At 35.5% G+C, this 144,179-nt stretch overlaps 1 protein-coding gene and 1 pseudogene across 1 annotated transcript; both read right to left on the bottom strand.

Moving 5' to 3' along the window:
• Positions 1–5,120: 5,120 nt before the first annotated feature.
• On the bottom strand, positions 5,121–91,222 carry Elapor2 (endosome-lysosome associated apoptosis and autophagy regulator family member 2). The gene is made up of 21 exons (XM_027932709.2): positions 91,140–91,222; positions 69,441–69,636; positions 66,733–66,880; positions 63,486–63,572; positions 61,105–61,210; positions 59,942–60,094; positions 59,297–59,385; positions 51,181–51,361; positions 50,545–50,673; positions 44,322–44,412; positions 43,403–43,505; positions 42,024–42,161; positions 40,300–40,563; positions 39,431–39,604; positions 36,231–36,420; positions 34,684–34,780; positions 33,940–34,041; positions 22,172–22,298; positions 19,898–20,076; positions 18,716–18,881; positions 5,121–7,738 (listed from the first exon to the last, which is right to left on the bottom strand). The coding sequence occupies exons 2-21, from the start codon at positions 69,602–69,604 to the stop codon at positions 7,679–7,681; spliced, it is 2,748 nt and encodes a 915-aa protein (XP_027788510.1). The 5' UTR covers positions 69,605–69,636; positions 91,140–91,222; the 3' UTR covers positions 5,121–7,678.
• On the bottom strand, positions 85,011–86,575 carry LOC114090441 (catalase pseudogene; annotated as a pseudogene).
• Positions 91,223–144,179: the final 52,957 nt, after the last annotated feature.

Below are 144,179 nucleotides of genomic sequence, written 5' to 3' on the forward strand. Positions count from 1 at the left end.
AACCATTGTTTACAGAGCTGAGCATTGGTGACAGGGTCTGACAGGGTCAGTCAGTCTACTAAAAAAAAAAAAAAAAAAAAATACGGTGGCAATATTAGGTAACTTTTTTCCTATGAAGTTTTTTGTAGGTTCTTGTTGTAACTAATTTAGGATGAGTTTCTATGTTGTATATTAAAGTTACATTACGTGTAACAGATTGTTTTTCTGAGCACAAAATAAAAAGCATCTGTATTAATGTAAAGTTATTGGGAATAAAACCTTCAAGGTTTTCCAGCATGGTGGATAATGGTTTGTCTTTTCTCAATCCTTAACATAATTTGAATGTATGTATTTTAGGTCATTTTTACTTTTAATGTTGGAACAAATTACCTGCTTTTCTTTACATCCATGCATACTTTGAACTCAAGTTATTACCCTGCTAGAAAGTTGTGAACAGATTTGTATTTCTCTACAGAAAACAATGATCAGAAGTTGATACCATATGTACCTGGCCACTAAAGTGATGATTCCATACATATTAGTTTTTTCTCTTTTTAAAGCCATATCCATACGAGAGCCCAGAATTGCTCAAATAGAGCTCTTAGGCAAAGAAAAAATTCTTAAATCCTAATATAGAAACCGGACTGCCAGAAAAATCTAATGACTCTCATTTCCAAACACAAACTTCATTACTAGGAAAGAGACTGGAAAGCATCTTGTCCTTTCATGGAAAATCACTCTTACTATTCATAGCGGAATGAAGCAATAGAAATACAGGGTATCTGTATTTCCCAATGTTTCTCCAAAGTCCAAGGAACAATGCTCAGGCACACAGGCTTGTCACTAAACTTGAACATTGTATTTACCTAAATAAAGGAGTGAACAGGAAAAGTATGGGTAAGCTAAAACTGGCTTATTCTTTCCTAATACTGTCCTATTTCTGTCAACCTTGTAGTCCCAAATCACTAATTAATGTGGGAACATTTACTGACAACATAACCATCTGCCAGATCCTGCACCAGGTGCCATGGATAGAGAAGATGTTAGTTTCCTGTGGCTGATATAAGAAATCACCACAAACTATGTGGCTTAAAAATAATACAAATTTTATTCTCTCACAGTTGTGGAAGCTAGAGGTCTGAAATCAAAGTGTCAGGAGGGCATGCTCCTTCAGAGACTCCAAAGAATTCATTCATTCCACGCCATTTCTAGTGTTTAGAGGTTGCCAGGTTCCTTGGCTTATGGCCACATCATTCAATTTCTGCCTCCATCTTCACATCACATTCTCCTCTGTGCCTGTCTTGTCTTCTATGTCTCTTGAAAGCACACTTGCCATTGGATTTAGGGCCCACTGAGATTATCCAAGATTGTTTCATCTTGACATCCTTAATTATATCTACATAAGGTCCTTTATCTGAATAAAGTAATACTCTTAGGTTCCAGGGAATAGGGTCTGGACATATTTTTTTAAGGCCACTATTTGGTGCACAAAAGGAAGAAAGATGAGTAAGATGCAGTCTCCACATTTAAGAAGCATAAAGACTAGAAAATATTTTAATGAGGTTACCTGTGTCCAAGGAAGATAGTGAGAAGAAAGCAGAGTAGAATCAAGGATATGAGGGACCCTCAAGCTAAATAGTCAAGGCTTGAAATAAGCAAGACACTGACAGTATTTTTAAAACATCCAGAAATTATGAACATGTGTATAAAAGACAACAGGACTGGCCTTGAAGGAAATAAAGTATTCAGAAGTTAGAAATTCTCTTCCTTCTGAATGCATTTGAATCAGCAACCTAATCAATCAACCCAAAGCTCACAGATACTTGAAACAATAGTGTTCACTAGTCCCTGAATTCTCAGATTCAAACAGGAACCTGGAATTTGGGGAGTAATTGTGGTAGATTGAGTAAGACATTCAAAACCATTAAATGACAAAAATGAATTCTTTTGTGACTGAAACTAGCAGGAGTGCCAGATAAGTGCACTCAGAATGAGCATCTGTTCAGGATAAAACTGAGGTAAGGCTGATGGGAGAGAAAATGAACTGAATCCACTGATGGAATGTGACAGTCTGCGGAAGACAATATCAGATGGCTTGTGCAGAGATGCAGCTGATGCCTCAAACAATCAAAGTGATCACCGACCTTTTAAAACAAGACAATCTAGCTTGTGTACAAATCATGAGAAAACTATGGTTTTGAGGTCTGGGTTTTTATCTATGCTCACTATATTTCATGCCCTGCCAGTACACTGAAAAGACATTAACTGACAGCTCCTGTCATTTTCTCCTGCCTTGCTACATGACTTGTTTCAGATTTGAAGTGCATCATATAACATGTGATGCCTAGAAATATTTTTTTAATTCCACAAATATATGTGGAAAATAACTGCTATAAAATCTTTTTTTTTTAAAACACAAGCCATGAAAGCAAATATATTTGGTGTTTTTTTTTCTCTACATCAGAAACATTTTGTCCTTCTGTAATATAAAACTGATTGAGACAATCCATCTTTGAAAAACTTCCTAAATTTAGAAAACCTAAGCCAAATGATATGTTCCATTCATTTAAAAAAAATCAGAACCAAACTATGTTTGATTAGCCATGATTTTCTGAGTGTTTGCAGATTCTGAGGTGTTCCATGTAACTCTAGTTTCAACAAGAATAGATTTTCCTGACCATAGCGAAGTTTATCATGATAAAATAAACCAGTACCTATTTTTGAACTGTGAGGCAAGATGCTTCTTAGACCACACACAGAACAGTTTAAAGAATGGTGAGAAAGGAGGTAATTCAGCCAGTGGACTTTCTCCGCCTTTGACTACACATCTTCTTTCTGCTGGTTCCTGCTGTATCCATCTGCCCTCTGTGAATTTCAAGGCCAAGAGCTTTGCAAAGAAGGTTTGTGAACTTGGAGAAGCTATGAAAGTGAAAAGCTGGGAAGCAGGATTATAACCAGAGCTCTAAAGACAAAGGGCTAAACCCACAGATAAGGCAGTTATCCATCCTGCTCTCTGACAGAAGATTTTGATTTGCATAATTCTCACTGGTTTAACTCTTATTTGAAAGGCAATCAATAGTCCTTGAAATCAGTTGTCTCAGCTAAAAAACAAAATTTCCCCCTTCAATCCAAATATGCCAAAACCCATAAGCTCTTTTAGACAGAACTTTCCTTCTATGAGTTATTAATAAGATGAAGAAAATTCTATCAATTAAAATCCTTAATGGAACATTTTGTTCAGGAAAACTTGAAATCAGTTTCTTGAGTCACCAATCATTAAAGAAATCCTGAATGCCTTTTGCAGCTCTATATGTCTTAAAATAGAACTGGGGATGAAGGTGTACCCTGCCTGAATGAATGTAAATAAACCAGGGAACACTCTCCAGTGCCAGGTCTCAAGAATCTATGCTGGAGCTGTTTTTATGCACCAATATCCCCTATTTCCACATAGTTATTTTAAATGAATCTATATAAAGGACTGAATATTACCCCTAAAACCAATTACCTGAGCAGTAAATGTCATATTAACCTCATTGAGAGAAGGCTTAAAAATCAACTTTTCTAATTTTCTTAAAACTCATTCTCTTGCTTTAGTTCAATCATTTGCCAATTAATATTCATAATGGAGCCCAGAACTGCAAGAGGAATTCAGGAGATGATCTCACTTTGGTAGGTGACTGAATCAGTAAGAGCAGGTGATGGGTCATTTTCTTCATGAACATCTCAGGAGACTTGACAAAATTTAGGTGGTAAGTTCTAACAAAGGGAAAAGAACCTGTGTGCAAACAGAGTCTTCAGATCAGTTTTGCTTATACTGGTTTGATGTAATCTAAATGAGGGATTAGTGAACCCTAGCCCATAGACCAAAGTCAGTCCACAACCTGTTTTTATAAAGCCTGTGAGATAAGAATGCCTCTACATTTTTATATAATCAGAAAAATATAAAAATTGAATTCCAAGACATTTAACAGAAACTCAAATTTTAGCATTCATGAGTGAAGTTTCACTGGGGTACAATTACACCCCTATGTTTACATACTGTTTGTGGGTCTGTGGCTGCTTTCATGTTCCAATAGTAGAGCTAAGTAATTGCAACATGACCACATGTCCTGCAAAGCCAAAAATATGTACTGTGTAAACCCTTAAAAAAATTTGCTGTCTTCTGATCTAGACAATGGCAATAGTAATATCAATCAATAATTCATTCCCACTTTAAAGTTTTACTTCTTTTATTTATTATCCTAAAATGAGCTCACCTAAAAATGATAAACCAAGGGGGCTGGAGTTGTGGCTCAGTTGTAGAGCACTTGCCTGGCATGTGTGAGACCCTGGGTTCAATCCTCAGTACCACAAATAAATAAATAAATGGAAAGAAGATCTACTGGCAACTAAAAAATATTTTTTAAAAAATGATAAACCAAAAGAAATAAAATCTAACAAGAGCATAATCTCAAGCCAGTACTATGAGGGTGAACTCTGATTTAGCTTCCAAAGAATGATTCTCGTGTTGAGATTTTTGAAAGTCTACCCCCATCTTATCCTTAGGAACTCTTATTTAAGGCAGCCTTAATTTAGACTTGGGTCTGTAAATATGGGATACTATTCATGACTTATCTAAAATAAAGATGAAGGATTTTAGGTTCTTTGAAAATCTCTTCTACATGTCATTAATGTAAAAAGATAAATATAAACAATACATTGACTTGAAACTGGATAATTGAGTCACATTTTCATCCTACCTCCCAGGAAATTTACTTTCATGAGGAAAAGAGAAATGATCTATCTATACATTAGCCTCCCATTAAAGAACAACTATGAGCTGTGCAAAGTTCTATCAATAGACATCAAATGATAGTTAACCAAATGGGTCTTGAAGAAGCACAGTTGAGCATGACCTACCACCTAAGGACCCAGAGATCCCAGATGGTAAATGATGACCCAAGCAATTTTTCCACCATAACCAATAAGCCACCTTTTTTCCTTGGGAAGAAAATAATGACAAAGGTCTACACGAAAATAATATGAAATATTTTTAATCCCAGGAAGGATTTGATTATTAGTAACCAAAGGGGGGAAAATCAATAATAATAAAAGTCAGTCTTTTAAATCAAATGAACACATATCAAATTGCTCAACATCATTAAATGGCATGATATAATTTATCCATAGAAGACATGTTCTCATCCAGTGTAAAATTGATTTAAATAGTTTTCACAGAGTGCTAAGAGATGTTATAGGCGACAGTTGATTTAATGAAGTATTTAAGGCCTCAAAACTGGGCCTTTTGGAAAATAAAAAATAACATCTTTTTCTACCACTTAGGGGGAAAGGAACAACAAATGTCAATTAAGTCACAGAAACATAATTAATTTGTTTATGTCTTTCAACATTTCACTGAGCTTTGCAAAGGCCAGCTATAAAGTGAATTTTATAACCAGAATTGGTCTGAATATTTTTCTCATAATATTCTGTCATATTTCTTCAGCTCTTCAAATAAAATGACAAGCCACTGGAATCCAAAGGAAATAGGCAGCTCTTTCCAAAGTTGGAACTGAGCTGACAAAATCTATTTAGTATCTAAAATTAGAAATAAAATAAATAAATTCTTTAATATCAACTACATTTTCAGAGAGTTCATTAAAAATTTAAGGCATTTTTGACATGTCAGAGATTTTAGTCCAGTGACAAGAGAAGAAAGAAGCTACCTGGGAGCAAATCCCAATTATCTCTATGGCTTGAAACATACATGTTGAGCACAGCAGAAGATGAAGAGAGAGGTGACTGGTGACTGCGGAAACTTTCTGAGTCTGTCCAGTCTGTACAACTTTATCAGGGTTCCTCTGAAAGGGTGCATTTCAAGTGTATTTTCATTCTTCTGGTTAAATTTTGTCAAGATGGGGGAAGGCATACCAATAGTCTGTTAGTGGGATAAAAATGAGTAATGCCAAAATGATTTCTTCTTTATATAAAGACTCAAGAAATTAAGTGAAAAAGTTTTATGCACTGTGACACCCTCTTGAATCCCACAATGAACAATAAAACAATGGCGACTTCCTCTACACCTATACACAACAGCAGAGCTGTACACAAAACAAAAAATTCATTTAATGAAAGCAAATGGTCTAGTGTTTTATCCACCAGTCAAATACACAATTATTCATTTTCTCCCATTTTTTCACAAAGATGCCGAGACTGTCTGCAATATCAAGTGTTACAACTCATACTTCATTGAAGAAATGTCTGGGACAAAACCTTACACCTATGCCCTGCCTCCTTTAGCCAACACGGATCTTTTTTAAAAATTTGGATTAAGGTCTGTAAAGATAACTGTTTATTGGAAACAAACCAGAGCACCTTAGATCATCAATTGCCAGTGAACCCCCTTGTTTCTCAGTTCCCAAACAAAGTTTACACAAAATGGTTAAATCTATCTTCAAACTTCTTTCAACAAATAATGTCCAAGTTGTGCTAAGACTAGTAATCCATCATAAGAAATATCACAAATTTCTGGATCAGTTTTGAATAAGAACACTACTTATTTCATAACTGTTTATAGTACAATCACATTCTTATCATGAATACAATATATGCGTTTCCAAAATTGAATTCCTGTCTATTGGCTTAGCGGGGGGTGGGGGTGGGGATAAGATGCTTCCAACAAAGTCATAATCCTCAAAGTCTTGCAGCAGAAAAATAATCAAACTGCTGGTGCTTTTACATGAAGGAAATGTCCCACTAACATTTTCTGGAGACTGTGAAATTATCCCAATACCTCTCTACAGTTATTTGGACTTAAGAAGAAGAAGCCCTTTCTTCTTCATGATTGTACAACTAGTTTAATAACAAGTTTTCCCACTTATTTATTCTTCAGGCACCAACAAACTGTTTTAAACCATTTGACTTTTATGATAATACCTGCTTATTTGCATTAATGGAAAGTCAAAGCTTTCTTACCCCCAGCTGTTTTTTTTTTTTTTTTTTTTTAATATTCCTTCAAACTTCCACTCAAGCTCTTCTTACCAATTCCAACAAGGATGGAATTACAAAGGCAATTATAGGTTTAAATAACCCAAATACATGCTAATTCTTTCTAAAATATTACTGATAACATAAGCTTTGGAAACCAAGTAAAAATGCCCTATGTAAAAAGAAAAATTTATTGTCTTTCATTGCTCACCATTTTTTAATAGAAAAGATGTTTAAGGTCTGTTGAGAAAATAAATAATGGGAAAAATAATTATACTTTAAATTTTTTTCAAATCTTCCCCCAAACATAAACAAAGACAAGACATAAACAAGATCACAAGGCTTATGCTCACATCTGCCCTCCAAAGCACACTTTTTATGTAGACATTATAAAGAATAAAAATTACCCAATAATTATATGGCATGCATCAGCAGTGCACTGGTGGGCTTAAACTTGGTTTTCAGTTATGTGTATATACAGATAAATCTCTTCCTGAGTTAAGTTTCATCTTCAGTTGAGACCCAAATCATTTGCTTTCCTTTGTTTGGCAAGGTACTAGACCATGTGATAAGGCAATCAAACGTTTCAACCTCTTTCTCATTTCAGTGCCAAGGCTTTCCTCTGTGAGACAACCAACATGACAGGTGTGAAGACACACCCTAACATAGGGTCCTGTAAACCCACAGAGCCGGTTTCTTTGTTCATTAGTCTGAAGGCTACAGCACTGTCTCTTCATATATTGGGTGATCTTGAGGATTTCAATTGAACAGATTCAAAATGGTCTTCTTTTTCCTAGGGAAAAAAATTAACAAAATAAATGTATTGAAATTCCAGTAAAATTTTGGGATCTTTTCCAGAAGGAAAGTTTCAAAAAAATCATCTGAATCTATGTACCTGCCATTTGTAATTAGGATTTTACATCTAAGATAAGGTGGCAGACATAAAACAAATAGCATGTCTACCCTGAAGGGTGCTTTTGATGCCCAAGAGATAAGACAGACACATCCAAAATAGAAGCAAACACATGATTGCAATAGATATCAAAAGATGCAGCTGTAATTCCTGTTAAAAAACACTGAGAGCCTTCCTAAGGGCACACCTGACCTTGATGCTGAAATCAATGACCTTGCCAGACTAATTGTGGGCAAAATAGAACTGACAGACACTAAATAATCTCAGGATAACAGAGGCTAAAAAAATAAAAAGGACAGCAGAAAATAAATAAGGAGGCAGAAGATCATTTGAGTTCACTGACATTTTTTATTGTTTGGTTTTGGGAGTGGGGAGGTTGTTGTCTGTTTGCAGTACTGGGGATTAAACTCAAGAGCATTCTACCACTGAACCTCATAACTAGTCCTCTGTTAATAATTTTTGTTTGTTTGTTTTTAATTTTGAAACAGGGTCTCATTCAGTTGATTAGCCTGTCTTCGAACTTTCAATCCTCCTGCATCCGCCTCCCAAATCCCTGGGATTATAGGCATACACAACCACACCCAGCACACAGACATGTTTAAAAAAAAATCTTCTGAGTACATGTCTACTAAAGATATTAAACAAGTCATATTAGATAATGCTTCAAAGTTTTAATTTAAATATATCATTGATGGTGTCATGTAATACATTCAAAGGTAGCCTATTAAATTCTTTTCCTTTAATGGGTAAAAAGAGATAAAAAGGTGAAATTTCTCCCAATCTTAATTATTAAAACAGAGAATGTTTTCTGAAGACTTCTGAAATGGGAAGACAATAGAACTAGGATTACTTTTAAAATAAAACAAAACAGGAAGTCAACAAGTCCTAGGTAAAAATAAATGTGTGTCTAAAGTGGAAGCATAAAAATAAGAAAATGACAGGAAGTAGACACTGAATAGCTGTCAGGAAGGGTGTCTGCTTTTGTGTTTGCTTTTACTTGGGGAGAGAAGTCCAAGAGCTTTAGGGTTACAGGGACAGGATTGTAAAAGAAAATCAGAGGATAAATTCCAACATATTGCTCCTTCCCTGGCTTTGCTGAGAGGACAGACCACTGGGAGAGTAGACTACAGAGATCCTCAGTGCTTTTGCTGACAGGTTCTCTAAAAACTTGCCTGGAGTCTAGTATTTATCAGCCTTGACAATTGTGTAAAATGACTACTGACAATTGGAATATGTATTAAGCTTGCATTGCAGTGTGGGATAAAATTAGACGTTGGGGATATAAAAATTAATATAACAAAATATCTACCTTCAGAGAGATAGGGCATATCAAAGAAAAGCACTTTAGAGTATCAGATATGAACAAGGAAATCTGAGATTTCTGGGGCCATTTCTTGAAAAAAATTTAACTCAATATGTTCTTGAGGAGAGGTGAGCAAATACCTGTTGGTTATACTCAAGGTTATTTATCAAGTAAAACACTTGAAAACCCTTTATCAAGTCATGTTTGGATCATAGGACTTGAGTCATATCCTCTGTGTTTACACAGGATTTTACTCCTATTGCTGATATGGTAGGATATATACATAAACACATAAATGTGTGGGTGGGTGCATGTGTGTATAATTAGGCAGTGGCACTAATGGAGTTAACTTTCTAATAGTGGGAACTTCTTCATTTTTTTTTTTTTTTAATTTGTAAGGCAAGACCAAGGCATCATACATGGTGGATTGTCAATCCGTGGTTACAGCAATGTATTGAAACACCACTTCACATTAGGAAAAATACTAGATTGAACTCCAGAGATGTGAGATGTTCTAATCCCCATCTAGTTCCTTTGTACAAATAAGTGAGCCCCTCTAGGTCTCTGTTTGTTCATGCACCAAAGGATGCCACACAGGGTGGTCTTTTTAAACTCTAAATTGAAAAGCCTATTCAAAAGCCAACTTGTCCCAAAAGATTCTCCTTACCTTGTTACTACCTCCGCTACTACACTCCCTCTCCCCTGTGCTCCAATAGATCCTACTCTTTATTCTTGCCATACTGGAAGATTCTCTGTGTGCATGGTGATATGTCTTCCCACAATATTCTAGATAGTGTCTGAGATAAGAAACTATGGCTAATTTGACATATCCCCAAAACCTTGCATAACACTTCATATATGTCATAAATTATTCTGGATTAAAGAAATAAAAGAAACAATTAAAAAATCAATTGAAGCATTTTTAATTGCTGGGGAAAATCAAGAAAAATAAGCATATAAGTATGTTTGTATGTAGTGAACTACTAAGGAAATATGAAGTAAGGTATAGCCTTTAGAACATGAATAAGAATATAGAGGTAAAGCAAGAATATATAAGATAAATCCTACATGATACAACAGTTTAAAAAATTTCTGCTCTCTGGAATCATGCATAAAAATGTGACTCATAATAAGACTTCCACAATGATATTCACAGCTTTATTCATAGTGAAACACTGTAAATAGCACAGGTATCCTTTAAGAGAACAACAAAAAAATATTATATCCATACAATAGCTTACTGTTCCTGTATAAAAAGAAATACATTACTGGATAACAGAACAAGGTAGATGAATCTCAAAAATATCTAAAAGAGTGAAATTGCAATTATATGAGGTTCTAAAAGCTAATCTATGGTTTCAAAAATTGATATAGTAGTTTTCTTTGGGAGAAGAGGGATTAACAGCATGCAAAAGGACACAAGGTTAGTGTCAGGGGATGCTTATATTCCATATCTTGTTATGATTTTTATTTATACAGGCATATAATTCTCAAAATTCATCAAATTATATGCATATTGTGATATGTGCATTTCACCATAAAGAAATCTTAAAATATTGAATTCTAATCAATGATATGTATCTTGAAGTGTTTGGTCATGAAGTATATCAAAGTCTTCAATTTATTTTGAAACATAAAAAAAGCAGAGAGACTGTTAAATAGTTAAAGGGATGGACAGATGGATGCATATAATAACAAAGCAAGCATAGTAAAATTTAGATGGTAGTTTCTAAATATTATTGCTTATTTTTTCAACTTCTATGTAATAGTTAAAATCTAATTTTAAAGAGTAACAAAAGAAAGATTATTATGCTAAAATTGCTATTCAAAATAAAATGCTCTGGTCATACCATAACAACAGAGGAAGTACTGTATTATTAGGAAATACCTTAAAATTTACACAATATTTAACATACTCTCCTCTGAACAATTCCACTTTTTTTCTTTAAGATTCAGCTTAGGAATTACTTTCTCTTAAACAATTTCCCTGGTATCTAAATATTCCTTTCATTATTATAAGATAATGCCCTTACAAATGGGGACTCACAGGACCAAATAAGTACAGAGAAGTCTAAATTGACACTTGAAGGTTTTCACTATGGATTTCTACATATCTTGTGAAGAAGATCACAGAATGCGCTTTAATCTAAATAAACTTTCAAAGATGTTAATACAAAACAAAAACAAAAACAAAAACCTTGGATGATAGATAATGTCTCCTTTCAAAGCAAAGGAAAAGTTTACTTACTATTCTGAAAGGTGAGACAATGCCTCCCCCTGTGGAGAAAATAGCAAATACACTTACTGCCTATAATAAAAGATTCAGGCTCCACAACCCATGGATTGTTCTTCTATAATACAATCCATTCTGTCATCTAGCCTTTTTCACTTCACTCTTGTGGGAAGTAAGGCTTGAGGAACCAAAACAAACACTGATATTTTGAATACTATTGTTGCTGTGAATGATAAACTGTTTTCTGTTTGAATCAGGAGACTTTTGTTTTCTAAAGGGCTCATGAAACCATGAAAGACCAATTTGTTGGCTACAAGTAGAGCAAATTTTCAAAGCCTTCAGAGTTCTTTACTGCTTTGCTAATGAGGATGGGTAAAAGACAGAGACATGGTTTCTAGAAGAGGAAAGATGATAGCTTCACACCTAAGATTTGAGGGAAGAAGAATTACTTAGAAGCCATAGAAATTGGTAATAAATATGCTGACCAAATTCTGGTTGGGCAATAATTGGTCCCTCATTTTATCTTCCAATAATGAAGAGGAATTGGGAAGTGGATGCAGGAAGAATAGTGGGAAGCAGACTAATGGGTTTACAGTTCAGCTTCCTGAAAAGTGCCCTGAATGTTGTTAATTCTCCTCTGGATAGGAAGACTTCCTAACTAATCAGGAAATTCACTTCAGAAGTTCCCCATGGAATAACCAGTACTAAAATTTATCCAGATAATAAAATAAGAATTCACTCTTTTAAGATAAAAGTTATAGAGATTTGTACCTACAATGAATAAGAAAGGGAAGAAAATGGAAACCATTTATGAACAGAAACCTGGTGAATTGTTAGAATCTTGGCTAAGAGGATATGTCAGGGCTTAATGAATGTTAAGGAAGAATGGCAACAACTAGGCCATTTTAGGTTTCAGCACCTCTTGCCATCTATCAAGCCAAATGTAGATATACTAAAAGTGAAAGATAAAGGGCTCAGAGATTTTGTAGTGGTTCCTTACTATAATTACAGAGCTTTGTTTTCTCTGAGAGGTTTCCTGAGACCAATTTACATAAGAATACTCTGTGAGATACTAACTATTATTTGGACTTTTACTGCCACAAATTGGGTTTCCAAGGTGAAATAAAACCACTGAAGAATAGAAACTGACCAAAAGGAAGCTAGATAAATTAGCATGGTCAGCTACACCCTGGAGATTTCTCCTATCCTTTGTTAAAACTAAGCATTAACTTAGATATATGGCAACCCAGCAAGAAATATTCTAGATTAGGATAAGTTCTTTTTTAAAGAAGGTTTCGATATATAAGCCAAGTCTAGATCAACAAAAGGACATAAAACCTCCAGTGTTACCCTGTTTGATGTGGTCTCTGAGTCAAGGGATGCCAAAGCTGAAATAGATGATGTCAATAATAATAACCTTAATCCCAAACTCTGGGTAGTCAAAAACCAAACCAATTAGTTCAATCATGAGCAGCAGATGTGCTTCTCAAAAGCAAAAGTCATATCTGCTGTCACAGAAATTCTCTTTCTCTTTATACTTAATCTTTCCATCCCCATCTATCCTGATTTCAGCGGCTTCAAGAAGAAAGGTGATCAGCAGACAAACTGAAGTTTTCCTGTAACCAAGAGGGTTTAAAAATCATACACATCCATCTGAATCAGCTAGGAAACCTTGAAGAGGGGGTTCTCAAATATGATTCTGTTGATAGTAAGTAGCCAAGTCATCATCCTACCTGAACCTGTAGGAAGAAAGGGCCATGCAAATAATGGAATGTGAGCAAGGATCAATAAAGGGAAAACAATGTAAGGATCTATCTTACGAAAAGATCAAATAGAATCAATTTGCTGAGAAAGTCTGCAAAGTTAAATCTGCACATTCAAGGTACTGTTGTTGCTTCTACATCTGAACATACAGTAGGACTTGATGTTATATGTAATAAGTACTTGATAACATTCTCCTGATTGAGAACAGTCACTTTTAGAGAAGAGCTAGTAGACCACCCCAGTGGCTCCTAACTCCTTTGCATGAGCTAGTGTTTCACACAAGGTCTCATGCCTTCTGATACCCAAGGGGTCACTATTTAATTGGTATCCAATATTAAGCCTCCATCTTAACAGCCCTACCTGAGTTATCACACTTCTACTTGAAGAGGAGGCTGATTAATCACCACAAAACTCAGGGACCCAGTACATAATGTTCCTTGGGACTGTGTAGGTGTATTTGTAATGCTGAATCTATTCAGGAGTCAAGGAAAAATAGTCTAACTCCTGACTTGATTCTTTGATTCTAGAGAGAACATGGGCCTTTCTTGAATATCCTATTTGATCTTTTATATCATTTAACCCAAAAAGTAGCATCCTTTGAGTTGGGACCAAACAGGATATGTTATAAATTGTCCTAAAAGCTGGGCCACACTTTACCTTTGTGACCTTACAACTTTAACGACTTTGTGATACGATTCTCTGTGATTAATGATTTTGCCATTTGTAGACTCTGACAGTGGGAGGCAATCTCAACCCAGAATCCCCCTGTGGGGTTTTAAACTCATCACTCCTTGACATAGATGACAAATACAGTCCTTTTGAAGATCAACTAATAGTTTGTTACTGAACTTTATTTAAAACTGAATATTATTCCCATGCAAACCTTATAACTATATTTTGGAATAAGTTCCATTTACAGTGGGACAACAACATGGGAAGGGCCCAATAAGCTTAGATTTTTTTCAAAGATAAATGACAAATATTCAAGTGTAGCTGGTCTGTTCTCAGTGACATCCACCTCAAAAGAAAATATGGCAGCAAACCCTTTGGAGGCAATTTTATCACCTATTCTAGTGCTCCAAACAAATCCACTGGCTCAGTGGAACACTTGATTCATCAAAGTGCTACTACCTGTCTGGGCCTGTTCACTGTAGAGGTGGTTGAGCTGAAACCCAATGGTGTCCACTAGCTGCTTCAGATGTTTAATCTCAGCCTTGTATATACATAACTAAAAACTGACAAGATTGTTCTGTTCAGGGGGTAGACCTCCAAGGCATTTTCTTAGATTTGGATAATACTTCTCTTAATAAACTTCATATATTTACCATTTCTTGAGCTATTAAAAATGACCTGTTTTGTCTGCCACTTGGAAAACTTCAGACTGGCATATTCAAGTCAACCTTTTTTGCGGACATGGACACCAGAAATAAATCTTTGCTTCTGATCACATCATATATGTTACTCGGAGCTAATCACAGTAAGGATCTATCTTACAAAAAGATCAAATAAAATCAATTTGCTGAGAAAGTCTGCACAAGACAGACTGCCACAAATGCTGTATAGGTCATCATCTCACTCTTTTATGGGTTTAATGCATTTGTCATCATATACTGGGCAAAAAAGCGAAAGGACTCTCTCTCTCTCTCATATATATATAATATATAATATATAATATATATATATATATATATATATATATATATATATATATTTTTTTTTTTTTTTTTTTTTTTGATAGAGGGCACCACAGCTTACCAGACTTAAGAATCCAAAATTTGATCAGTTTTTTCTTGGGTAATTGATTATATCATATCTTTGACCACTTTTTGGACTACTGGTTGTGCTTCACCACTAATCAGTTAACTCTAACCTTATTATTTTTGCCTTGAAACAAAACTGTATAAAGTTTATTTCAACAGCAATCCCTATACTGCCTGACTAGGGCTACCTCTAGAAGTTGTACCCTAGAGGTAGCCCTAGTCAGGCAGTATAGGGATTGCTGTACAACCTCTAGAGGTAGCCCTAGTCCGAAGGGAGCCTAGAAGGTTTGAATATAATTATAATTAACCACCACTTATATTTTGTCTTGTTGAATTTTTATGATTCTAGATCAAAAAGATAATGACAAATTATAGATTATATTGCTTAAGCAGCCTCCCTATTAAGGCCCACATGAATAAAAGTGGGACACACACTAGGTCTCCAAAGTTTTTTTTTAAATGTCTTTGTCCTTCTTGCACCTGAATGTTCTGGAAGATAAATCTAGGTGTCAGTGGAGGATGAGCAGAAATAAGGTGAATCTGTAACAACAGAAATGGGACGGTGGCAGTGGATGGAGATAACAATGTAGTCTGATAATGGGGCACTTGGAAGGCGATGCCTTAGATATTGAAAGGGATGAGGAAGGAGTGACACTAGCAATAATCTGTTTTTCAGAGCCATCTTGTCACTGTGCTGCAAAGAAAAATGTCCATATGTGGCTCTCTCAAATTGTTGCAAAGACCTTTAATTTAACTGACTTCAGGATCTGCCATACCCACCATATGCTCTAATCACAATTGGACTGCCATTATTTGTAAGCTAGCTTACTAATAAATCTATCAGATGTAGCAGGAGATGGCCCCAGCTTCTGCTCCAGAATAACATCAATCAACACCTCCAATCCCATAGCCTTCACTCAGTCATCACATGGGATAGACAAATGTGATACCCATTTATAGTATGGACAAGCAGGAAAAGTTAACCTTAGGCAGTCTCCTGATTGATAATAGACACATTTATTTGGGATGAACTGAAAACCCTAAAGTTTATTATTCAGCAAGTTTATATTTCAGGCACTGCCAACCTATGCTGCTGGATTGATTTAAGTTCCCCAGCATTTATAAATACAACTTTCCTACCAGAGGCAGCATGCACACCTCCAGGATTGTACTTCTTATGTGGAAACCAGGCATTACCTTATTTTAGCCTAAAAATATAGTGGCTTGTAACTTAGAAATAGTCATATCAAATTTTCATCTTTAGAGAAACACCCACAATAAATCATGTAACCCCTAGATAACTGTAAAAATCTTTCTAAAATGAGTGAATAATATTACTTACACTCATTGAATGGGCAGTTGTTCAATTAGAAAAGGGGGTATGAAATTCATCCCTAACTTTGGCAAAAATAATCAATTATATCACCTCATCCATTGAAGGCATTTAGGGCAACATTAACTCATTCTCCATATGTTGTTAAAGACAATATAATTACCTTATACCTCCTCCTTGATGACCTGAAACAAAAATCTGTGCAGTCATTAATATATCCTGTTGTAGCTGCACTGATATACTTGAATTGTCTTGTTGGATTCCTATGATTCCAGATCAAGAGGATAATTACCACTTAGTTGAGTAAGCTGCTCACTGAATCCTCTGACAGGGCCCATGTAGGCAAACATGGGAAGTATACTGGGTTCTCTTATTTTTGAAATTTCCATCTTTCTTCCACCTGAATCTTTTTTTAAAATATTTTTTTAGTTATAAATGGACATAACACCTTTATTTATTTATTTTTATGTGGTGTTGAGGATCAAACCCAGGGCCTCACACACTATAGGCGAGCACTCTACCGCTGAGTCACAACCCCAGCCCCTTCCATCTGAATCTTATGGTAGAAACTACTTGGTGACAGTCGAAAGGTTTCAGGCTAAGTAGAAAGGTCAACCCAAGAGTAGAAAGGTCAACTCTTCTTTCAAGGAGAAAGCTACCTAGCTTTCTAACCTGGACCCTAAAGGTTTATGGCATTTGTTCAGCTAATCAGGTCTGGGACCCTGTGGGTATGAACAAGGTTAATAATTCAAGTTGGCTTCTTCTTGCTTCGTGATGTCCCATTGATATTAGCTTCATTTAAATGCTGTTTGAAGTAAATTGACCAGATTTGGCCTCCATCAGTCATGCTAATCAGAATACTACATGGAGTTTCCATACTAAAGCGAAAATTCATCAGAAGCCAAGATGGTAGAGAAATGAGGTTTGTATTTTGTTAGGAGATAATTCTCCATGGTTTCTTGCATTTCTGCACATCTTATGAGCAAGACACTGATTTCCTTTTGTTTTATACTGTATTTTCAGACTCTTTGTATTTAAAAAAATGTCTTAGAAGATACAAATATTGTCTCCTTTCAGAGTAAAGGGCAGGCTCGCTACCTGTCTAAGTACAATAAAGGTAATAACTCCTACTGGGACAAAGGATGGGCATACTTACTTACTTCCCTTTCTGAAAATTCAGATTTCCAAAGCTTTGGGTTTCTTTCCTGTAATTGAACCAAGTATTATCATTTCCTCTGCAAACAGCCTTGTGGGAACTGGCACTTTGGAAACTGATATCTCTGTCTAGTATCTCTCTGTGAGTACTAAACTGTCTTTTGTCTCTACCCAGGAGTCTTGTGACTTCTTAAGTATTCATGAAAGTCACTTGTTAGTTTACAAGTATGGTAAAATTTTCAGTTCTTGGCAATCACTGTGTATTTATTATTCCATAGCAATAGTACCTTCCCTAAACTCCCATATAAAAAATTAAAATTAAATAACCATTTGTAGAAAGGGAAAATGGCTTATTTATTATATTGTTAGATAATCCCCTATGTTTGTGTGCCTAAATTAGAATAATAAAAAGAAGATAGTTACTCTAAATACTCTATAAATGTAATCTTATGTGTTTTGTCTGTCCTCCTGAAAAATCATTCAAAATGTATTTGCTTTCTTCTGGTTCATTCTAATTTTTAATCTTGAGTGGTTAAATTGGCCATTTACATCTCTTAAGTCAAGGGTGAAGAATGCCAATAAAATGTGTTTTCACATAATATTTAAGGTTTCACATTATGTTTAGATACAATAGTCATTTCAAATCAGAAAAATATGATGGTATCCTAAACACCTCAACAGCTTATATAACTTCTGTTTTCTCCATGTAAATTAACTTTGTTATAAAATAAACACAGAAATGAACACAGATGAGATCTTTTATTAACCTAACATTTTGTTTTTTAAAATTATAAGATAACACATTATCTTTGTGAAAATTCAAATATTACAAAAAGGTACTACTTCAAAGACGATGTACTCTCATTATTTCCCTATTCTCAAAAAGCAGCTACTGTTATTATGTTTATTATGTGAATAGTAACATAAATATATGTTTAATAGAAATATGATAGTCTACTTGTTGTTTTTACTTTATCCTGGATCTACTGACTATCAGAAAACATAAACATCTCAATTTTTAACAGCCACAGAGCCATAAAGTATTCCATTACTTTGATATATAAAAATTTCTCATCTAACTCCTTATTGATGGTACATAAAGTTGATTCTACTCTGTTGAATAGTAAAAACAGTCCTGCAGTGAATATTTTTGTATTTACATCATGTACTTCTAAGAGTGTTTCTGTTGGATACATAGCCACTGAGAGATAAACATGCTGAATGACAGAACTTTGCTTGAATGCTATTAAGCTAATACGGCCCCAACTTATAAATGCTCAGTAATTCCAGTCTAAAATTCTACTCTCACCTTTGTTGCCAAAGATTTGAGTTTTCCCAGTAGAGACTGTTTATTTGAATATACAACTTCCTCTTCATTATCTTCTCCTTCCATTATAGCACAACTGTCTGCAGCCGGGAGTTCACACTCTTTTGAGTTAGTTGTCATTACTAATTTGGAATATTTGTACTCCAGTCTAAGTGGTAGTAAATAAAACAAGCAAATAAATAAATAAAGTAGCCATTTACATCAATAATAAATTAATACTTACTGTATGTGTTTATATAGCAGCTCATTAAATTGTCTTCTTGTACTATCAACAAATTTCCCTCACCTAAAGTCATGGCTTTACGTGTTCTCTTTATCAACCATGTACATAAAAAATACTTCACAGAATGTCAGAGAATCAGTTCAACACAGTTAATTCTACCACTTACTTTAAATTGACTGAAGTGTCTGGTTATGAATAACATTTGAAAAACAAAGAAAAATCTTGAGGTCTGAATACATTTCCTTAATTTATTAATTTGCTCATGACAATTCACTATCACGTTTTCCAAAGTTTAGTTCATAAGCATGAAAATATCAAACAGGCAAATGAGTTGATACTTACTGTCTCCCTATATCATTCACACCTTTATGCTTAACTTAGCATCTCAGATATTAAGGTTGACCCTAGATGTTAGAATACAGATTTTTCTATAGCCCACTGAGATGTAAATCATTGAAAAAGATTCAAGTTGTATAACAGATCAATATGCATTCAGGGGTTAGAATCAATATTCAATCCCAGACTCTTGGAGACGTGGGGTAAATAAATGTGATATTTGCCTATATACTTAGTCAGTTTCTTTGCAAATATCCACCCACAAGAAATTTTAAAAGTGCAGCAAGAAGACAGCATGATGTCATAAAACAAAAAAAAAAAAAAAAAAAACAGACTCAAAGGGAAATTCTGCCTTCAAATCTCAGCTCTGTTACAGTCACCTGGATAACCTGAAGCCTCCATTTTTCTATTTCTTTTTAATAAGAGACTCTAATTCAGTGAACTTTAATGTTCTATGATATTTCTACTGTCAGAGTAGAAATAACCACTTCACTAGAAGAAACGTATCTCTGAGATAATGTACAGATTTAATGATTAATTCTAAAAATTTCACAACACAAACAGACCCTAGAGTTCTTACATGATCATGCAATGAGGATACTTACTTTTGATTCTTCTTCCAGAAGTAGCATGTTAGAGCCACCAGCAAAACGGCTGTGAAAGCTCCCACGCCTGCTCCTACTTTTAGCCAAAAGTCAACTGTTTCACAGGTAGACAGCTTTTTCTCAGGCAAAGAAATTCCTTTAATGCACCATTTAGGTTCATTCCAGACATATAAGGTTTCCTTTTAAAATAAGTAAATTGAAACAGAGATGAGAGAAGAAATAAGATTCAGATTCAGTTTTGAAAGCTAGATGGGTTATTGGGTCAATTCTCATGTAGAAGAATTTATTAATCCTTCATTCATATTAAACTTAGCTCCAGAGAAGGAAGAGATAAAGAATAAAGTGAATAAAATAACAAAAGGAAATGTAAAAACTAAATAAAGACATGAATTGTCATATCAGAAGGGTGTACTACATGTTGAAAATGAATTCATCTAGACACATCTTTAGGCCATTTTCCTCAAATTTCAATGACATTGACATCTTAATTTTGCTTTTAAATGAAAACTTTAGTTGTTTAATATAATTAATTAGAAGGAATTTTACTCTCCCACCACTTAGGCACATAAGTCCAACAAGTCTCTCCCTTAAACAGAAGAGACCCCAGGCCCAGGGCATGTATTTGCACCATGGCTGGCAGACTTGGTAGATGGTATGACAATAGGCACACAGACTACACCCTTCTGCTGTGTGTCAAAATAAGTAGGGCATTACTCTGGGTCACCCCTTCCCACACCTGGTACTCTTGACCTCCCAAAGTAGGTGACTTAATTCCTTTAGAACAATGTTTCCCATATAGCAAGTTGCACCTAGCCACTGAATAATAAAAGCAATATACTAGATCTCAACCAGGAACTTTTGAAATAAGTAGACCAAATAAGGCATATCAAAAATGAAAATCAGAGTTCAGGGCATGGTTGCTTACATAGTTCAACATGTACCACTTACCAGTAGCAATTTGTATGATTATATTCAATGACATTAAATGACATAGGACATTATTGTGCCTCCTTAAATTGTATGGCACATGATGATTACTTTATCCACACTTTAACATAAGAATAACACCATAATTTTTACTTTTATGTCTTATGTGGATAAGCATATTTTTGCAGTAAGCCATGAAGTGATATGCAGAAGAATCTTTTTTACTTTGAGGAAAAGTTTCAATAAAGGTTTGAATAAGAACTTTCTGCCTGTGTTTTAGAATATTAGTGATTGAGGGTTTTTTTTTTTTAAATAGATGATACCTGTGATATTTTCATTAAGCATAGACCAAGTAAATTATTTTTAAATAGGTTACATTTTTATAAGAATGATGAAGTGAAATGCAGGAGTACATTCAAATTTTGCTGCTGCATCTCTAAATGTAAATCAAGACAATACAGAGAAAACTGTAAACTCTAGGGAGCAAACACCGACTACATTTGAAGTGCATTGTACCAAGAAAAAAAGATTGTGCCAGAGTTTATATGGTTTTATAAAATGTATAACGTTCAATGAAAATGGCAAGCTCTAATGTCTAGTGGCAGACTTACACATCTTAAAGCTTCAAAATTAAAGACACTTGTAAAACCAGTGCTTAACATCTTAATCAACTCATTAAATACAAAGAAAAAAAAAACCTCGAGCAATTGACAAAATGTTTTAGTCATTCTGTAACTATTAATTAGAAACTTTGTCCCTTTATCTAATCACATAGCATTGGAAAACAAAAATAGCTGACACTGCAGCCAAAAGATTTATTCTTCCAACATGTAGGGATATACTTTGAACAGGATTAAGATAAATTTGATGATAAATCTAAAAATATTTCTCTCAGAGCTAACATGGTATCACTCAAATCTTTACTCTGCATGACTTTAGCTGCAATGCTTAATACACACTTAGAACCTGGGATAGATTTTTGAGATCCAATTTGATAAGAGCACTCTTATCACAAGCTGTAAAGCTCTTTTTGTTCATATCAGCTATACAGGCAGGACTTAGATTGCATAAATTTAACTTTATTTTCATCTGCATTTGATAAAGTTGTAAAACTGGGGAAGTGCATAAAGTGGTCAACATAAAGTGAAAAGTAATAAAGGACAGAACTGAAATAGTAAGATGATTAAAAATTAAAAGATACTCACTGTAATATTTTTCAATAACTGTTTTTTTTTAATCATGAAGCTGGAACATCCAAAGAAATCCATTCCTTTCATTGGCATAATGGAGAACTCAGCAATAAGTTGTCATTTGTCAATGATATCTATAGATTGGTTTGGTCCTTACCTGAAATCCTCGTTTGCAGGCTCCCTCAATCTCATGGAAGTCATGCTCGGTGCACAGAGGGCAAGCTTCAGCACTCTCCCATAAGAAATAGAATGCACATCCATCACAGGTGCCTGCTGGGCATTTGCTGAAATAAAAAAATCAAAAATGCATTCCATCCATTTCAATCAACATTTGAGTGCCTACTGCATACTAGGGAGCACAATATGAATGCTAAGGAAACACATATGGGGAAAAAAAACTAAAGGAGGTGAAAACCACAAAGAGATAACTCTTGGCACCTACTAGGATGGCTAAAATAAAAAAAGACTATAGTAACTGTCATGAGAATGTGAAGAAACTCGAACCTTTATACACTGCTGATGGGAATATCAAATGACAAAATTGTCAGGAAACATCTGGAAATGACTCAAACAATTAAACACAGAGTGGTCATATGATCCAGCAAGTCTACTCCTAAGTATCTACCCAAGAGAAATTAAAGCATATGTCCATACAAACACTTCTACATGACTATTCAGAGTAGCATTGCTCATTATGACCAAAAGGTGGGAAATACCCAAATATTCATCATCAGACGCATGGATTAAAAAAATGTAATGTCAGCACTATGGAGTATCATTTAGGCATAAAGAGAAGCTCAATACTGACACATGCTACAACTTGACAGACGTTGAAAATATTGTGCTCAGTGAAAAAAAAAAGTCACAAAATTCCATGTGTTATATAATGCTATTCATATGAAAGACCAGAATAGGGGGATCTTTAAAAGATGGAAAGTAGACAGATGGGACTTGGAAGAGGACTAAGGTACAGGAAGGTGAGACCAAAAAAGGTTAAGAGTTTCATTCTGAGGTAATGAAAATGTTCTAACATTGTGGTGATGCCTCTACATTACACCACACTGTGAAAAGAAAACCATAAAATCCCCTGAGTTATATGCTTTCAATGGGTATATTGTATGGTATGTGAATTCTCTCTCTCTAAAAATCCATTTTTCAAAAAAATTTACAGAATGACACAGATAATGACAGAAAGAGCTCTGGTAAGGTTCTTGGTAGAAGTGATGTCTAAGCTAAGTCTAGAATATTCAGTAGGAGACAACCTGATGAGAAGGGGAGAAAGCAAAAGAATTCCTGCCAAGGGAATGGAATGATATGATGAACTGGTAGGAAATTACATCTGGATCATTGTTGCTGGAGCTTCCAGAGCAAGGTGGTGAGCATGTGCTGGACACGTAGTCAGGAATTAGGTGGTAAAAAGCCTCAGGTGTTAAGGAGGTTGCAGTTTCTATTGAAGGTAACCTGCTTAAGGGAGGTGCTTTAAGAAAAAGAATGGCACTCGGGACCATGGTCTTTTAGAGAGTAGGTGAAAATATGATCACAGAAATGTCTACAGTGAACAAACTAACCAACCCTCAGGTCAACATGCAGCTCAGCGAGGCAAATGATTTTGCAGTCCCTGACTTCCTTGACCTGAGGGTTACCTTCACCACTGGAGATGATGGCTTGGGCTTAGACACAGGGGCAGGATGGCACTGAGCCAAGCCCCTAGGATGGCCTGAATGGAGACTTTTTGAAATACTGCACTCTGGTTGGCAGGTCCATTATATCAATCTGCCTCTTTGATTTTAGGAAGATAAACAGAAAGGTTTAAAATCAACCTCCTGTATGTGTATAGAATCATTACTGATAGAAGCTATTTGGAAAGGTTCTAGAAAGAATAGATATTTTGTTCATGAATTCATTAAAACTAAGAGAATACTACTAGTTTGTCTACCATGCTTCCAGCTCTCTTAAGTCAAGTCTTGTAAATGCAGGCCTTCCCTGAACCTTTAGGCCTTGACTGGTGTTGAGTATGGGTCTCCTAAAACGCCAAATGACAACAAAAAAAGATGGATATAAAAAAAATGAGGATGTTACATAAAACATCTTTTTTGAGTTTTAATTGCAAATGTCTTTTTAACCATTAAAAAGATACATAATCCAAAGCCAGGCACATTGGTGCATACCTGTAATCCCAGTGGCTTAGGAGGATAGCAAGTTCAAAGCCAGCCTCAGCAATTTAGCTAGGATTTAAGCAACATAGCAAGACCGTGTCTCTACATATCATGTAAAAAGGGCTGGGGATGTTACTCAGTGGTTAAGTGTCTCCGGGTTAAAAAAAAAAAAAAAGATACACAATCCAAAGTTATGCTTGTCTATCAGCAAAGTAAAACTATATACTGCTATTTAATTAAAAATATTATAAGACACTCTGGAATTGTGAATAGTAAAAAAACAAATCTATCTGGGCTTATATTTGTAATCCCAGTGACTCGGGAGAACTGAGGCAGTAGGATCCCAAGTTCAATGTCAGCCTCAACAACTTAGAGAGGCTCTAAGCAACTCAGTGAGACAATGAAATAAAAAATTTAAAAGGACTGAGGATGTGGCTTAGTGGTTAAGCACCTCTGGGTTCAGTTTCTTGTACCAAAAAAAAAAAAAATAATAATTTTTTTAAAGAATCAATGTGTCTGAAACTTCATATTTTCACATGCTATTTTTCCAAATGTCTGTGTGCTTTAGACTGAGTAGACACAGGTAGGAGGTAACTAAAGGCAACATTTTCTATAGCATGTTATAACAGAGGCCCAGGGTTTTGCCAACATAAGAACAATGGCAAACGGTGACTCTTTAGAAAAATGGCTTAGATCTTATCTGCCTTAATTTATCTATTTGTAAAAAGGGAGTAATTAGTATATTCTGAGAACCGAAGAGAGGCTTAAAAAATAGAAGTAAAAATGAAAGATGAAAACCATGCTACATAAAATATTATCACTACTTTCCACTTTTTTTAACAGTAGTAAAAGACTCAAAACTGTTCTTTTTAAAACTATATAGCCAGTTAGAAAAAAATTCTTCAAGAGCAAAATTATTAATTTCATAACAATTATTTACAACTTTAAAAGTAATATACTTTCTGTTAATGTAGCAAAAAGTACCAATAGGCCTTCAACTCAAATATCTCCTCACATATTTTTTTCTACTTTATCTTCCCAACACAGAGAAGTTTTAAGGGAAAAGAAAATAAATTATTTTGCTTAAGAAAACAGAAGGGTAAGTCTATTTAAGTTTGAGAAAAAAAGAATTTAGATGAGAGCAAAAAGGAAAAAATAATCAAGTTGCAAAACCTCTGGAAAAAAGACTCAGTTTACAATTCTAACTGGACTTTTAAAATGATAGCATATTTTCCCACAAATGATTCAACTCCTCCTTTTCTCTGTCTTACTTTTGTAATTTGTTAAAATCAAATATGTGCTATGCTGACTTTACAGCATAGGTTTTTGATCTTGCTGTTTTTCTTGTTTTGTTTTGTTTGTACCAGGGATAGAACCCAGAGGTACTCAACCACTGAACCACATCCCCAGCCCTTTTTATTTTATATTTATATTTTGAAACAGGGTCTCTCTAAGTTGCTTAGGGCCTTGCTAAGTTGTTGAGACTGGATGAACTTGTGATTCTCCTGCCTCAGCCTTCCAAACAGCTGGGATTACAGGTGTGCACCACCATGCCAGGCTATAACATAGTTCTAATAAAATGAAAGAAAAAATTTAAAGCACTGGGAAAATTTAAGACTATTACCAAGGCACATTACTTTCTGAAAAACTTATACTTGCTACAGAAACTAAAAAAAAAAAAAAAAAAAAAAAAAATCAAGACACTGATGTGATGTAATTTATAAGACTGTCATTAAATGTCAAAACGCTACAATGCCTATCCTTGATAGACTTCACTTTTTAAAAGATACACTTAGGCTAAAAGGAGTTTAGTTCAGAATCAATTACTTAGTGCTTTTAACCCAATAAATCATTTAAAATGTGAAACATCCAAATTTGATCCTTTGTTACAAACCTAAAATGCACAGTTTAAATCAAGCCTTCCCTGTGAAATGACAAGGATATATGAAGCAATAATAATTTCAACAGTCTTATTTATAGAATGAAAACGGAAGAAAGTACAAGAGAAAAAACAACAACAACAACAAAATACTTTTTTCTACCAAGAGAATGAAAAAGCAAGTAGCAAAATAGATAAATGCATTATTGCCAAACATTTGAAACTCAGTTTTCCCTTTATTACCTATGCCACCATCATCTCCCTGACTTCCCCTAACTTTTAAAAGTAGGAATGCAGAGTTGTCATGAATTATGCTTCTTTGATAATCTTTGGGCTACTCAAGCAGCACAGAAACCAGGAAAGAAATATCTAAAGAGACAGTACATGGTCATGGGTGGCTGGGGCATGTGAGGCCAGGGTTCTGCAGGATGACCACATGTGCTATGAATTCTGGGGAGAGAAAAGACTGATTCAAAGAATGACCAGGTCAGCCAAGAATAGATTTCCCAGTTTTCTTACTTAACCTTGTTATTGCCTCGTGAATTGGGGTGGCACTGGCAATGTATAGGAATTCAGGTGAATCTTTGTTTACGAAGGTAGAATTTGGATTCTAAAGTGGGACACATTTCTTGGGGGAATAACTAGAGGGAGAAATGGACAACTGGTTTCATCTTTTAAATAAATCATCTTTCTTAAAGCAGAATAGATTTGGTTATGAATTCAGGGAGAAGAATCTTTTTATGACCTAAATAATACTCTATTATTAATTGTTTGATGGTTTATAAGTGAATGTAAATTTGTTTTGCCAAAATTCCACTCAGAACCCAGAGTTTTAAAAAAATGTAGTTACCTTGCCAATATTTTTCTGATGATCTGAAAATTACTCTTGGGAGACAGTGGAAAGCTGACAGTCCTGTGCTCCTAGAACATTTGTCATCTGGTGTCAGGGCACTACCGTTGCTGCGCATCTTTCACAGAGAGTTTTTGTGGGTTTGTTGGCATCCCCCAAAGCATAGGGGATGCTGTCTCTAACTTGCAGCTGGTAACTCCTCTCAGTTTTGGCATCTCACAAAATTTAGTTTTTCTCTACTAAGGATGTCTTGTTATTGACAGAAGGCCCCCTTGTGTGGAATCCATAAAACACCATCATATCTTACTTCAAATTTGTTTAGCTAAGGCTGGAAAAGTGTAAGTTACTCATGACTGTTTTAGTCTACTCAGGCTGCTATACTAAAATACACTAAACTGAATACATAAATACATCAGAAATTTATTTTTTTGTGGTTCTAATGGCTGGGAAGTCCAACCAAGATCAAGGAGCAAGCAGATTTGGTATCTAGTGAGGGCTTGCTCTCTGTTTCATAGATGGTGCTATCTTGTGACCTCACAAAGCAGAGGTGCTAGTTAGTTCCCTGGGGTCTCTGTTATAAGAGTACTAATCACATTCATATCATGGCATGACCTATTATCTCTCAAACCACTACTTTTAATATCAGCTTGGGTTTGACATTAGATGATGCTATTGCAGTGTGTGAACTGAGGAGGATATACACATTCAGACCCTAGCAGACTGAGTAAGAACATAAGTGTTTTTGCTTTTTTTTTTTTACTGGAAGCTCTTTGATATAGGGATATTGAATTATACCAATCTCCTGAAAAAAAAAATGTTCCTTTCTAAAGAGACTATCCTGGATTAATTATCTAAAGTCAGCATCTGATGAAGATCTAGACAAACTTAACTGACTGCCCGGTTTTCTTTTATCCACATTTTCTTTTTCTTCTCTAGTGGAAAAAAAATTAATTTTTATTATCCATATTTCAAAATGATTCTAAAACTTTGTCTTGTAATGTCATCATGTTGTGTCTGAAGATTACTTGTTAGTGTTTGAACTATACAATTTCAGCAAGTATTGACTTCTCCAATTCTTGATCATAATGGCTTTCAGTTATCACATATGCTCCTAATGCCATTATATGCTTCATACATTTTAATATTCTAATAACATATTTGGCTTTAATAATTTGAGATCTATTGCCTTTTTAATTTACCCTATACAGACTTAGACATGTATTATTTGTCCATAAAGGTTCAAAGGAAACAAGAAAATAAGGAACTCACTTAAACATCTTTCTTGGGCTCTTAACTTAAAATGGATAGACTTTCTGGCTTTAACAATCCTTTACCAAAGACCAAACAAAATACTACATTAGCATCCAATAATTCTGGTGATTTTGCTAAAATGACTATAAGTTAGAGCCTGTGGAGCACACTTCTGCAGTGCCCCACCCCTGAACAGAACTGTGAAGCAGTCCTTTCATGAGGTACAATAGCCCCAGAGATCACAATGAAAATTAAGATGGATTTGGGATTTGAGAGAGATTTTGAAAAACAATTTTAGACTAATTTTTAAGCTACTCAAGCATGTAAACAAAGTCATAAATTGGGAGGGATGAAGGGAAAGAAAGAGACCAGGATGATGCTTTAACAACCTTATTATAAGAAGGTACCAATATCTCGTACATCAATTTAGTTCCCTCTGGGATAAATGTGCCACATGCCTCTTTGCTTAGTGGGATTCTATGCAAATCTCTGCTTATGAGGAAGTGGAAGAGAAATGGCAAGATGAAAGAACATGGAGTGACAAGAACCAGAGAGGCAGTCGGGAGATCACTGCATCGTGACTATGCCACTTCTTAGCCACACAACCTGGGGCCTTGTTTCCTGCTCTGTGAAGTGAAATGGGTTTGACTCAAGGATCTCATTGACACTATGGCAGATCTATTATGAAAGTAAAAATGGTTCCCACAGCCTGCTTTCTAAGAAGGACTTCATATTGTGATGGCAAAACCAAACCTGGTTATGAAATGAAATTATGAAAACATTATGGTAAGAAACCAATGCCTGGAGAAAGGGTCAGTTCTCCTCCCCTCTTTCAGCCTTTCTCCAGGAAGCCTAATTAAACATGGGACCCTACCTTTTGGATTGTAAATAAATGCCCTAGGAGTCTGACTACTCCTTCTTGAAATGTAACAGATGCCTGTGAAAAGACCCCTTTCTTCTTATCTGTTTCTGTGAGCATGCTTTATGTTAAAGACCCTGTACAAGGCCTTTCGCCCCATAGAGTAGGAATTTTTTTTTAAAGAGGAAAAAAGCCCCAGTGATAGGATGGGTCTAAATGATGCCAAATAACCTATCAATGTTGTGAGAAACTGTGGATCAGGGCTCAGAATTTGGAGTTTTGTTTTCCTCTGGGCCCTCCACGATAAAATAGTTTGGAGTTCCCCTCCGGGGACTGCTTGCTGCTTTTCAACCAGTGTGTTTCCTGCAACAATATAACCTTTTCACCTTCCAATAATTTCTCATGATTTTGTGAATAGGATGTTTTGTTTGTTAGTTTGTCTGTTTGTAGTACAGGGGATTAAACCCAGGGCCACTTGCATGCCAGGTAAGCACTCTATACTGAACCATATCCCCAGGACTCATGATTTTTAGAGTCCTTTGGACACACACTTAAGTCTGCATTACTCCTAATGAAAAAGGAGGCTTTGATTTCTCTGTGCACCTCAGATTATAACTTAGGTTTAGAAAGCCTGGAGAGACATCTATTTAGGAAGTTTGGAGGTTTATCTAGGGATCTTTACAGTCTATTGGGTTGGTAGTATATTCTCTACTTAAGGGGCAAACTTCCCTACAAAAACTCAAAAGTCCATTCCAGCTGTCAGATTGTACAAGGCAGACTCCAGGCTGCTAAATTTTCATCTAAAATGTCTCACACCCTCCACAAACTTTGTGGAATTAGAAACCAAATACATTTGCCAGACAAAACAGACAGGTTGGTGTTTTCAATTGCACAAGAGTAGGCAGCCCAGATGACGTGCTGCTCCTGTGAAGTTCACGTGTCACACAGAAAAAACACACATTCCCTTTTTCTCACCCAGAGTAAACCCACATTTCCCTTTCTCTCCACCCCGCATTAAGACATTTTCACTTTTCAAGGGCTGAGGGTCTTTCAACAGTTTCCTAGGCCACTGAGATTCAAAATCTCAACCAACATTACTACTGTTAATATCCTTTGGCCTGATTTGCCAGTATTCTTGGCCAAGAAGGAGAATTCCTGGGGATGGAATCATTTTCAAGCTACCAAGGTCTCCCTCTGAGACTTCTTAGTCAGTACAGTAGGCTTCTCAAGGACTGGGGTCTAGTTAGCATCTCTCAATCTACCCTGGAGATCTTAAAGCTTAAAAAAAAAAAGTGCAAAATAAGACCTCTTAAAAAGCAGCCTGAGAAACCCGTTTGTAGGAAATCTTTATTCAGCCCTGAAGCTAAAAAAAAAAAAAAAAAAAAGAAGAAAGAAAGAAAGAAATCCAATTATTTCAGGATAAGCTGCTGTTTCTCATGTTCTGTCCCTGAGCTCCCCCTTGTGCCCTGATGGGAAATAGATTCAAGGGAAAACTAGAGGTCAGCACATTTAGACTGTGGGGTTTAAGCAGTACCCTAGAGGAATGGTCTGTACACATTAGGATGCATCACAACTTCAGACAAAGAGCTCTCAAGATACAGTGAAGACTCTACTCTGAAGACCATGGCATTTTAAATCAGTTTTTCACAAAACCAAGAAGCAAAAATCTGTCTCTGGGGGAAAAAAAGCCATATCTAAAAATATAGGTTAAGATAAATTATTCTCAAATTTTAATATGCAACATAATCACCTTGCGTTTTTAAAAATATTCCTGTGTTAACCTCCAGACATTCTGTAAGTTCTAGAAATCAGTTTTAAAAATAGAGACCCTAAGGTATTCTGTTGCAGATGATATTGAAAAACCCTGGCAAAGACAGTTAAGTTCCCTAAGTGGCAAAGATTGCCAGAGGTGAGAAACGAAATTTAACTGGTTTTCTCCTCTCAAGGAAAAGTTCACTTTCTAGATGCCATCATTTAACCCTTTGAGACTATTTTTGTTATTACATTAAAACATCAAGACGTACCTTAGCAGAGTCAGAGTAATAATTTCTCTTAATGTGAGAACTATCCTTTAGGAGCATGATTTGTTTGAATCAAAGACCTAGCAGAGGCATCAGAAGCCATCCCAATTAGGCTCCCAGAGACTAGACCTCAAGAGGTTAGTTGCAAGGTCCAAAAGGGACCTCAGATGTGCTACAGTAAATAGAAGGAGCACCTGAACTCCAGGCTCTCTGGCAGACTATCAGAGAATGATGAAAGACTTGAGCTTTTATCACTGTACCCTCTGAACACATCTTTTCATAAAGACAGTGTGGTTTGCTGCCTGGACTCTGGCTTAGAGGCTGCAGAAGGATCTTCTGAGGCTACAGAGCATCTGTCTCTCCCTGCTCCTTTCTCTGCCATCTATTACCTTTTATACTCCTCTCATCACGTTCTTTTCTCACCTTGAATAGGTGAAAATAATAATTAATTTGTAGGTCTGTGAAAACCAGAGAGATGCAGTTTGGTGAGATGTGAATGCTGGTATGCCTTTATACCCCAAAAGAAACCAAAAACAATGTGTTACCACTATAATTATTTTTAGGATACACAAAATGAAGCAACGCTTAGACCACTGATTTCCAATCCTGATGTGACAGAAACAAAATAGCTTAAAATTTCTCAGGGGTTATTATGAAATTATAAAAAAACAAATATCAATCATTTTCTTTTTCAAAATACATGACTTTGCAGTTTAATGGAGAAAAATCTTCAAGTCTAACTATAATCCAAAGATAATTTAATACTAATAAGAATAGAAATAATCTATATACTGAACAATACATGTGAAAAATAATCTAAACACTGAACAATAAATGTGAAAAATAAAAATCAAGAGACATTTGAATGTCCCTCAGATCATGAAAGCAGCCTTTACTTAAGTTGATAGTTTTCTAAACCCAGGAAATTGCTTATGCTCCCCTACTGTGCCCACACAAAGTGAACTGTATAATCATATCTAGACTGTGGAGCGCTGCTTCCTCAATGCCAGTCAGTCAGGGAAATGAACTGTATTTTATCCTATAGGCCAGACTCACTAGTGATTCCCCTATCATTAAACAGAAGTCTGAGGAGCTGGAAATGAATCCTACAAACTCTCCAACCTGGTCCCATCCCCTTTCAGAGAAAGAAACTATAACTCGGAGGTTAGATTACTTAATCAAGATCACCCAACAAGTTGGTGTTAATCTTGTACTAATCTAGGGAAGTTCCTAATCCAGCTCTCAAGGAAATTAAGATGAAACACTAAGAATAAATCTACACATTGTGGGGTCGGGCTCCAAATTCCTTAATAGGACGCCCATAGCACAAAAGTTAATAACTAGAATCAACAAATGGGACTTACTCAAACTAAAAAGTTTTTTCTCAGCAAGAGAAACAATAAGAGAGGTAAATAGGGAACCTACATCCTGGGAACAAATCTTTACTCCTCACACTTCAGATAGAGCCCTAATATCCAGAATATACAAAGAACTCAAAAAATTAAACAACAAGATAACAAACAACCCTATCAACAAATGGGCGAAGGACCTGAACAGACACTTCTCAGAGGAGGACATACAATCTATCAATAAGTACATGAAAAAATGCTCACCATCTCTAGCAGTCAGAGAAATGCAAATCAAAACCACCCTAAGATACCATCTCACTCCAGTAAGATTGGCAGCCATTATGAAGTCAAGCAACAATAAGTGCTGGCGAGGATGTGGGGAAAAGGGTACACTTGTACATTGCTGGTGGAACTGCAAACTGGTGCGGCCAATATGGAAAGCAGTATGGAGATTCCTACGAAAGCTGGGAATGGAACCACCATTTGACCCAGCTATCGCCCTTCTCGGTCTATTCCCTGAGGACCTTAAAAGAGCATACTATAGGGATACTGCCACATCAATGATCATGGCAGCACAATTCACAATAGCTAGACTTTGGAATCAACCCAGATGCCCTTCAATAGATGAATGGATTAAAAAACTGTGGCATTTATACACAATGGAGTATTACGCAGCACTAAAAAATGACAAAATCATGGATTTTGCAGGGAAATGGATGGCATTAGAGCAGATTATGCTAAGTGAAGCTAGCCAATCCTTAAAAAAACAAATGCCAAATGTCTTCTTTGATATAAAGAGAGCAACTAAGATCAGAACAGGGAAGAAGAGCATGAGGAAAAGATTAACATTAAACAGAGACGAGTGGGGGGAGAGAGAAGGGAAACTATGGAAATGGAAGGAGACCCTCATTGTTACACAAAATTACATATAAGAGTTTGTGAGGGGAAAGGGAAAAAAAAAAAACAAGGGAGAGAATTAAACAACAGCAGATGGGGTAGAGAGGGAAGATGAGAGGGAAGGGGAGGGGGGATAGTAGGGGATAGGAAAGGTAGCAGAATACAACAGTCACTAATATGGTATTATGTAAAAATGTGGATGTGTAACCGATGTGATTCTGCAACTTGTATTTGGGGTAAAAAATGGGAGTTCATAACCCACTTGAATCAAATGTATGGAAGATGATATGTCATGAGCTGTGTAATGTTTTGAACAACCAATAAAAAAAAAAAAACACTAAAAAAAAAATAAATAAATAAATACAAGGACACAGTGTAATTAATTGTACCTAAATAACTTTCAAAAGAATTAGATATTCAAGGCAAATGGAATACGGATATGGGGAAATATTGATATCGACCAGGTACCTATTCTTTCTTCTTCACCCATGCTTAGTATATCCCTCAACAAAATCCTACAGATACCTTTGTTCTCTTTCTGCTTTATTCCTATAAATAATGTTTTAAAATAAGATTCTAGATTTTTCCTCTAAAAATATGTATATATCTATTATATGTATTATAAAATACAAATGTTGAACAATCACATATAAATAAGAATACCTGGGGACTGAAATCATGCCCGCTCCAGGTTTAGTAGGATTACACCTCATTTTCACAGCAGTTGATCGGCCATTAATACAGGATGTTGTAGTTGTGGAAGACCTATTATGAGGCAAATAGTATTTTAAAAAACAGAGGTGACACAGATCATGTGTATAATCATTCTCATGCTCTATAAAGAAGAAAAATGTATTAAAGTTTGCTAATTTAGAATACAAATTCAGGTCTCTTATTTTGACTATGCCAAGTTGACAACTTTCCCAGGTAAAGTGACAAAGCTATAATCAAGGTGTTTGGTAAAGCTATAGAATTTTAATCAAATTATAATCAAAATATTCTTAAAGGGAACAGGGTTCAGATCTACTTAGGTTGATGTTTTGATGTGTGAATTAGAATTACTACCTAGACAATGAACTAGAGTGTCCTTATTGCCTAATTTAAAAGTGCATATGTGTGTATGTAAATATATAATATATACATTTGTGTGTGTGTGTGTGTATTTGAGAGAAATCACATAAGGCTTTTTAAATATTCCAAGTTTCCTACTTTTTACTAAGACATTTAATGATCAATTTTTTTTATTATCTGTTCAATTCAAGCTACCATGCTAGGCACCCAGAGGTGATATTATATATCTTCCCAGGAACTTAACAATAGAGAATGGGAAATAAAAATCCATATATAGAGATATATATGCGTTCCTTTTGATAAAGAATAGTCAAGGAAAGCAGTATCTTCACTTACTTATAAAAGAAATGCACATCTGGTATTTGGCTTGGTGAAACTGGGAACATGTCTTCTTTTATATTAATGTTTTGCAATGTGGTTTCAACTGTTACGCCTAGATGACATTAAAAAAGAAACTATTAAGCAATATGGGAAAACTAGTTTTATTTAATTTCTGTACATCTGAATAGCAAATAGCTTTACTTTGATAACTGTCATTTCGCCAGAAATACTGCATTAAATTAATGCATTCCTGGTAAAAATAAGGAACTTCCCAAACACTCCAAAAGATAAAAAATTCTACTCCCTGGCCTTGCAATTTAACTTAAGTTACTTAACTTCCCTAGGTCTTATTTTTGGATCTGTTGAATGCATGAAGTAACCTAGATACTCTCTAAAGTTCTTTCCAGTTCGATTAGTTCAAAAATCTACTTTTAAAATTGTTATCCTCTGGTGAGTTTTGTCAATATGCTAGGCTATTTTGCAAATATAGCTTCTTGATCATGGTTCAATATACACATATTTGACAAAGTAAAATTTTCTGTTCCCAGCCAGCTGCGGCAATGCACATCTGTAGTCACAGCTACTCAAGAGAATGAGGCAGGAAGATCACTTGAGCCCAGGAGTTCAAGACCAGTCTGGATAGCACAGAAAGATATATGCCATTTCAAAACATATACACTTCAATATATACATGTGTAAAATATATTTGTAATACATACATATTATATAACATATGTGAACACTAATAACTTCCAGAAAATAACTCTAAAATGTTCTTGATCTAATAAGCAGAAAAGCAGGACTTTTTAATAAGAGGCAAGAAAAATGATGATAGAACTGAAATGCCAGCATTAACAGCATCTTTGCTTCTAACAGAGTTCTGGTGATGAGTGCAAGCCAAGTGATGGGCCTTGTCCTGGAATCTGAAGCTGCATGCCTATGAAGAAGAGAGCAAGGATTCTCAAATATCGCTGCACATCACAACCACTCATGGCACTTGCTGGATTCCAAACCCTCACCCCAGAGGTTCAATCAAGGTCAATGAACTTGATTCCTAAGAATCACTACTTACAAATCTGGTTTCTTCTAAAAACGTCCCTATAGCTTTCAGGACCCAGATACCTGGAGCACATGGGGAGAAACTCAGCACCTCACATTTGCTACCAGTTTACTTTGGATCTCAGAAAAGATTATGTATATTAGTGGCACATACTATAATTTAGATTTAGATTATGTTTGTCTACTGTTCTTGCTTTGGTTTTTTGTTTTGTTTACTTTCATTTTAAAAATTATTTTGCTTTTTAAACTCTTAGAGAATCTGACGAAAGGCATAGAACATGATTTATCATATGAGTTAATATGTAAATTCAGAATCTTGTACTCTGGGAGGTTGATCAGTAGATCCCACACACAGAAGCTTTTAAAACATTTTACAAAATAATGATTTAGAGTTACCTGTTTGTCTTAATCTTCTGTGGTAAACACCAGTGCCATAACAAATTACCATTACCATAATTTTAGAATAAATGCATGCATGCATATATTAACCATGGGGAACTTACCTAAAAATGTGTCTGCCAGAATGATGGACTGGGATGACAAGGCTGCTCGGAAACCCTTACTTTCAGAAGGGATAATTGTTGACTGGCACACAAAAGCCCCTACCAAGTTGGTGTAATCATCTGATCCTGCCACCATTTCCTTTACTGTAAAATCCGATATGTTATTAGTACAGAGAGCCATCTTCTTCCCCTAGGAAACAAAGTCGCAAGAGGTTTTACTGAAAGTCAGTCTCTAAACTGAATCTCAGTTAGTCTTGCTCTAGGAGAGCTCTAGGAGAGCATGGCTCTCTCTTCATCACAGAGATTCTGATTTAAGGGATCTGGGGTAAAGCCCAGGCATTAGTGTTTTTTTAAAAGCTCTCAAGGCAATGTAAATGTTCAGCCCAGGTTGAGAGCCACTCCAGTTATTCAAGCTCTACTGTTCTTCATTCATGTTGGATGGAAGCCATACAACTAAGTCATCTATGAGAGTCCAGTTCACAGGATATGAAGGAATGCAAAGAGACCAACAAACTGCTGGCAAAGGTTTTAATGCCAAGGAAAAAGGCTTGCCTTGCCTTCTCCTTCACAGGCCTGAGTGTGGCATGAAGATAATATGAAAGCTGAAAAAGAAAGCCTAAAAGTCATAATGCAGCAAAAACCCAGCACGTCCAAATTCTAAACAGTATCTTTATTCACCTACTGCAAGTATCTTTATTCACCTACTCTTAGATCCAGTGATGTGAATCTGTTTAACTATAAAATGAAGACAATATAAGAGGTTAATTTTTAAAATTATTTAGACATTAGCTAGAATGCAAAATTTATTTGTAAAAATTGAAAGATGGTTTAAACATAGTATATTTAAATATACTGCTGTCCCAACGCAAAGAACTATAGCTTGCTCCATAATTTCCAGAAAGAAATATAAAAAGAAAATAGGAAAACTATCTCATTTATCTTAGATATATAGACTGTGCAAAGAAAGACATAAAGTAGAGCCGGGTGTGGTGGCAAAAGTCTGTAATCCCAGCAGCTCAGAAGGAGGAGGCAGGAGGATCACAAGTTCAAAGCCAGCCTCAGCAATTTAGCCAGGCGCTAATCAACTCAAACCCTGTCTCTAATGAAATACAAAATAGGGTTAGGGATGTGACTCAATGCTCAACTGTCCCTGAGTTCAATCCCTGGTACCCCAAAAAATAAAGTAAAATAAAATAAAATAAAGACATAAAGTATACAGATTTTTCTTTCCTAATGCAATTTGCAATCATGACATATAAATTTTTCTCCCTCTACAAGTCCTTCTGACCCCAATAAGGATTCTATATATTTTTTGCGAATCTTAAATTGTTGAAGCTAAGGCAAAATAATGGAAAAGAGCAGAGAGAACGTACTGAGGAAAGAAAGGGAAAACAAAGGAAAGACTAAAATAAAATAAGTGAGAATAAAAAGAGCCAGGCGCGGTGATGCATGCTTATAATCCCAGCAGCTTGGGAGACTGAGGCAGGAGGATGGCGAGTTTAAAGTCAGGCTCAGCAAAAGTGAGGTGCTAAGTGACTCAGTGAGACCCTGTCATTAAATAAAATACAAAATAGGGCTGGGAATGTGTCTCAGTGGTCAAGTGTCCCTAAACTCAATCCCTTGAACCCACTCCCCACCCCCCAAAAAGAAAAAAAAGAGAGAAGATGGAAGAAGAGACAGTAGAATAAAACTAGGAAATGTGTTAGATAATGGAATTAACCTCATTCCGTGCCTCATATAATATCTGACATACAACAGGTATTTAATATAAATTTACTTATTGAACAGACTGGGTGACTAACCCATATAGTAAGTATGTATGTTGGATCTCTCCATGTAAAGTCAGGAAAGGACAAATACACATCATGTAAAGTGTATAGATCTGTTTTTTTTTTTTTTTAAACTTCTGTGTTCATCAGATCTCTATTTCCTTTTAACAAGTTTGATACAGCATTTCATAATGAAGAAAATATTTAGAAGTTACTATAGAAAGAGACACGGAGGAAATGCCTTATTATATTCTCAACTTTGTTGATGGTATATACATATACATTCTTCACAGCACCAACTTCATATGTCCATAAAAATATTGGACACGTAGATCCACTAAAAAAAAAAAAGTATCACTTAAGTTTGTGCTTCCTCCAACAACAAAAAAAATCCATTATTAGCAGAGGCAACCTTATCAATTGATATTTGTCCCTGCATATCTCTTTTTTATTTTGTAAAACTTCCTCTTAACAATCACTTTTCTTCTGAAGACACAAAACTGACAATATGAGCACGCTGGTTGATTTGTTAACTTGACTGGCTGAAGGAAAGCCTGGAGAACTGGCAAAGTATTAATTCTGCAAGTGTTTATGAGGGTGATGCTGGAAGAAACTGGTGTGTAAGTCAGTGGACCTACTGGGAAGGTGCACCTCAAGGTGGGTGGGCACAATTCAATTAGCTGGGGATCCAAATAGAACAAAAAGGCAGAAGGAAAGGATTTCTTCTCACTTCTGGAGCTGGTTCTTGACTTCTCCTGCCCGGGACATTGGAACTTCAGGCTCCCTGGCTTTGGGACTCCAGGGATCACATCAGCAGCCCTACTCCCACCACCCACCCACCTCTGGGGTTCTCAGGCCTTCAGTCTCAAATGAGAATTACACCACTGGCATCCTGGTTTTGAACCTTTTGGACTAGGACTCAGACATGCTGCCAGTATTCCAGGGTCTCCGACTTAGATGGGATTTCTTGGCCTCCATAATCACATTAGCCAATTCCCCTAACAAATCCTTTCTCATATAAATTTTTTTCCTGTTTTTCTGGAGAACCATAATACAATAAGCAAGAATAAAACTCTCAAATCACAATTGCTTGCCTGAAAAGATAGGTGGGGTTTGATAAGCCTCGCCCAATTTTATCAGGAAAAAGAAAAAGAAAAAGAAAGACTCTCAATGCACTTCACCACAGTTTCAAGTCTTGGGGTTCAGCTAACTGAATAATGCTTTGATGGACAGAGAACCAAATGATGTCAACCCTGGTAAAGAAAGCTGTAAATATGATAAGAGGGAACAGAGGATTTAAGCAATCAAAGCTCAGTTCCTGACATTGGTTTTTAGTTCCCAGGGAGATTTTACTGGTTTACCAACACAGAAAATATCAGCTTAATCAGAGCTAGTATATAGCTCTGTCTCTTCTTGATATCTAAAACTCACCTCATGCCCACATAAACTGATATTGAAGAAATGGAAATATTTTGTTCCTTTGGAGGTGAAGCTGGGCCCATTCATTAAGGAACCCACGCTGCTGAGGTTGCTGAAGTCATAATGCAAACTCTGATTTTCTTTTTCATGGTAGAAAAAGCAGTCGCTATAGCAAACTGAGTGATCCTTTATTTAAAGAGAACAAAACACAAAGAAACAATATTGAAATAAAGAAAGTATTAACTACTACTAAAAATGTGTCCTTAAAAGTTCTAGGTATAAAAACTATTTCAGTAATTTTGTCTTTGTTATATTTTACCATCCTAATACAGAAAATTTCTACATTGTAAATTTTTCTAGGCAGAGTTTAGAGGCCTCAGATTCTTTTAAAGTCAGAGTAAAGTTATTCTCAAATAAGTTTCTTATAGGAAGGTACTTTAAGAAATAGTAAAAATTTCCTGTTATGCCAATTTAAAACTACTTTCACTTCCATCTGTAATATAACATTAACCTGTACTTTAAATGTTGTAAGATATACTTTCTACATCTCAGATAATTCCTACAGCCAACCTACAAAAGTATTTTATGTGCTCTACCTTAATAATGCATAAGAAATCAATTCTAACATTTTTTGGAAAACATTTCTTATTTGAGTTCTTTGCTTAATATTTTTAGTTCTTAGTAACCAGCCCATTCATAGTACGCATTCAGTGCTGCATAAACATAAAAAAGACAGCAAACAGGAAAGGGAATTAAAAACCTCTTTTTTTTCCCAGAATAAATAGCAACGTTATAACTTCTACAGAAACATTAAGGGGAATTCTTGAGTTGACCTATTAAAATATGCTTCTCTGAGAATAACCGAAACACAGCCTACTTACCTGAGTGCTTTTACTCCCAGGCCCACAGGGAATACAAGCCTCCTTGCCATAGACCTGATGTATGGACAGGTAGGTGTCAGGTGGACACTCCTTGCACTGGTTGGTTTCTTTCTCAATGTAGTGGCCTGGGGGGCAGGGGACACACGATGAGCCCGACTGTTCAGAACCAAGGGCACAGGCACGGCATGAAGACGCCACCCCATCAACTGCATTAGTGGCTATGATAGAATAGATCTTCACCATGTCATTGATGAACCGTCTATTCTAAAAAGAAAGCAGAAAGTAATGACTTCTGCCTTGGAGCTTAGTTGTACAACTAGATTACATTTTATGTTGATATCACCAAAACAACTAAGTAGAGTGTTCCAACCTAATAGTTTGTAATTGACAATGAATTAATATCACTCTTATTTGGTCCTTCTTTTTTAAAAAATCCTAAATCTTGAATTTGGAAACTTGGAGTCTCACCACAATTGACATGAGATGTGTCGTATTTGGTATAAACTCGAGCATATTTATAGACTTTTATGTTTGGAAGAACTGCTGAACTTTAGCAAAGGAGCAACTTTTCTCTCATCATTGTTTATTCAGGTCTAAGTCTAAATCTAGTGATACACTGAGGTAGGGTAGAAAACCAATAGACTAGGGAACAGAAAATCCTGGAAGATTAGGACCTCTCGTCCCCACTCAGACACTAGCTGTGTAATACTGATAAAATCACATCACTCCTTTCAGCTTTCCTTCTCTTCTCTAGTGTTTTTGCTCATAAAGGTATATTTATTTCTGCTGAAAGGATATGAAATAGGGAGCAAGATCCTGGATCTTACTATATTTTCCTTCTTGTGATATTGGGTTAATTAAGGTCTGGTTTTCATCAAGCAGTGAACTTAGCTCTAGTAGAATAATGTTTATCCAAATGGCATTTTTTTTGAACCTGGGCAAAGATAGAAAAGAAGTGAAGAAAGAAGTAAGATCCCATCACATGTTCATGACCCACAAGATGGTGATCTGAACTCTCCTGAAGAACAAGTGGAATCAGGTAAAATCTGAAGAATAGGTTCCTCACTGGAAGCCTCAAGGGAAGACAGAAAATGCACTAATTTGCCGCCACAGCATTAAGGCCATTTCTGAACAAGATATTCACCTTGTTCTCATCCTGCTAAGGTCATATGTACGAAGACCCACAAAAAAGAACAGTCCTACTACCATCAAAACACACAATGGAATTTACTTAGGGCAGGGGGGAATGAGGTCTATGTAGCCAGAAAAATACAAAAAAGGAAATGATCTTGTGTGTTAACCCAATTGTGTGTACTGACACATTCCCTAAGAGATAAAATCATAGAAAAATCAAACAGCACCAGATAATTCAGACAAAGAAGACAGTTACCAACCTTCTCAAAATCTCAGAAAGCTTTAATAGAGACAAGTTTTTAAATAGCTATAAAATTAGATTTTCTCTTAAGCTTTAAGCAACTATAATTAGTTCAGAATTCAGAATAATTCAAAGAAATATTGTTATTACATTTCAGACATTCTTACCCTCAAAAGATAAAATAAGTTACCCATTTTTACACCAATCCATTACTTAGCCAGATGACTGATTCCACATGAATAAAAATCTAAGTCTTTTTCATCTATATTTGCGCGATCTCTTTGTGTGCATCTCCACAAGGGGGCACCATCTTTATGTATTTAAAAAAAAAAGAGTGTTTGGAACTTACATCTTGACCTTGATTAGTTCTCTGGAATGCCCATGTAAATGTAAATGTGGCATTCTTGAAGATGATGTGGGTGTATGCTTGTTTTTCTTTGGTTCCACCCCATGATTCCACCACATTGGTACTTTTTCTATTAATATCCTAAAAGAGTGGAAAAATATAAAATAAAGCACAAACTCAGTATTAATAGACATGTAATATATTTTACAAATAAAGACTGCTATGTTTCATCCACAGAGCTCCTGTAAGTCTAGAATAGGGCCTGGAAATTTACATTTTAATTTTGACAGCAGCATAGATGATAGAGTAGACATAACAACAAAGTAAGAGATTATTGACAGTCTAGTTGAAAGACAATAGTTTGAATTTCAGCAATGGCACCATCTAACAGATTAAAGAAATAAGGAAACAGCACCAGAATAACTGAAGACCTATTGGTTATTTGTGGTAAATAGATGTATTGAAGATCATCCATAATTTCTTTCACTGCTATAAAATCAATATTTTTTTTCAGAATAAATTAGTCTCCATTTAAGTAGTTAGTAATCACAAAACATTCAAATCTCCACATATCTTGTATATTTTGGGGGAAGTCGTTAATGATCTATTAACTAGTTAATAAAGGGTTGCTGAGGAAAAACACAAACAAAAACAGAGCAGATCTATGAAGTCACTATTTAAATGTACTGTTAAGCCAGATGCCATGATGCACAGATGTAATCTGGCAACTTGAGAGGCTGAGGCAGGAGGCTCACAAATGAGATCATCCTTGGCAATTTAGCAAGACCCTACCTCAAAATAAAAAAACGAAAATCACTGAGGGTGTTGCTCAGTGGTTTCATGCTCCTGGGTTTAATTGCCAGTACTGCCCCAAAAAAGTAATGTTAAAATCCTAGCCAACAATTTCCTAAAATCCATTTGAGTTCTTGGTGAGTTTTGAATTGTTACTTTTCTCAAGCTAGGAGTAAGAAAAGAAACAGGCAAAATTATGACATGTGGATAGTAAAGTCCTTTTTCTAAATGTGTTAAATTTAATAAGAAAATTTTTCTTTTTTCCCAATGCTCCACACCTTCATTATTTTCTGCTCTTACTTATTAATACACTTCTCCTTCCTAAGAGTTTAAATTGCTGACTGGTAATTAAGGAGAATTTTCATTCTGCTGGTGCATATTTCTTACAAAGGAATTTTCTACAGGTTAATATTCCCTGGACTTTATCAGTCACCTGGGCCTCTTCACTTATTTCTCCCCAGGAGGAATAAATGTCTTCTTTATGGGCTGTTTTGCACAATTCTTAATGACTTCTTTAGACATGTTTAAATGTTTTCTAGAAACTTCTAAGAATTCTGAAATCTGCCTTTGAAAGCTTCTCTTCTACTTACCACCATGAAGTACAGGACACAGTCGGCTGAACAGAGGGTCTCAAAGACAAAGGTTATTCTTCCTAGTTCAGAACCTGTGGCTCCAGTCATAGATGTTGGTGGTCTATGTGACAGATTAAAATTGCAATATTTACATTATGTCCTAAATACAATTTTACAACAAAATTAAGCCACTTTTCCTGTTAAGTTGAAAACTACGTAGTTCTTCTCTTTCCCTATTCTATAGCTTCCTCCAAAGCACAACTTCTTCCTCACTCAGATTCTGCAAGTCCACCCCCTTGTTCTAAGGTGAAGTCTACACAGCCATGAAAATATGCCTGCATCTCCTGATGTATATGCTCCCATTGATCCTAAAGCAAGAATAAAGATCTCTTAGGGCTGGGGTTGTGGCTCAGTGGTAGAGTGCTCGCCTAGCACGTGTGAGACCCTGGGTTCAATCCTCAGCACCTCATAAAAATCAATAAATAAAATAAAGGTATAAAAATTATTTAAAAAAAATAAAGACCTCTACAGGGAAATCTCAACAAGGGGGACAAAAGCAAAATGAGATTAATCAATTTGTAACATCTTCCTTTACAGATAGAACTGAGAAAATAAATAAATAAACCAAAAAATACTCCTGCAAACAACTTAGGCTAAGACTCTTCATTAAGCATCCAAGAATAATGGTTATTATAGCTTTTGATGTAATATTCTAAAAATTTTTAGCTTCCCTCCAGCAACACACAACTAAACATTTGTAGTTTCTCAGTCACTGATTCTACAGATATTCCTAAATTTAATACATAATTCTGTAACAGCTTATTTTACTAAGATTTGCAATACTAATATATGCAATAATGGCAGCCATACTTCTATTTCTAGAGGGAATCAGGTGTGAAGATTCTTACAGAAAGGAATCAGAATTGGTTTTCCTTACTTAAATCCTGGAATATGCAAGTTTAAGATCAGGTAATCATTATCAGAACCTCCAGCTCCACTCTGGATATGATCTCCAGCCACCTCCCAACCTGTGAATTTAAAAAAAAAAAAACATTTTTATTAGTAAAAATTCCATTAATGATACTCAAAAATAGTTTTATTTAAGATAAAAGTTACAAGGGAATTAGTGTTTATGTTCAAAGTTAGAAATACTCCAAAAGAATTCCCTGTTTTTAAGTCAGTTGTAAATTGCATACATAGGGAAACTTGTAGATACAAATAAAGAGTTTATGAATGTACTGTTCTGCATAAAATTATCTAATGGTAAAACCAACAATAGTTTTCTCACTGAAGCATGAGTTTAAAAAAACTAAACAGTCTTTATTCATTCTAATACACTGAGATAGAAAATCCTAGTCTATAGTAATCAATGTCAATAATCACTACTTCAAGAAGTAAGAGAAAGAAACTAAGGATTTATATTAGTGCTAGATTGGTGATTCAGTAGTTTTTGAAACACATAATCAACAGTTATAGAAAGGTAGCATGTTAAATAGACCTCAATCAAGCTAGTCTTTTAAATAATATATACTAATCTACTGCTTCTAAGTGCTCATTGTTCTGCTATCTAAAGGTTGTTAAAAGAAAAAAAAAAAAAAAAAAGCAAATCAACTCCTAATGCTAAGAGTTAAATAACCATAAAACAAACTGGTCCGGTGGAAGAGATACTCATGACTGCAGTGGAGATAATATGAGAAGCTTTTAGGTTTACTGCTATTGTGTGGTGAGGGTGAAAGGGAAGACTTCACAAATGCTTCCTAAGAATGCCTCCTAACATTCAGAAATGCCACGAAGAAGGACAGAAGAGCAGGAAAGGACAAAGAAAAGGAAGGATTAAAAGGCATATCAAGAGAACAGTATTTGGAAGGGATTACTATAACTGTGAAAGGAAACATCTCTTGTGTTTCCATATTGCCTATTGTAGAGTCCTCCATGTTTTCCATGTTCTCTCTGAACTGACCAAGAAATACAGAATTCCTTGACCATCCCATGACCTGGCCAGATGCATGTTTTTCCAGCAAGCTTGAACCCAATCCAGGGGTGGTGACGATTCCCAAGCCTGATACAGTGTTTACACTGTTGCTCAAAACTCTGAAATAAACCAGCCCTGTCCCTAAGCCAAGTTCCTCAAACCCTCCTGTAAACTCTGTCCTAACCCTCAGTGTAGAAAAACCTAGGTAGAATCTTCCAAACTCACTGTGCCTTTGGGAAGTTATGTTGTAACACTCAGTATGTAAGTTTTCCTAAAAATTGCTTTGGACTGATCATCCTAATATCTAGAGCTTCTTTCTTTGGAATCCCAACTGGTCCCACTGTCAGTATAGTTTGGGGCACTACCTTGTAAGAACTCGGCTACTACTCTCAGGGCAACTCTAGCCAAACAGTAGGTCAAACAGAACATTTATTACTATGGTTTGAATCACAGAAAAGATTTGTTGGAATTCTAACTCTCAATACCTGTGAACAGGACCTTATTTAGAAATAGAGGCTTGGCAGCCAAAACAAAGTTAAGATGAAGTCATTATGATGGGCCAAAACATCTGGTGTCCTCAGGAGAAGAGGGAAATAAGGACAGACAGACACACAGGGGACAACACCATGTGAAGATGCAGACATACACAGAAGGAGGAGAGCCAGGTGAAGAAGAGAGGTCAGAGTTAAATTAAACTGCCATAGCCAAAGAGCACCTGGGGTCATGAGAAGCTGGAAAAGGCAAGAATGGATCTTCCCCTCCAGGCTTCAGAGAACATCACCCAGTAAAACTTTGATGTGTGGCCTCCAAAGTGTTGAGAATACAATTCTGTTGTTTTAAGCCATCCAGACAGGGGACTCTGTTGGGCAGTGCCCTGGGGAACTAATATGCCCATACCAGTTTAAGCAAGAAAGACACCAACGACAGAAAATAAAGAGATCCAATGTAATCAATATAAAGAATTAGCAGACATTTCACCTTTTTCATACTGAAACACTGAATATACTTATGCTTATTTTATACTTACAGTACACATCAATTTGAACTAGTCACAATTCAAGTATTCAATGGCCACATGGGGCTAATGGTCACTGTGTTGTACAACACAACTCAGGAATGTTAAACTAGAGCTCTGAAAAGTAGGACAGATCAAAATTGGCAGAAACCTAGGAAGCACCAGCCTTCTACTGTGAGGTAGTTGTCATTTCATCCATTCACAATCATCACAACTATGTAGAACACTATCAGCTAAAATGATCTCAGAAACTTGAAATATTACTCAGTTTTAAAGAAGAGTGAAATTATGGCATTTGCCAGTAAATAGTTGGAGTTGGAGAATATCATGCTAAGCGAAATAAGCCAATCCCTCAAAACCAAAGGCCAAATGTTTTCTCTAATATGCGGATGCTAATTCACAATAAGGTGGCGGGGGGGGCACTAGGGAAGAATAGCATTACCTTTGATTAGGCAGGGGGAAATGATGGGAGGGGAGGGGAGGGAATGTGGGGATAGGAAAGATAATAGAATGAAACATACATTATTACTGTATGTATATATGTGACTACATGACCAATATGATTCTGTAACATGTACACTCAGAAAAATGAGAAATTATATCCTATCTATGTATGATATATCAAAGTACAGAAATGCATTCTACTGTCATGTATAACTAGTTAAAACAAATTAAAAAAATTTTTTTTAAAAAACATTTACTTTTAAACTAACACCCTAATAACTGTTAAAATTTTTAGACATTCCCTTCCAGGTTTTGTCTGTGTGTGCATTTTTACAAGAGCATGCGCAATTTTGTGTTTGTCTAAGTAAATTCCACACTTTCCATCTTTCTATATACACTTTATATTTGAAATTTTTGTTTTTTAAAACCATATTTATATTTCCTATAAAAATATTAAGGCTACAAAAAATTTAAAAGATGAAACCTAAAATTACTCATAATCTTATCAGAAACAACCAGCATTAACAATTGAGGTGTTTCTTTTACTGTCCTTCAGTGCATGTGTGCTTTTATACCCCTGAGCTCTACCGCAGATAATCTTGAATATCACGTTTTATAAATGAATACCATTTCATAAGTATTTTATGTGTACTTAATTCATCCATATGTTAGTAACTACATTAACATTTTATGATCTAGACAGGTAAAATTGATTTTTCACAATTTACCAAATCATTCAACGCTGACCACACATCCATTTTAGCCATTTAGACTGTTTTTGCCTTTAATTAGTATAGATGACAATATAATGAATACATTTGGTGTTTTTTTTCTGTACTTAGGTATTTCTATTAAAAAGAATCTCAGTAAAGAAATTATCGGGTCAAATGGATATATTTTTCAAACAATATCTCCTGCTGTTACTCTGATTCTGAAAGCAATATATGTCCATGAGGAACACTTACCAAATGTAGCAAAGTAAACAGAGTAATTTCATACTTCATAGAAACCTCCCACCCCCCAGTTATATCCTCAATATTTTGGTGTTTCTCTCAGTGATTTTTCTATTGTATACTTTTGTTTAATACTTCTAAGACTTACTATATAATCCATTTTATTTTCTGATTTTTTTTCATTTAGCATTATCCAAATCATTATATCAAAAATATTTCCTCATTAAAAATCCTCTTTACTTCTAGTTTTCATAACTTAATAATGTTAGATGGTTATTACATAATTTATTTAGCCATACTTGCATTGTTGAAATTTCAGTTTTTCCTCTTTTCCCTCTTATAAATACTAAAATTAATATCTTTTGATATGATTTCCTTCTTTACATCACATTGTTTCCTTGGTATAATACCCAGAAGTTACTATTGAGTTGGAAAATAGGATTTAAAAATTCCTGAACCAGATTGTAAAATTATTTTTTATATAGAATCCATATAATGACTACATTGGAATTCCTTTTAAACATAATTCCAATACACAAAAATTTACTTCTCCATATCTGTTCTAAAACTATGCAGAATTCATACTGAGAATGATGAGCCTCAAAGCATTCCAAGCCACACAGTCAAGTCAGTCAAACCACACCCATTCTAACTCCATGGGCAGCAACTGTCCCAACAGGCAAGCTATCCACCTCTCACTGGATCCTCCTCGGAGTGCTGCTCCTCACACAAGGTGGATGCTATGACATTACAGAAACATACACCACCTTGCATCTTTGTGTTCTTTACTGTTTACTATTTCGTTATCACACACTACTACAACAGAGCTTCATGCTTTTAAAATAATTTAACATTTGTAAAACTTAATGGAAATATAAAAAATATACCTTCTAAGTAAAAGAGTAAGCAAGTAAATCAATATTGTCATAGAGAGTTAGAGTAAAGCCTTGGTAAGATCATATAAAAGTTCCATGTAATCTCATCTACCAAGTGAATACACAACACACACACACACACACACACACACACACACATCTAACTCCTTTTATAGTTCATTCAATACTCTGGTCCTCCCGATTTTATTTTTTTCAATAGGTTTTAACTTCATATACTTAGAATTCAATCACAGGACATATTTTAGGAATATAAACCTTCATGGCCAGATAATAACTGTGATATTTTTTCTTCCCCCCGCCTCAGAATAAATTCCTAAAATTGGGATTATTAGTTTAAAAAGAGGAATATTTCACATTTGATATATTAAGGTCTTATCTTTCCCTCTTTCACTCATCTGTTTAATCAATATTATTCAAAGACATATTATTTGCCAATCTCACTATCCATGTGTACATATCACTTCCTACATCCCAAATGTGTCTATTTGGCAAGGTACTAACTTAAAGCATATGCATTTAAAAAGTGTGCCTTGTGTGAGTGTGCATGCATGTGTGTTTACATAATAAACAAGTATAATATGGAGAAAGGAAAGCTGATAAAAATACTAATGAACTGATAAAATTAAAGGATGCATTTCAGTGTAAAGCCCTGGTATTTTTAGTACCAGTCTCTAGTGTCAAGTTTAAAAATACATAGGTTGATAATGTGATTCATTCAACCAACAAACACTATGGAAACAATAATATTGAGTAACAGTCCTACAGAACTCAGCCACATTTTCAAGTTTTTGATTAGTGGGGATCATACGTATTTAATTAACACACTCACAGACTCTATGGTAAAGGGAATTTGAGATCATAAATCCTTTACCATGGTACAGTATTGAGCCAAAGACAGAGATGCTGACATATTCCTCTTTAGGGTAAACAACACAGATTTTGTTACCTTGGCAATTCTATACTGGTATTTATAGTCATAAATGGTGATCTTCAATATCTACTTTGAAACTGACTCCAAAAAAAAAAAAAATGCAAAACTAATACATTCTCAGGGCATGTTCCAAGAACCCCAGTGGATGTCTAAAATTGGATAAAACTGAGCACCATAATTTAATGCCTTTCCATCTTAACTAAGCACTTATCATACACTGCAGCTGTAATTTTTGCAGCTTGAAATAAAATAGCAATACTAGAACAAATTTAGTTTTTTCTACCTTCACAATTTCACATCTTAGCAATCTCAGCATGCAACATTTTTCTTTCCTTACTTAGTTGAGAATGTTTACCTTTTCACCTAAAGGAAGCACTTTCTGGCTTCTCTCAAGCACATTTGAACTGCCAGCATCACTACTCAGCACCTTCTCTTTGGCATCCCTGAATTGTCCATATTACGTAAAGAGTTATTTGAACAAACACGTGGCACCTGCACAGTGGCTCTGTTAACTACGATGGCTACCAAGTAACCAGTGGACAGACTGTATAGCTGAACAGCATTGTAATAAGACAAAGGAATAATTCACATTCTGGGTGGGACACAGCATGATGGCGTGAGACTTCATCAGCTACTTAGAATAGCATGCAATTTAAAACTCCCAAATTGTTTATTTCTGTAATTTTCCACTTGATATTTTTAGACCACTGCTTACTGCAGGTAACTGAAACTGCAGAAAGTAAAAGTATAGAAAAGGGGGTAACTGCTGCATTTTATGTTTTTTATAGGAAGGTCATCTGCCTGTATTTACTGTTTTAATGTGAATCCTGGAAGATGGACACATAGCTGAATAAGACTGAAGTTCCTTGTGCCTATATTTGGCATGTTTTAAAGAGCTGAGTCTATAAAAGAATGGTATCTGCTGCCAAGATGGTGTCTCTGAACTCACCATTCATTCCGTCACACTTGGAATTCCCAACATTGAAACAGGAAGTTTTCATGTTGCCAGGAAGGACATTCCACCATTTATATTCAAACCCAAGTGCCGGCTCCGTTCCCGCTGGACATGGTCTACATTCTACAGAAGACAAGTGGGGCAAAAAGACAACAACAACAAAAAAATTAAACTGCATCTGGACAACTTCTCATTCCTGTAAGCATCACAAAACCATAATTAACAGAGAGGGAGGTGGAAAGGGGAGAGATTGGTCCACCAATTTCCTTAGAAATTGGTAAATTTAAAAAAGTGATCTGGAAAAAATTCTGGGTAGAATGTGTGGGTATGTGTATATATTTGGCATTTTTGTTTGCATAGTGGTATACTATTCTGCAGTGTATGTGTACACATAACTTACACTTATTCCATTGAGAGAGTGTCATACAACATGCCATTAAAACAGATCACTTCATATGTTAAATAAGCCATTGTGGTCTCACAATGCTATTATCTACTTTCGGTCTCAATAAGATAAGAAAATTGTCTCTTAAAAAGAATTCTTCCATAAAAACAATTTAGAATAAGGTCACAATAGTCCAACAAGTTTATTTTGCTACAGGTTCAACTCATGGACCGCTGACATCCTACCCTTTGTTCCATCTGAAAAGGTCCCAGGAGGGCAGGGTTGACATGAAGATGAACCATTGTTATAAAATCCAGGGTTGCAAGGTGGACAATCTTTCTTCTCTCCAGAAGGGGGCAATCTAATAGCATCGGTGAGATCTTCCCTGCAGATTTTGGGTTCTATCCACTTGTACATTATCTGCGTCTATAAAAAGTGAGCAAGCATACATTATCACAAAAACACTATACTGGAGCCTAGGAAATGGGAAAACAGTGGCAGAATAGAAGGGCTAGCTGAAGAAAATCTAAAATATCAATAACAAAATAACAGAAAAAGCAGTTTGGTGGAGAAATGACCATTCCTTATGATTGTTTTTACCCTAAGCTACATACACAGTTTAGGGTCCACATACACAGCAATTCCTCATGATGAAATCCCTTTTTAAAATATAGATAACCTGATTATTGCCCTTACCCTTCTATCCAGTCATTCACCTTATTCAATAACTGTGGGTTTCTACGCAGTGATTTTATCTTCTCATCTGAGACCTCCACTGCACTTTCCCTATCCTCTAGCCACAGCACATCACACCATACTTTGCACACAGTGATGGCAAAAGATCATTTTTCAAAATGAATAGAAAAGGCTTCCTATTTCAATCCTACTGGCTCACAAATATTTGTTGCTGTCTGAGTCTTTTTCAATAACTTGATGTCTGTCTAGCTATAGCTAAATTATTTTCTCTGGAGCTTCTAGGCCCTGTTTCATGTGTTCTGAACCTAAGGGTTCAGACAGCCTCTACCCTCAGGGAGAACAGTCCTTTAAACCCCATCCTTTATCCACTTCCACACCTGTACTCACCCCCACAAAACAAGATATAAGAAAATAACTAACTCAGCCAAACCCAAAAAGCTGTTATCATAAACTTGATAGTCTCACTTTGAAACCAGAAATAGCAAACGAATTAGCTATTCTAAAACAAAATTGATATGTTCTAGGGGAAAAAAAGGTATTCTGATGTAAACAGAAAAATAAACAAACTCTTTCATAACAAAATATAGCTTTTGAAAATCAGACTAAACATTTCTCCCATATGTCTAATAATCTGCTGAATATGTTCTTAATCCTTTAAAACAACTTCTGCCATAGGAAGTCTACTACTGAACTAGAAGAATCAAAATTAAAAGCAATTTTCCACAATTATTTCTAGTTAGTAGAAAATTATGTATAGTAAGCCCTTAGGTCCCTCAGTTTTATTCTCAAGTATTAGGAAGAGTAGATTGCCCAGTGAACAAGGATGCTTAAGAAAATGCTATAAAATTATATGTCTCAACATGATTATAAACAATATTTTTTGGTATCTCCCTTTTCTCACATTCACTTTATAACTGTATCATGATAAATTTTAACCAGCTATTTCACCCAAAGGCCTCTGTTATCATCTATAAAATAATGGCAGCTCCAGATGGGGCTTCCTAAATAGCTAAAAAAGTTAATTACATACTATCTCTATAATGGGTTCTCAACTTCCCTCAGGAAAGTCAATGTAAAATTCAGTGATTCTAAGAAAATGAAACATCATTACATTTCAAGGATTGGATTTTTTAAATTCTGGCTTAATAACAATGAATTTCAAATTCTGGCCCATTTATTTCCTGATTTATTTCAGCATTAATAAAAACGTGAGCTACTATACAGTTGAGAATAGTTGGTAACCACATGCAGGGGATGGGTGTTGATACTGTGCACCACCATATAATCTTCACAATCACTCTGCATATTATTTAGAAATGATGAAACAATCCAGATCAGAGCTGTTAAATAACCCACCCAAAAGCCATGTACAACTGGTAAATGGTGAAGTAGAACTAGTCAAGGAGTGACAGTTTGGCAAAGATAAAAATAATAAGATGTGTAAATCCATTTTGAGAAGTCAGCTAACCATGTAACTTCCAATGCAAGCAAACTAAATTTTTACAAATTAGAAAATGTGCACTACCTTTAAGCATTTAAATATTGATTAGTCAAATTTTACATTTGACTCTGCAGCAAAAGTTTTGTTTACAAAGCCCCTTGCCTCACATGGCAGATTGATTCTCTGCCTCTGTTTCTAATGGGAACAGATGCTTTCAACTTCAGCTGACTAGGAAAGACAATAATTAATATTAATGACACTTAACACCAGATGGCTTATAATGCAGGTGAAAAATCAACAATTCATTCTATGATATGTAATTATAAGATGTTTTCGTGAAATCACAACCCTACTAGAGTAAAATTTACCAGATTGCCATTAAGATTACAAAAGAGGTACAATGCCCCTGTGTATTTCTGTCATTTAAAAAACACACACAAATGCACACACGTGCGCGCGAGCACACACACACACACACACACACACACGGAGAAATCTATTGGATACTGGCTCCCTTATTAAATAAAGTTCAAGTCCAGGAGGACTAACATATATGCAACTTTTGAGACTGAATTTGCCCATAGTAACTATTTTCCTCTTTCAAATGTTGCTGTATAGGTGTACTAATCCTTTATAGATTGGATGAATTTATCAGAGCTGAATTACATGTGATTTAAAAGGGGTCTACCCATGGCCACTAAGCTAGCTGCCTGTTGCTCCAGGTTATCCTGGCACAGGTGGTCTCAGCCAAGCAAGTTAATGCTGGCCTCCCTGCCTCTTTCAAACCTTGATATTTCCAGTTGCTAAAGGAATTCATCATTTGTCTCTCCTGAATGACCCACAAGATGCTGCCAGGTTGTATTTGACTCCTCCTTCAAAATCATGTTCAATATCCACGCCTGCTTGAAGTAGGTCCTCAGCCTACCTTGCTACTCGGAAGCCTCTATCTGAATTCCTTTCCTACAAAGCTTTGCTGCTTTTCTGTTTTCTCATATGGTTATCTCCTTCTTCCCTTTCTAAGCTCTTGACAACCTTGGTGGTCATCTTCCTCGATGTGGGTGACAACACAGGGATTTAACTGGAGGTTCTCATCAGAACTTTAGGCAAGAAAATGTTTTAAATTAGATCATGATAAATATACTAAAAACACCATATTGCATACTTTAAGTGGTTGAAATACTGTCAAGAGCCCTACATGGATTATGTGTGGACCAAATATGCATGGACGCCCATTGAATAAGAAAATCTGGTATTTGGGAACTTCCAGTGGCAATTATGCTGGTAAGATTGCCCAGATACATGTGAGTCCTATTCATCTCTGCCGGGTCCCACATAGCACCAGAGATGGGGTGACCTACTGTAGCCACACAAGCTCTCAGAGATGGGTATAACCTGCCAACATGCCAATCAATTTGTTGACTGCAAGACATCCTGAAACAAGATTCCACCCCTGAAACCTTATCCCTGCCTTTGATATACCCCCTTAAGTAAACCACCCAAGCCATTTTTCAATTGGTAGCTCCAGCTCCTGTGTGGGCTAGACCTATCAAGCACTCTGCCTTAAACCTATTCTTTGACTCTGTCTTTTATTTCTTCACTAATTATTTCAGACTGTTTTCTCAGGAGGCTTATCCCCTCCTGTGCAGGAAAAATTACCCTGGCAAGGCACTGCAGCCCAATGACAAAATACATTATGTGAGAATTCTCTTTCAATAAGCTGTTCTTTAAAATGTCTGTATTTTTTTAAAGACTAAAATTTTTATTTTAAACAAGTTCAGACACCAATTGTTGCTGAGAAGTACCATATTGCTTCCCCACCATCCTAATCAAGCATCATAGGCTCCAGGTATATTTAACTTGCTTAAATCCTATGTGAACAAAGTCATATCAAATACTCATAATCTTTTATACCCTATTTTTAAAATATCTCCTACACTTATCTCTACAGGATAATTCAGAAGTACTATGTTACAGATATTGGGCATTTGCAGTAATTTGTGCTATCTTTGATATCACAAAAAAGGAAAGAAAGTGCAAGGCAAATTGATTCAAAAATACTAGCAACTTATGATCCACAAACTTCCTGAACTCAAAGGTAAAGCAGTTGTGCATGTACACTGATGTCTACATAGTTTGTATGTAAGGTATCCTCCAAAAGCTCATGTGTGAGACAATGCATGAAGATTTAGAGAAGAAATGATTAGGTTATAAAAGCCTTAACCCAATCAGTGAATTAATCCCTTGATGGGGATTAACTGAGTGATAACTGAAGGTGGGTAGGGTATGGCTGGTGGAGATGGGTATTGGGGGCATGGTCTTGGGGTATATATATTTTTTTGTAATCTGACAAGTGGAGTCTCTCTCTCTGCTTTCTGAACATCATGTGAGCTGCTTCCCTCCACCACACTCTTCCACCATGATGTCCTGCTCACCTTGAGCCCCAAGGAATAGAGCTAGCCATTTTTGGACTGAGACCTCTGAAACTGTGAGCCCCCAGATAAACTTTCCCTCATCCATAGTTATTCTAACCAGGTCCCTTAGTCAGAATAGTAAAAAAGCTGACTAAAACACCTCCTCTAAGAAGGCTTCCTTCTAAACCATCCTTCCCTACCAAGAGCTTTTCTACCCTTATAAAAAGTTCCCTATTTGACAAGACATGTCATTTTAGGAGTGGGAAACTATGCCTCTTTGAACACTATTACCTCTGGCTGGAGCTTACCTTCTGTAAGATCACCTGATTAGCCCAAAATTTGACTCATGAAATAACATGAAAAAGTATATTTCTTCTTTCTAATATTTCCCTTACGTGCTTAAAATAACTATTTAGGAAATTTTTCTGTACCTAGATTAGAACAAAGCACAGTGAGAGATTTAAATATTAACAAGACAAGTTGTTTGCTCCAAAAGAGATTATAGACTAATAGTGATGAGAAAGGTTCACAAACTGTTATAATATCTAAAATAAAACGCATGAAAGGGATACAAAGCACTGGACTTGAAAACAATCTGGGTGAGAGTTCCAGCCTTAAGACTTTCTAGCTGTTACATTAGGGAAGTAACTTCACCTCAGTGTGCAGTTTCCTCATCAACAAACTGGGTATAATATGTTTAAAGTGCACAACTCTTGAAATAAAAAACTAGAGGAAATGTTTGTGTGGACACACAGATATGAAGTGAGTACATGCATAAACATGTACATGATAGTGATAGTGTCTTTTGGTAGTAATGCTATCATTACTATTACTATAATTATTGTCATCATCATCATTTCCAAGAGGAATACAAATGTCATGGGTATCCCCTGAGAAAGACCAAATCTCTGCAAGACATGTAAGAAATGTCACAAAGATGAACATGATTCTTCCATCCCACTGTCTTTCCCCAACTAAAAGAAATAGCCCCAGCTTCTTCAATCATATTTTATATAAAATATACGGGCCTCTCTCTACTACATTTTGCCCATTTTGTCAAAATTTTCTCAAGCTTTATCCAAAGGACAGAATATAATACACAAGTGGTAATCAACATAATCAACATTTATTTACTAAGTCTCGCGTTCATTTGTTTAACATGTATCACTACCTCCTATGTGCCAGCTATTATTATATAGTTTAGAGATGTTTTTTTTAAAATGAGTAAGAACCATTCTCTATCTATAGGAAGCTGAGAGATCAGTGGAGAAAATGGTCAATTTGCAATATAGTGATCTGATTTCAAAATGCTATCAAACCAATGATTACCCAGTATCAAGAGAGGCATGCACAAAATTCTGTAGGAATTCCAAGTATAGACAGGAAATCTTGTCAGACCTTCTCATGATATTTAAGAGTATATGCTTTCTATGTGCTTGAAAGAATCACTCTTTTTACAACACAAAAAAAGCATTTTAGCCCTCCAGGTGAGTCTGATGCACACTGAAGTTACAGAGCTCCACATCTATGAAGATGTTTACATTTTTCTCTATCCTAAGCTCCGCCCTTATTACCCAGTACTCTGTGTGTAACCAGTGCTCAGTGTAGATTCACTAAATAAATAAATGAGTAGGTATTCCACATATTTAGGATGTTAATGAGAGCATCAAGATTAGAATAACTCCAATTACCTATTAGCATTTTCCTGAAAAAAAATTTCCTCTATAGGCAGAAAGCAATTTATTTTGAAATAAGATTAAAAATAAATTCATAAATGTATATCCTATAAATTCTAAATTCAGAATATATATACCTCAACAGCTGCTTTCCTATTTAATCAATTTGATGATCTTCTCCAAGAAAGGGGAAAGAGAGGTCAAAGAGACACAGAGATCACAGGACAAAGAGAACCAAACATAGTTGTTGAACAACCTGTGAAGCATCTTTAAACTACTGGCAAATCATTAGGCTGGTCTCAGCAAAGTCAGATACCTTTTAAAAATATGAAACTGGAACAAATGAAAGTGCTAGAACAAACAAAAATAGAAAAAAATCCTGAATTCCCTTCCATAATCTAAGTGTGTGTGTGTGTGTGTGTGTGTGTGTGTGTGTGTATCTGTATATTAGCACTATAGCCACTGCTTTCCTGTCTACTTCTGAAGCCAGAAACATTTATCTGAAAATAAGTCTAAAGTCTCTCTAAAAACAAAATGAAATAAAACACTGAATTTATAGAGTTCTAGTAAACTATTTTGTTCTATAAAAATCTACAAAGAACATGTTTAGAGCTCCTCCAGACTCAATGGAAAAACACAATCCACATGCATGGGCACATAGTGGCAAGTGTGTGTGCGAGTGCACTCTACATACAATACATTCACATATGCTCTCACTTCTGTTAGGCCCACAGCAACTAGATTTTGTCAAGCTGATCATGGACACTATACTCATTATTAAAATAGGAAATATGACTTTTGTATATTTTTTGTGTTAGCTCAGATAAATCGTTTTGCATATTAGAATGTATTTAAGTCCCCGTAATGCAGAATTAATGATTACATAGAATAAACTACCTTTGCCTGGCTTATTGTTAAGTTTAGCTAATAAAAGTTCATCTAAAAATACTGTACCAAATCACTCTTCAATCCACTAGTAGTAAGTACTCTTACTCGGCCATTGGTGTAGGGCCACCAAGACCTTATTTTCCAACTCCTTGTCAATTAACAGCTGTTAGTTTGAGTCACTGTTCTAATTGAAAGTGATATTTGTACTTCTTACCATTTTAAGTTTCCACTAATCTAAACTGGAATGTATTTGGTCTTAAGCATTCAAAACAAGAGTCCTTTTAAAAAATAAAGATATAAGGGTAAGATAATCAATGTAAATATAAAAAGTACAGATTAGAACTTGGGAATGCAAAATTAAGGGGGGAAAAAGGAATAATTCTTCTGACAATTATGTGTGTTTTCCAAAGTAAGTTTAAAACATGTCATTATTTCAAAGGTACAAATATGTAAGAAACATTACCTAGCAGCCACTTTAATCTCAGTTTCTCTTCTGACGTGGGATTGTATACGTTAATTATTTAATTATGAGAATTGTGAGTCATCTACGTAGCTTTTATTAATACAACCGCTGATTAGCCAAATAATTAAATAGAAGTTATAAGATATTTTCATCTAGTGAGTTGTAGTACACATTTGAAAGCTGATTTCTTCCTGGCATTACTTATCAAAAAAAAATATAACTGTTAAAAATAGCAGTCATCAGCTGGGCGTGGTTGTGCATGTCTATAATCCCAGCGACTGGGAAGGATGAGGCAGAAGGATCTTAAGTTTGAGGCCAGCCTCAGCAACTTAGTGAGGTCCTAAGCAACTTAGTGAGACCCTGTCTCAAAATTTTAAAAAAATCAAAAATCAAAATGGACTGGAAATGTAGCCCAGTGGTAAAGCACCCCTGTGTTCAATCCCTAGTACCAAAAAATAAAAATAGGACTAATTCATGGCTCACTAAATGCCAGGAACTGAGTTGGGAACTTTATACTGAATATCTCATGTATTCTCATAGCAGTCTCACAGTATTGATATCAACCCCATTTTACAGATGAAAAAAACTAAGATTTAGAGGCACCCAATCATTTACCCACAGAACTAATAAGTAACAGATTTGGAAATGAAAGCCAGGAAGGCAGGCTCCAACACCTAAACTCAGAAATCCTCTATGAAATCTCCCTCATGAACAAATTGGAGTGTGTCCAAATTGGGGAAAGAGTTGGATAAATATGGGATGGATTTTTCTGAACACTGCTGATACCTTTCCATCTTCATCACATGGAGTATGGATCTGGAAATAGTCTTTTGTGGTACAGGGTGGGCGCTCCGTGCACTCACTGGATCCTTCCTCTGCAACGCATGCACACATACAAAAAAACAAAATTCATAAATGGTCCATTGTGACTCTAAGAAAAGGCAAAAATCAGAACAACAACAACAACAAAGTTAAATAAAAAAGTAATCTTACCAAAGCAATTTAGGTAGAATTAGCTAGACCTACAGAAAATAAAGGCCTACATGATATACATGGAGCATATCATAGTGCTCTCAGGAGACACTATATTTTGTTCATTATCATTGAATACTGGAAATATGAATAAAATTAAAAGTTTCTCAGTATATATCTATGCCCACAAATCACCTAAAAGTAAAACATGGGTTAGATTGATATAAACATAGCCATAGCTCTTACCTATGGAGTATGAAATAAAAGAAAAACATAGACAAAAGGGGAGACCCCACATGGAAAGAGATGAAATGACAGATATGTTTTTCTCCATTCAATATTGATTCTCTTTAGCATGCTGACATCTGACCCACCAATGCTAGCTTGTAACAGTATATTTGATCAGTATACTTGATCAAAATAAATTTATAAAGAAAAGAGAGTATATGTCAGCCCTACCTGAAAACTGGGCATCCTCTTTACACCTTATGCATTCTTTGGCCCCTTTCTCAGAATAGGTGTTTCTGGGACACACCTGGCAGTTGAATGAACCTGGCCTGTTGCTGAATGTCCCTGGCTTACATGGAAAACATTCTGAAGTGTAAGCCACACCTGTGTGGAAATGAAAAACAGGGCATGGAAGGAAGACCCACATCAGCAAGTCAGGCAGTGCCTGTATACTGACTCTACACAGAAATGAGAGGGAAATATCAATAGTAAGATCAGCCCAATCCTTTTATTTCATTAATTCAGCACTAAGAAAGCAAAGAGCTGGGATATCTACTGAATCAAACACAATTAGTACAGCAAACACTTAAGAATTTTTATACAAGTAAACATATTAAATGATTCATCAAATACAAATCTACTATGTCAGAATGGGATAAACTCTAAGGTCCCCTACAATTCTCTGCTCTTTGTGGGACCTGTTCCCTTTTTCTTCACTACTTATTAAGTAACAGATAAAACCTATAAGATCCTAGAAATGGCTGGTCTTCCAGTTTGTAATTCCAGTGTTGGCCAGCAGATGTCCGTGTGACTAATTAGTTAACATCACCGGAACAAGCACAATTAGAACACAGTAAAACATAAGCCAAACTTTAATAAAGAAGAATCACTACTTTAATTAAAAGCACCCCTAGTTGAGCATAAACTATAGCAGGGTTTATTAGATGTGCACCTGGGCCAGAAATGACCCAGCTGGTCCTGAGAGGCCCAAGAGGCTTAATGAAACAGTCTGGTGGAGATGTTTTCAAGATTATTATTTTTATGGATATAGCAGTGACCAGATTATTAACTCTCCAAGTAAGCTCAAAGTCTGGCACAGTAGATATTGAATGAATATAGTCTCACATTAAAAGAGAAACTTCATTTACAGATACGTAAAATCATCATCATGTTTACGTCTTTACACAGATTAAATAATTCAGTTCAAAGGTGTCAGGAAAAAGTAAACTATGAATCAATGAATTTTCTAGTAGTAAAACCAGGGTCTCTAGACCTGTATGATACCTAATATAGTTCTCATGCTATGCACCTTGAGCCAGCCAGTACTGGTTAAAATAAATATTTTAACTATAAAACTGGATAAATGACTGCTAAAACAGAATGCTGTGAAATACCTTCAATTGTGATATTTTTCACCAAGACAGGCTTGACAGCCTTAGAGCCCATAAGGATGCCTGTTGTTCTCCAGTACAGTATGTTTGTGCCTGATTTCAGCATTACCTGTGCAAAGAAACAACACACTCAGGTCAGATAAGCCAAGCTGTTTCCAATTCCAATCACACACAAAAGCTTCTCACTCACATACTTTTCTATGCATTATAAGGAAACACTATTAATTTAAAACCAACAAATTTAAGCCTCCAGTTAATTCTGACCTTAGCTCTGAAGACAACATTTTCTTTAAAAAATAAAATAGTCTTCCAATCCACAAAATATACTAAGAAACAAGGAGAAGAACCCTTCAAGTCTGAACAAAAACACAAAATGATTTTCGAACCATTACATGAAGTCTTATATTTATATTTAAAGAGGATTCATTGTAAAGGGTGAAAGTTACTCAGCCCACTTGCATATTTATAGACTGCCATTCACAAGTACTTCTTTAAGCTCAGAAAACAAACAAGCAAGAGAATAAGCTTGCTTCTGCTATGGTTTGTATAGGACCTGAATGTGGCTTGAGTGTGTCCCCTAAAGGTTCATGCATTGGAAGTTTGGTGGTATCAAGAGGTAGTGAAACTTTTAAGAGGTGGGGCAAGTGGGAGGCAATTATACCATTGGGAGCACTGTCCTAGAAAGAGATTACTGCTTGTTTCATAGAGCAAGTTAGTTCCTCCAAGACCAAGATGCTATAAAAGGGCAATCCTGGATCTCCCCTGGAATCTCTGGCTTCCTATAAATCACTATCCTGTGATCATTATACCCCATAAGAGCCAAGTAGATGTTGCCGCCATGCCCCTGAACCTCTAAAACTGTAGTCTAAATAAACCTTTTTTTCCTTATAAAGTACTCAACCTTGGGCATATTGTTATAGCAATAGAAATAGGTTAATACAGCTTGCTTTTTAAATTACTTTAAAACAATACTGCAATAGCAATAAAATAGGACTGTTCTTATAGAATAACTTAACTCTTACAATTAACTGAACCTCGGTGACACTATGTCTAGTATTTGATCCCTTTGCCACTGGAACATTTTTCTAATTATAAATTAAACTAATTTTCTGTTAAGTTTCATGCTGATACAGGCAAGTGAGCCAATTTTAAGGGCTTATTGTTTTGTCTTTTGCTACTTTTATTTTTGTATGCACCCTTTGGCTGGTCAAATTCAAGTTATGTAAAATTAATGAACCCAACTACTTCATCAGGCCTGAGAGCTAGAGAAGTTAAGTGCATTCAGTACTTTCCACGTGTACTCAAAAGTGAAGAAAGCATATCTGTTGCCAAGGGCTATTTGTATTTTCAAAGCCCAGCTGACTGGGTGTTTAGATGAGTGAATATTAAGTGGTACCAACATTACTTTCAAACATACATATAAAAAGAAAACCTCTGCAAGGGTACACTGTGTTAATCATTCAAGGATTTGGCAACTGCCACAATCAAAAAGGCAAGAATGGATTCATTGAAACATAACTCAGTCTACATTACAGGCACTATGTGAGTCCCTTCCCAGACATCACCCCATTTAATTCAGCAACATTTCTCCCATTTCTGAAATGGAAAAAAAAAATTCAGATGCTAAGAGATTAAGCAAAGCACTCAAAGAAATACAACTATAAGCCAGAGATAGATTTTAAATAGTGCCATACTCCAAAGGGAAAGTACCTCAAGTAATAACTGATTCACCAAATCACATATCTGGTAATCCTGCCTTCAAGTATTTAAAGAGATGCCCTGTGAAGAAATAGGTAGTTACTATACTTAATGTAACTGAAAAGAGTAGAATTTGACCACTGGAGGCAAATACATATGAAGCAGGTTGAAGCCCAATGTGGATGGATTTTGTGAAAATCAGAGAGCTGTCCAACAATGGAGAAAGCACAGTGTCCAACAAAACAAGCTTGAAAATCACTTGCTGGGGACACCGAAGAGAAGGTCAGATGAAAGGAATTCAAAGATCTTTCCAATGACAAGTGACGATGATTGTATTGCATGAAACAGGCACATTTCAAAATTTACATACTTAGATTTTGTCAATTTTGTATATTGGTTTTGAATAGACTTCCTTCTTGAAAAGGGAAGAAAGTTGAAATATCATGGGAACAGAAAAAGAAAGAAATACAAGGAGAAAATAAAATGTAGGAAAATATAACCTAAAAAATAAAAAATATGAGTTGAAGAAACTTAGGAGCAATTTCTTCCCTAAATGGAAATTATCTTAATTAATTAAAAAAAAAATTCTTTTTCTTTTCTTAAAATGAATGCTTAGAAAAGGCTGGGAAAAGGAAGGAGGAGAATGGGATTAGTAGAAAAGAAGAAGGAAAAACAAAGAGACTTACAGAATGAGAGCCCCATTCTCCATTGTCAGTGAGTTTTACCCACTTGTCTGTGGTGGTATCCATCTCCTGGCACTGATCATTTTGAATCTGTGGATTAAACACAGGGTCTCAGTAAAGATTCTGGAATAATGGCTTTCACTAAATTCCATAGTCCAGCACAGGCTGCAAGAATGTCTTTCTGTACATACTAAATAATGGTGGCCACCAGTAATTCTCAACAACTAAACACACCAGAGACCTCTGGAGACAAAGTGATAGCTGCACACATGGGTGAGCAGTTCTAAGTAAACTGTCTCATTGAGACAAAAAGACTAGCCCATGAGGAGAGAGAGAGGGGAAACAATTATCATTGAAAATCATTACAAAAAAAATGTACCCAGCTTATCAAAATGTTTTAGCAACTGCATTTACCAGGCAAGTCCAAGTATACAAAAGTAAACAAGATGATATGTGGATTCCTGAAAGTGAAATTTTACGTTAGTAAGTAAAGACTGCTTTGTTTTCATTTCCCCAGGACTCAATGCACAGATTAAGTGGCCACAGCCAAAATGAAAGTTCCAAATTGTTATTTGGGGGTGTTATGGCTTGGATATGATCCCCCTGAAGCCCTATTAATGCAGGTGGTGAGATGATTAGTTTATGAGAGCTGTAACCTAATCAACAGATTAATCCATTTCATTTGTTCATATTTTGAAGGGACTGTTATCTGGGTGAGGACTGTAGACAGATAGGGTGTGGCCAAAGGAACAAGGGTGTATCTGGGGGGTGTGACTTTGGGGTTTATATTTCCTTGCTAGAGCCTCCCTTGCTCTTGCTGTGTCCTGCTCACCATGAGCTGAGCAGCATTTCTCTACCATGGCCTTCAGCCATGATGTTCAGCCTCATCTCGGGGCTACAATGGAGTCAGCGACCACTCCACTGAGACCCTTGAAACCATCAGCCTAAATAAACATTTTCTATTCTAAGTTGTTCTTTCAGGTATTTTGGTCACGGGCAACAAAAAATATAACACAGTGTAAATGTTAATTATTTGCCATTCCAATTCAAATGACTACAGATAATCTTTAACACCAAAAACCTTGACCTTTCCACTCAGTTCTTGCAAAATGCTTAAGAGTTAGGACAATACTCTTTCAGGTCTATGAAGAAAACAAAGGTATCCAAAAGTTAGGTCAACATTTCAGTATTGCAAAGTACTCAGTAACAGAGCCAAGTTAAAATAAGATCTCATTATCTGTACTTCTGCAGAAAGAAAAGGCTCTCTCTCTCTAAATTGTTTTGCTACTTTGGTCATCCTCCTGACTAATTTACAAACATTAAAATTTCTCTAGAAGTTATATTTTCTAAAGGCTTACTTATGAGAAAAAGGATCCCTTTACTATCTAAATACCAGAGAATATCTGCTACCAAGGAAATTTACTTTAATTGAATTCTTGTCTTATTTATATCATAAGCATACTGACTGTTTTCATATTTCTTTCATTCGGGAGAGGACATGGGTCCTGAATATTCCTCTGTTGGGCAGTATATAGACAAGCTGAGAGCTTTTTATAGCTGAAGGCAGACATCATGTGTTACCGTGAAGTTCCACCACCACCCAGATGACCTGAGCTCCATTACTCTTTCTGAAGCTAGTAAAGGTGTAATCTTGGTGCAATCACTTACTCTCTCTAGGTTTCAGTTTCAGCATTTTAAAAATTGGTTGGGATGAATGCTTCAAATTACATGATGGTCACATGTATAATTGTCAGAGCACAACTATATCTTTCAGCCTTCAAATGCTTCTTTTCTATTAACCAGGAGCATGATGACTGTGAGGTATTAACCCTCTGAGTCAATAAATTGCAACCTATAAAGCTGAAGCATCAATAAAAGGAGCATGAATTTCCCATCCCCTTTCAGACTAAAACCAGAAGAACAGAGGCACCATTGAAATGGAAGTAATGAAACATTATGCCCTAAGAGTACCCTTATTGACAGCTCTCAAGGGATTTATTGAGTATACAAAACTACAAAAATACACGTTTATTCTAACAATTAGATAACTGTCTTGCCTTTCAACATTATTTTAGTCTTAGCAATACTGTTGAAATGTCCCAAGAAATAGAAAATCATTTACCCGGAGAAGAGTTTTGCAAACAAAATGTAGCTTAAAAGGTAAATCTGTTTGAACACTGCTTAACATTTTAAGCTCATCGAAGGATATTAGTGCTAGGAGGCTCCTTCAAGTGTCCTCTCACACAAGGGAATGCCAAGGACCGGAAAGTTAATTTCATTGCTCAAGAACACACAGTTAACAATTATAGAGGCAGGATAGAGTCAGAATCTCTTGACTTCAAATCTAAGGCTCATAGTTTCCTGGAAAATATCTATTGCCACCAAACTTTTGATGTAAAATACCCATTACCAACGACAATACACATTTGTGTCAGAACTGTTAGTACATTTGTTCCTTAAATCTGGCGCATGGGAACATTTTCCAAGATATTCTCCCATTTACTACTATAACACACACTATTTGTATAAGAAGTTAATCAGAAAACATTTTCTCAAGTGTTTTGAGTCCATGCCACAATAAATATTTGCTAGATTAAGTACAGTTTACATAAAATAGTTACATAACTCCAGTCATTATTCTGTTAGTCTATCATAGTATTCTATATTCTATAATCCTATTTAAGATCAGATGCACCAACTATCGCATTCATAAATTTCTTTGGACTGTAAAAATTCACAGAATCAGAAAATATGTTAATTTCTCTTTTTTAAACAATTGCCCATGAAAACATTTAAGTAATTCTAATCAGTAAAAAAAGAATATATATGTATGTGTATAGTTATGTATATATATATATTTGAAACTACAAAGAGAAAAAATTAATTTAAAACTAAAATTGGCAAAATATATTTTTAACAAAATAGCATTTTCAGCCATAAAAAAATTAAGTTAAAATGAATCTTGGGGAAAATATTTGTCACACACAGTCTAAATCAGTTGTCTAATGAGTATAACCAGAAGCAAAACAAGCCAATATTACACTATAAGGTGAGAGTGCAAAAATAAAGAAACAATATTAACTATAAACTCAAATGCTATAGAAAAAAAATTAACTTTTCCTTTAATACTTACAGGGTCACTTACACACAAAAAAAGGAGAAGGCATATAAAGTGGAGTGCAACAAAGATTAAGGGAAATTTACAGGAATGCCTTTCAAAAAGTGGAGTCTAGAATATAAAAGGCCTTACGAAGAATTCAAAGAAGATGTTGTTGTCGACATACTGGTACTCAAAGAAGACATAGCCTGACTTCTTAAGGTGCACAGCATAGATTAGAGACACCGTACAGTCATCACGATTAGACTCTATGTAGTTTCCACGAGGGATCCAAGAAGAGCTGTGGAAACAAAGCCAAGATGCATTTTCTGTTAGTTTTCAGAAACCACTTCAGGTCACAAAGCTATACCCCAGATTCAAAAGTAGTTCCATCAGCAAAGCACAGCAGAAAACACCCCGAGCTTTTTCAGCCGCTCTAAGGCCAACTCCATTACTGAGGGGAGGTTCATTTTTTGATAGTACATAACTTCCTAAATAATTGAAGGTTATCTGAGCAATTTGCTATGAAGCTGCTATTTTTTCACCAAAAAAAAATTGATCACCAACAAGATAAACACTAACCCAGTAGCCTTAAGTGGAATTATTCTTTCAAACAACATCTTAAATTTTATTTATAAACATATACACACACACGGCAAATCTATGGAAAGGAAGAAAGAGTACCAATGATTGTACATATTTAGATTAACACACAATGTGTAAATTTTTCATATTTTAAGTCATTTAGAAAGTCATGCACCATAAGAAAGAAAACTCATCAATAACTGAGTTGGCATTTGAGTTCCTAAATCTTTTTGAGGTTGTGTCATTGACAAATGATTATTTAAAACAATCATTGTATTTCAGAGATTATGTTTCTAAATACATGACAATAGCACAAAAATGAGAGTATAGGTGCAACTACATTCTTATAAAAGTATAAAAACTACCTACACTATGATAAGAACACATATTGCAATTTCTAGCCTTCACAACCCAGTGTTAACAAAGATATCATAAGATATAACAAAACTACCTGTAAGAGATAAAATTGATAAACTATTATTTTTTGAAATTTAACCTTCATGTTATCAAAGAATATCATTAAGAAAATAAAAAAGCAAAAGCCACAGACTTGAAAGCAGTATCACAAACACACATATATGTATCTGTCTTAATATACAGTAAATATTATACAAATATACATGTACAAGAACTCATGTCCATAATACACAAAGAACTCTTTTGGCTTTATAATTAAATCTCCTATATGACCAAACCAAAGAAAAAGTAAACAGAACATAAGATCATGTGGGTGGGAAAAAGGAAGGGAGCAGAGAAGGAAGAAAAGCATAGCAACATCAAACTGAAATTTACATTGAGAAAATTATACCAAAAGACACTACTTTGAAAAACCTCTACTTATCATTGAATTTTTTTGATGAATAAACTATTCCATAGGGTACATGAGGAAGCCGTGTCCATATCCTCTGATCTCCAAAACAAAGATCTGAGGTTTTGTAACATCCTACTAGTACTCTTCTCTAAGGAAATATTTTATTTAAAACACAGTGTGTGCACACACATTGCTGAGGTTTTGAAGGTGGTTTGTCCCTGCCAGATCCAGACTGAAATTAATAGCCAACTTAAATTGTGCTCTATATGTGTAATAAGGATTGTAATGCATTCCACTGTTGTCATGAATTTAAAAAATAATAATAAAATCAATTTTTAAAAAAAGTAGCAGAGCCACGAATAAGTGTTGGGTCATGGGATCTGAGCTCTCATGAATGAATTCATGTTTTTCTCACTATTTCAGGAGGTTGGCCCCTTTTTCTTCCTTTGCATATGACAACATGCATTTTCATTTTCTGCCTTGAGTTGAAGTTATATGAAGCCCTCCTCAGATGCCAAGCAGATGCCAGCACCATGCTCTTAGACTTCTGGAACTATGAGCTAAATAAACCTCTTTTCTTTATAAACTACTTAGTTTCCAGTGTTACAGGAAAAAAAAGACTAACAATTAAACATAAAGAATAATAATATTATGATCAGCGGAGTATGATAAATCAATGTTGTTTGGCACAGTGAGCTGAAAAGAAGAGTGAAGGTAAGAAGGAGAGAAAGAGGAAGGGAAGGAAAGGAGAAAACACATCGTCTAGAACAGCTAAGTAATTGTCCAGCATCCTTAGATCACTGCCAACAGACTAAAAAGTAAAACTTCAAGGGTCCTGAGAAACCCCTCTTATCAGAAGTTAGCCAGGGGCTGGAAGTTTCATTTTCAAAACATGGCCACATAGTTACATAATCAATACAAGAGGACAGGAAAGGGCAAAGCCCAAAGAGAAATATTTTGCTTTATTTTTTTTTTTTCTGAAACAATTTAACATGCCTCCAACACTGCCATAGGCAAAGCTATAATCTCCTAGGAACTACACAAAGGCCACATTAGTTATTTAAGCCACTTGCTCTTGCAGAAAATGATCAAGTCTAAATGAAGGTTATAAATTCTTCCTTTTGAAAGAAAAAAAAAACAATTTGAATTTACCCACTAAAAATTAGAAAAAGGATAGTAGAAACATCACTGACTTAAGTTTGGTTATAAATATACTATGAGAAAATTATTTTTTTCCTAATAAACTTTATTGCATTTTTGTATACAATATCTATTATATCCTGAGGATAATTATCTTAAAGCTTCATGAAAAATTAGCTACATTATTTGTAATGACTATCCAAAAAATATGACTCTTTGCAATTAGCTTATCTGTAACCCCCATCTGTGGTAAGATTATCCTTAACTTCTCTCTGGAAGTACTCAAGTACTCAGTCAAGATCCAAAGGCTCCTTTGGATTCTTACTTGTTACAGCCGTCTGGCCTGTTGTCAGAAGGGCCCACCACAGTGTCCATGAATGTTGCAACGTTGGAAAATCCTGCTGGCAATTCATCCCATTCATCAAATTTGATGCCACTGCCCAAGGAGTAGGTGCCTTCGGCACACTTACTGCATACCTGGTTCTTCATCTCTAGATACTCTCCAGAAGCGCAGGAAAAAGCTAGAAGGCAGAAGAATACACAACCCATTAGTCACTGAAATTCTCCATTAATTTTTCCCTTTATCCCATCACCAGAATTATTTTTATAAAACTGATCACATTACACCCTAAGAAAAGGCTTCTTTTTTTTTTTTATTGGTTGTTCAAAACATTACAAAGCTCTTGACATATCATATTTCATACATTTGATTCAAGTGGGTTATGAACTCCCATTTTTACCCTGTATACAGATTGCAGAATCACATCGGTTACACATCCACGTTTTTACATATTGCCATACTAGTGACTGTTGTATTCTGCTATCTTTCCTATCCTCTACTATCCCCCCTCCCCTCCCCTCCCATCTTCTCTCTCTACCCCATCTACTGTAATTCATTTCTCTCCCTTGTTTTTTTTTTCCCTTTCCCCTCACATCCTCTTATATGTAATTTTGTATAACAATGAGGGTCTCCTTCCATTTCCATGCAATTTCCCTTCTCTCTTCCTTTCCCTCCCACCTCTCATCCCTGTTTAATGTTAATCTTTTTCTCATGCTCTTCCTCCCTGCTCTGTTTTTAGTTGCTCTCTTTATATCAAAGAAGACATCTGGCATTTGTTTTTTAGGGATTGGCTAGCTTCACTTAGCATAATCTGCTCTAATGCCATCCATTTCCCTGCAAATTCCATGATTTTGTCATTTTTTAGTGCTGAGTAATACTCCATTGTGTATAAATGCCACATTTTTTAAATCCATTCATCTATTGAAGGGCATCTAAGTTGGTTCCACAGTCTAGCTATTGTGAATTGTGCTGCTATGAACATCGATGTAGCAGTATCCCTATAGTACGCTCTTTTAAGGTCTTCAGGGAATAGTCCGAGAAAGGCAATAGCTGGGTCAAATGGTGGTTCCATTCCCAGCTTTCCCAGGAATCTCCATACTGCTTTCCAAATTGGCTGCACCAATTTGCAGTCCCACCAGCAATGTACAAGTGTACCCTAGAAAAGGCTTCTAATATCTGCCTTGTCACTATGTGCATTGCACAATCTGGCCCTGATTTTACCCAGCTCATCCCCTTGTCTCACCCTCTTACAATCAACAAAATGCATATCATTCCCCAAATACTTCATCCTCCCTCTTGCTGTGGTGATCTTCTTTCCCAGAGATGTTGGCCAACTAACCTACTCTAACTGGTAAATTCTGTTCCCAATTCAAAAAATGATTCTCTTCATGACTGAACACTTCAGTATACCAGGCAGTCATTTCTGCCTCCCTCCATGCCCCAAAGTACACTCTCCAGAAGACCTCCACTAAAGCATTTCTATCTAGAGAAACCACTTAGCAGGGAACATGTGACCTTCAGCTCCGAGAGAAAAAAAAAAAAGCCATTATTTTTGGATTCCTAGCTGTATCTGGCACATACCAAGCCTAAATAAAATGTTCATTTAGGAGTGAGAACTAAATATAAAGGGGCCACAGACGGGCAATATGATAGCTAAACCAGTTATCTCCATCCTGAAGCCTCAAGCTTATGTTTTCAATGTTCTCAGCACCACCCTGGTCATATCTCCTGTCCACACCTACTTCTGATATCTTTGTTCACTCTGAGAACTGCACCTAGAGATGGCAGACATGGGCAATGTAAGAACAGTTAACATAGTTAACAGGGGAAAAGGCAGTTCTGCTGCTAAGTCATTATGCATTCAACAAATGCAAATCAATGTCCCTGAAGCTAAAGGCTCTGCACAGGGTGGTATTAGTGACTCAAACCTAGAAAAGGGCTTTCTAATCCTTTAATCAGGATACCAAAGAAAAAAGAACAAAATAAAATGTCCAAATTATCTGATGAAGAGAAACAAATCTTCCAGCAGAGAGTGAAGCAGCAAAGCCTCACGTTGAGGCAAACTTCTCTTTTAGAATACACTGAAAAACTTAGAGATAAAAACAAGCTAATTTTGAAAAACTAATTAAAGAATTAGAGCTAAAACCCACATTCATCCACTTACTTATCCACTGAATTAATATAATGCTTCTCTTCAAAAAACTTAATGCTGTACAATGAACTTTTAACATTCAGATCAACATCCCCAAATAAGTAAAACATTGGAAAATAAGGAAAGGTTAGGCAAAGAATATTGAATACCAGCTACATTCCAAAATTATCCTAGGCATGGAGGATACAACTCTCAGACCAGATTATACCTTGTCCTAATTTCATGATCTTGAATGAGTTACTTTACCTCTTTAGGCCTTGGTTTCTGTTCCTAAAAAATTAGATAATTATCACAATAGCTGTCTTATAGGGCCATGCTGAGAAAATAAATTATAGTATAAAGTGGTTAACTTAGTGCCTGGCATATAACAAATGCTTATCACATGTTATTATAATTACTACCAGGACAACCAGTAGAAACTGAGGTAAGGAATTTTTGGGTTTTTTTAGTTTAAATGGTTTATGGGGCTTCTAGCAAACTCAGAATCACATGTTATTTCCCTATTATGATAAATGATATCACAAACCAAGAGCCAATATAACAAAGTCAAAAATTTTTGAACTATAGCCCACAGCCAAATCTATCCTGTTTTTATAGTCTTAATAAGACAGCTATATTATTCATTTTCATATTGTCTATGACTCCTTTTATAATATAATGGCAAAGTTGAATAGTTGCAAAAGAGACTGCATCATCCACCACAAAGCTGAACATTTTACTTACTGATAAAGTTACCTTTGAAGACAATTTAGCCTGGGTTTCAAAACTGCCCTTTTAATTAATTAATAAGAATATTTTATAATATGTTGTTATAAGGGAGCATAAAAGCTAAAAAGAAGAAAAATTGTGTTTGAGGATCTTGTCTTTTAAACCAGTGATATTATTTCAGAGTGTTTATTGCCCTATTAAAAAGAACATCCTAAACTCTTTCAGAAGTACTGTTGAGTCAGAAGGAAAACTAAGAAAAAGTTGAAAGTGAATATACTGAGTCTTTATAATATACTAAAGTGTTGCACTTGGTACTTTACAAACAGTAAACTATTGTTATTCTTGCTAAATTTATACAGTCTCTGGGAACATGAAATTAGTAAATACTGAACCACTTTTCCTAGTAAAAATTCAGAGTTAGTCTCTGGTCACAAGATCTCCATTTATTTCTGTTTAAAAATATTTTAGTAAGCTAGATGTGGTGGCACACTCCTGTAATCCCAACAACAAACTAGGGAGGCTGAGGCAGGGGGTTCACAAGTTTGAAGCCTCAGAAACTCAGGAAGACCCAGTCTAAAATTTAAAAAATGAACAGTTGGGACTATAGTTCAGTGGGAAAGCATCCCTAGATTCAATCCCCAGTAACAAGAATATCTTATTTAATATATATTGCTGAATTATTAACATTGAACAAACAGACAATAGCCCTACAACTCACGCCTCAAAAGGCTTATAAAATATAAGCCTTATAAAATATTTTCTCCAAAAGGCATATATCAGCCTTCTTTGCTTAGGATAACTATTCAGTACTTTAGCACTATACTTAGAGGGCTATTATAAGTGGCAGAATCTCCTAAGTAAATACATAAAATGGTAAAATCATGGCAACTAAATGGACCACAAAGGGATATTTGTTTATCGTATGAGAGATCAAATAAGAAGTCATTCACCTTGTTCATGGGTAACTAAAATATCTTACAACTCTGTAAATGACTAAAAACTTTACATGTACTGACTTTAGGGTCATGAATAAATCACAGCAAATGGTCAAATTTGCAAATTCAGGATCCTTGAAAAATTAGGATCAACTGTATTTACAAGAGACCTGTGAGGAAGGTTTTATGCCCATATACCAGATGAGGAAAGTAAGCCACAGGATATTTAAATAACCTGATTATAAAGGTAGCCAGTTAATAATCAGTAAAGTTAATATTCAAATCCTGGTCTCTCTTATTCCAAAGGTGTTACCCCAAAGAAAATTTAATTCGAGCAACCAGCTAATAAAAAAAGGGTGAACAAGTCCAAATGAATTTATGATTGTACTTCACGTCATTTTTCATTTCCTGTCCTTAACTCTTAAGCAATGTTCAAATGAATTATAAAGCAATGAATATAAAATTTCCCAGTTTTATATTTATTATGGAATTTTTAATGCATTGTACCTAAAACATGCATTTGAGAAATATTTTAGAAGTTCCTAACTTCAATAAATCTAATGACTTTGCCTATGAAAGGAAGACCATAATAATAACTATCTCAAAGAACTTTGAGAATAAAATACTTCATTTAAAGCATCTGGCAGTGTACCATTCATAGAGACACAATAAATATTAAATACAACTATTAGTAATATAATACTAATACCTACTAGATACACTTTGGACTTCAAGGGATTGAGTTCAGGGGCCTGGGAAATACATTTCAAAAAGATCTTGGCTACTGGATTGATGATATTGTATTTCTTCAGAACAATTATATGGTCAAAGTTAAGATTAGGCATAGGGCCTTTAATAACACAGGAGAACTAAAAAGTCTAAAGCTTTTCACACTTTAATAATTTGCTTCTCCTCAATATTTTCTTTTTCATCCTCATAGCCAACTTCAGAACCACACCTTCTTGTTAAAATACAGTCGACTCCACGAGTTTATATCAGCAGCACTGCAGACTAATTTGGCAGTCACCAGCTATAGTCAGATTTTCTTCTTCTGATATCTTCTATGTCAGCCTCAGTAATTTTATTTCAACATTGCTACCTTGGCATTCGGTCTTTGATTGGATTAAAAGAATCCTTTATTATTATTTGTTATCTCAGGGACCACATTCTTCATTCAAATATTTTTAGAGTACCACTCAGGACATTTTCAATAGGCAGGATGATAGCTATTATATTATAGCTGTTAACTGTTGAGGGAACTGACCATGTCAATTTAATCAATTAGTCATATCTGAAATACTGTTTTTATTGTTCAAAAACCTTGGAATACTAGAGTAACTTAACTGAAATAAAGATAAGCAAACCCCAAAGTTTGATACAATAAAAAAAAAGACCTTCTTGGTTTAAGATCACATACTACTTAGCAGTGGGCTCAGACTGGGATTTCACATTCTTTACTGAAGCATCTCATGGAACAGAGATTTTTTAAACTCAGCCCCTTGAAGTCTAACTGCAATCAGGAGGCCCGGGGCTGCACTCACTGTTCTTTTGTTCTTGGTTTTATGCCTCTTCTCCCATTATCTATTTCTGCTACTATGAATCTGTAAAGGTTCAAATATGCAGGTGTGAGGAATCAGATATAGAAAAAAGCATTTGTCCATCACCAAGTAGCAATGTCTTGGGCAATTCACTTAATCCTCTGTGTCTCCATTCACATGCATTTTATTGAGAACATCCCTATTCCTTTCTCTCTGGTAGGATTGCTTGTGGTGGTCTAGTGAGAGACAATGGAGCCACTATCTCTGTGGAAAGTAAAGAGTGATATGAAAATCCAGAGCATTGCTATGATCATACATAGACCAGAACAATGAGCCAAATAAGTTACTGAACTGAATCATAAGCTGATTTTCATCTATGATTTATGTCTAACAATAAAGAGCAAGTATTTTTAATCTTTTTATCACAGGGCCTCTTAGATTTAGATTTTCTTCCTCCAGAGACTTCATGCTTTGAAAGGTTATGGTTATCGATTACATTTATTCATAATTCATTCATTTTTGCTATTTTTGTTCAATTTTATTATTAAAATGTTTTCTAAACAGCAAACTGAAATAATATAAATAAAAGGACTTCTGACTTGCTTGTTTAATGAGATGTTGATGATATAATGAACCTATGTAATTTTATACAAGAAAATATCTGGGAACCACACTATATTTAATTTATTCAGCAAAAATGTCCTGAGTACCTACTATTTGTTAGGCAAATACTAGGCACTAAGGATATTTTGGTAAATGAGATAGAAATTGCCCCAACTCTCACAGAGCTTCTATGTTAGTCTGGACTAGACTGGTCTCCCTCTAAAGAGACCAAATTTACATTTCTCTAAGCTTAAAGTCATTGTAAAACCCATTTTATTTATCAACCTAAGATAATAGCTAAGTACAAAATAATTACGTATATTTATGGGGAATGTTAAATCAATTCCAAAATCAGGAAGAGCCAGTGTGTCTATTTTTATTCAATTAATTAGACTCATTTAAAAAGATGAATAAGATTAAAGCCATAGACATTTTTTGTTTTGACTGTACGGAGAGGTACTCTTGCAACTATTATACTATTACTCTCTACCATTAAGGGCAATACAAAGAAGAAATATAATGTGTACTTTGTAGGCCTCAAAAATAAATCTTACTTCTAGCATTCACGTAGCCAATTAATTATGATTATCAGATAATTAATATTTTATGTAGCTGTTCGGTTTATTATCATGATTCTTCTCATAGAAAACAAAAAGAAAGAAGGAAATTGTATCTAAGAAAAGCTGAACAGCACACTGTGGCCAGCAAATCTCAGCTCTTCTTCCTTCCCCAGTGCCCATTATGAGGATGATACGTTATTGCTATATTTTTAAGTTTTTAGTTGTGAAATTCTTAATCAGAGAAAAAACATTTTTATCCCCTATTTTGCAAAATGAAACTGAGACAGGAGGAAGCCAAAATGCTACATTACAACAGGCCACTTCTTGCTGATGTTCTCTAATTCACTTCAAACCAGTTTTTCATGGCTTGTGGGAATATTTCTTCCTTTTCACTGAAAAGTTTTTTTTAATCTTTTTTTTTAATATTTATTTTTTTTAGTTTTAGGTGGATACAATATCTTTATTTTATATTTATGTGGTGCTGAGGATCGAACTCAGTGCCTCATGCATGCCAGGCGAGCACTCTACCACTGAGCCACACACAGCCCCCTTTTTTTATTAATCTTAAGAGGATATTTTCTTGTCAAAATATACAGGGTTGCAAGGAAGACTGGATCTACCATGCTCAATTTAAGGCTGGATAGAGATAATGGAAGGCAACACTGTTGAAATTCTAATAGTGGCAGACACTGCAATGTTCCCACAAGGGTAAATATTAATGAGCATGAAGAAGCTATGGGAGTACTTCCCTATAATTTACACATTATGGGGTTTGAGGCATGATTTTATTTAAGATAGATAAATCTGTGATACACAAATTCTATCAGAATGACCCAATAGGACTTCTGAGTTTATGTGATCCAAAGCATCCTGATTCAGATTTTTAGTTTTCTCATCTGTGTGACCTTGAGCAACTTTGTTTAACTTCTCTGAAATATTAGTAGCAGACTCTCCATGACTTCTCCTGGTACCATGCAACCCAAAGATTGTACTAAGCTGAGAAATCCAATGTGTTCATTTCAAGTGAAAAATAACAACACTAAAAAATCACTCTGCCCCAGAGGTCAAAAGACATCAGTTCTATTCCAACAGTACCACTGAGCCACATTAAGTGACATGCAGAAAGTACTGTGTAAATTCAGAATGACACAACTAAATTAAAAGAGCTGGATTGTTAGAGCTGAATCCTACCAATAACGTTCTGGGATTTTTCACTAAGAACTAGGGATAACGTTGTAAACCACAAAAATGTCACTTCTAAGTTCTTAGTTGTACAGTTCTTAGAGAAGGAAGAAAAAATAATTTTCACCTCTCATTTTGCAAAACGAAAGTAAGACAGGAGGTACACAAAAGAGCACATTAATAAAAAACAAATTCTGGCTAACATTTTCTAATTCACCATTCTCTGAAAAGAATATTTTAGCAAAAGTATTGCCTCTACATCTCTGAAAACTGAGCCTCACATCTGACATCCTTTCCAGTGGGTCCTCAGAGCGCTCTCAGGTAGAACTAAAAAATTACCACTGCACTTCATACAGAGGATGGATCAGTCACAAGCTTCAAAGAATTCAACCCCTGGCAGGGGGTTGAACATCACAGATAATCTACATTAAACTAGCAGAGCCTATACAAAAACTTTTCTCCTTTTAATAATCCATGCTAAAGTAGTTTTAAACTTGAAAAAAAAATTAAAAATACAAATGTATTTTATTGTGGCTTCTTGACATCAATGCTTGAAACAAAAGGAGACAAACCCTAGTTCATTGTGCACAGGATAACATAAAGAATGTAGAAAAAAGAAAACAGTGAAGGTTAGGGGAAAAAAATATTCAGAATACTTGATGAGGTTACCAAGGGGAACATATCCAAATACCTATGAAGTCAGTTCTCTCAACTTCAGTTCTGTCCCAAAACTTTGGTTCTTATGTTGAATGTTTCCTCTTCCTCAGAAAGTGCCACTCACCCTCAACTATCCTGATAGTCTCTCTGACCTCAATTGCAGTTTTAAGGACTCAGTTCTTTAATCTCCTTATAAAACACTTTTTTCAAAGAAGTTTCCTCAACTATAGCTCCTACAAAATACCACAATCAGTATAAATCCTGCTTCTGAGCTGTTCCCAACAGTTTTTATCTCATGTCTTAAGGATTCCACTTGTGCCAGCTTTTTAACCACCACTGTGTTACTGAGAAGATTCAACTTCAACACTCTTCCCATCTGCTACTCACTTACCAACTATTGAGAATACCTTGTTAAATAATGAAAGCATATTGTGTATCATTCACCAACAACATACTAGGCATAGACTTCCCAAACTAAGTAACTTCTTAAATGTTATTCTCTTTCTGAAAGTATATACAACTAAGAATAAAATCTATAGAAATAATTAATTTAAATGGTCCTGTAAATATATCTGAGCCTTCAATGCCATCTTTTAAAAAGCCCATTTACCTATCAGGATATCAGAGTATCATTTCCATCAAGAAGGTAAAGTTAAAAGAGCCTCCAGAAGGGTATGAAGCCTTGTTCAACATGCACATGTATTCCAAAGAGGCAGTGCCCTGGGATCAAGATGGATCCAAGATGCTCAACCTCCTGTTTTCATATCTCACCTATCACCAAAATATATGGCTTTAGGATTTATTTCAGTTCCTCAACTGTATTTTTTAAGTAAGTAGAGGAGGTAATAAAAATACTTACTTGCATCATCAAATTACAGAACTTTCTTCAGTGTTCACCACAAAGATACTCACAGAATTAACACAAATTGCCCAAAAAGTATGGCTGAATCCTAAATCAGGACCCAATTTTGCACATAAACCTTACAAGGGGTCAATTGTTTTCCAAGGTTATTCATCTGGTAACTGATGAATCTAAACTTCAAACTTATATCTGCATTACTATGAAGTTGTCTTGACTCTCTGAGCATCCCTTCCTCCTTGGTAAGATCAACCTTGATAACATAAATCCATCAGGGATTTTAACTCCTATGCCGCTACTAATTTATTGCAGTTCTATTGAAATGAAAGGTCCTGAAATTCAGGAATTTTTTTCATTTATTTTTGTATCCATCTTGTCAAGAACATAGGAAATATTCAACAAAGGTATATTCAATGAATGAAATAAGGCTCAATAAATAACTGGAATATTTTGCTCAGAAACAAACAAGTCAGCTACAGGAAGGGCTTTACGCCCAGAGACATACCATACCTGACTACCAACTGTGGGTGGTTGTCAATTGAACAGTGCAAAAGTGCTGCAACTAGAACTCAAAGAAAATACATGAAATTAATTAAATCATAGCATAAGTAACTTAATACAAAAATTTACTAGATTAGCCAGGCATGTATGCTTATCTTTTAAATTTGTTATTGGATAATGACAAATTATAATTGCATATTAAGTGTGGTATACAAAGTGACGCTAAGATATATATGTACAATGTGGATGACTGAATCAAGTTAATCAACATACCACTCTAAATACTTATCATTTACTCATCCTGACTAACTGAAATATTGTATCCTTTGACCAACATCTCCCAGTCTCTGGTAACCACCGTTCTACTATCTGCTTTTCTACCACTTCAATTTTAGATTCCACAAGTAAATGATAACATGCTGTATTTGTCTTTCTGTGCATGACTTGTTTTGCCTAACACAATGACTTTCAGGTTCACCCATGTGGTTGCAAATGATGTAATTCTCCTCTTTTTCAAGGCTGAATATATTCAATTTTGTGTATACCCCACAGTTTCTTTATCTGTTCACTAGTTGATACTTAAATTACTTCCATAATTTGACTATGAATAATGATACAATAAATATGGTGGAGCAGTTATCTCTTCAATGTACTTATTTCAAATCCTTTGGGTAGATGCCCAGATGTGGATTGCTGGATCATGTGGTAGTTCTATCTTCAGTTTACTGAGGAAACTCCATTCTATTTTCTATAATGGCTATATTAATTTACATTCCCACCAATAGTATACAAGAGTTTCCTTTTGTCCACATCTTCATTGATTCTTGTTATCATTCATCTTTCTGATCATAGTCTTTGGAACACATGTGAAATGATACCTCATTGTGCTTTTAAATTAAATTTCCCTAATGATTGCTGATATTTGACATTTTTTCACATACCTATTGATCTTCTTTTGAGAAATGTCCATTCAGGTCTTTTGTCAATATTTTTGTTTGTGGTATTTGTGTTTTTGCTATTGAGTTGTTTGGGTTCCTTATATATTTGAATATTAATCCATTATCAGTCTAAAACATTTTTTCTTCCATTCTATAAGCTGTCTCTTCATTCTGCTGTTTCCTGTACTGTGTGATTTTTCTCACTTGTTAGAATTCCAGGTGTCTATTTTTTTGGCTTCGTTGACTGAGATTCTGGGGTCAAATGTGAAAAACCAGTGTCCAGACCAATGTTAAATGGTTTTCCCTATGGTCTTCTAGTCATTTCAGGTCTTATGTTTAATAAGTTTTTAGTCTATTTTGAGTTGATTTTTGTATATGGTGTGAGATAAGGGTCCAATTTCATCCTTCTGCATGTGCATATCCAGTCGTTCTAGTATCCTGTATTGAAGAGGCTGTTCTTTTTTCATTATGTATTTTTGGCACCTTTGTTAAAAATCATTTCACCACAAATGCATAGATCAATTTCTGCACTTTTTAATTCCCTTGGTCAATTTGTCTATTTTGAAAGCATATGTATTTAAATTGTGTTTTCTAAAAATAATATTCTTCAGAAATTAGCATAAGGGATCCTAATATACATTAGATAAAAGAGTCTATAATTGGGCTGAAGCTGTAACTCAGTGATAGGCTTGCTTGACATATACAAGGTCCTGAGTTCTATCCACAGAACCAAAAGAAAGAAAAAAATCTTCTGTTCTCTGATCAAATACATTTGGGAAATGGATAAAATGGAATGCACTTAAAACATACAAGAATGTTCTATAAATGCTTATTAAGTTTCTTAGAAATTTCCTATAAAACTTAAATCTCTTTCTATTAGGGAAATGCAGTATGAACAATTTTCCATATGTTCCAGTACTTTACCAAAGAAAATCTTGACCCACATTTCTGGTTTACACGAAACATTACTTGGGATTAGTATTCCAGGGAGCAGACTAGGAGAATGATATGCAATTGCCATTCAGTGTCAATGTGCCGATAAAACAAACAATGTATTGAATCCTGGGGGGAAAAATCTGTGCTTGAAAGGTCTATCACTCTAAGTAGTGTATTTTTTAAATCTCACCCAGTAAACCAAAATCGATTCTCTTATCGTAGGAATATTTCTCTTCTTTCACTTCCAAACTGGAATAAAAAGCTATTGACTCAAACTGCCACCATTACTCTGCTCACTCCTTGAAAACAAAAACAAAACAACACAAAACCCACTTCATTGACATATAACTTGCTGTATATTGTCAACATACACAGTATGATGAGTAATACACCCATGGAGTCATCACCACAATCTATTCCATAAACCTATAAATCTCCTCCAAAGGCTTTCACTCACTCTTTGTATTTGTTCTTCTTTTTGTATGAAAGAACAGTTAAGTGTAAAATCTGCCTTAACAAGTTCTTAAGCATACAATACAGTATTGTTACCTAGGCATGATGCTGTACAGCAGATCTCTAGGACTTACTCATCTTGTATAACTGAAACACTATAGCCTTTGACTGCCATCTACCTATATTCCCCTCTCCCCGGCCCCTGAAAACCATCATTTCACTCTATGCTTCTAGAAGTTAGACTATTTAGACTCATCATGTCATACAATATTTGTCTTTCTATGTCTGGCTTAATTACCATAATGCCCTTCATGTTCATCCATGTTGTCACAAATGGCAAGATTTCTTTATAAAAGTTAAATAGTATTCGATTGTATGTGTATACCACATTTTCTTTATCCATTCACCTCTCAATGAACATTTAGGTTACTTCTATATCTTGGCTATTGTGAGTAATATTGCAATGAATATGGGAATGCAGATATCCCTTCTATATCCTGATCTTAATACCATTGAATATACCCAGCAGTGAAACTTCTATATCCTTTGGTAGTTTTAATTTTTTGAGGAATCTACATTTGGTTTTCCACAATAGCTGCACCAATTTACATTCCCTCATTTGCATATAAAGGTTCTTTTTCTCCATATCCTTGTGAACATTTGTTACTTTTTAAATTTTTTTGGTCATATCCATTCTAATAAGTGTGAAATGATATTTCATTATGGTCTTGATTTGAATTTCCCTGATGACTAATGGTGTTAAGTTCCTTTTCACATATCTAATAGCCATTTGTATGTCTTTTTTTTTTTTTTTAAACCAGGGGCACTTCACCACTGAGGTGCATCCCCAACCTTTTTTTACTTTGAGACATGGTCTCCCTAACTTGCTAAGGGCCTCATTAGGTTGCCAAAACTGGCCTCAAACTTGTGATCCTCTTGCCTCAGTCTCCCAAATCACAGGGATTACAGGCGTGTGTCATGACACCTAGAGTATGTCTTCTTTGAAAAAAATGTTTATTTAGTTCCTTTGCCCATTTCTATATTGGGCTATTTGTATTTTTGCTATTAACTTACAGAGTTCCATATATTTTAGAAATTAAGGCTTTTTCAGATATCTGGTTTACAAATATTTTCTCATATTCCATAGGTTGCCATTTAATTTCATTAATTATTTCTTTTGCTGTGTAGAAACATCTTAGTTTGATGTAATTCCAGTGGTTGATTTTTGGTTTTCTTGCCTGAGCTTTTGGGTCAAATCCAAAAAAAAATCATTGCCCAGACTAATATTGTATATTTTTCTCTATGTTCAATATTGTATATTTTTCTCTATGTTCTAGTTTTATAGTGTCAGATCTTACATTTAAGACTGTTGATTCTGCTTATGGTATAGGATAAGGGTCTAATTTCTTTTGCATGTGGATACCTGATTTTCTTGGAATCATTCTTGGAAGACACTATTCTCTCTTATACTCTGGAAAATTAGCTGACTATATATGCATGGGTTTATGTATGGGCTCTGTATTCTGTTTCATCAGTCTATTACCTATTTATATGCAAATAATGCTGTTTTTATTAGGGTAGCTACATAATATATTTTGATATTAGAAAGTGTAGTACCTCCAGTTTTGTTTTGTTTTTTTCTTTTTGCTCAAAATTGTTTTGGCTACTCAGGATGTCCTGTTTTTTCTGAATCTATTGTGATAATTGTGAATCTTAAGATGTTTTTCTATTTCTTCTTTAAAAAAAAAATGACACTGGGATTTTGACAGGGATTCCATAGAATAAATCTGCTGGGTAATATGGACATTTTAACAATAATAATTCTTCCAGTCCATGAGCATGGAATATCTTTCCATTTTCTTGTGTCTGCCTTAATTTCTTTCATTGGTATTTTTAGTTTTTCAGTGTACAGATCTTTTATTTCCTTCATAAGGTTTATTCCTACCTTATTACTTTTGGCATTTTTGCAAATGGGATTGTTTTCTTGTTTTCCTCTTTGGATAGTTCATTGTTAGTGTATAGAAATATAACTAATTTTTATATGTTTATTTTGTATCCTATAAGATTGCTCAGTTCATTTACTAGCTCTATAAATTTTTTGTGTATGGAGTCTTTAAAATTTTCTACATACAAGATCACGTCATTGTCAAAAAGAGATATCTTTACTTCTTCCTTTCCAATTTAGATGTCTTATATCTCTTCTTCTTGCCCAACTGCTCTAGCGAGGACTTCCATTATGATGTTGAATAAATGTGACAAGACTGAGCATTCTTGCCTTATTCCGATCTTTAAAAAAAGTTTGTTTTTTTTTACAATTGTGTATAATGTTAGCTGTGGGCCTATCAAAAATGGCCTTCATTGTGTTGAGGTAAATTCCTTCTATATCTAATTATTTAAAGTTTATATCATAATGAGTGTTTATTTTTTTCAAAATGCTTTTTCTGAATCTATTGTGATAACTGTGATTTTTTATTCTTTGTTCAGTTAATGTCATAATTGAGTTGCATGTGTTACCATCCTTGGATCCTAGGGATAAATCCTACTTAGTCATTGTGTATCATTCTTTTAATGTGCTAAATAAATAATTCAGTTTTCTATTGTTTCCTTCCTTCTGCCAGCTTTGGGCTTAGTAGTTTGGTTTCCTTTTTCTAGTTCCTTGATATACATATTAGATATGCAATATCTTTCTTCTTTTTTAATGTAGGCATTCATCACCATAAAATTCCCCAAAACTGCTTTTGCTGCATCACATAACTTTTAAAATATTGTGTTTCTGTTTTGTCTGTCTTGAGACATTCTCTGATTTCCATTTGATTTCTTCTTTGACCCAATGGTTGTTTAGGAGTATGTAGTTTAATTTCCATGTATTCATGAATTTTTCAATTTTCCATTTTTCTTCTATGTACAGACTTATTGTAAAAATGCAAGCAATTACAAATCAGTCTGTTGCAAAATCAATATTGTATTAGAATAAATGTAATTCCAGGTTTTAAAAAAATGAACCTGATCAATTACAGACAGCAATAAACATTAAGCCACAATGGTGCTAAAGTTATCTTCTGCAGAGACTGGTATATTAAACGTATTTTCCCTACAAGAACCTTAGAAAAATAAAAATTTCTGAGTGGATCATTTTTTCCTTTTCTTATTTTACAATGACAGCCATATTTTTATATAATAAGCTAATTTATAATTTATAATAAGATAATTTTCTTATCAAATAAAATTATATTTCTGGCTAGAAACTTTCCTTGTACTTATTTTAATGAATAATTCAACCATTAAAAGCAAATATATATTTCTTTGAAATGACTGTTAAGCCCTGACCTTCATTTTCTCCTAGAGAAATAACAATAAAAATCAGTGTTACATTATTTGCTATAGAAACCTGGATTGCCATTTGAAGATATTAGCTTGCATTTGTGCATTTGGATAGGAATCTCCCATCCAGCCATGAGTGGGTCACATCCATCAACATTATGCTTTGTTTCAAAGGTAGACATCTCCTTGGCAAAGCATTTGGCTCTCTGGCCTCACAGATTAGCTTCCTCTCTTAGATCCAAGTAAGACTCAGACTACATAAAAGTCTGAATCATGTTCTCACACTTCTCACTGCTATATTTGTCCAAAACAGCCTGGACATAGCTCCATAGGCATCATGGACATCAGAGAAGTCCTTGACTACTTTCTTCTAGATGAAAAGTTATGTGTCTTCTGATGGCCAGCAGTGTTCTCACTCAGGCATTTCCTCTACTCTTCCACTCAACATGTCCACATAGAATGTTCATACCTGAGTGGCACTGTCATCATTGGCACTGTCAAAGCACAGAACATCTGCGGAACATTCAGAAGAGTTGTTCTGGAGCACTAAAGCTATTGAGAGAGTAATCTGGAGAAGCACCCTGATTGTTGTGCATGCACATGGGCACAGGCATATCATAATCATAGATGGCCACTCCAGCACAAAAGGGACAGTTCATGGGTATCCAAAGACATCTGGATTGCAGGTGGTAGAAGTGAATGTCAGGATAGGAAAAGGTGTCCCTGCAGCATTTTGTAAGGACTGGGAAGCATGTTGCTTACACAAAGTCCATCTGTTCAACCTCAGCAAAGTAATTAATTGGATTCCAGTATAAGACCAATTTACCAACTGGGATAAAAGGATTATGAGGTCAAACCTTAGTGACATCAAATGGATTAAATGGAAAAGTTTCTGCCTGATTAAACAACATGACCAAGATGTAAAATTTCAAGAGGAGGAACTGTGGGTGGTAGTGGTGTTAAAAAAAGATCCTGGAAGGGCTGGGGTTATAGCTTAGCGGTAGAGTGCTAGCCTAGCGTGTGCAAGGCCCTGGGTTTGATCCTCAGCACCACATAAAAATAAATAAATAAAAAATAAAGATATTGACAACTACAACTAAAAAAATAAGTATTTAAAAAAAAAAAAAAAGATCCTGGAGGCCAGAGTCAGCATTTTCCTGGGAAATTCTTGCTGCATTTTTAACAGAAAGGTTTTTTAATGCCCTCATCAGTCTTATATTAGAATTTACAATAAAGCGCCTCTTAATTTGCATTAACCAGCTTGAAAGTGTGTGATCCATATCCACTCATGTACTGATGTCCATTAATCCCTTGATCACTGAATAAGAAAGAAACCTGATCAGAGACTCAGGAAGTAGGTTCCAGAAGTCTCAGACCATGTCCAGATCTTCAGGTATATTTGGGGATTTCTGTTTCAGCTATGGTTCATTGATGGAAACAATATGGCAACCCTGATGAAGAAAATGAGAGCATTATTTCCAACAAGATTCAAGTTATCATCTTCTGTGTAAAATTTCACTACAAACCCACAAGGATCATGAACTCTGTCAGTTGAGCCCAATTCTCCAGGAAAATTAGAGAATCAAACTGCACTGAGAGTCCCCTTTCTAATATGCACAAATATCCTTGCCCCAAAGTATCTGGTGATGTCATGCATGAGCTCAAAGTAGCCAAAGGCCCCTGCTCCTTTAGTATCCATGACTTTCTAAGGAATTCTCTTTGTCAAAGTGAAAGTCTCTCTCTTTTTTTTTTCATCAATGAAAACCACAATACACATGTAATCGTACTTATGTAAAAGTAATGTCTCATTGAAACCACATTAATTCACTAAATCCTATATGAGAAATACAATACAAAAGTAACTCAAACACATGTACTACACATTATATACATATACATGCACAAATATATCCATATAGACAACCATTTCATGTCATACATTTGATAATAATGATTATTTCATATGTATTATTGATTTGCATATTATGAATTCTGAAGTACAAGATTAAACAATATCCGCAAGACAATGATCCATTTAATGCTTACACACCAAGTGAATTATATTTAAATTGTCATCCTTAATTAGACTATGATGTTAGGGTTGTAACTGAAGTCTAAGACTCAGAAATATTTGAAAGGGTAAGCAATACATGGCACATATCCCCCTTAAAATGTGAGAATATAAAAGAGATATATTATTGTTTATTTCTCTCTCAGTGTTTTAGACTTGTCTGAAAACACATAAAAGAGTTCTCTTCACATGTCATCTCCAAGGATATCCAGGTCTTCACTTCTAAGATTTAGTTTGAGGCCAAAGGGCCCTGTTTCCAAAGAAAGATTAAAAGAGACTATCACCCAGGAAATCACTCCAGGAGGACCATTGTTTTTGATGATCTAAGAACATCAAAGGATGCTTAGAAGGTCAAGAAGAGATTGTTAGAAATGCTTGTGCTTCCAGGATAAAAGAGGAGATTGACCCAATGGTGGAGAAGCCACAGGGTTAAAACTGGGGCTGTATTCTCTTGGTTATTATTACAAAGTGTTGTGATGCAGAAATGAGATTACAATCACAAGACCCTGAAAGGTGAGTGATACCCACAGACTTGGGAGAAGCAGTAAAGTTACCAGGGCTGATCCTGTAACTAGCAGAGAGGAGGAGAGACAGGAGGTCATCTCAGGGGCCTACACAGAGCAGCAATATGAGACTGGTAAGTTTTCCACAGAGGAAGGGACAAGAGGGTAATAGGGACCAGTACCCATAAATACTGAGTTCTCTAAGCTTGGATGCACATATACCCCAGGGTTCAAGCACAACAAAAACTGACATTTGACTTCTCATTAACTTCACTCAGAGGAGCCCTATGGCCAGATTTTTATGTGACTTTTAAAAAAACAAATATGTAATACATCTTGCCCATCAATTTTCTGGAAAAAAGTTACAACTGCTAAATAAATACTCCTAGAATCCCCTTCCTCAGGAAAGCCCTCCAATATTGTCTCTTTTTGCAAAAGAGGAAAAGATCTACACAACTACATTTTCAAACTATGGGTTTGAGTCTATTTAGAGACATTGGGATCTAGGGAAATCATATCCTACACAACCATTGCCTAAATATTCTTCATTTACTTGAAGTTGCCCTGTTCTGCTTTTTAATTTCCTTTTTCAGTACAAGCCAAATGCTGGGCACACCAAGAGAGCTTTATGTCCCCATATGAAGACCTGGAAGCACCTCAAGGCTTCCATCTTCATGTGGCAAGTTAGCTCAGTGGATATGAGACAGGCCCTGGAATCAGACATGTCTGTACTTGAATCGGAGATCTGATTCAGCCAGGCCATATGAACCAAGGAAAGTTGTGTCACTACCTAGAGATTGGATTTTCTCATCAGAAAAAATGGAAACACTGTTCCTGGCTGAGTGTCCCTAATCTGAAAATCCAAACTGCTCCAAGATCTGAAATTCTTGGGATCAACATATCACCACAAACAGAATGTTTTGTACCATGAAATTGTTTTGTGCACCAAATTCTTTAAAATTCTTTGTATAAAACTGCATTCAGGCTATGCATATAAGGTTTATATAGGACATAAATGAATTTTGTATTTAGACTTGGGTCCCATCCCCAAGGTATCTTATTATGCATATACAAGTATTCCAAAAGTCAGAAAAAATTTTAGATCCAAAACACTTTTGATCCCAAGTATTTCACATAAAGGACAGTTAACCTGTAGTAGCTACCTCAGAGGGCTGTTTTAAGATTACAATGGAATAATGACGTATAGCACCAAGTACAATGTTTGGCACATAATCACAATTTGAGAAATGGTAGTTATTATTAGCAACAGAAAATCTAAGCCATTGAAATAATCAGTTATTATTACCCTAACCATCCACAACAAAACACTAATGACTGGTAATGTGGTAAACAACATGTGTAACATTACAAATTAACTGTGCTTCTAAGTTAGTTAGATCAACTAATTTACTTGTAAAGTTTAAAATAATTTTTCTTTACCATAAAAGGAAAAAGTCATAGACTGAAGGTCATATTACAAACTACCAGAGAAAATATATTATACAGGAATATTCGAAAATTCTGATTTTAGACAAAAAATAAAGATTAAAAAAATGTCCCAGCCATCACATAAGTATTATTGTTTTTAAAATAACTATCATTTTTAATGTAAGTAATAATTAAAAGTAACTTGATTACTAGTCAGAGGTTTTAGAAAAGTTCTTGCTTGAGGGTCAAATTCAAATAATCTATGGACTATTACAATAAATAATGAACAAGGGTCTCAAGCATCATTCAGTTGGTAATGATTACTATTCAGGCATTAATTCTGTAACAGAATTTTGAAACTTTGGCAAATACACTTAATCAATAGTGTACTGCTAAATATTTAAAATCTGGCTGCCAGGGAAGAAGCCCTTAATTTGGAGCAAATCTTCCACCATGGCATATTTCAAACTGACAATTGGATCTCCACATCCAGTGGTAGCCAGAACCACCAGATCATGCAAATATGGAGTTACTACTCATAATGGTTAGATAGTCTGACAGAATTGAGTTGTTTACAATGAAACCAAGACATCTGCCAAGTAAAAAGTATAGATAAATACCATACAGATGTTCTAGGAAGGTAGCCAAAGCCAATTACAATAAACTGACTACATTGGTATTACTCAGGCTCTGTTTCCCTTTCCCCCCCAATCCTCCTTACTGAGAATTGATCTCTCTCTGCACAGGAGGCTGCCTAGACCCTAGGTTCACATCACCTTCTTCTCTACTGAACCTCCTTTCTCTTCAGACTCTTGTTAATGTCTTGCAGGGAGAGATACTCAGGTTCTCTCTGTATTCATTTAATATCATTCACCAAGAAATAATGGTGTTTTTCTCATAGAATTACTGCAGTCTCCCTGAGTGCAGTGAACTCACCACTTAAGCTTAAGCTCTCCCAGCTAATAAGAGAGAGGTGCTCTGTGAACAAGAAAGAATTAGTTTTCCATTTAACAAATTTGCTTACCTGTATGTTCATTTAGAAACAGACTGTCTAAACTTTTAGGAATACCATTTGGAACACTGCTGGAAAAAAGGTAAATCCATCTGACTTTGAACCTTAGGCTAACCCTAGACTACTTTACTGTAGAAACCCCCCACACCCCTAACTTACCAAATTAAAGAGGTTTTTTTTAAAAAGATAGAGTTTATGCATGAAAATAAATTCCACAGTGTATTTCTCTGTTAACTCATAATGTTACACTTCAAATCTTCTTAATTTTCAAAAGGAAAGTTATTAAATATGACCTTCAGTAATTCTATAATCTCTTTATAGGTTATACTTACAAAAAATTACCTCAAGGTATTTTTGTGGCTTTAAAAAAGAAAGGAATCCATTACAAGATGAGTTTTGTGGATAGATGGTATTAATAGTAGGAAAACAATATGACTATACTTAGTGCTACTATAGTTCTATATACTTATAATAGTTCTATACACTTAAAAATGTTCAAATGACAAACTTTCAGTGATATGTTACCCAATTAAAAATTCCACAGCCACATCAATGTTTATAACAACTCAAACTCGCAATAGCTAAACTGTGGAACCAATCTAGGTGCCCTTAAACAGATGAATGAATAAAGAAAATGTGGTGTGTATATATACACAATGGAAAATTACTCATCCTTAAAGAATAAAATTATAGCATTTGCAGGTAAATGGATGTAACTGGAAAATATTATGCTAAGCAAAATAAGTCAATCCCAAAAATACAAAGGCTGAATGATCTCTCTGATATGTGGATGCTAACTCACAATAAGGCAGGGGGCGAGGAAAGAATACAGTTACTTTGGATTAGGTAGAGGATAGTGAAGGAAGAGGAGGGGGTGTTGGGTAGGAAGGACAGTATAATGAATCAGACATATATGACTACACAACTGGTGGAATTCTACAACATGTACAACCAAAAGAATGAGAAACTATACTCCATTTATGTAAGATGTATCATAGTGTATTCTACTGTCGTGTATAACTAATTAGAACAAATAATTTTTTAATGTAATTTTTTAAAAAATCCACTAAAGATAAATTCTGCCACTCTGCCCTCCAAAATTTTAAATAAAAAAAATTTACAAATAACAATAATACTGATACTTTAATATATCCATGTGTTATCACGGACTTTGCACACAAGGACCCCATGTATTCTGCTAGACAGCAACAAGATACATTCATTTCTCCAAGGTCTCATTATAATTCATTATAATTGATACCCAGGGCTAATATTAAGATGTTATGGTTTAATGAGAAGAATAAATGATCAGAAAGTCAGCACATACTGCATTCTTTGCCCCTCACTGGGTCAGGCAGGCCGGAACAGTCCACTGCAGAATTGGGAATGGCAACTCTCCACCTGGAGCCACTGCTATCACATTCCGTATATTCAAAGTGGTAATCTTTCTGCAAACAGGCACAAAACAAGCCTTTGTTAGAGCTGATTCTAATGAGACAACTGTGCTTTATTAATCATCCTAACACAATTAGCTTGCAAGCCTCTATCCAAACGGCACCCCTTGTTTGACTTGAATTCCTTTTCCACTCCACCCACTAAGCAGTTTATTGATCAAAAATGTATTAGATAGCCTGGCACAGTGGCACACTCCTGCAATCCCAGCAGCTAGGGAGGCTGGTGCAGGAGGATCACAAGCTCAAGGCCAGCCTCGGCAATTAAGTAAGGCTTTAAGCAACTTAGGCCCTGTATCTAAATAACAAATAAAAAGGGAGGTTAAGCACCCCTGGGTTCAATTCCCAATACAAAAAAAAAAAAAAAAAAAATTATTATATAAGGCATACAGTAGGCACTCAAAATATGGGGGAGAGCAGGTCAGACAACATTCTTAAGCTGTAACCTTTATCCTTTCGTACCTCTAAACCCAAAGACTACAGCACATTTCTCTATCTCTTTTGCAGGCTTTTTAAGCGCCAAAGGATTGATAGATAGGAGTACAACAAAGAGCAAAATAACACTAGGAAACTGACTGCTGTCAGTCACTCCAAGTGTTTCAAAGAAATAAGAGAACCATTCCCATTGACCTAGTTCTTGCCCTGTTTAAAATTTAACAAAGTATAATAATTGATCATTCAAATACTAGAGAAAAAAATTACAGATTTTCTAAGCAACTCTCCCAAGCTCAATTCACATCCACCACAGCAGGCTGCCATTAGTCACTGAGTATTAAAATAGACCATTTATTACAATTGCCAACTTAAGGCCAACCCACTTGTCTCTGGCTTTTGGTTGCTTTGAAAATCTCACAATGACCTCCTCTGGTCACAGCACATTTCACATGAGCAATGCTTGAATGGAAGGGAATCAGGATAAGACATTACAAGAGCATTTCAAGAATAAGAGAAATTCCAAATCTATCCTCTATACCCTTATTAATTTAATCCAATACCCAGAATGTTGCTATTAGGCCCCTCATCTATTTTGTTTGGCCTTCCTGACTATATTAATGACAGAGAAGCACAGAAGCACCTAATGACTTCACCGTGGGGAAGTAGGAACAGGAAGGCCATCACTCTTGCCTGTTTTCCACAGCAGCCTTTCCCAACAGTTAATCTCCTGTTTTAATATATTTTTCAATCTGGATAAACATAATTTTCCAAATCCACAGTTTGGGTTTTGTTTTTGTTACTGTACCCTTGGTTCATTATTTTCTTCTCATATTTTACTATAAGCAATAAGAAGAAAGCAGCTCATCTGTACTTTTTACAATACTCTGTTATGATAATTTACATACTAAGAAAATGTAGGCATTTTCTACCATGCTTCTCATATTTCCTGAGCCCTCACCAGCAGTCTTTTTCATCTTTATTTATTTATCAGGTTTGTTCAAGACAATCCAGGATTTCTATCATGTACCTCAAAATTCTTTCAGCCTCTGCTTGTTACCCCATTGTAAAGTCACGTCCCCTCTTTTAGGTATCGATTATAATAGCACTTCACTTCCAGTTCCCCCAAACTATAATCATTTCTGTAGCGAATTACCACAAAATACATTTTGTGACAACAGAAATCTATTCTCTCATAGTTGTATGGGTCAGAAGTCGAAAAATAGTTCCACTCCTCAAAGTATTGGCAGGCCATACTTCCTCAGAAAGCTTTAGGGAAAATCCATCTCTTTCCTTAGGCTTCTGGGGGCTGCTGGCATTCACTGTCCATGGCTGTGCGACTCCAGCCTCTGCCTCGGCCTTTTCTCCTCTTGTGATTGCACTCAAAGCCCATCTGGGTATCTTCCCTTAAGGTTCTCAATTTACATCTTCCTTTTTTTTTTTTTTTTGGTCATATATGGCAATACCTCCGTGTTCTAGGGATAAGAATTTGGATATCTTTTGTTTTTGTGTTTCTTTTTCTTTTGGGGTGGAAGCATTATTCAGCTTCCCACAATCCTCTGATAGAGTAGCTTGACTGGTCATTCATTTGCATAATGGCTTTCAGGCTTTTCTGTTCCCAGTTATTTGTATTAGGACATCTCTCTTATTTCCATATCCCACTGAGAAGATCCTGGCCTCTATATGGAAAATTTAGGTTATTTCTTATCATCCTAGCAAAATAATGATGCTGGGAAGTCTGGCATGAATTTCAAATGAAGCAAGGCCTCTGAATAAAATAGGGTAAGCTCCAGAAAGCACTCCTCCAACACTGCCTCTGAGTTATCCAGGCTGCCACATCCAAGATGAGAACAGTAATAAGTAGATGAAAAAGGCATTATGTTTTCTGGCTGTAATGTTGTGTGTCATACACCACTTAATTTCCCTAAGATTCTTTTATCCTATTTACCCTTTCCAAATTATCCAATGACTCCAAAGGGCCATAGCTACTGGTGTTACCAAACTCTTAGGATGTAAGCAAGAAGCATTGACATGTTTATTTAGAATTTTAAAATACCAAAATGAAAACAAACCTATTTCATGCAGAGGATAGCACAGGGAGTCAGGGATTTGGACTGTAGTCCAAGCCAGATGGAGTTTATTTTAAATTATTTAATAGGCTATTTCATATGGCTTGGTAACAAATAACAATTTAAAAAAATCTCTTCTGAAGGAAACCTTCAATTCATAGAAAGATCTAAGAAGTGGGGTTACGTAGTAAAATTACTAAAGAGACATTATATGACAGCCCCTCCCAAGTATTCTGAATGATACTCTGGGAAAGAGAATTACACCACATAAATTTTCAGATTTATACTTAGCACTCAAGACCCTAACACAACTCAAATAAAGATTGAATGCTTAAATCAATCCTTCAGAAATGGGAATTTTCTGATGTTAAGGGACAAGTTTAAAAGAAAAGGTAAAGTCATTTCTTATACAAATATAAAATTAATACATGTCAAGGACTTTGTTTGTAATTTTTATTAGCATGTCAAATCAATAGGATGCTACCACCAGTTCAAAGAAGAACTCAAGGGACAATAGACGATCAGGAAAGTAAAATGAATTTAATTAACATAAAATGGTAAATATATAGAGGATAATGATCAATTGTGTTCCAAAGGCTAAAATGCATTCTCATGTCTTCATGACAATCACTGGTAATGCTATCAATTTCCTACATCTAACAGTGTTGTGAAATCATTCAAAGACAAAGAAAGACCTTTACAGAAACTGATAATTCAGGAACGTGCACTACACAGGATACCCAGAAATTCTTTCTGCCTTTTTCAATGTGTTTCACAATTTTGCTTGACAAGGAGAAAATTCTTGGCAATTTTTCATACACTCAGGGCACCTGACATTTTATTTCCAAACACACTTAAGTGAGTCATAGCACACTCTAAAAAACAGACATCAGCTCACAAGCTACATTTCTCCAAATTACAAATAAGAAGAAGTGCCTTGTGCACTTCAATGCGAAGGATGAATGTTATTTAAACATGTCTGCAAATCACTGAATATTGGGGCATGAAGACACTGCTCCAAGCAACAAAGTTCCCTGTAAGCCTAACATTATAAATATGTGGGAGCCAGGAAACAACCCAAAAAGAAATAAAGCATGGAATTATGCCTGACCACAAAACACTTAAAGGAAAATTATCCTTCTATAGATATCAAGGTACCCCACATACACAAAACTACCCAACTACTCACATGCACTCACAAATCAAAATACAGGCACAGATTCTTAAATAACAACAATAAAAACATCAAATTGTATTGTCTTATTTCTAAAACAGAGGATGTCAGAATATACCCAAGTAAATGTTGAATGCTAACAGCACTCCCAAACACCAATGTCATCTACCCTAAAAAAGGCTCATGGTATTCACTATAAACCTTGGGACTCATTTCTCAATTCTGATAACAATATTTACTATTTAACACATAGGCTAGACAGTGTTTTGAAAAGATCTCATGTATAAAATATATATGTTTACATATTGACAAAATACATATGTATTACTGTTATAGAGACATTGTATTAGTCGGTGTTCCATCATTATCCTGAAATACCTGAGATAATGAACTTATAAAAAGTGCATTGTGGCTCAGTTTTAGAGGTTCCACTCCATTATCGAATGGCCCCCTTGTTTTGGGCCTGTAGAAAAGCAGCAAAAATACTCACCTCATCAGTCAGGAAGCAAATAAAGGAGAGGAAGGGGTCAGGATACCATTATCCCCTTTAAGGGCATAGCCCCAGTGACCCCACTTCTTACAGTTCCACCAACTCCAAAAATCACTACCCCAGGGGCCAAGCCTTTAACACATGGGCCTTTCAAAGGCATTCAAGACCAAAACTCTAGCAGACATTAACATATATTGTATTAAGTGACTTATGTATATACCAATGTCATTTTTATATAAAAATATGTATTGTTCTTTATTCCCAGGCTCTTAATTATTAAATAAGTAATATGGCCTAAAGAGTATGGGGTGATTTAAAACAATACACAGCTCCTATACTCAACAGGCTTATGATTTTGCTAGAGTGAACTAGACACACACACACACACACACACACACACACACACAACTTTATAAGAAAACAAAGAATAAAGGTTCCAAGAGGAACAGCAGTACTACAAGTCAGTGTGTCAATAAAAAAAAAAATCTATCTAGATGCCCTTCAGTAGATGAATGGATAATGAAAATGTAGTATATATACACAATGGAATACTATTCAGCATTAAAAGATAATAAAATCATGGCATTTTCAGGTAAATGGATAGAGTTGGAGAATATAATGCTAAGTGAAGTTAGCCAATCCCACCCCCACAAAAAAATAAATGCTGAACTTTTCTCTAATATAAAGAGGCTAATTCATAGTGGGTTTGGGAGGGGGATCATGGGAGGATTAGATAAACTCTAGATAGAGCAAAGGGGAGGGAAGGAAGGGGGGAAGGAAGGGAGGGAGTATGGGGGTAGGAAAGATGGTGGAATGAGATGGTCATCATTACTCTAAGTACATGTATGAAGACACCAATGGTGTGACTCCACTATGTGTACAACCAGAGATATGAAACATTGTGCTCTATATGTATAATATTAATTGTAATACATTCTACTGTCATATATAACAAATCAGAATAAAAAAATAAAAATTGTAAAAAAAAAAAATCTATCTAGTCAAAGTTACTACTAAAAGCCAGTGTGGTGGCTGTAATCCCACCTGTAAAAGTACACACCTGTGATCCCAGTGACACAGAAGGCTAAAGTGGGAGGCCAAGGTAGGAGGATAGAGGTTTGAGGTCAGCCTCGGCCACTCGGTGAGGCCCTAAGCACTTAGCAAGACCTTGTCTCAAAAAATAAAAAAAAAAAAAAGTAAAGGGCTGTGGATGTATCTCAGTGGTTAAGTACCCCTGGTTTAAATTCCCAGTACCCAAAAATAAATACATACAATACATACCAGTAAAAATCCCTTAAGTCTCATGTCACATAAGGTACAATGTTGTACCATTGCTCAATAATTTTAGTACAGCCCATTCTTCCTTAAGCACTCTATCACACACCCATTTCTTAGCACTCAGAGGACTTGCATTTTAGGAGACAAGTTTTCTAGAAAAATAAACATCTTTAAACATTTAGAATCACATTCTACAGAATATATGTGGTAAAGCATGCAAAATGTGACTCCATTGTATTATTTTTACAGAGTCAAATGAAATCCCCATGAGATGGAATAGTCTGAAAAAGCATCAAGGAGAAGGCCCTGACAGATAGACAAGATCTGTAACTATTCTGCTGACCACTTTCCTCATAAATAGTTAATTTGAAAAGGCACAGTAAGCAGCAAGATCAACCTAGAGATACATGCCTAGATGCATGCAGTGAAATAGGTTATCTTAAGGTGAACCGAGGAGAGAGCAAGTACTCAAATGAATGAAGGAACACAGCGGCCTGGTACTCTGTACTGAGGTCTCTTCATTTGTGAATCACCAATGAGAAAAGTCAGCATTCTGAGGCTGTCTATCCTCCAAAGGCTGAACTGGCTACAGTTAAAGATACAACAGAGGACCACAAATTCTTTTTTTTTTATTTTTTTAATATTTATTTTTTAATTTTCGGCGGACACAACATCTTTGTTTTTGTATGTGGTGCTGAGGATCGAACCCGGGCCGCACACATGCCAGGCGAGCGCACAATCTCTTGAGCCACAGTCCCAGCCCGAGGACCACAAATTCTAGTATAGAATCAAAAAGAGCAGAGGAAGTTGAAGGCCTCTGACTTCAAAGCAAAGAAAATGCTGATACCTATAAGAACATAAGAGAGGGGACAAAAAGAAGCTGATGTAATTCATTGTCCTCATTTCATTTTCTTAATGTGAAGTTCCTTCTCTTCCATTTTTTTTTAATGCAAAATGTTGAGAATAGCACAACCTTGTATTTGAGGAGACTGCTACTCCTCTGGGAGAAAGGCTCTTGAATGTCATGCTCAGCAAAGCACTTGGCACACTTCCTTGAGAGTGAAACAGCAAGAGGGAAAGGAGAGCCTGGCACAAACCCTTCAGTTCCAATGAGTGGGCCTGCTTCATTGTAGTGTGTAGAAAGGGCCCAAGCTTGAGAACACATAAGGAGACACGCAGGACTTACAGTAGGTCCTTAGCCAACATCATCAAGTACATGAGTGCAGAAAAATCGCGCAGCAATTTTCAGATTTTTCTTTTATAAAAAGAACACAAGGTTACCATGGAAACCTACTGCTAAGTAATGTAAACATGATCTATTTATGACACATCTTTTTCACTTCACTTGTTGATACTGTATTATTTTTTGGAAATTGTTTTGAAGAAGTTTCATATTTGAAACCTGACTTCAATGTCTATCTGGATAAACAAGACCCTTCCTTGCATTAATTCAATATATGTTTAATTCAATATATGGCACCTTGCATGTGCCACTGTGTAGATGTTGGAGATAGCTGGAAACCAGATACTCAAGCCCTGTTCTCATAGGGCTTACATTTTAGTGTGAATGAAAGTGTGTGGGGTTCCTTTCTTAGAAGGACCCAGTTTAGAGGATTATCCTTTTATGGTCTCAATCCCAGCTTGAAGAGAGTTAGGTGATGAACTGGTAACAGGCCTAAAATCCAATCTCTCCTCTGCCATTACTAAATTTAAGACCCTTAGAGACAACTAACCCTGCTCCTCAGGCTCCTCTTAATCTTTGAAAGAAAAAGGTTTGCCTTATGTGCTATAGTCTATGACCTACATTTTCACTGTTCTTGATAAAAGGAAATGAACCACATCCAGTTATCAGGTACTGCCAGGGAAATTTTTCAAAAAAACAAATATCCTAAAACAAGTCTCCTCAGGAAAATTATAGGTTTCTTTAATTTTCTCAGGAAACCTACAGAAGGACAATATATAATATTAATAACCCTCATAGAAACTCTCACAGAAGATGCTGAAGAAAATGCGTGTCTCTATATAAAATAGTCTTTAAGCACATGCAATGATTATCTTACTAATTGCATCTAAACTTACTGAATTAAATATATGCTTATCTCTGCTGTCTACAAACCTGTACAAGAACTTAAAAAATTTCTAAAGAGAACAGAGTAAAAGAATGAAAATGCTATAAGCATACAAAAATAAAGAGAACCGAAGGGGAAATGGCAATAGACGCCAGGTGTTAACAAATATTTCTGGAAGATGGGAAGCATTAGGTGAGTTCTAATTGACTGTTCAAAACAAGACAATCTGAAAGCTAAGGGCTACACAACCTTAGAATGAGAACAACAACAACAACAAAAAGGTGGAATTGAAGGCATTAGACATCCCAAAAATTAGAGGGGAGTAACAGACATAAAAGCACAAGACTGGTTGAAAATCTATATGAGAAGGCATGCCTCTCAGTTTTTCTTCTTTAGCAAGCAAAAGAAAAAGAGCTATTTCCTCCAAAAATATTGAATGAGGAAGATTACAGATTAAAGGACATCAAATACAGCAAGAGGAAGGAAAAAAGCATCTTCCTGAACCCTGTGAATAACTTAATAGTGAGATCCAGCTCAGGGGCACTTCCCCCACACTTGTGGCCAGGCCCAGTCACTCCAACACCACTATTGTTTCCACTTGGACCACCATCCCAAGGAAGGGCAGAGCCACAACCTTCCTGCTCTCCCAAAGGTGCTCTCAGTGGGTATTGCCCACACACTGGCTCCCTTTCCCAAACCATTTCAGCTGATCTGCATACTTGCTTACCCTAGAATTAAGATTAGCTGGAATGTATCTTTTATTCACACTATGATTATTACTATTATTGCTAGTAATAATAACAACATTTGTCTTTCCAACACAATTCTCTTAAGCTTTCCAATATAATTCTTATAACATTACCCCACTTGAATTGGCCCACAGAATAGTCCTACATAGTCAAGAAGATCATCTTCCTAACCACTGCCCTATTTCAATGACCAGCTCCTGACACCTAGATGACTACCACCAACAACCTAAGTGGCCTTCCAGCTTCTGCTCCTACCCACGCCCTCACACCCCACAGCTTGTCCCAAAGTAAGCATCTCACTGGCATCCATAACATTTGTAGGACCAAGAGAAAATGTATAAATTGAGGCATTCCTTTCTCTTCTTTAGCCATGCCACATCTTAGGAGGCTCCTTCATATACAAGAGGTGACAACAGCCTGTCTGCTAGTGCCCTTCTACAATGTCAGCAGGACTCTCAGGCATTTTAGGCATATAATTCTAAAGCCACATTGCCCAGAGTGTGGTATGAAGGAGGCAAAGGGTGGGCTGTGGCATGCAGGTAGCACAGCTTCTGACCCACAGACTGTAGAAGAGGAGGAAGAACATAGCTGGAAGATGATCAGAGTGTGGCTATCTATAGCAGAGATCAGATAGGTCTGGTCTGGAGGTGATGCTGGTTTCTACTAAATGAAAACATTTAAACAAACAGCAAAAAAAAGTTTTCTACCCCTCAATGGATAAAATTTCCTGACAGGCAGAAGGGTCTGTCTATCTCTTGAAGGGATGTTGGATTTAGGTGGTTTTTATAGTTTGGGTTTTTGAGGGATTTGTTGTTATGCTAACCCAAATAAAAATTGGATGATGATCTGCTGAAGCACAATTTTTTCAAAAGGGGAAAAACAAATTCTAGTTATGGCTAGTTATATATGGTTGTAAGCTTACCTATATAAAATGTAAACTACAAATTCTTTAAATTAATCAGGCTGAAACTGCAAAGGCACCTTTGCTCCTGTAAATTTTGAGTAACCAAACTATTTAATCAGCACCAAGAGATACTGCATGCAAATTTTAGAAATGCATTATATATACCCCATGACACATCAATTCCACTTCAAGGCACATAATCCAAGAAAACTATAGTATGTTTTCATCACAGCATTATTTAGAGAAACCATTAAAACAATCAATATGCCACAAAAAGGCTGGTTAATAAATTATAGTTCACACATGATGAGATTGGATTTTATACAGTCCATTTCTAAATGATAACAGCAAGAGATATTTAAAAACAAAATATTTTTATGACATATTTAAGTGTAAAAATTTAAGGTTGTGAAGCAATACATCTGAATTTTAATTGTGTGTAATCAATATGTGTAAAAAGAACGACCAGTATATATTCTAAAGGGCTGATGATGATTACCTGAATAATAAGTATCATGGTATTGTCTTATATGAGCCTATATTTTCAAATTTTTCTACAGTTAAACTATATTATGTAATATTAAAATGTACTAATGCCCCCCTACTTTTAGGAAATTGCTTTGATAAGACACAAAAAATATTCACATTTCTCCTAACTTTAGGATAAGTTACCTAACTTAAGTTCTAACCCTAACTGAAGTTCTGTCCAGGTGTACAGACACAAAGGAGACAAAGAAAAGTGGAACAGAATGGGAGAAAGGATGAAAAGGAGTTGAAGGAGAATGAACAACACACTTTGCTAACCACAATTTGGTGCCGTGCTGGGCAACTCCATGTTTGAATTCAGCTGAGCCACTGGCAGAATTCCGATGTAAAGGATTTATAAAAATACCATTTAAATTCAAAGCTAAATCTTGTCCTTGCTGCTACTTGAAATTGAGCTTTACTTGTAAAGAGCATCTACAAAAATAGCATAGGTGATAAGTGGCTCTAAAATTTTTAACATCCCAAATCATGTTTTTGCGTGCAAATTTTGTGAGCTAAATAAAAATAAGATATCCAATCAGTAGAATTTTTTTAAATGAATAGTATAACCCTAATAATACCTCTTGTCATAACTACACTTCTTAGAAAACAAACACTTATTAACAGGCTTCCTTTTCATTAGAAACAGTAGATATTTGGTGTTCTGTACCCAGCATTACTTTCCATTTCTTTGGGTAACAGCATGCTTTCTGCCCTCATTACACTTTGGGGAACTATTCTAAGACATCATGCAGTTTTGGCACAGAACTGCAACCCCCGGCCGGGTCCTAATGTAGACATGCTACCTGACCAATTATAATGAATTATTCACTGGTGACAGCCAAGATTGAGGAAGTCCATGATGGCCTCTCTTTCCACTCTGACAAAAATATAAAAACTGAGATTCTGCAAAACAAATAACAGAAGATAGATTGAGGGCTGGAGTTGTGGCTGAGAGGTAGAGCACTCACCTACCATGTGTGAGGCACTGAGTTTGATCCTCAGCACCACATTAAAGAAATAAAATAAAATAAAGAAAAGAAGATAGATTGAGAGGAAAAGCCAAAACTTACTTTCTAGCAACTAACAATGGTAAATAAGATCTGGCTTCTTTTCTTTCTTTTTTTTCCCTACCATTGAAAGGAAGATAAACAAATCAGGGACCCACACAGTGTAGGCTGGAAAATCTCCAAGAAAAGCTTGTCTTTCTGGGTAGAAGATCAAAAAAAGGGATCCCTGTTAGCTGGAGAACTTGTGTACTTGGCAGGGGGAGGTGCACGTGCTTCTTTTCCCCTCTTCTACCTCTTCCAGCCCTGCCTCAAGGCCAGAACTGGTGGAGAAATGGCACTTAAAACTTGTGTCTCTGCATGAAGAAACAAAAACAAGGAACTCCTGCTATGGAAGACTTTGGGAGAAAAATCACCGAAATTCTTTTTCTCCCTTCTTTCTCCTGTCACTTTATCCCAGTCAAGTGACACTGCACTAGAGCATGGATGCTGGAACTACACAATAATCCATTTTTTCTGGCCAGAGGAAACATACAAAGGAGTCACTGAGAAAAGATCCCAGAGTGTAAAGGAGAAGAGAAAGCCCCCCGCCCCCCGCATTCTGTGTATGAACCAACACAAGTCCCAGGATGACCCACACACTGTGCCTGTGTAGAATATGCTCAAAGAGGCAGAGAAAAGGCAGAACTGAACTGCAATGGGAGCTACCACTCTGAATAAACCCTGAGTAGCTCAAGCAAGGAGTAGACAACACCCCCAACACCCCTGGCTGGGGTCCAGGGAGGGATAACAAAACCTCTGTACACTGAACCAACACAAGAACCACCATAGGTGAGAAGGAACATGTAGACTGAACCTAAGGAGGCTGACTGCCTGCTAAAACAAACAAATCAATGCTCTACAGAAGATTTAAAAGGATCTAGAGTCTCAGAAGATGATATTTAAAATATCCAAACACAACACAAAATTGCATGGTATTCAAAGAATAAGAGAAAGTCTAGCCAACACTCAAAGATAAGCAACACATGACAACAAAATATTATTATTAGAATTCTCAAGAAAAGAATTGAAAGTAGCTATTAAATTTTACTCCATGAGTTACCCTAAGGTCTCCAGTGCTGTCGTACATTTCAACCAACTCTTTCATTTACCCAGCAAATACTGTTTTGAAGTCAAAGAGGTATGAATTGGGTTGGTGTCACCAGCAACCAAGGGTTCTGACAGATATTTAAGATAGACAGTAGCTCTAGAGAAACATCTTATCTTCATGAATGTCTTAAGTCCTGACCAAGTAGAGCATTGGGGGAGTGAGGGCAGCGCCATCCAATATTGATTAATATAGCATCATATATTTGAATGTTCACGGCTTAGCAATGCTGTCCACTACCTTATGAGGTAAGAATTTTTAAATAAGGACACAGGAAAAGATTTTACCCCCACCTCAATATCATACAGCTGATCTAGGTAGCATATGTAGTTAGATCTTAAGTCTACATGTCTCATGATTACTGTAGCTGCCTTGTTAGATCCTGAGAACTAATGCTAAACCTTAAAACTTGAGAAGCAGAAATCAAAATAAAAACTGAATGCTCACTATCCCTCTCTGACCCTCCCAGAAAGCAGAGTTTATCCAACAACAGCACCCTTGGCCCAATCTCTCTCAGTATCTCTCTCTACTCTCAGCACCACTATATTTCCTGAGGAGTCAATGACTCAAAATAAATTTTAAAATCACTATTCACGAGTTGTTTGCTCCAAAATATCTTTATTTTCTACACAAGCCTTCTAATTACTCAGCTTTGTCTATTTTCTTCATATGCCCATTTCAAAACAATAATTGTTTAATTTTCCAAGTACAAAGCAATCCATATTCAGTGTGAAGAATTTAGAAAACAGAGAAACAAAGAAAATAAATATCTATCAAAATCTCATCAACCAGAAATAACCACTGCTAGGTTTTCAGTCATTTTCCTAAGTACATTTATTTTAAAATTATGATATCATATCATGCTTTTATTATTCTAGTAATAAGTATTTATGCAAAAATACTTTAAACACAAGAATAGCTTTCTTTGCTACAGCTTTTTCTGATCCATGTTTTTAAAAGCAGTCTAAAAGATCTTGTCAAAATATCTAATTCACCTCTGCACACCTCTGAATGAAAGAAGACAAAAAAAGGCTCACTGATTGGGAGTTATAAAGTCTCTTTGCCTTATTTTTTCCCCTAAGACTTGTGGAGTTTTCCTTTGTAGGAAAAATGAAGGAATATTTTCTCAATGTTCTCATCCATCTCTGTGATCCATTTCAGAAACATAAAACAGGTGGATTTGTCTAAGGAGTCTAAGAAGAACTTGAATCTAGTTCCAACAGCCTCATGTTTTCAACTATATGCCCTAGAAAAGCTACCTGACCCCTCTGAACCTCAATTTTCTTGTCTATCTCTAATAAGATGCAATTTTCCTTCCTTATCTTATAGAGCTATAAGAATAAATAAGTTAACTGAAAGCACTACACACACATGAAATGACTATCTCCACATAGATATAGTAATATTTAAGTTTGTGTGCAGGTAAAGGCTTCCTAAATTATTGTACTTCTGGTCATGCACTCTACTAGATACTAGAAAGGAGGGACTGTAACGGCTAGCTCATTGCAGTTTGTGAAGATGTTTCACATATATTTTGTGATTTGCTCCTCCTAGCAATACTATGATACAGACATTACTATGCATCCTCACTTTTAAGATTTCAAGACTTCTGAAATCCACATCGAAAGGAACTTGGGACAAGATATGAGAATGACATAACTGTCAATCTGTGCCTGAGCAAACTTAACAATGGGCCAATTATATACTCATCTGTTATCAGTGAAACTGAGTTATTTATATCACAAGAGTGATGCTTACAATATCTGAAAAGAAAGATTGCACAGTAATTCAGCAAAGAAATCAAAACTTACTGTGAGGAAAAAGGCTGCCTCCACAAAAGGTAGTGAAATTAGAGGGTCAGAAATTGCTGATTCCCTCAGAATACACCACAGAGTTTCAAAAGCTAGACTAAAACCACTTCATGCATCTTAAAGGACTGTTAGATACTATTTGCACAACACTTCTGAATAAACCCCAAGGGACAAGATTCAACTACTGGTGACAGGAATATTCACAAAACAGGACTCAAATCATTAACAGTAGGTAATAAATCAAAAACAACAAACAAAAATAGAGGTAAGCATAATATCATGGTCCAGCCTTAAACTATGAGATACTGTAAGAACTAAGGGAGGTTTTTGAGATAGAAAGAGATTGGTCAATCAGTAAAAATCTACAAATAGGAGGAATAAGTTCTGGTGTTCTGTGGTGTAGTAATGTAACTGTAGTTCACAATGACGTACTATATATCTCTAAGTAGAAGAGAGAATTTTGAGTGTTCTTACTACAAAGAAATGATAAAAGTTTAAGAGGTTGGATATGATAATCACATTGATTTGATCATTACCCAATGTATACATAAATCAAAATGTAGCATTGTACCCCATAAATGTATACAACAATGTGTCAATCAAAAATCAAATATTTTCTTTTTTTTTTTTTAAAAAAAGAAATAATTGATTAAGTCCATAATTTGGCATATGCCTAAACCCTGGTGAGCCAAGGTTTGAGTTCACAAAAGAGAAAGTCTTGATAGTGGGGAAAGCCAGAATGTGGAGGGAAGCAAGAGAAAGTACAGAATAATTAAAGGGCAATTAGTCAGAGACCACAGCCTGAAGGTGAGACAGAGGTAGGTGGCCTCAGGCCAAGCCAGTGCAGCCTAGGGTCCCACACACAGGTTGAGAAAAAGAAATACAACACCCAATCTCACCAGCTGGGATGAAGAGAAGTGCTTCAGGAGAATCCTTAGACATTTCAGGTGAAGGAAGACTTGGTCTTTGACAGAGATATTAAAAATTATGTAAAATTATCTAGCAATTAGAGAAATGCAAATTAAAATTACACTGAGGTTCCATCTCACTAGTGAGAATGGCAGTTATCAAGAATACAAGTAACAATAAATGTTGGTGAGGATGTGGGGGAAAAGGTACACTCACATATTGATGGTGTAACTGCAAATTGGTGCAACCACCCTGGGAAGCAGTATGAACATTCCTTAGAAAATTTGGAATGGAACCACCATTTAACCCAGTTATCCTACTCCTCTGCATATTCTCAAAGGACCTAAAATCAGCATACTATAGCAACTACAGTGACACGGCCACATCAATGTTTATAGCAGCTCAACTCACAATAGCTAAGCTATGGAACCAATCTAGGTGCCCTTCAACAGATGCATAGATAAACAAAATATGGTACATATACACAATGGAGTAGAGAAGAATGAAATTATGGCATTTACTGGTAAATGGATTGAACTAGAGACTATCATGCTAAGTGAAATAAGCCAATCCCCAAAAAAACAAAGGCCAAATGTTCTCTCTGATATGTGGATGCTAGCACACAATACAGGGGATAAGCAAAGAATAGACATTCACTGGATTAGACATTGGGAAATAAAGGGAAGAGAGGGTGGAAATAGGAAACATGGTAGAATGAATCAGACATAACTTTCCCATGTTCATATATGAATACAACCCCAATGAAACTCCATATCATGAACAACTGCAAGAATGGGATCCTAATTAGAATAAGTTATACTCCATATATGTATAATATGTCAAAATACACACACTCTATAGTCACATATATCTAAAAATAACACATTTTTAAAAAAAATTTTTAAAAATAATACTGTAAAATTAAACTGGATACATGTTGCAAATTTTGGTTGGAAAAAATGATCATACATTTAACACAGAAAAGATTTCCCTCACCCTCCAAAAAAGACAATAAAACTCTGGCACATTTTAGAATAAATGGTATTACAATTGAGATGGAGTATTGTGAGCCATCTGAGATTCGGGTTTCTGGGGTCTATCAGTATGGGTGAGGACAGCTAAGAGCCCAAAATAGCATAAGTCCTTCTTCACTATATCACAGCTGCTAATGTTAGCAATTTACTTATTAATGTGTACCATGAATATTTCCCTCTTCCATTACTTGCTTTCAGCACTATATAACTTCCTATCTCAGCCAAAGCTCTACCCCTTCTCAGTCTTCTTGTGCATCTTCTCTTGTCAACTCAATTTCCCATACTCCTAATGAAAATTCTAGAGTAAACAATATTTCAAGTGATATGCTAAAGTCCAGTCCCTTTGTTCATAATAAATAACCTTGCATCTTACCTTGACAAGAAAATGAATGTTCTCCAGGCACAAGTCTCCCCAGATTGTCTCCCCTCTCTGTGTATGGACATGCCCACATACACTCACATGCTTGCCTCCTTCCTGGGGTCTCAGGGAATGAGCCATCCTTCTGATTTTCCAAAATGAGTAACTCTGCCAACCAGATCTCATCCTCTCCTCACTCATTCCATTAGTTATTCTGCCTCTTTCTTCCTTCTATAATGCCTCTCTTATCTGCCTTTCCCCCTCAACAAATAAATGATTAATGATACTCCAATTATTTTTTAAAAAGTCCCCACTGATGCTCTGTTAGTTATTCATCATTTGCTCTCCATATCCATTCTCCACTCTTGTTTACTCCAAATTAGGCCTGGAGGGGCTAACCTCCCTGGACCATATCACTTGGGCTCCCCTGCCATGTGGATTCAGGTCCTGCTCTTCCAAAGGGAGGCACAAGAAGGAGTAGAGGGAGGGAGGCATTTATATTCCTCTCCTTTCCATGGCCGCCAAGCTTTTAGAATGCCATTTTCTCCCCTTTCCCCTTCAGGGCTACCAGTGCTAACAGCTTTCAGATCTGTTCCTGCTGGTTATTTCCTAGTGCTTCCGGTATGGGATTCCTTAAATTGGCCCACATCTCCATAAGGAGTCTTTATTAAATTCTAGTGAGGCTTTTTTTTTTTTTTTTTTGTGTGTGTGTGTGTGTGTGTGTGTGTGTGAGCTGTGCAGGACTCTAACTAATACGCCTTCCATACCTCTCCAACTTCTCTTCATTTCTTCCTAGCCATGCTTCCTGAAAAAGTAGTGTCTCATTATTGTCCCTCATTTATACCTTAAGTCACTAAGATCTGACTTCTGCCTCTTTGTGACTCCACAAAACTGATCTCTCATGCCATACAAGCAATGTGTCATCAAGGCCATTGATAAGCTCTGTCTTCCAGCTGTACCTCCCACCATGTGCTCCAACTGTAATGCATGACCCTGGCTGTCTTGAGACTTTTACATGATTCCCGCTACCTGGAAAGTCCTCCTATACTCCAGACACCTAATGAGTTTTATAGGAGTCATTGTTCAAATCTCAACTCAGGAAACATCCTCTGGGAAGTATTTTCTTATCTCCCATCCTCTATCTATAATCCAGAATTAATTACTCCTTTTTTGTACCCCAGCTCCTATATACGCTCATACTCATCACATAGTATCATTGTGATTTACAGTGCAATCCCACCAAGAGATTCTTTCAGAGCAAAATGAGACCCATTTTCCCAGAAAATAGATCTGGAGGCAAGAACTTTTGAGATAACAGACTATAGATAAATCCAATTCCAAGGAAGCAAGAGGGAGGCAGGACAAAGAGAGTACACCTAAGAGTGTGTGTGTGTCAACAGCTGGACACAGTTTCCTTACAAACTCTGCTTAGATTTGTAGATTGCCTTCATAGAGGCAGTCTGAAGCAACTGAGTCTCCAAATGGCCATTCCAAAATGTTTTTAAAAAAAAGGAAGACTATCCACTAACTCCCTTCTCACCTTGGTCAAAGTTTGGCCACACAGGATTTTCAACCTAAATAACAGAGAGAGATTCTCCAAAGAATAATTATATTTACTTGGGAAGAGTAGAACACAGCTATAGGAATATGCATGCCATAGTAAACTATGAGCATATTCAAGGAGACTGAGGCAAGGGGAAGTTTTTAAGGGGAAAAATACAGACGCTTAGAAACAATATCCTTGGCCATGAAAGATACAAGAGGAAGATACAAGTCCAAGATTAAACACACAGTTGTTGGGCATTACCCAACATCCTCATCATTGTATTTTTTGTGAAAAGTTGTGGTGGCCTCTGTGAAAGACTGTAGTTCTGGTCAATTTATTTGTGAATAGTTCCTGTAATAAGGGACACACACATGAGATTCCCCTCCTTCAAAACATTTCAAGTTTTTTTCCATATTATTTATTTATTTATTTGGTCACTGTTGTGATACAAGCAATGCCATTTTGGCTCTTACAACTTTCACAGGATGTCAACTCCTCAGAGCTTCCAAGTGGCATATATGTGAGTGCTAAAGAGGCCCCACCAAGTTTCAATAGCAAAAGGGAAATCGTAGGGCAAGAAGTCATGGCATGGGAGTGAAGAAAGGTGCCATTGGGTTCTTCCTTCAGGCAACATGAAGGACTGTGCCTGCGGCCCCCAACCCATAACTCCAGCAAGCAGCTGAACCAGACATTAAGACAAGAGCAGATCTGGGATGATGTATAAACTGTGGCTCAGGAATGAAGAACAGCTCTGAAAATCACAACAGGTCCTTGGTAAGTATCTATTGACTAACTTATTAGAAGAGGAGAATGTATACCTTTGCTTAACTAATAAATCTCAATTAAGAAGTCTAAGTCTCTCAGTGGGTAGGTCCATTATAGCATTAGGATCTTAAATTGCAATTAATTTGGGGGTTTGTAAACTTTTGTAATTCAGAAATTAGAAGGAAAGAATCAAAAGTACTGCAAACAAGTTCAACTTTATAGAGACAAGCCTAATACCCACAGCTAAATGTTTTCTTTATCCATCAGTGTTTCTCAATGATCTGGATGGAATAGTCTTCAATATATGATTGTCTCCACCCAGATCAGATTAAGCTTATAGTTAACAAATAAGGGACAGGGAAAGAGATCTATCTCCCCTCCTCCTCCCTCTTGAACTAGTCTAACCCTAATTATGTCCCCAAGCCCCACCTCCAAATGTGCTCACACTCGGGGTCAGAGGATGGACACATGCATTTGCAGGGAAGCAAATATCTAGTCCATAAAAGTGCTGATATTTGATTTTAGAAGGAAGAGATTCTTAAAGATATAAAGATCCTTCTGGAAATTGCAGAGGAAACTCTACTATTTCTGTTATATTATCTTTCGATCAAGAGACAGAATTGTGCTGTGATGAAAGAAAACATAGGTCTCTGAAACTAGATTTGGTTTGCTTCCTGGACATTTGCTGAACTATTTTTTTTCTTGTAGAGTGCAGTTAATAATATATTTCTTGCAGGATTATTGTGAAAATTAAGTGAATCATCACATATATGAAGGTACTTAGGACAGTACCCAGATCAGATTAACTGCTATGCAAGAATGGCCACCACTATTACTAGAAAACTGTGTAACACTTTTTGCTACAAAAGTTTAAAAATTTCACTATAGTTTTCAAAGAGCATGTCTGTGTCAAAATGACAATAAAATTTTGTTATCACATTTACATTTTGTGTGTGTGTGTCTCCCTTCCTCCAAAGAATCCAAATAGCCAAGGGAAAGGATAATGACATCTCTTTAAAAATCTTATAAACCTATCATGGAACCTTAAACTGAACATAACTGATTCACAGCACATGTTTTTTTTTGCATGAAAAAATGAGCCAAAATATATCCCACTCATCCAAAAATAAATTTCTTCCTGAAGTTTAAACAAAAAGTAAGTTTATTTTTTTATGCATGCAAGCAACTTAAGTAGAAAATGAGCCATCCTAACTCAGAGTGTGACAAAACCATGAATAACTACAAATAAAAATTGCAAAGACCCCTTATATATAATGAAATATCCTCATGTTATTAAACTAAAATGAACACATGAAGCTAAGCAATCACCTATTTTTGTGAGCTTCATAATTAGCAAGCTACCAGATTGTAGTTATTTTTTTAAAGATTCAATTTTAATCAAGGTTGACTTTATTTCCCTTTTAAATTATGTAGGCTATATCTTCTGGGCTCCAAATATCTTTCTGTTTAGCTATAAAGAATGGAGTAAAATATACACAAGCAAAAATGTGTGTTTTAAAATATTTTTTAGTTGTAGATGGACACAATACCTTTTATTTATTTATTTATTTTTATGTGATGTTGAGGATTGAACCTAGTGCCTTAGATATGTCAGACGAGTGCACTGCCATTGAGCCATAACCCCAGCCCACAAAATATGCACTTATTTAGAGACAAGATTCTTGCACACTGGCTTTTGGCTACCTGGGCTCCCAGCAAAGGAAAGCCTGAGGCAGGCTAGCCAACTGTGAGTGAGCAATGTTGGGAGGAGGGCGGTGTCTATGGATTGGCAGTGCATTTCAAAGACTTCTGAAGAATTATATATACAAGCAAGCATACCAAGAATAGAGACTGCCTTTTTAAAAGTTGTATTTCCACATACTTTTACCCCTTATATCTTGAGAAAACTTCCACACCACTGCCAGTGAGACTTAATAGAAATGATCTTGCAATTTTTAGTTCCTTAGAAACAACTGAAAAGAAACTCATGAACCAGAACTGATTTTAATTTTTAGCTACACTTTTCCTCCCAATGGCAGATCTGACCACCATTTCTTTTTTTCATTTTTTTTTTACTTTGGTTCTTTTTAGTTATACATAACATTAGAATTCATTTTGATATAATTATAAAAACATTACATATAATTTGTTTGAATTCAGTCCCCACTTCTTCCCCTTTGTCTCCCCTCCTCCTTACCTCTGTTCCTTTCCCTCTACTCTACTGATCTTTCTGCTATTTATAGTTATTTTTTTTAATCAGTGTCTTGTGGACACACACGATGGTAAGATTCGCTGTGGCATATTGATATATGTACATAGAAAATTAGATCAGATTCATTACATGGTCTTTCCCTATCCCATTTTCCTCCCTTCCCTTAACTCCCCTTTTTCTACCCCAGGGATCTTTCTTCTATTTTTTTTTTTTTAATCCCCAGCACTCTGAAATGTGGATTAGGTTTCACATATCAGAGAAATCATTCGACCTTGGACTTTTTGGGACTGTCTTATTTCACTGAGCATTCGTTTACCAGCAAATGCCATAGGTGGAATGTGATAGACATCATCATCCAAAATACATGTATGAAAACACGAATTGGTGTCAACATACTTTATATACAACCAGAGAGATGAAAAATTGTCCTTTATATGTGTAATAAGAATTGCAATGCATTTTGCTGTCATTTATTTAAAAAAATATCGATTTAAAAAATGCCATAATGTCATTCTTCTTTATGGCTAAGTAATATACCTGTGTATATATACCACAATTTCTTTATCCATTCATCTGTTGAAGGGCACCTAGGTTGGTTCCATAGCTTGGCTATTGTTTATTGTGCTGCTATAAACACTGATGTGACTACATCATTTTAGTATGCTGATTTTAAATCTTTTAGCTATATACCGAGGAGTGGGATAACTGGGTTATATGGTTCCATTCCTAGTTTTTTGAGGAATCACCATCCTTCTTCCAGAGCGATTGTACTAATTTGTAGTCCCACTAACAATGTATGAACATATTTTTCCCCACATCCTTGCCAACATTTATTCTTATTTGAATTCTTGATAATTGTCACTCTTATTGGAGTGATAGAAATATTAATATAGTTTTAATTTGTATTTCCATGATTGGTAAAGATGTTGAACATGATTTTTCAAATGTTTGTTGACCATTTGTATTTCTTCTTTTGAAAAGTTTCTGTTCAGTTCTTTTGCCCATTTGTTGATTGGGTTATTTTGTTTGGGTTGGTTTTTGGTTTTGTTTTATTTTGATTTTGGTGTTAAGTTTCTGAATTCTTTATATATCCTAAATATTAATGCTCTATCTGAGGTGCAGATGGAAAAGATTTTTTTCAAATTCTATAGGCTCTCTCCTCATACTCTTGTTTCCTTTGCTGTGAAGAAGCTTTTTGATTTGATGCCATCCCACTTATTAATTTTTTATTTTACTTACTGCACTGTAGGAGTCTTGTCTTCACTTTTTTTGTTAAATTGATTCTCAAGTTGTTTTTTTCAGTTTGTCAATTCTGAATGGGAAAGTTTTTCTAATTTCTTTCTCAGCAGATTCATCATTGGAATATAGGAAGGCTACTGATTTATGAATATTGCTCTTGTGTCCTGCTACTTTGCTGAATTTATTTATGAGCTCTAGAATTCTGGTAGAGTTTTTCTGGGTCTTCTATATATAGGATTGTGTCGTCAGCAAACAGATAATTTGAGCTCTTCTTTTCCTATTTGTATCCATTTAATTTCCTTCTCTTGCCTGATTGCTGGCTAGAGTTTCAAGGACTATGTTGAAAAAAAGTGGTAAAAGTGGACATCCTTGTCTTTTTCGTGTTTTTAAAGGAAATGCTTTCAGCTTGTCTCCATTTAGTATAATGTTGACCTTGGGTTTGTTGTATACAGCCTCTACAATGTTGAAGTAAGTTCCTTCTATCCCTAGTTTTCTAGAGTTTTAAACATGAAAGAATGCTGTACTTTGTCAAATGCTTTTTCTGCATCTATTGAGATGATCACGTGATTTTTGTCCTTAAGTCTGTTTATGTGATGAATTACATTTATTGATTTCTGTATGTTGAAACAACCTTGCAACCCTGGGATGAACCCCACTTGATCATGGTGCACTATCTTTTAATGTGTTTTTGTATGTAGTTTGCCAATATTTTATTAGGAATTTTTGCATCTTTGTTCATCAACAATATTGGTCTACAGATTTTTTTCTATGTGTCTTTATCCACTTTGGGTATCAGGTGACACTGGCTTCTTAGAATGAGTTTGTCAGTGTTCCCTCCTTTTCTACTTCATGGAATAATTTCAGGAAGATTGGTGTTAGTTCTTCTTTAAAGCTGACCGCCATTTCTGATGCTCTCTACATGTGGCTTGCTTCTCTGCTTCAAGTTTCAAGTGGGATGCCCATGTTGAGTTCCATTCTTTAAACCAAGATTTCAAGGAGCAAAAAATTAACAAATAATAAAATATAGATGGTCCCCAATTATGATATTTCATCCTGCAAATTTTTGATTTCTCAATGGTACAAAACTGAAATGTTATCAGTAGAAACTGTACTTCAAATTTTGAGTTTTGATCTCTTCCCAGGATAGTGATCTAAAGTATGACACTCTCACTATACTAGGCAGCAGCAAGCCACAACTCCCAGTTGGCCCTGTGACTATGAGGGAAAGCAATCCACACTCCGTTCACTATGTTCCTGAGCTGGGATGTTCAGTAATCTGTGGAATATGGAATGCACCTTCAACATAAAGGCTTTTAATTGTATTGGGTTTATTGGGACATATGGCCATCATAAATTGAGGAGCATCAGTATAAAGAAAATGATGTATTATTAGTGTGAAGCAAGATTATAAGCCCTCAAAATTCAAAATTGGACATGTTCCTATTCAACTTTGGGTAAAAATAAAGAAGAAACTTGAGGTCAAAAAGCAATTTAAGAATTGCTACATGAAGAAATCATCTTATAAATCTTTGTTCCTCAAGATTTCAAAGTTGTGAGCTAGCTTTTACTCTCCTCCAAGATAAAAAGCAGGTCAGAGGTTCCTTGTTTTCTGAGGACCACTAGGCACACCAAGCCAACAGCAAAGAGAACAGCTAAGTGGGCCAACAGCCTTTCTTCAGTTTAAACCTTAATAGTCTGTGGCCTCATCATAAAATAATTTTTTCATCCGTGTTCCCAAAGAAGCAGCAATAAGCTCTCCCATGCTATTTGGCTTAATCTCCCTGGAATAGGCAGTTCAACTGCAAAGCTTTTATGGCCATAACACTTGAAAAATATGTCAAAGGAAATTTTCTTTCATCTAGAGGATGTGTTTGTCATGAAAAGGCTGAATTAATTCATCTGAACTGTAAATAAACTCACCAGCACTTTATTTTTGTGTTCTTTAATCTATCCCTCAACGTAATCATATAGATTTACCTCAAATATATCATATTTAGATTGATTGCATATAGAAGAAAGCAATGAGCCCCACAAGTAAGATAGAGATAATATCTATAAGAGTCCCAAGACTAGTCAAAAGCCAGCGTATAGATGGCACACAGGAAACACTGTTTCAAGGGACTGATTATTGGGTGAATACTGGATGATTCACTCTATAATTGAAGGAACAAGAGTACCCATGCTATTAAAATTACCATGCTACTGAATAGCTAGCTGGTCAGTGACAGAATCCAGGCAAATGAGTTGGGTGCAGTGGCACATGCCTGTAATCCCAGAACGATCACAAGTTCAAAGTCATTTTAACAATTTAATGAGGCCCTAAGCAACTTAGCAAGATCCTGTCTCAAAATTAAAAAAATAAATAAATAAAAAGGGCTGGGGATGTGGCTCAGTGATTAAGTGCCCCTAGGTTCAATCCCTAGCAACAAACAAACAAACACACACTAGGCAAATGTTCCAAGATGTCTTGTGCACAAGCCTGATTTTTGCCTTGAGATTACTTAAAATTTATTTTTTAAATGATAACTTAAATCGTATGTATGTATTATGTATAGCATGTTGTTTTGAATGTGAGTACACAATGTGGAATGCTTAAATCTTGTTAATTAATCAAGACTCATGCTTTATCTTGTGCACCCCACTGCCTATCTTTCCAGGAAAACAGATTCTCACCTCCAGATTTCCTCATTTGAAGTCATATAATCATCATACGTAATCTGTGATAAGAATTTATAGTCTTCTACTTTGAAAACATCAGGATTTTCCTGGTTATAAAATTCATTACTGAGTTATTAATAATTGGGAAAATTTGCCCCATTATCTACTATTTCAGAGTTCGTTCTCTTAGGTAAAAGCAAGGAAGGAAAAGCAGTCCACAGCTGGCTTGGATGCTCCATGAAACCCTGAGGCTCCTCCTGTCTTCTTGCTTCCTGCTTCTTGGCTTCCATCCTCCAGGTCACCTCATGATCTAAGACAGCTACTGAAGTTCCAGCCATTCCATTTATATTACAATCAGCCAGACAATAAGAACTGAAGAGAAACAGGAGAGAACATGTGCCCTCTCCTTTTTAAAGAACCTTCCTGAAAATCTCACCTGACACATCTATTTATATCTCATTTGCACAAACTTAGTTAAAGGCCACAAGCTATAACGCCTAGGAAAGAGTCTTCTAAATCGGCACAATGCCCAGGTTTCTAAAACTAAGAATGAATGGGATAATAGATATCAAAAGGAAACTACCTAATATGCTCTTTCCAATGTATAAATAAAAATAGTGTCAATGATGGAAAAGGAAATAAACTCCTACTACAACAGGAAGCTGACTCAAAAACAAAAAAGAAAAACAACAAAAACCACATGAAGACATGAGCTTGTAAATTTTAGTTCCTAATAAATAAATTTCTGAAACCAAGTATTTCTAGGTATAACACAATCTTTGGCAGGATCAAATCCTAATAAAATGGATGAGAGTTACCATAATCTTATACTAAAGAAATTAGACCCACATTATTTTCTAACCTACATTCACATGAAAAACTAGCAAAAAATAATTTTGACTTAGCACTAACCTGTTCTTTGTTTTTCCCAGCAATAACCTGCTCTTTGTCTTTCCCAGCACATGAAAAGATGAATTTGCTCCTATTTACATTACTATGGAAACAGAACTATATTGTTCAAAACAGTAGTTTATCTAATGTCTTCTCTGATATTATGAAACAAAATAAGGTCAGATTTTGGAAATCCTATATTTATTTAGAACAGAACCTGAAATCTTATTTGCTTTGATATTTTTTAAAATGGACATAATACCTTCATTTTATTTATTCTTATATGGTGCTGAGTATCAAACCCAGTATGTCATACATTTGAGACAAGTATTCTACCTCTGAGCCACAACCGAAGCCCAGAACCTGCAATCTTTTCATTAAAGAATATCATGATCATAATGTCATGAGACATAATCTATCTCATCTTAAAAATACTACAACTGTAAAAACTACTGAGAGCTTAAACAAAAATCTTACAAAATGAAGTGACTAGAACCCAGAGTTCACTTACCCATCAGGTGGTAATCCTACACTATGCAATAAGTATTAGGAATATAACAGATGAGACATGGCCCTGCCCCATAGGCAAATGGCAGAATTAGAGATGAATTATTTCAATAAAATATCATAACTACCGAATGTTGATATTAAAAAGAGGGAAGAAAATCAACCTTGTTTATTAAAAATGAGCAGAATCTTACAAGTATTGGGGGTAGAAATTGTTGCTGCTGAAGAAAAAAAATCTCTCATTTTAACAAATATATTTTATATGAAATTAGAATTATACTGTTATCATTTTTTTCTACCAAAACCAATCATAAATTTAAGATTATAATACAATTTAAACTACTTTTCTATAATTCCAAGTTCTCCAAAATCTAACCCTCAAAGCTCTCTCAAAATCCAACTTTTACAAAATCCCATTTTCTTATTACTTACCTTATTATTAACTGTCAAACACACCATGTTCCCATCTGCACTCTCTATTATAAACACATTTCTCCTACTCACCACATACATACAGGCACTGTATTAATCAACTTTCCATTACCATAACAAATACCTGAGATAATCACCCTAAAAAGAGAAAGGGTTACTTTAGTTCACAATTTTGGAGGCTCCATTCCAGGACTGGTTAGCCTCTTTGTTTTGGGCCTCATGGCAGAGTAAAATTGTTTACCTCATGCTTAGGAAGCAAAAGAACAGAAGAAAAAGGGACTGGGATCCCATTATTGTCTTCAAGGATAGAGCCCCAATGACCTAAGGATTTTCCACCAGGCCCCACCACCTTCTGACAGTACCATCCCAGATACCAAACCTTTAACAAGTGGGCCTTCAGAAGACATTCAAGATACAATTATAACATCCATACAAACATACCATTTATCTAAATTATTTTGTTCTTAACAATATTTCTCCTCAGTACTTCTCCTCAATGGAATCTACTGCAAGTTCAAATTTCTCCTTGACCTCTTTGAGCTTTTTTGCCTATACCACTGATGTGACTCCTCAGATTGCCTTTCTCATTACAACTTGTATGTTCAGGCCTAATTTTAATCTCTATAGGGGCTAGAAGTTTCATATCTCTTTTTATCATCTGAGCCCAATAGCAAAGATGTTCAATGAATATGAGTAATTTGGGTAATTACCAGCCATATCCCTTTACTCTGTACTCAAAGGAAAGAGCACAAGAATAACCCTAGAAATGAGACACCTACATGGGAATGAGGAGACCATATTAGACTTCCTTTTCTTCCAAACACACAGAGAATTGCAAAGAAAGGCTCTGACATTTGATTGAATCAAGAGGTATAACAATGATAAATAAAAGTCATTTATGATGTTTTTAAATTTCAAACAAGAGCTGTCAGATTAGTATAAGATACTCATCAATAATTTTAGATGCTTCAATGATGTGGCAAAAACGTGAACAAATTGCATATGTCTGAGGAACAGCCCCATGAACAATATGCTTTTTTAAGAACTAAGTTGATTAAACAACCTTTGTCCATAGTCTAAAGTATGACATAAGTTTTCTTTTAGGGTCTCCTAACACTATAATAAGAAAAACATTCCTAAGGAATTTCCTCAATTTCAGAGAGAGAGAGAGAGAAAGAGAGAAAAGAAAAGGAAAAAAAAAAACAAAAAACAGGGCTATACTCCATGCCTCATTCACTCATTCATTCAATATGTTCAGCATCATTGTATCTTGGGCTACAAGTAACAAAAAATTCCTACTCAAACTAGTTTTAAAAAGAAATCGAATTTTGTCTTACAACATGAAGTCACCAAGGCAGAAGCTTTTTCAAAGTTCACTGATTCAATCATTGAAGGATGTCCTCAAGATGTCTACCTATTTTTCCAGCAAGGCTGGCTTCATACTTAAATTGGCAATGCGGTGGTTGTAGTAGCTCCAAATGTCACCTCCAGGCAAGACAGTATGCAGAGAGAGAATAAATTATCATTTCTTTCCATTTTCCTTTATGACCAGGGAAACCTCACCTCACTTTTACTATTTATGAAAAAGCCCTTAGTAGGTACTAATAAAGGAAACACTTATCATGTGATAGGCATCTCAGGAAGCAAACAACTAGACCCAGTCCTTGGGAGCTAAACAAATTAAACCACAAAAACATAAGGGTGAACAAATATCTATGATTAATATAAGGTATATAACATGCACGTACATATTTAACAAAAACATGCTTCTCCTTTATAAACATACCATGGTATGTGAGGACATAAAACAAATATGAACCAAGACCTCCCTTTTGATATCAATCATTATACAGAAAATTCTGATTTCATCAAGAAGGTGTTCTGGTTAACGAATGATAATATCAAAACACTCAAATGTGTTTACTTTATCACAGAATTTGTAGAATGTATTTTAACATCCATTAGTTCATAGTGATCTTTACTGCAAAGCTAAAAAAATAATAATTATCTCTATTTCTACAAAGTTGAGGCTCAGAGAACATAAACAGTTTGGCTTAATGTTTGATGTTTAGAGAGTGGTGAGCTAGAATTCACATCCAGGGTTTTCTACCTCTGAGTCTAGTGCAGAGTTTTTCCATAGTTGATTCTGACATTTGGGGATGGAAAATGGGTGTAGCAGGGAGCTGCTTCATGCACTGCAGGAGGTTTAATAGAATCCCTGACCTCTACCCACCAGTAGCTGCTCAAATCACCACCTAATCATAACAATGGAAAATGTCTTCAGAAATTGCCAATTGTTCTCTGGGGGAGAAACTCACACCCCTTCCAGCTCAGGACCACTCATCTAGTCTACTTTCAGGGTTCTATTCAGGTTAATAGAAGCTATGGATTTATAGTATATGGTAATTCTGATTTTTAAGATCATCAATTTTCCATAAATCCAATGAAAAAATATCTATTTTACCAATTTTTTTTAGAATTTCATATTGTTTCATTTTCCCCCCCAAAGAACCTAAGAGAACTATAATGCCTCATGAACAATAGGATCATCAAGCTATAGATGCAGGAAAGTGAGAATGTATAGAGTTTTCATTGAAGAGTTCTGGAACTTTCAAGACTTATAAAAACACGTTTTGTCTTAAATTTATTTATACACTAGTCAGATTAAAAATATATCAAGGGGTTGGGATTGTGGCTCAGCAGTAGAGCACTTGTCTAGCACGGGCGGGACCCAGGTTCGATTCTCAGCACCACATAAAATAAATAAATAAATAAAAGGTATTGTGTTGTGTGCATCTACAAAAAAGATATTCTCTCTCTCTCTCTCTATCTCTCTCTCTCTCCCCCCCCCTCTAAAATATATATATATATCAAATTCGTAATCTCTACCCCCTTTCTTCCTACTTCTGGTATTACTCATATTTCGTATCAATGAAAGGGAGGTAAAAAAAATCTCCTATAAAACCTAGTCAGCATCAGCCAAAAAAGAAAGAAAAAACAAAACAATAGAAAAACAAACATTTGACAAAGTCTCACTTTGGCACCAATAGCCTTTAAGTGGCAGTCCCCAGTGTGGTCACTTCAGAACATCCCGCATATAATCCCACTCGATTCATGCAAGATATTTAGTATTTTGATTTTCTAGCAATTTTTAAAACAGAGCTTGCTTTAATCACTATATTATGTGCATTACTTGGCTATAAGGATAAAGAAAGCTTCCCAACAACAATCCCAGAGGAGAAATAGTTAAAATGAAAAATGTTTATCGCCATCAGTAAATTTTCTAAGGTAACTCTTAATTAATTTTAATAATGAAACTTCCTATCAATTACCCTCTTGATTATTCAACTATAAAAATCAATTGCATATATAAAATGCAGAGTAAAGCATCTAAATGATTTGGAATTATGGCTTCAAGTAGAAAATTAGGTCAGTTTCCATAATCATATATTCTGAGTCTCTGTTCTGCTTGTGTTTATTAGAATTCTGCAATGGCTTCTGGAGACAGCACACCCTGCTTTATCAACACTACCTGGTAAAGCACCAAGCCTCCTCAGGGAAAACTGAGCAATAACGAGCTCTACCAGTGGTAGTAAAGTTCAGTACGGTTTCAGCATTATATTTTACCTATATTTTGGGAAGATGGATCTAGTTTAGGTTGAATGGATTCTATTCCTCTGTGTAAATTCTTTTATGTTTTGGAATAATTTTATGGCTTAAAGCACTGAGGATAAACTGTCCAAAACAAAGATCCATACACATGAGATGATTCTCATTCATATTTCATCTGTTTTCAGAGCAGACTAATTTCAGGTCTAAAGGTCAACACCTAGATGATGCAAGAATAAAAACAGTGCCATATGGAGCTTCCTGAACTTGACTGAAAATACATCCAAAAGAGCCAGATTAACCTCACAGAGAACAAACACATCACTGTCCATTTGAAGGCAAAATGCTGCATGAACCATGGAAAGCTAAAGTGACATTTGATGACACCCCTGCAAAAGGTCACACCACTCCTTGTGAAATTGTTCAGGTTAATGCTTATCATTCCTTTTACCAAGAAACATCTTTATGGGGTGGGGGGAGGGGGAAGTAAGGGAGAGGGAAAGAAGGGAGAATATGTAAGGTGAAAGTGGCCCATCAGGGTAACTGCAGCTTTAATAGGGGCTATTTAGGAAAAGCCCCTCCTTGTCCTCCAGCCACAGACTAAAAGGCTTAAATCTTCTTTTTCTCTTGGTGGTTTTCTAAGCCAGGAAAAGAAGTTCCTGAACCCCCATATTCCAATAAATATTAAGGTGTCATGTAAACACAGTTGCTGCAGACACGCCTCATGGCCTTCAGGAGCAGACTAAATTCACTCACTGGCCCTGACGCGGCAGCCGACTCAACCCTGCAATGTCACTGGCTTGCTGGAGATTATGAGCCAGCCATTTATTTTGCTGCTGTTTTCATCATACTTCCTTTGCTATTAACCTAAGCAAGTGCCAACCCCATTCTACATATTGTACTGAATATAAAATAGATGAACCCCAACCATTGGCTTCATATCACAACCTTCAGCTTTGCTAATTAAAAACGTAGGGAAAGTACTATCGTTTCAGTGTTTTCAATCACAAGAACAAAACATCAGACACCGACCCATAGCAAAAAGGAGCTGCATTGCTGAATTTCTGGCAAAGTTGGTGTATCCTGTAAAGAGAGCTGAATTAGAGCAGCCACACATTCTGGACAAGAGAAGAGGGGTCAGTGCCACGAAGTGAGGAGCTTAAATCTCAATTCTGTGTCTGATTAGATGTGTGACCTAGAAGATTGCCCGGATTTCCCTGAGCTTCATCCATAAATGTCTCTTCATTTATAAATGGAAAGACTGTAACACAGAATTGTGGGGAGGATGAAATAAGATCACTGTATAAGAACAATAGTGCTTTGTTTATGCTTTTATCATAAAATAGGCTCCACAGAAACTATTCTACCAGGAATGACATAAAGGAAACCCTGGTCCAAATAGAAGAGGTAGAAAGCCCCCAGATGATTGTGAGGGAAAAAAGGGTGGACCCACAAGGGAAAGGTGTGTGTCTAAACCACCCTTGGTTGAGCTCAAGTCCCAGAGGCTAGGCGTGTGGTCAGACAGGCCGAGAGGAAAGCCTAGCTTCCTGTGTGGATCTGGGGCATAAGATCATCTGGCTGGATACCCCTACAATAATCCAAGACAGCAGTGAGGTCGATGAGAGAAAATTCCTAAGTGTGCATAATCTGGCCTCCTTCCATTGGGTGAAAGATGGAAGGGACCCAGAAATCTCTACAGGTCCACAGGGGCAGACATGAAAACAGCTCAGCATTTTGCTGGATAATGTGGCAGAGGAACTGACATGGTATATGTTTGAAGAAATCAGAGCCAAACCTCAAAGGCTCACAGCACCATGCCAGGGGATACAGATACAAATTAATAAGCAGAACCACTGAGCCCTCCCTAATAAAGCAAAGAGAAAGACTGCAGGTTCCCTAACAAATCTGGTGTCTTCAGTTTTAGAAGTCAAGAGAGGACAATGCTATAATTACTGAGGAGCCATCAAACAAAACAAGGACTATTCTTATAAATTCAATTACCCATCTTTCCCTCCACTGTAAGATCCCCTAAACCCAGCTCCATCCCAATTCACACAAATTCCCCTGCAGACAACATGGGCTCAGATCAAAAAGGAAGAACATATAACCAAAAACACTGAGCTGCTAAAAAGACCCTCTTAAATTTGGGAACCAGACTAAGTTTGCCTAGATGTTCTAAAATTAGTCCACCGGGTCACCTTTTATTCAGCAGTCTGGGGGTCATCTGAGGGAGGCTCAATTATGAAAAATAAAGAAACTATTTTTCCATGCATACCTTGACTTAATGAAATAAAATGTGTTCCCAGAGAGCTGCAAGTCAATGCTGATTGGCAATTATGTCATTTTTGGCTGAAGAGTCTCCTATATAGCATAGTACCTTTTTATTAAATATTACAATCCTATGTCAAGGAGCCCACCAGCGGGGTTCCAAACTTTAACTTGCCAATTAGACATATCTATGACTAAATCAATAATATATCTAGTCATTTTCAGTTTAAATTGTGGCCTAAACAAGTTCAAAGCCAGGGTACCCTTCCATATAGATTATACTCGTGCAGTGTTACTAGTTGCTACCTAAGATGGAGAGGGAGTGACCTGCTCTTCCTCCCTAGTCCACACACTGTCTCTGTTGAGGACAGCCAGGAGAAACCAAGGGGGTTATACAGCAGCAGTCCCTTCTGTAGTATCTGATCCAGTATCGAGTATTGAATAATCATCACCATCATCAGCATGGGCTGCGCCCCTTTATGAATGCTAAATAGTGGTGCCTTTTACCACTCAGATCTTCTTGGGCTAGGCAAAGCATTCCACCTTGCACTATTCCCTCCAGAAGGCACACAAAGTTCTGAGAGGAGAGTTTTTGTGTCTCCTCTAGATGCCCCCTGATAGGGGTAAGCAGAATTCTCTCTGTTTGGGCATGTGCCTCCTCACCTAGTTGGAGTGGATCTCCCACAGTGACCCACCTATGCCTCCTACCCAGTCAACTTTGTATCCTTGTATCACTGAGGACTTTAGAAAATTATAGCCCCACAACTCCTAGTCTTTAGGGATTTTGTGACGATTTGGCACAAGTGGGACTCCATCTATCCGCCAGGCTTGTCATTCCAGCACAGTAATGGGGTCACTTCTGTGAGTTGCAAGCCAATGGAAACTCCAGGTGATAAGTGAAACCCACAAAGGACACAATTAAGAATGTGATGAGAGAGCCTATAGAACGGGAGAAAAATCTTTGCTGGTTACTCTTCCCAGCAAGGATTAATAATCAAAATACATAAAGAATGCAAAAAAAAAAGACCAAAAAACAAATAACCCACTCAATAAATGGGCAAAGGATCTAAAGAGACATTTTTCAATAGAAATACAAATAGCTAACAAATAGATAAAAAAGTGTTCAACATCCTTAGCAATCAGGGAAATGCAAATTAAAATTATACTGAGATTTCATCTTGCCCCCAATTAGAATGACAATCATCAAGAATACAAATGCCAATAATTGCTGCTGAGGATGTGAGGGAAAACGTACACCTACACATTGTTGGTGGGACTGCAAATTAATACAACCACTTTGGAAAGCTGTATGAAGATTCCTCCAATGACTAGGAATGGAACCACCATATGAACCAGTATCCCATTCCTTGGCATTTATCCACAAAAAAACTAAAATCAGCATACTTTAGTAATACATGCACACCTCTGTTTATTGCAGATCAACCCACAATAGTCAAGCTATGGAACCGGCCTAGGAGCCCATCAAAGGACAAATGATAAAGAAAATGTGGTATATACACACAATGAAGTTCTACTCAGCCATAAAAAAGAATGAAATTATGTTATTTTCTGGTAAATAAATGGAACTGGAGAATATCATGCCAAGTGACTCAAAAAGTCAAGCGTCAAATGCTCTCTCATATGTGGAAGGTAAAGAGAAAAAGGGAATAAAAGGGGTGGATCTGGTGAAAATAGAAGGGAGTTCTGTAGAAGAGAAATAAAAGGACAAAGGGGGAGGTAGAAAGGGAAGAAATGGGAAGGAACTGGGGAATGAATTTGACCAAATTATACCAATGCATGAGTATGTCATAATTCCATATATAACTATAATGCACCAATTTAAAAATAAATTAAAAGAAGGAAGACCAATAGTAAAGGAAGGGGATCAGAGAGAGAATGGAATGGAGTGGAAGAGGAACTTCTGGGGATTGAAATGAAGAAAACTATGTTATATGCATTTATGAATATGTGAAAATGAATCCCACTACTACATATAACTATCATTTGCTATTTAATTAAAAATATTTTTTAAACCATGCTAGATGTGGATTAGATGCTCTCCTGGCTTTTGGGCTTAGTTTTGGATTGGAAAACATGATACATGACCCTCCAAGAACTAAAAAGTAATAATTACTATTTCCTCCCTACAGACTTTTCATTCTTAAGTGGCCACAGAGAGTTCATGAGTTCTACAGGCCTGCTTTCTCTTAGCAAGTGCTGTTTTATGGGATTGGTAGAACAAAAGGATATTTTTCTATTCTAAAACATAAGGAATGTACCTCCTGTGCTCCCCATCGTGAGTTGTCTCCAGAGCGGTATCAGGAAGGGAATCTCTTAGTGTTCTTACCCAATATCCTGTAACCTCTTTGTTATGGGTAGTTAGAAACCTAGGGCCTCATCCCAGTCTTAGCCACACCAGCAGGGTAGTCTTCTTTGAGAGAGTCCTCTCAAAGGCTGGATTTACACTCCCTAAAAGAGATAATACCATCTGTCCAGCAAATCTCATAGGATTTATATGGACTAATAAAGTCATTCTGAAAACCAAAATGTTGCAAAAATTCATGCTAGTGTGTCAAGAGAGAATTCCATCTTGTTTATTTTCAAAGAAAGATAAAGAAGAAACAGGATTCTGAAAGATCCTGCCCTATTGACAAAGGCAAACGCAGACCCATTACAGGGGCCAGCTGAAACCACAAATTACCACAACCATAATACATGTGGTACCAGTCAGGGGTCCCTTTCCATGGACTTTGGGGCTTCTGACATTATGGCTTATTACTCCCTAGAATCCCAACTGTCAACAAGGAATCTAAACTTAGAGCTCAAAAGTCTGAAAACACATGATGGTTCAAATGCCTTCATTTGAAAATAAAGGCACTGGGGCTCTGAGAATAGAGCATTCTCTAGAATGTGAGCTGTGCTATGCTGGAGTAAAGAGTGGTTTTCTTCTCCAAAGCTGGTAAAAGTACAGTGCAAAGAAAGCACATGAAGTAACTTAGAAAGTAGGTCTCTGTTACAGCAGAGTCAGACAGGAACAATGGTGCTGGAAAAATCAGTACCCCTGCTCTCTACTGTGAGATGTGAGCATGGCTCTAAGGAAGTGCACATACTCTCAGGCTGCTCCATTTTGCTTTAGAGGTGCTTATCTACAAAGCCACCTAAGAAGCTAAGCAAGTTGCAGCCTGGACATGAGCTCACTAATTAAAATGTATTTACAGCATTGAGTCCTAGAATCCTTTCTAAAGGGAGAGAGCCAAGCTGGCCTCCAGCAGCAGAAAAGATAATTAAATAACAGTGTTTCTCACAGATAAATAATGGATATGACAACAGATGCCCCTCTCTCCAAGACAGGTGGGGAAAACAAAAGAAAAATGTGCTTGTTTCCCAAAATGAAGGCACAATAACTGCAGGCAAAAGATCAGCCCCCATGCAGAGAACAGGCCTGGCCTTTGTGCCCCAGTATGAAACAAAAATCAATGTTTCCACACACGTTACTTATTTCATTATGTACTTTCACTTTGCCTTACAAAAGAAGCTAATACAAATTCAATTCATGTTTACATTCCAAACATGATGCTGCTGCCCTGTCAGCCTTGTGGAGCCCCTACCACAAACTCTAAGCATGTTTGGCAGGCTCTTGTGCACAAGATGCTACAGAAACCAACTCTGTGTGGGAGCCTTGAGCCTGCCTGCCCTGTCATTTGCCATTATTCTTGCTCAGCTGTGAGGGTCTAGAGATAACAATAGCTGCCCAACACATTTCTTCTAACCCTTGCAAGCTGTCAAGGCCACAGGCTAGTGGCTACTGGAGGCACATCATCAGCTGCACGCCTAATTGCAGGCTACACATTCTTACCATGAAAACCACTGGAATATTAACAGGAGAGAGAGACCTAAATTGCTGTGCTTGAAAGAGGGAGAAGAGAAAAATGAGACACCTTTAAATATCTTCTTCCAAAGAATAAATATTAAGCCACAAAGAAAACTGCTGACCTTGGGGAAATTATTTCTATATAATAAGCAGTAAGAAGGAGAGCAATGACCCCTCTTTGCAGTAGCCCAGAGCTACAAGTAATGAGATCTCCAAGGTAGGTTCCTATTCTTCCTAGTAGTAGGGGAAGTATATATTTGTGTATCTCATACAGGCTAAGTGCAGGTACATTGTGGGAAATTTCAGCCTTGTCTATGTGCTCAGTGGTTAGGTCCAGTTTATGAAATGTGATCACAAAAAATACAATTGCCATTTATCCCAAAGACCCACAATGATGCAGTTTATAACAGAATGTATAAATATTGAGTAGAGAAATGGCGGGGGGAGGGGAGAGAAAAGCATGCTGATTTTATTGTATTTACCACCAGCACCATGGCAATAATGTACTGATAGAAAGGACAGACTGATTTAATACATTATAAAGCTATTATTTCCTAAACAAGATTTTAAAAATGGAATTACCCAGGAAGGCTTCTGTGTTAGCAAAGGACATAGTTAAAAAAAAAAAAAAAAGCAAATAGCACAAGTGCTAGACCTCAGTGATAAATTTCACCCCAAAGCAAAAAACACTCCAGTTTTTCTTGGTGTTTGAAGAAGAGTTGATCAAGCCACAACAAATTATCCCTAGGAAGAAGCTGAGAGGAAGTTTTATGAATGCCACTTGGAATATAAAATAACAGCTCAGTGAATATCAAAGCCATGGTTGTAATTAAAATTATTCAGAAAACTCACACTTATATGGGCAATTGATTTTTCAAAATGGTGCCAAAGTAATTCAATGGGAAAAGAAAAGTCTTCTCAATAAATTGTATTGGAATAACAGAGTATCCGTATGGAAAAAAAAAATAATAGAAACTTCATTCCTACCCTCATACCTTTACATAAAAATTAATTCAAGATGGATCATAGACCTAAAATGTTACTTTTAGAAGATAACAGGAAAATAAATACCTTCACAATCAAGAATAGGTAAAGATTTCTTTGACAGGTTACAAAATATGATAATCATAAAAGAAATAATAAACAGGTAAATTGGGCTTTATTCAAATTTAAAATACCTTTCCACCAAAAGACAACATTAAGAAAAAGGAATAGGCAGGTCATAGATTAGAATAAAATATTTTAGAAACACACTTCTAGAAAAGAATTCACAGTCAGCATATATAAAGAGCTCTTATAACTCAATAGTAAAAATAACCAAACTTACAATCAGCAGAACGCTTCAATAGAAATTTCACAAAGAGTGATATGCAAATGACCAATATACACATTTAAAAATGGCTGCATCTTTTTTCATCAGGGAAATGCCAATTCAACAATGAGGTATTACTACACGTTCATTAGAACTGTTATAACTAAACAGATTGAAAGCTCAGAAGATTGACAAGGATGCAAAACAATTACAGGTCCACTTACAGAAGGGAGTGAAAAATAGTACAATCACTTTGGAACAATAATTTGGCAGTTTCTTTGGCAGCTCAGTAAACATCTACCAATGGTCAGTCATCCTATTCCTAAGAGTATGACCAAAAGATATAAAATCAAAATGTGAACAAAAACTTGTACAAAAATGTTTATAGCCATCTAATTTATTCATAATAGCTAAAAACTGGAAACAACCCACATGTTCCTCAACAGAAGAATGGATAAACAAATGTGGCCTAGTTAAATAAGGGATATGGCTCTCAGCAATTAAAACAAGTTAGCTGATGATATACATAACAATGTGTCTGAATCTCAAAAACACCATGCTGAGTGGAAGATGTCAAAACACATAACACAATATATCTTGCATGATTCCATTTACATAAAGTTCAAGAACCAGCAAAGCTACACTCTTGGTGAAAAGAGCCAGAAAAGTGATTGACTCTTAACAGAAGGGTTGTAGAGGAAACTGGGGAAAAAATATTTTGAAATGAACACAAGGGAAACTTTTGAGTGATGAAAATAGTCTCAGTCTTAACAGAGATATGCCTTTGTTAAAACTCAATTGTACACTTAAGATATGTGCATTTGTGTGTACATTGCACCCCAAAAAAGCAAACAAATATTGAACTCTAGTTGGTAGTTTTTTTTTTTTTTTTTTTGTACTAGTATATACTACAAATTATGAAACTACTTAGTGTTTTCTAGACTTGAGCAAATGAATGTAATTGCACCCAGGTTTCTCACTGCTGGAAAAAGGAGTTAATAATTGAAAAAAAGGAGGAAGACATGAATGTACCCAGAGATGTTTGGTTAGAATTGATGTTACCAGTACACACTGGTATTTTTTAATATGAACAGATATAGAAGTAGGATATGTAGACAGAAATGTGCATGTGTATAAGCATGCACAAACACATTTTCTAGCTTTGTCTACTAAGAATAGCTACAAAAAATGACAGAATAGAACAAACATGCTCCCAGATCCCAGATCTAGTTTCAAAAATATCATACTCTATTAAAGAAATCAAGGCTTCTTAGGGAAAAAGTTAATTCAAAGGCTGGGGCAGAAAAAGTTTACAATGAACTTAAGAACATCTTGTGAAAAAAGTAAGGAAATGCGCAAAGAATTAATGAAACAGGTAAAGGTAACACAGTACCCAGCTTGAAGGGGCTTCAATTGGATGAATTTGGGCCTAATAGTGCATCAAAATAATCAAAATTATTGACTGAAATAAGCGTCCATCAGTGCATATTGATTAAATAAATAAATGAAGAAAAAGGAATAGGCCTTCTTTTCAACTCATGGTCAACTATTAAGCCTAGAAGTTATAAAATTATAAATTATGGCTAAAACTAGTGGGTCAAAGTTTGATAAGAACAAAGATATTTATAGTCTGAATATATCTCTCTACAAATCATTAATTGACCACAAAGAGAAAATAATAATGGAAATTCCTGGTAGGCTTAACCAAATGACAAACACAGGGACTGATATCCTGATATGGTACACAGGGAAGGACATGCCTCTGCTTCCATGCTGTTTGTGTCAAAAACATAATTTCAATCTAGACCTGAAGAAATGTCACATAAAACAAATCTTAAGGAAATAATATAATCTTAATAACAATACTTTTCAGAAATGTGCAGAACAAGCAAGATGTGACTGCTCCAGATGGAAGGCAGCCACAGAGGCATAACAGCAAAATGAATGTGGGATCCTGGACTGTGGCTGGATGGGGAAACGGCAGCTATAGATCTCACCATTCAGAACCTGTTGAAAACAGAACATGGACCGTAGACCAGAAAGGAATGATGGGTCTATGTAAAATGTCCTGATTTTAATCATTGTTCTATGGTTGAGTCAAAAATTACCTATTATTAGGAAATATGTACTGAAGTATGAAGTGACAAAGGGCCATGATATCTCCAAGTTATTCTTAAATAGTTCACAGAGAAAGAATGAATGTGAATAAAATATTGGGACAAAATGCAACAATTAGCAAATATGATCTTCTCATCTTTTGTCATAAAGAGGCTCAAAGTAACCATCAATTAGTTGCCAAGCAGGCTAAAGAGTATCAAGTGGCTCAGTTCCTTGTACTATCTTTGCAAATGTAAGTTTAAAATAATTTTTTTTAATATTTATTTTTTAGTTGTGGTTGGACGCAATACCTTTATTTGTTTTTATGTGGTGCTGAGGATCGAACCCAGGGCCTCACGCTTGCTAGGTGAGCCAGGTTAAAATAATTTAAAAAATGAAAATCTACCACAAAAAAAAAAAGTAATCAGGGAAACAAAAGTAAGACATTGGAAAACTAGTTTATAAATGGAAAATAATACACAAAAAGCTATACAATGAATTTAGAATAATTTAGGAAAAAAAAAGAACCTATCTGAACTTACTGATTCATGACTTCAAAATATATCTGGGTCCTTGCTTTTAATTATTCCGAAAAAGACCTATAAGACATGGGTATTTTCTCTTTTATACACTAAATAAGACTAACCAGCATGCAAGAAGAATTGTGATAACTACCAAAAGAAAAGTACACAGTTAACTAAATAAGCCTGCAAGCACATTGACTTCAGCCGGGGAGAGCCATGGTGGCTTCATGGAAGAACAGATTTATTTCAACATACAGAATAGAAATAGGGAACCAAGGACAAAGGTGTTCTACACAAAGGAAACATTAAAGAAAAATAGTGAGAAGCAAATTGTGGGAATTATTATAGGAATTGTGAGGAGATTATTGGGATGGAAGTACAGAGCATAAAAAGAAGTAATACTTTTAAAAATACATTCAAAAAGTAGTTTAGGGCCATATCATTTAAGAGCTTTGAATACCAGGTATTCAAAGGTATATGAATTCAGAGGTATATAAGGTATATGAATTTAATCTTTCAGTCATTGGAATGCCCCAGTGCTTTGGAATAAGAAAAGATGGGTGGGGATGGCTACTTGATATAGATTAGCCTCAAGTAAACCGCTAATCTAACAGACAAGTATAGCAACAATTCAAAAACTCTGTTAAGAGAAGTCAGAGAGAAAGACTTCTATTCCTGAACCCTTTCTCTGGATCTCACCTCTAGGCATAAAGAGTCTCAAGGTAACCATCAGTTTGTCAAGCAGGCTAATAAACATTAAGTGTGCTCACAAAACATTTTATAAACTTATCTCTAAAGAAGCCTATTAACGCTCTCCACACTGAATGAAGTTATGTGTATAGATTTATAAACTTTTCTGTTTTTCTCCAATACACCTATGAAAGATTTAAATAACACCCTTTAAAATCTCAGTGGGTAAACATCCTTTTATAAATGCTGCCTTTGAAATATCTTTCCAGGTAAACTCACTTTAAAAAAAAATAGGAAGAAAAAGTCAAGTTCAAAAGCATTTCATTTCTCCAAAAGTCTCTTCCCAGATTAAGAAATAAAATGTGTGCCTGTAGCTATTGTGAAACTTCCCAGTGAAATTCACATCATCACTTATAGCTAGCTTTAATTCTTATAAACAAATATGTTCTTTCCGAGGGGAGAATAAAACAATTAAAATTCTTGACACTTCTCATCTCTGCCAATAACTTTGTCAGCTTTCCAGTTGGGAATCTTTGAAATTTGGATTCAAGTAGTACTAAGCTGATTTAGTAGATATGAATGGAATAAAATGAATCTCCAACATGTGAAGTGAAAAAGCACCATTGGAAATACCATGTAGACCCAACAATATGCTGGGACACTCATCTCATAGGAAAAGACATCCACAGATTGGAGGTGAAAGGATGGGAAAAAAACATCCTTCACATGGACTGTGTAAACAAGCAGAGGTTTCCATCCTCATAACAGATAAAGTGAACTTCAAGCCAAAGTCAGAAGGGATAAAGAAGGACATTTCATACTACTGAAGGGAATCTCACATCAATAAGACACAACAATCATTAATATTTATGCCCCAAACAACAGAGCATCCATGTACATCAAACAAACCCTTCTCAATATCAAGAATCAAATAGACTACAACACAATAATACTGGGTGATTTTAACACACCTCTATCACCACTGGAAAGATCTTCCAAACAAAAACTAAACAAAGAAACTATAGAACTCAATGATACAATCAATAATTTAGACTTAATAGACATATATAGAATATTCCATCCATCAATGAGCAAATACACTTTTTTTTTCTCAGCCCCACATGGATTCCTCTCTAAAATAGACTATAAGTTATGCCACAAAGCAAGTCTTAGCAAATACAGACAAATAGAGATACTACCCTGCATTCTATCAGATCATAATGGAATGAAATTAGAAATCAATGATAAAATAAAAAATAGAAACTACTCTAATACCTGGAGACTAAATAATACGCTATTAAATAATGAATGGATAGCAGAAGACATCAGAGAGGAGATAAAAAAAAAGAATTCTTAGAGGTAAATGAGAATACTGACAAAACATATCAAAATCTCTGGGAAACTATGAAGGCAGTGGTAAGAGGAAAGTTCATTGCATTGAGCTCATTCATTACAAGAATAGAAAGTGCAAGTTACTTAGACTGTTATTATTTCAGTTTCTCATTTATGAAAATATACAACTGGAAGTAGTAATTAAAATAAACAATTCTAATAAAACAAATAACTGCTCTTAGATTTAATACTCAGATAAATATGAAATAATTGAAAATTAGATACTATATTTAAGGTTTTCCTCACAACATTCAGCATGTCATAAGCAGGAGGGATCCATATGCATCCATATCTACACTGCATGAATACACCCTCTTGAGGGTATTGAGTGGTCTTGAAATCCAGTCAACACTGTGATGCTGAAAGCTATGTCCACAAAGAAGCCCCTCCCCTTTATATTAATTCACAAAGTGAAACAATCTAGGTTTGCAATGGTCGTAAATAACCATTCAGTAAATAGTAGCTATTATTCTTAAACATGATTAGGCAGAGGGTGGGACAAGCAGAACTCAGGAACTGCTTATCTTCAAGAGCATCTCAGATAACACAATAGCAAAATTTAAAAAGCCAATTTCAAAACAGGCAGAAGACTTGACTATACAGTTCTTCAAAGACAACAAACAAATGGTTACCAAGTATACGAAAGAGCGTTCATTATTTCTAACTGGAGAAATGTACAAAACCACAATGAGCTATCACTTCATACCTGTAATAATGGCTATTATATTTTAAAAAGAAAAGGTGTTTGCAAGGATATGGAGAAACTAGGTTCTTTGTTTACTGTGGGAATGTAGAATGGTTTGACCATTATGGAAAACAGCATGGCGGGGTGAGGGGTGTCCTCAAAAAATTTAAAAAGAACTTCCATAGAGTCCATCAACTCCATGTTTGGGTATAGGTCCAAAAGAACCTAATTCAGGATCTCAAAGAAATATTTTCACACTTATGTTTACTGTAACATTATTCACAATAGCTAAGCTATGGAAACAGCCCAAATTGATGAACTGATAAAGAAAATGTGATATATACATACATTGGAATATCATTCGTCTTTAAAAAGGAGGACCTACTATTTGTAACATGAATGATCTCAAAGGATATCATGGTAACTGAAATAAACCATTCACAGAAGGAAAACCACATAATTCTATTCATAGGAGGTATCCAAAAAGTCAAACTGGAATGGTGGTTGCCAATGAACGGTTGGAGAGAAGGGGAAATTGGAAAACTGTTGTTCAATGGGTGACAACTTTCCACTGTGAAAACGAGTAAGTTCTAGAAAATGCTAATAATTAACAGTATGTTGTTCACTTTAAAATGTGTTAATAGGATAGTTCCCATGGTAAGTATACTTACTCCACCCCAAAATAAAAATAACACAAGGAAATTTTTGAGGTTTAGATGTTTGATCCTTTGATTGTGATGATGGAATCAAAAATACATGCATAAATCCAAAGTCATCAAAGTACACACATCAAATCTTTGCAATTTTTGGGGATCAAAAAAAAAAGCTTTAGAACAGAGTATTCTAATCTATAACTGAGATGTTTTTATTAATGGAGGAATAAGCATAAAATTTCTAACTTCACAGATGCAGTTACCTAGTCCTCTTGTTTAAAATATGGAGTTAACAAACATTCCACGAGGGGTTAAGGAACAGTGGTGGAGAAGGTACTCAAATAAAACTTTAACTACTAAATTAAAGAAAGAAAACTACCAAAACAAAACATTTTATGTTCCTTTGCCCATGACATTCTGTTCCTTTCTTTGATTCTTCCCTCCAAGAAAACAACTGGAAAAGCCACATACGTAAAATAGATAGCTCACCATTCCAATTTATTGACATTACAAACACTGACCCAGCATAGTGAAAAACTGCATGAATAAGTAGCCAATCTTGGGATGAACAAGATACTAAACTAAAATCATTTGTCCCAAGTCATTTTTTTGCCTAATAAAATTAACCAATCCTAAAATGAATGAAAAGTCCAAACAAGATACTTTATCCAAAATGAATTCAGAAGCAATGATAAAAGTCAAAGCAGCTATTTAAGGAAAAAAATAAATAACACTGTAATTGTCACTAAATGAACATTATTCCTTAGCCAGACTATGTAGTGCCTCTCTCTACATTCAGAAAGCAAGTGGATGAGACCTTCTCTCTTTTAATTACTAAATATCTTTCATCCCCCATATTGTACCAAATATTAAATGAATCAGAAAATATTAGAGACTGATTTCAATTATGGTCTGTAAGTCCCTATATATGCTCAATTATTGTTTATATTGTCAATTATTGCCACATGCCTAAATCCCAGCGGAGGCAGGACATTCATGAGTTCAAAGCCAGCCTCTACAACTTAGTTGAGACCTTCAGCAACTCAGTGAGACCCTATCTCTAAATAAAATAAAAAATAGGGCTGGAGATGTGGCTCAATGGTCTAGTACCCCAGAGTTCAATCCCCAATACCGCCGCCCCCCCCAAAAAAAACAAAGACTACATACTACTATAGAATATGGAATATACATCATTTAGAGATTTGTTAAACTTTAAGACATTAAAATTATATATACATAATTTTAAATTGTCCAAATTTATATGAGCAAAAATGGTACTTTTATAATAAAGGCTTTAGAAATTTTAAAATATCACCACAAACCATGTTTGCAAAGGAACCCTGGGCTTGATGTTATATCAAGCAAAGTTAAAAAGGAGAGAAACTTTTCTACTCTGAATCCACCTCTCTAAATTTCATTCGGATTTTTAAAGTTCTTTATACTGCTGAACATCTTGAAAATATTCAGTTCTTTTTGACTTATAGTAACAAATTTCAAGGTAACTCATACTTGAACAAAAATTGCAGTTTGGTGTTTTGTTTTGTTTGTAGTACTTCAAATTGAACCAGGAGGCACTCTACCACTGACTACATCCCCAGCTCTCTTTATTTTTTATTTTGAGACAAGGTCTTGCTAAGTTGCTGAGGTTGGCCTGGAACTTTCCATCCATCCTCCTGCCTTACCCTCCAGAGTCACTGGGATTACTGGCATGTGCCACCACGCCTAGCACATGCATTTATTTTAAACTCCTTTTAATACAAATGTTTTTAATACAAATACTCCATCTATATTAAATACATACGATTTTTTTCAGTTTGCTAGTTGTCAAATTTGCCAGTTGACTTAACCTTGCCATATAAAAATATTGTGTTCTATTATCCAGCTCTTACTAATTTGTTATCTCAGGAGCTTTTACAAAAGTACATAACAACTTCTATAATGAGAAGTGTGGTAGGTGGGTCGCTAGGAAGTATCTGTGAATAAACTTTTTATATTTCTTTACTTTCTACTCAACAGGATTAGATTATAGGTATATTTATAGGAAAGGAAGAAAGATGAAAGAAGGAAACAATAAACACTGTCTATACTATTTAAATGTTTGGCATAACATCTTCACCAGCTATGTATGATATACATGGTTCAACAGAAATATAAAATATAAGCTACAAATATAAGTAACACATGTAATTTTAATTTTTCTAGGGTAAAAAGATCAGATATAAGTAATTTCAGTAGGATACATTAACCTCATATCATTTGAACATGTAAGAAAATCAACAAGAAACTACATTCTTTTATTGTACGCAATCATTTAGATCAGGGTGTACTTCATACATACAGCACGCCTTGTTTGAACTAGCCATATTTCAAGCAGCCAACAGTCATACATGGCTAATGACTAAGGTATTAGACTGTCTAGATCTACCCTTTCTACTGGCAATCAGTAAGTTTTAATTCAGTTATGCCTCTCCATCCCAAGCTAGTGGTCCTTTTTGCATTTAGAACATCTACATCACTCTGAAGATACCACATGCAACAACAATGTAATAGAAGCTAAACTTTAAAAGAATATCCCAACTGGAATGAATGAAGTTTAATGAAAGTCATATCTTCAGTGGGCCCTTTGGCAGAGGTAGCTTTAAACTGGGACTTTTCTAAGAAAGGAAATTGTTCACATAGTCTCTTACTCTGAAAAGACCAGAGCACAAGGCATGGGATAAAGACTCAAGATATGCAATGATTAGAAAATCATCAAAAAAATTGACCATAAAATTTTTAAAATTGACCTGAGTAGGAGGGAAGTAAAGTGCAAAAACCATGCAGATGGGGTAACAAAGCCACTCAACAGAGCAAAAAGGCATATTTGGCAAGTGTCTTCATCAGCTGTACTGTTACTCTAAGACACTTAGCTTGTTTCCCAACCTTAGCTTCCAATCTTATAAAATGAAGAAAATGTAACCTAGAAGTAGGAATATAGGCCAGAATAATTATCAGGCATCTGCTTCATATCACAGTTTATATTCAATACAAATGGGAGAGAATAAAGCTGAAGATATTAGCCTGAGCTTGACAGATCATCCCCTGTCAGACCTCACAGAGAAGGCTCTGGCATTCCAAATCTTCTCATTCATCAGGGAAACAAAATGTTATTAAAAGCTTCTCAGTCAGAAGGGGGAAACTTTCCTAAGAGTAAGGTACTGAATTTCCCTCTTACCCTCATATTAAAGTTGATTGAGTTTAACTCATCTAAAAACTGATCTTAATCATATCATGAGCTTTTTTTCCATTTTCTCCTAAGATCTCCAGGATGTTCCTACGTAATAGAATTCAATTTAAGAAAGCAAGAAAGGGAAGGGGAATGCTAGATGCCTAAAATCTCCCAATTGAGAAGGACCAGGTGGGAGACAAGGAGGGAAGAGCAGGTGTTGAAAAAGGCATTGTCAACTGAGCCACACTAGGAGCAGCAGTGACAGGTTCTCAGTAAACAGGTTCTCAGATCTACCCTTTATCTTCATAACAATCTCCATAATGATTACCCTACATCATCAAGATGTGTTTAAATTATTTCAGTCCTATTTCACGTTAGAAAAATTTCCAAGCAGCTGCAATTGATTCTCATCATTTGTGGATTACATACTTGCAAATTCTACTAAAATATATTTGTAACCTTGAAACCAGTACTTGTGGTACTTTTCCTGTCATTCATGGACACATATAAAGTGGCAAAAAGAAAGCCACCTTTTTTTTCCAGCAAAAGGTAAATTAGGTGATAACAATGTGATATTCTGCCTTCTTATTTCAGCTCTCATACTATAAGTGTCCTTTTATCAGTTTACTGTGTGTCATTTTATTTTTCACTTTGTATGGGTGATTTTTCCATATAAAATGCTCCTCCCAATTTTCCTAGTGTTTCTAGAAGGCTGTGAAGTTCCTTACAGAGAAAATACATGTGATTTATGGTGTTGTTGGCTGTGGGTTAAATGGAACAAAGCACAATATTTATTAAATAAGATGTCTTTAAACAGAAATACACATTAAAATAAAGCTGTTTCATTCTGTTAACAAAAATATGATGAAAGTCTCTGCATTCCCTTTGGAGTAACTGTCCAGTATTCGCTACTTTAGTCTTCCCAACAATTTGACAGACCATGACTATAGTAGGTAAAACGAATTAACTGTAAGTGGTAAAAGTCACAGTGCTTATTGTTATTTCCAGATAATTATTTAATAATCTGGATTTGCTTAAGCTCTGACTATCATAAGAAGTGAAAGGTCATGGACAAATGGGTTTATTTCTAGAATTTCAAGCACACCAATGTCAACAGCACATCTACTCTATTCATAAAACAGTCACAATAATGATATTAACAAGTTATATGAAGATTAAAGAAATAACTAAAAACCCCTTTACTGGATGAAATGAAGCAAATGAGGGTATGTGCTTTAAACTTTAAATTTTTATTTACACAAATCAACCATTTAATACAAGAAATAGATAAACTTTTTCTTTTATCTAAGGTATTTGAAGAGCTTTTAAATCTTGTAATATGGCATTATATTTAAATGAGAAAATGATGACACTGTATATAATCTAAACATTCTTTAATTCACTTCAGAAAGCACCTGCTGTGGAAAGAAACTTTTAGAGGTGATGGATGTATTTACTATATGGATTGTGATGATGGAGTCACAGTCCGAACTCATAAAACTGTATACATTAAATATGTGCAGTTTGTTGTACACCAACTATAACTATTGATTTTATATAAGTAAAACTGGTAGAAAAAAGAAAAAAAGGGGTAGTGTGCTATAGGAAAAGACAGAAAACACTATGACTATAAATAATCACCATACAAATTATATCTGTGCATGCTCATGGACAGATTTTTATTAGCATTAACTAACCAATCAGTGAGATCAGTTTTTAACCTTTTGTAAATATTTTTGCAGCATAAGCAAAAAGCGATATTTTTACTTTAATCTTTCCTCTTAATATTCTGCATCAAAATATGGTACCACAATAAAATTGATAAGTCCATTATGAACTGTGATGCTTTTCTAAAGGTCATCTGTATTAGACACAAACAGATTATTTGCTTTAGAAGTTACCTGACATCAATTTTAATCCCAGCTCTTTTCTCCTCTCTGTCTAAAGTTTCTTCAATGAATATAAATTTTAAATTTCTCATTAAAAGAAAAAAATTAAAATTATTTATTGAAAGGCCTTCTGTTATAGATCTTTAAAAATGAAAAGTATTTTTCAGATACTAAATGTGTATTACATTTGTACAAAGGCAAAAAAGGATTATTCAGAGTTAAATAGAAAAAAGAGAGAGGAAAAAAAGGCTAAATGATTTGTCATTAACATCTGCCTGAAGTAAACAGATGTTCCCATTTCACACCACCAGAAAAATCACTTTCAATTTCAACATTTAATGAAAGGAGAAAATGCTAGACTCTTACCTACGTTAACATCAATTCATATAATTTGTTTCCCTGGTAGGTAGGAATATTTTACCAATATACCAAAGACAAAAGAATTGAGTATCTTGAAAAATGAGGTGTTCTGGTTAAATGATTTTCTAAGGGTAAAAGCAATTTCTTCTGAAACAGAATCAGTTCAATTTCCTATAGGGGTACATGCAGTATGATGAACGAAATTCAGTCTCTCTTTGATGGAGGAGGCTGATTACCTCAAAGGGCAATATAAGTGGTAAGCCTCTGGATTCAGATAAACACAGAGAGGAAGCCACAGAAATGTGTTCTGACTCTAGCACACACCGTAGAAATGGGTTCTCTAAGCAGGTCCCAGATGTGCCCTTGTTTCCTAGTGGTATGTGTCTATCTCTGAAGTATAACACAGAAGATCCTAAGCTGTGGTTCAAATAGCTCTCAATTAATTGCAGTTTTTCAAAGCTATTGCAGAAAGCTCAATGTAGCAGAGTAAATACTGAGACAAGCAGCATTCCTGTTCAAATAAGACACTATCAGGATTTCTGCTCATATTCAAACATATACATAAGTAACCTAAGACAGAAAAACATGTAAGCAAAGGCAGAAACCAAAAAGAGCAAAGAATGACCAATTATATTACATTAAAAATTATAACTGTCCTGGGGCCAAAATTTCATAGACCAAATGAGAAAAAAAATAGCATCTTAGTAAAAATGTAATAGATTGTTAAGATTTACATATTCATTATATTTTTAAAAATACTATTCTACTCATTAAGAAAAACTCACTACAGGTCATGAAGGAGGCATACACAAAAGGAAGAAAACAATAACATCTAATAAAACATTTCATATGGGTAAAATTTTAAAAATACAAAAGAGATACTATTTTTGTTAAAATGAAAATGATTATGAATAAAATTACATGAGGAAACAAAAGTAGACACAAAAGTAGAAACATTCAAAAGTTGCTGGCAGGAATGTAGGGAAATTTGGCAATGTGTGTCAAAATCCTTATAAGCATGTAATCATTGAAAAAAAAATCCTATTCCTAGGACTTTATCCTTGAAAAATAATTAAGTGGTATTCTATATAAAGCAGTATTCATCACAGCATCACTTAAAATAGGATCAAAAGCTAAAACTTTATCAGTAGATATTTGTAAAATAAATCCTGTTAAAATCATGATGTACTAGAAACTTATAGACATTAGAAAATATTCAAAACTATTAGATGGTAAATAGCCATAAACAGAATGTATACTATAATCTCAGTTTTTCACTTTTAAGAAAGTATATTTTTGTTCACAGCTGTTTTTACACACAATACATACTCACATTTCAAAAAATAACTTTAAAAGAACAATACGAAAATGTAAATTTATATTATTTATGCTTCTGTATTTTCCAAATTTTCTATGATAAATATACTACAGAAGAATAAACTGTTCAATAAAGGCAAACATCTATAGATAGCAGCATTTTGCATAATAGCCAAAGGTAGAAAGAAACCAAGTGTCTATCAATGGATGAATAGAAAAACTGTGGTTTCTGTATACAATGAAATATTATTTAAACACCAATAAAGTACTGATACTAATATAAAGTGGATGAAGCTCCAAAACAGTAATACTAAGTCAAAGAAGCCAGACATAAAAGGAACATATTATAGGATTCTATTTATATGAAATATCCAGTACAGGTAAATCCATAAAGATAGAATGCAGATGAGTGGCTGCTAGGAAGTGGGGGGGGGGGGGAGCGTACTATGGAGAAAAACTGCCTAATGGTTATAGGGTTTTATTTTAGAATTTACATAAAGATGATGATTCAACAACATTATGAATATAGTGTAATAAATGCCACTGAACTATTCACTTAAAGTGGTTAATTTTACATTTTTGAATTCCACCTCAATAAATTATTTTTTATTTAAAATTTTAAACTAGCAAAGGAAAAAAAAGTAAAACATCTAATTATCATATTCTTCTTTAAAGTTTACCAAATCGTTTCAATTACTTCCTCCTATAATTTCCTCCACCCATAAATTCTATGCATGCTAGTTAGTCTCTCTTGCTATTTTTATTATAAAAATAATTACTGGTGATATTAATGTAATACTATCCATTATTCTAAAGAGTTTATATATATATACATACATATATATACATACATGACATCTTATGTCAATTTTTTCATAAAATGTTTTGTAATCTACTTACCATACTATAAAAACTCTTGTATATAAATAAACATGCTTTATATCATCACATTTAAATGTCCTGTGGTATTGTATTTAATAAAGGAAACTATATTTAACCTGTCTACTATTAAAAATTTGGGTTGTTTATGAATAAATATAAGATAAACATTACATGTATGCTATTATTCAATTTACTTAGGATCATCATAGAAATAGAGCATTAAATCAGGCATAGTGGTGCATTCCTCTAATCCCAGCTACTCAGGAGGCTAAAGCAGGAGAATTGCAAATTCAAGGCCAGCTTGGGCAATGTAGAGAGATCCTATCTCAAAATAAAAATAAAAATGGCTGAGGATGTAGCTTAGTGGTAGTAGACCTCTGGATTTGATGTCTAGTATTAAAAGAAAAAGATGTAGAAAATTTGGTGGCATTATGTGTTTTAAAGCTCTTGGTGAATATAACCCAGCTGTTTATGGAAAGTCTGTAATACTCCTATCTGTAGACTATGGGAGTTCTTTCCCTTAGCACTTTTCTTTCTCAGAATTTTCTCAGCTAATCTCGGAACAAAGATCATCTTAGGAATCTGAGGATCATTTTATTTTCTATTTCAACCCTCCAACATACAGCTATATTTGGATTTTGAGAATTATTTTTCATGTGTAATTTAAAATTGATATGCACACATACCCCTACAATGTTAGGCCTTTCCAATTAAGAGTACTGTGTATAATCTCTACTCAGGAGTCATTCTTTTAAAACTTCCCTGTGGGCTACAATTACTTTCAAATGAGAAGATAAGGGCTCAGCAGTTGAAGACCGTGTAGATTATTGAATAAGGAGGAGTCAAATGAAAAGCAAGTATCACCCAGATGCCTGCCTCAAGTCACTAGCCCAAATATTTTCCTATAGGAAAAAAAAAAATAGGCCAACTTTCATGGATATAATTTACTACTAAAGTGAATTCTCCTTAATATGGGGTCACCCTATAAACCAAGGCAGAATTATATAAGCCTGAGACCTCTAAGGCCCCAAACCTTGTCTTGAAGAATATTAAGTATCTCATGCTAAATGTCTAAATTCAATTGACTTAGATGACTAAATGAAATGATAGAACCAATCATCTATTGGAGAAAAAAGCTGTAAATGTGGGGGAGGGGAGGAAGTGAGAGAAAGGAGAAACAAGAGAAACAGTGGTCAGGGGAAAAATAACATAGGCCAGATTTAAGAGGCCTTCCTGCTATTTGTAGACAACACTTGTTTTCTATATACTATCAAGCTACATCCTGGTAGAACCATAATGAACAGAAAAAAATCCATGTTCAGTTAAGAGTACCCAATGAGAAGCAGACATAATTCTTGTTTCTCTAAAAATATAAAACTAGAAGGAAAAAAATCACAAGATGTCAAGCTCAACAAGACTTTATAGATGAGCTACATCAATTTTCTTCTTTTCCAAATAAAAAGATGGAGCCAAGAGAAAGAAATTAGCAATTAGCAACAAGAAAAGGCCCATAACAGGGTCTCCTAACTCACAGTCCAATGGTCATCCTGTCTCACTCTCATGCACACATAACCAACTGTGCAACACCTCTCCATCAATTCATTTAAAAAAAAAAGTGATAAAAGCAAAATTTTTCTTCTGAGTAATTGAAATTAGGCAGTTTTTCAAGCTCCTGTAATGCCAATTCTGTATATAGTATTTAAGAATCATTAAGTTTCTAACACTCAGCAATTAATTCTACTAAATTAAAAACATTCAATTTCGAACAAAACCAAACTTGAGCACAATTTTTCAAAAAAGCCTCAACATGTTAGACATATATCTTGCATTTTCTAAAGAGCCAATTAATTTTCTGAAGGGAAAAAAACCTGTTAACTGAAAATTTCTGTGAAATGTTCTAGAAATAAAGGTGCACATTTCTGGCAGGCCAGGCCAGGAAAAAGAAAAAACAGC

The sequence above is a fragment of the Marmota flaviventris genome, chromosome 1 (genome assembly GCF_047511675.1).
Source record: "Marmota flaviventris isolate mMarFla1 chromosome 1, mMarFla1.hap1, whole genome shotgun sequence".
Lineage (NCBI taxonomy): Eukaryota > Metazoa > Chordata > Mammalia > Rodentia > Sciuridae > Marmota > Marmota flaviventris.

Bases quoted from the DNA above. Each gene is read 5' to 3' on its own strand.
- Elapor2 (XM_027932709.2), bottom strand. From the start codon at position 69,604: ATGAAGAACCAGGTATGCAGTAAGTGTGCCGAAGGCACCTACTCCTTG. The intron at 42,162-43,402 runs GTAAGTAGAAGA...CCACTCTTTTAG, and splicing joins GTGTCCTGTACTTCATGGTG to GATATTAATAGAAAAAGTAC. The intron at 7,739-18,715 runs GTGAGAGTAGAA...TTTTTTCCCTAG, and splicing joins TCAAATCTTTGGCAACAAAG to GAAAAAGAAGACCATTTTGA.